Below are 144179 nucleotides of genomic sequence, written 5' to 3' on the forward strand. Positions count from 1 at the left end.
TTGCCACCAACAATGCAAAAGAGATCCTCTTTCTCTGCATCCTCACCAACATCTGTTGTTGCCTGAGTTGTAAATGTTAGCCATTCTGACAGGTGTAAGGTGGTATCTAATTGTGGTTTTGATTTATATTTCCCTTATGAGTGATGAGCATTTTTTCATGTGTCGGTTGGCCATTTGGATGTCTTCCTTGGATATGCTAACTAACTAGGATTTAAATAAAATTATTAAAAAATAAATTAATTTATAATATTAAATAAATAAATTAGCAATAAAAATAATGTGCACTATCATAAAATAAGATAATTACTAGAGGGATTCTTAGGCAATGTCCACTGAAATCCTTTCCTCATTTCCAAATTTCAATGCAGAGAACTACTGAATATATTAGGGATATTAAATGTGAGTATGATTGAAGACACATGAATTTCATTGTCCTGGAGCTTTTTTTCTGAACATATAAATAAAGGCTGAATCTGTTTATTTACATGTTCATATAGTTACATTTAACTTGGAGCTAAAAATAGTATTTATTCTTGAGCAATATTTTTTTTCTGTAATACAGTCTTTCTTGGTTAATACCTCATGTGTGTGTACGTGTGTGTTATATATTTAACATATTACATGTGTAATACTTTGTACGTGTGTGATTACTTATATCTTTAATATGTTGCATGCAAAAAATTAAGATGTAACATGAATGAATATAAGTCTGCCATCAAAAAAAAAAGAAAAAAGAACATAAAGGAATCTTTGATAATAATAAAATAATATCAGAGGACTTTAACACCCCAATTCCATCAATGGATAGACATCTAAGCAGAAAATAAACAAGGGAACAATGGCTTTGAATGACACACTGGACCAAATTGACTTAACAGTTATATTCAGAACATTCTCATCTAAAGAAGCAGAATATATATTCTTTTCAAGGCACATGGGACATTCTCCAGAATAGATCACATACTGGGTCACAAATCAGGCTTCAACAAGTACAAAAATATTCTGATTGTACCATGCATATTTTCTGACCTCAATACTATGAAACTTGAGTAAACCAGAAGAAAAAAATCAGAAAGACCACCAAGACACGGAGGTTAAACAGCATGCTACTAAGCAATGAGTGGGTTAACCAAGAAACGGTAGGAAAAAAAATTTTAATACATAGAAACAATGAAAATTAAAACACGATGATCTAAAACCTTTGGGATGCAGCAAACACAGTCATAAGAGGGAAGTATATACCAATACAGTCTTACCTCAAGAAGCATGAAAAATCTCAAATAAGCAACCTAACCTTCCATCTAAAGGAGCTAGAAAAAGAAAACTGAATGAAGTCTAAAGCCAGCAGATGAAGGGAAATAATAAAGATTACAGCAGAGATAAATGATATAGAAACACACACACACACACACTAAAACAGATCAAAGAAATCAGGAGCTCGTTTTTGAAAACAATAATAAAACTGGTTAACTCCTAGACAAACTTATCAAAAAGAAAAGAGAAAGGACCCAAATAAATTAAATCACAAGAGAGGAGAAATAACAGCCAGCACCACAGAACTACACAATTATAAGGAAATCTTATGAAAAATTATATGCCAAAAAATTGGACAACCTGGAAGAAATGGGTAAATTCCTGGAAATATATAAGCTAAAAAACTGAAATAAGAAGAAATGGAAAAGTTGAACAAACATATAATTGGCCATAAAATTGAATCAGTATTTAACAATTTCCCAACAAACAAAATTCCAGGGCCAGATGGCTTCACAGGGTAATTCTACATAATAATGAAAGAAGAGTTAATACTTATTCTTCTCAAATTATGACAACTAATAGGAATGGAAGGAAAACTCCAAATTTATTCTATGAGGTGAGACCAACATTAGCCTGATACCAAAACCATACCAGAGTCCACTACAAAAGAAAACTAAAGACCAATATCGCTGATGAACATGGATATAAAAATTCTCAACAAATCAAATCCAATAGTACATTAAAATAATCGTATGAGAACTTTAAGATACAAAACAGATGAACATAAGGGAAGGGAAGCAAAAATAATATAAAAACGCGGGGTGGGGGAAGAACATAACAGACTCTTAAATATAAAGAACAGAGGGTTGCCAGAAGAGTTGTGAGAGGGGGGATGGGCTAAATGGGTAAGGGGCAGTAAGGAATCCTCTCTTGAAATTATTGTTGCACTATATGCTAACTAATTTTGATGTAAATTAAACATAAATTAATTAAAAAATCATTCACCACAATTAAGTGGGATTTATGACTGGGATGTAAGGGTGGTTCAGTATTTACAAATCAATCCTGTGATATACCACATTAATAAAAGAATGGATATCCTCTCAATAGATGCACAAAAGCATTTGACATGTACAACATCCATTCATGATAAAAACCCTCAACAAAGTAGGGCTAGAGGGAACATACCTCAACATAATAAAGGCCATATACGAAAAACCCTAATGTGGTCCCCAAAGGTGAAAACTGTGAGCTTTTCCTCTACAGTCAGGAACAAGACAGGGAAGTCCATTCTCACCATTGTTATTAACATAGTACTGGAAGTCCTAGCCTCAGCAATCAGACAACAAAAAGAAATAAAAAGATATCAAAATCAGCAAGGAAGAAGTCAAAATTTCATTTGTAGAACATGATACTCTATATAGAAAATCCACAGACTCCACCAAAAAACTGCTAGACTGATATACAAATTCAGTAAAGTTGAAATATACAAAATCAAATACGGAAATATTTTTCATTTCTATAAATAACAAAGTGGCAGAAAGAGAAATCAAAGAATCAGTCCCATCTACAATTGCATCAATCCATAAGATACCTAGGAATAAACCTAACCAAAAAACTGAAAGATCTGTACTCTAAAAACTAAAGAACACTTATGAGAGAAATTGAAGAGGACATAAAGAAATGGAAAAATATTCCATGATCCTGGACTGGAAGAGAAAATATTGTTAACTGTCTGTACTACCCAAGTGCAATCCTTATTAAAATATCAACAGCATTTTTTACAAAGCTTGAAAAAAATCCTAATATTTGTATTTGAACAGTATTTATTTATTCCATTTGTAACAACACGTATGGAACTAGAGTGTATTATTATAAATAAAATAATGTAGTGAGAGAAAGAGAAGTATCATATGATTTCACTCATATGTGGAATTTAAGTAACAGAACAGATGGCCGTGAGGGGAGGGAAGGAAACATAAGGGGAAAAAAGGAACAACAAAGAGGGAGGAAAACCATAAGAGACTCTTAAAGACAGAGAACAGACTGAGGGTGTTGGAGGTGAGGCAGATGGGGGGATGGGCTACATGGTTGATGGGCATTAAGAAGGGCACTTGAAGGGATGAGCACTGGGTGTTATATTGAAGTGATGAATAACTGGTTTCTATTTCTGAAACATTTACTACACTGTATGTTTACTAACTTGAATTTAATAAATAAATAAATAAACAAATAAATAAATAAATGGCTCCAAATAGATAAAGCAACCTTAGAAATGAAACCAAAGGTGGAGGGATCACAATTCCAGACTTCAAGTTGCATTGCAAAGCTGTAGTATTCAAGACTATATGATACTGGCACAAAAAATAGGCACATATTAATAAAAGGGAATAGAAATTCCAGAAATGGCTCACAAATATATGGTCAATTAATCCTTGACACAGCAAGAAGGAATATTCAATAGAAAAAAATAGTGTCCTCAACAAATGGTGTTGGGAAAACAGGACTGCAACATGCAAAACAATGAAAATGGATCACTTTCTTACACCATACTCATAATTAAATTCGAAGTGGATGAAAGATCTAAATGTGAGACAAGAGATCATCAAAATCTTAGAGGGGAACACAGGCAATAACTTCTGACATAGGCCATAGCAACTTCTTACTAGATATGTCTCTGGAGGCAAGGAAAACAATGGCAATAAGTTACTGAAACTTCAAAATAAAAAGCTCCTGGGCATGAATAGATATTTTTCCAAAGAAGACATGCAGATGCTCATGAAAAGATGCTCAACATCACTCATTATCAGAAAGGTACAAATCAAAACCATGATGAGATACCACCTCACACCTGTCAGAATGGCTAAAATTAACAACACAGGCAACAATAGATGTTGGCAAAGATGTGGAGAAAGGGGAACCCTCTAACACTGTTGATGGGAATACAGACTTCTGTAACCACTCTGGAAAACAGCACGGAGGTTCCTCAGAAAGTTAAAAATAGAATTGACCTATGACCCAGCAATTGCACTACTATGTATTTACCTGAAAGAAACAAAAATACTGATTCAAAGTGTCACATGTACCCTGATGTTTATAGCCGCACTATCAACAGTAGCCAAATTATGGAAAGAGCCCTAATGTCCATCAATTGATGAATAGATAAAGAAGATATGTTGGGGGTGCCTGGGTGGCTCAGTCGGTAAAGCCTGTGACTCTTGATTTTGGCTTGGGTCATGATCCCATGGTTCATGAGTTCAAGCCCCATGTTGGGCTCTGTACTGGCAGTGTGAATCTTGCTAGGGATTCTCTGTTTATCCCTCTCTCTCTCTCTGTCCCTCCCCTACTTGCATGTGTGCTCTCTCTGTCTCAAGATAGATGAATAAACTTTAAAAAAGATGTGGTATAAATATACATATTATGGAATATTACTCAGCTATCAAAAAGAATGAAATATTGCCATGTGCAACAACATGGAAGGAGGTATAGTGTATTATGCTAAGCAAAATAAGTCGGTCAGAAAAAGAAAATACCATATGATTTCACTCATATTTGGAATTTAAGAAACAAAACAGATGAACATATAAGAAGGAAAAAGAGAGGGAAGCAAACCATAAGAGACACTTAATGATTGAGAAAAACTGAAGATTGATGAATAGAGGTGGGGAGGAATGGGCTAAATAAGTGATGGGCATTAAGGGGGACAGTACACACACACACAATGGAATATTACTCACTCATTAAAAAGAATGAAATCTTGCCGTTTGCAATGACATAGATGGAACTACAGTATATTAGGCTAAGCAAATTAATTCGCTGAGAGAAGGCAACTACCATATGATTTCACTCACATGTGGAATTTATGAAAGAAAACAGATGACTGGAGATGAGCTGGGAAGATGGCAGCATAGGAGGATGAGGGGCTCACCACACATCCTGCTGATCACTTAGATTCCACCTACACCTGCCTAAATAACCCAGAAAACAGCCAGAAGACTAGCAGAACTGAGTCTCCGGAGCCAAGCGCAGACGAGTCGCCCACGGAAGAGGGTAGAAAAGGCGGAGAGGCGGTGCGTGCTGCACAGACTGGCAGGAGGGAGCCGGGGCAGAGGGGCGGCCCGCTGACCAAGCAGAGCCCCCGAGTCTGGCTTGCAAAAGCGGAGGGGCCGGACGGAGTGTGTTCTGACAGCAAGCGGGACTTGACATCTGGAAGGTTATAAGCTAACAGCTCTGCTCGGAGAACGGGAGGGCTGGAGGACAATGGGAGGGAGAGTTGTTGAGCCCCGGACGACAGAGCTCAGCTTGGCGGGGAACAAAGGCGCTCGCCATCGCCATCTCCCTCGCCCATCCCTCAGCCAAAATCCCAAAGGGAAGCAGTTCCTGCCAGGGAACTTGCTTGCACAGCACAAACACCCAACGCTGTGCTTCTGCAGATCCATCCCTCCGGCGGGTCTGACTCCCTCCTGGTGCCGCAGGGCCCCTCCCGAAGCAGATCTCCAAAGGAAAAGCGAGCTGAGCCTGCCCCTCCCGCCCCTGTGCACCTTGCCGATCCACCCCAGCTAAAACGCCAGATCCCCAGCACCACAAGCCTGGCAGTGTGCAAGTAGCCCAGATGGGCCACCCCACCCCACAGTGAATCCCGCCCCTAGGAGAGGGGAAGAGAAGGCACACACCAGTCTGACTGTGGCCCCAGCGGTGGGCTGGGGGCAGACATCAGGTCTGACTGCGGCCCTGCTCACCAATGCATGTTACTCAAGACAGCACAGGGAAAGGGCCCCGCAGTCCCACACCACTCCAGGGACTATCCAAAATGACCAAACGGAAGAATTCCCCTCATAAAAACGTCCAGGAAATAACGACAGCTAATGAACTGATCAAAAATGATTTAAACAATATAACAGAAAGTGAATTTAGGATAATAGTCATAAAATTAATCGCTGGGCTTGAAAACAGTATAGAGGACAGCAGAGAATCTCTTGCTACAGAGATCAAGGGACTAAGGAACAGCCAGGAGGAGCTAAAAAATGCTATCAAGGAGTTGCAAAATAAAATGGAGACAACTATGGCTCGGATTGAAGAGGCAGAGGAGAGAATAGGTGAACTAGAAGATAAAATTATGGAAAAAGAAGAAGCTGAGAAAAAGAGAGATAAAAAAATCCAGGAGTATGAGGGGAAAATTAGAGAACTAAGTGATGCACTAAAGAGAAATAATCTACGCATAATTGGTATTCCAGAGGAGGAAGAGAGAGGGAAAGGTGCTGAAGGTGTACTTGAAGAAATAATAGCTGAGAACTTCCCAGATCTGAGGAAGGAAAAAGGCATTGAAATCCAAGAGGCACAGAGAACTCCCTTCAGACGTAACTTGAATCGATCTTCTGCACGACATATCATAGTGAAACTGGCAAAATACAAGGATAAAAAGAAAATTCTGAAAGCAGCAAGGGATAAACGTGCCCTCACATACAAAGGGAGACCTATAAGACTCGTGACTGATCTCTCTACTGAAACTTGGCAGGCCAGAAAGGAATGGCAGGAGATCTTCAATGTGATGAACAGAAAAAATATGCAGCCGAGAATCCTTTATCCAGCAAGTCTGTCATTTAGAAGAGAAGGAGAGATAAAGGTCTTCCCAAACAAACACAAACTGAAGGAATTCGTCACCACTAAACCAGCCCTACAAGAGATCTTCAGGGGGATCCTGTGAGACAAAGTACCAGAGACATCGCTACAAGCATGAAACCTACGGACGTCACGATGACTCTAAACCCTTATCTTTCTATAATAACACTGAATGTAAATGGACTAAATGCGCCAACCAACAGACATAGGGTATCAGAATGGATAAAAAAAAAACAAGACCCATCTATTTGTTGTCTACAAGAGACACATTTTAGACTCTCAATCCGAAGGTGAGAGTGAGGGGATGGAGAACTATTTATCATGCCACTGTAAGTCAAAAGAAAGTTGGAGTAGCCATACTTATATCAGGACAAACTAGACTTTAAATTAAAGGCTGTAACAAGAGATGAAGAAGGGCATTATATAATAATCACATAAATGTCTATGTGCCGAATACAGGAGCCCCCAAATATATAAAACAATTACTCACAAACATAAGCAACTTATTGATAAGAATGTGGTAATATCAGGGAGTTTAACACTCCACTTACAACAATGGATAGATCATCTAGACACACAGTCAATAAAGAAATGAGGGCCCTGAATGATACATTGGATCCGATGGACTTGACAGATCTCTTTAGAACTCTGCATCCCAAAGCAACAGAATATACTTTCTTCTCGAGTGCACATGGAACATTCTCCAAGACAGATCACATACTGGGTCACAAAACAGCCCTTCATAAGTATACAAGAATTGAGATCATACCATGCACACTTTCAGAAAACAATGCTATGAAGCTTGAAATCAACCACAGGAAAAAGTCTGGAAAACTTCCAAAAGCATGGGGGTTAAAGAACACCCTACTACAGAATGAGTGGGCCAACCAGGCAATTAGAGAAGAAATTAAAAATATATGGAAACAAATGAAAATGAAAATACAACAATCCAAACGCTTTGGGATGCAGCGAAGGCAGTCCTGAGAGGAAAATACATTGCAATCCAGGCCTACCTCAAGAAACAAGAAAAATCCCAAGTACAAAATCGAACAGCACAGCTAAAGGAAATAGAAGCAGAACAGCAAAGACAGCCTAAATCCAGCAGAACAAGAGAAATAATAAAGATCAGAGCAGAAATAAACAATATAGAATCTAAAAAAAACTGTAGAGCAGATCAACGAAACCAAGAGTTGTTTTTTTGAAAAAATAAACAAAATTGATAAACCTCTAGCCAGGCTTCTCAAAAAGCAAAGGGAGAGGAGCCAAATAGATAAAATCATGAATTAAAATGGAATTATCACAACCAATCCCTCAGAGATACAAGCAATTATCAGGGAATACTATGAAAAATTATATGCCAACAAACTGGGCAACCTGGAACAAATGGACAAATTCCTAAACACCCACACGCTTCCAAAACTCAATCAGGAGGAAATCGAAAGGTTGAACAGACCCATAACCAGCGAAGAAATTGAATCAGTCATCAAAAATCTCCCAACAAATAAGAGTCCAGGACCAGATGGCTTCCCAGGGGAGTTCTACCAGACGTTTAAAGCAGAGATAATACCTATCCTTCTCAAGATATTCCAAAAAATGGAAAGGGAAGGAAAACTTCCAGACTCAGTCTATGAAGCCAGTATTACTTTGATTCCTAAACCAGACAGGGACCCGGTAAAAAAAATAGAACTATAGGCCAATATCCCTGATGAATATGGATGCAAAAATTCTCAATAAGATAGTAGCAAATCAAATTCAACAGCATATAAAAAGAATTATTCACCATGATCAAGTGGGATTCATTCCTGGGATGCAGGGCTGGTTCAACATTCGCAAGTCAATCAATGTGATACATCACATTAATAAAAGAAAATACAAGAACCATATGATCCTGCCAATCGATGCAGAAAAGGCCTTTGACAAAATTCAGCAACCTTTCTTAATAAAAACCCTCGAGAAAGTTGGGATAGAAGGAACATACTTAAAGATCATAAAAGCCATTCATGAAAAGCCCACAGCTATCATCATCCTCAATGGGGAAAAACTGAGAGCTTTTTCCCTCAGATCAGGAACACGACAGGGATGTCCACTCTCACCGCTGTTGTTTAACATAGTGTTGGAAGTGCTAGCATCAGCAATCAGACAACAAAAGGAAACCAGAGGCATCAAAATTGGCAAAGATGAAGTTAAGCTTTCACTTTTTGCAGATGACATGATATTATACATGGAAAATCCGATAGACTCCACCAGAAGTCTGCTAGAACTGATACATGAATTTAGCAAAGTGGCAGGATACAAAATCAATGTACAGAAATCAGTTGCATTCTTATACACTAATAATGAAGCAACAGAAAGACAAATAAAGAAACTGATCCCATTCACAATTGCACCAAGAAGCATAAAATACCTAGGAATCAATCTAACCAAAGATGTCAAAGATCTGTATGCTGAAAAGTATAGAAAGCTTATGAGGGAAATTGAAGAAGATATAAAGAAATGGAAAAACATTCCCTGCTCATGGATTGGAAGAATAAATATTGTCAAAATGTCAGTACTACCCAAAGCTATCTACACATTCAATGCAATCCCAATCAAAATTGCACCAGCTTTCTTCTCGAAACTAGAACAAGTAATCCTAAAATTCATATGGAACCACAAAAGGCCCCGAATAGCCAAAGGAATTTTGAAGAAGAAGACCAAAGCAGGAGGCATCGCAATCCCAGACTTTAGCCTCTACTACAAAGCTGTCATCATCAAGACAGCATGGTATTGGCACAAAAACAGACACATAGACCAATGGGATAGAATAGAAACCCCAGAACTAGATACGTTTGTGGAAACGTATGGCCAACTAATCTTTGACAAAGCAGGAAAGAACATCCAATGGAAAAAAAGACAGTCTCTTTAACAAATGGTGCTGGGAGAACTGGACAGCAACATGCAGAAGGTTGAAACTAGACCACTTTCTCACACCATTCAGAAAAAATAAACTCAAAATGGAGAAAGGACCTGAATGTGAGACAGGAAACCATCAAAACCCTAGAGGAGAAAGCAGGAAAAGACCTCTATGACCTCAGCCGTAGCAATTTCTTACTTGACCCATCCCCAAAGGCAAGGGAATTAAAACCAAAAATGAACTACTGGGACCTTATGAAGATAGAAAACTTCTGCACAGCAAAGGAAACAACCAACAAAACTAAAAGGCAACCAACGGAATGGGAAAAGATATTTGCAAATGACATATTGGACAAAGAGCTAGCATCCAAAATCTATAAAGAGCTCACCAAACTCCACACCCGAAAAACAAATAACCCAGTGAAGAAATGGGCAGAAAACATGAATAGACACTTCTCTAAAGAAGAAATCCGGATGGCTAACAGGCACATGAAAAGATGCTCAACGTCGCTCCTCATCAGGGAAATACAAATCAAAACCACACTCAGATATCACCCCACGCCAGTCAGAGTGGCCAAAATGAACAAATCAGGAGACTATAGATGCTGGCGAGGATGTGGAGAAACGGGAACCCTCTTGCACTGTTGGTGGGAATGCAAATTGGTGCAGCCACTCTGAAAAACAGTGTGGAGGTTCCTCAAAAAATTAAAAATAGACCTATCCTAAGACCCAGCAATAGCACTGCTAGGAATTTACCCAAGGGATACAGGAGTACTGGTGCATAGGGGCACTTGTATCCCAATGTTTATAGCAGCACTCTCAACAATAGCCAAATTATGGAAAGAACCTAAATGTCCATCAACTGATGAATGGATAAAGAAATTGTGGTTTCTATACACAATGGAGTACTACGTGGCAATGAGAAAGAATGACGAATGGCCCTTTGTAGCAACGTGGATGGAACTGGAGAGTGTTATGCTAAGTGAAATAAGCCATACAGAGAAAGACAGATACCATATGGTTTCACTCTCATGTGGATCCTGAGAAACTTAACAGAAACCCATGGCGGAGGGGAAGGAAAAAAAAAGAGGTTAGAGTGGAAGCGAGCCAAAGCAAAAGAGACTCTTAAAAACTGAGAACAAACTGAGGGTTGATGGGGGGTGGGAGGGAGGGGAGGTTGGGTGATGGGTATTGAGGAGGGCACCTTTTGGGATGAGCACTGGGTGTTGTATGGAAACCAATTTGACAATAAACTTCATATATTGAAAAAAAGAAAACAAATGAATATAGAGGGAAAAATTGAGGCAATCCAGGAAACACACTCTTAACTATGAAGAAGAAACTGGTGGTTACTAGAGAGGAGGTGGATGGGGAGAGATGAGTTAAATAGATGAGGGGAAGAAAGGAGGGAACTTGTAATGAGCACCTGTCATTGTACGTAAGTGTTGAATCACTAAATTCTACACCTGAAACTAATACTACACTGTATGTTAACTACCTAGAATTTAAATAAAATTGTAAGAGAAAAAAATAAATAAACTTCATTAAATAGATGATAGATAGATGATAGAGAGATGATGGATGGATAGATAGACAGATACCCACCTACTAATACCATCACCTTTGGGAGTTAGGATTTAAACATAATTTCATGGGGACACAAACATTTATATCATAGCATATAACCTACCCAGAGGCAACATTAAAGAAAAGACCTCAAGGAGGTAAGGGAAAAAGTCACGTGAATATCACAGGGAAGAGTACTCCCTGCAAAGGCAAAAGCTATGATGTGAAAGCAGAATTGGTATTTTTCAACCTGGATTGATAGCTGGAGTGAAGTGAGAAAAGAGAGGAGGTCTTATATGAGGGTCTTATAGGAATTTAACTTTTTAAAAAAGTTTATTTATTTCTTTTGAGAGAGAGAGAGAGCACACAAGCAGAGAATTGGCAAAGAGAGAAGGGTAGAGAGAGAATCCCAAGCAAACTTTGCATGGCCAGGGCTAGAGCCCGAGGTGAGGCTCAAACACATGAACATGAGATCATGACCTGAGCTGAATTCAAGTGCCAGACGCTTACCTGACTGAGCCACCCAGGTGCCCCAGGAATTTAACTTTTATGCCAGATTAGTTGGCGGGCTTTGGGAGAATTTTCAGCAGACAAGTGATATGACCTGACTTGTGTGTTGAGAATAGACTGCAGAGGGACAAAAGAAGAAGCAAGGACAGCAGTCAGGAGGCTACTGCAATGATTCAGGTAAGAGATGGTGGCACAGTATAAGGTGGTAGCAGGGGAGATGGAAATAAATAGATTCCGAATGTGTTTTGAAAGTAAAGCAAACAAAATTTGATGATGGATTGAATGTGGGATGTGAGAGAAAGAGAATAGTCAATGATAATAGCAATGTCTTGGATCTAAGGAAGGAATTACCATTTGATGAAATGGACAAGACAGCAGAAGAAAGTTTGTAATGAGGAGAGTGCAGGGGTTGTAGATGAGGAGTTCAGTTTTGGCCATGTTAAGTTTGTGATGCTGATTAGATATCCAAGTGGAAATATTGAATGTTAAATAGACAGCTGTTTATGAGTCTGATATATTACTCTGGCACAGAGGAGAAAGGTCTGGATTAGAGATATCAATTTGGGAGTTTTCAGAATATACCTGGTATTAAAGCCACAAGAATGGATGAGATCACCAAAGATGTGAGTGTAGTTAGAAAGGCCACATGGTTAGTCTCTGGCAGGATTGGGATCAGCGGTGTGCTAGTAAATGTTTAGCAACCAGTCCTCTGAAGGAAAACAAGCCCTAATTTGTAGCCATTTCCAATTTTTATAATATAAATTCTCCCATCCTGGCCAATTTTACCATACCAAGGTGATGTCACTTAAACTAGTCACAACATTCCTGAATATTTAACAATTAGCTCTCTCTGATATAGTTCGGCTTGGCAGGGATAGAATATGGATTCCAGTAATAGGGCCCTTCCACTGAGCCCTAACATCTTTTGATTCTTGAGAAAAATTACAGGCATGCTGAAAAGGAGATTAAGGGCATTATCTTGAGTCCTTTTGGGAGTGGCCCTACTGCTATGTACCAAAAGAATGTAGAATATCCTCCCTCGCAAGAAACCCTTCCTGTCTACAAATGTCTCCAGTGTCTTTGATTTCCCACAGTGCCTCTTTTAATTTCTTTTAATCTTTATTTGTTTTTGAAAGAGAGATTTAAAGACAGAGCGTGAGCAGGGGAGGGGCAGAGAGAGAGACACAGAATCCGAAGAAGGCTCTAGGTTCTGAGCTGTCAACAGCTCCGCCTGACGCGGAGCTTGAACTCACGTACTGTGAGATCATTACCTGAGCCGAAGTCAGACGCTTAACTGACTGAGCCACCCAGATGTCCCTGCATGTTCATTGGCACCACCATTTCCTCAGATTATTAAGGTAGACACTTGGCAAAAATCTTTAACATCATTTTAACAAACACCCTCAACACGTAGTCAATCACCAAATCCTATTAGTTATACTTCCAAAATACCCCTCAAGTTTGTCCACTTTCCATTGCCACTGGTGTTACACTAATCCAAGCCATTTTAATCTTTTACCTATAAATTTTTTCCTTCCTTCAGGCTACCTACCTCCCCAGCTCATCTACACAAAAGAGCTAGAATGATTTATTTTAAGTGAAAATCTGATGGCACTGTACTGCTTAAAACACTTCTGTGGCTTCCACTTGCCTTTAGGATAAAGACAAAACACCCGACACCATAACCTACAAAGCCTTACAAGGTCAGGCACTGCCCAAACTTTTAACTTTACTTTGTGCTATACTTCTTCCCTCTACACTACAGCCATAACCAAATGTATGAGGGTCTTTCTCACCTTGTGGGCCTGTGCACATATTTTTCCCCTCTGCCTGCACCCCAACTTTTTCTTCCTCTCTCACTTCTGTTCCCGTACTGTGTCCCAGTAATGGTTTCTCATCTTTCAGATGTCATCTGAAAAGTTGTTTTTTCTAGGAAGCTCCCTGTTAGGATGTCCCTGGAACTACAGTGGAGGGGACGGCCATCTCGCCAGCACAACCGTTCGCCAGCGCAACCCAACGGAGAGCCCCAAGCAGCACGCCAGAAGGAACTGAAGGTCAACCAATCACCGAGCGACAGCACGACCTGGCTCGAAAGAAAGGCCCACCGGACCTAAACCCAGAATGGCTGCAGCTTAAAAACCCTACCCCACCACACCCGGGCGCGACTTCCCTGACTCCTCTCACTCCCTGAGTCATGGAACCTCGCCCGGAACCTTAGTTCCCAATAAAGCCTTTGACTGCTAATTTTTTTTTTTTTTTGCCTCTAACTTCTATCTTTACCCTGCCCAATGCCTGACCCTAACATTCCCAAGAATACAGACAGATCCACCTGGTACATGCTCCAAAGCACCCTTGACTTGTCCTTCAGATATTCAAAGACCTTTTTATTGTTCTCCTTCCTATAAGTATGTTAGCATCAAAGTGATTAGAATCAGTTTGCTTTGTTTACTGCTTCACTTCTCCAATATCACATAATAGATCAATAAATGTTTGTTGAATGAATCAATACATTAATATCATACAGAACACTTAGGTTCATTATATCCCAAACTGACACTGAACTTATTATTTTTACTTCCACCATCATACCTGCTCTCTCTTCTAGTATTCTGCACATTAATTTATAGAATCACTGGCTTATTTAGACTTTCTTGAAAACAGAGTTTGAGACAAGTATTTAGGACTAGTAATTTATAATGTATTCCCAGGAAGCATAAGTGAGGAAGCAGAGAAAGAGAGATTGAAGGAGGAAATGTAATGCAAAGATGCATTATTGAGGGCACTACTGTAAACAGAAGCTTGATGCCACCAAGGCCTCTGAAAAGCATATAGAATGTCTCCCAGAATTGTCTACCTAAGTGTCCTTCCATGGCTGGAAGATATATCTAATTCCATTTCCCTTTTTCCACTGATTGAGAGTTTCCCATTGGAGCATTAATTTTCCTTGTATTTCTGAGTTAATTTTGAGAACAGTCCACAGCACCAAGAAAGGAACTGGGGTAGAATTGCTTTTGGGGTAGGACACTAGCAGCTAGAAGTGAGTCAGAACTATCCACTATGGCTGTAGCTAAAAATCAGAAGTGACCCAAGGGATTATGACATGGGTGCCAAAGGTTTTTGCTCAATCACTGTATTAGTTTCAATTGCTGTGTAACAAATTACCACAAACATAGTTTAAAATAAAACTCATTTATTAGATCACAGTTATGTATGTCAGAAGTCTGGGTTCACTGCTTCAGGTCTCACAAGGCTGAAATCAAAATGTTGGCAGGGCTGAGTTCTTCTCTGGAGGCTCTGAGGAAGGATCCACTTCCAAGCATATTCAGATTGTTGACGGAATTCAATTCCTTATGGTTAAAAGGGCTGAAGTCCCTGTTTCATTGCTGGCTGTCAGCTGGACATCATTCTTAGCTCCTAGTGGTCACTTTCAGATACTTCCACATGGCCTCCATTTCATAAATGGAGAATCACCCTCAGTTCGAATCCATTCACCTTAAATCTCTCTGATTTTGGGGGTGCCTGGGTGGCTTGGTTAGTTAAGCGTCTGACTTCAGCTCAAGTCATTATCTCATGGCTTGTGAGTTTGAGCCCCGCATAGGGCTCTGTGCTGACAGCTTAGAGCCTGGAGCCTGCTTCAGATTCTGTTTCTCCCTCCCCCTGTTCACCTACCCTGTTCATGCTCTGTCTCATTCTCTCTCAAAAATAAATAGACATTAAAATATTTTTTAATACAAAGTAAATAAATAAGTAAATCTCTCGGATTTTCTCTTTTGCTTTCTGTTAGAAAAAAGTATCTGATTTTAAAGGGCTGTGTAATTAGGGTAGGTCCATCTAGATAATCTCCATTTCTTAAGGTTAACTGATTAGTAACCTTAATTATAACTTCAAAATTCCCTTTGCCATAAAATGTAACACAACCAAGAGGCAAAGGTTATGGGTACCTTCTTAGAATCTGCCTACTTTAACCACCATCTACCTAGTCTTCTCTCTCTCAGTCTTTCTTCACATGCAGTCATGTTAATTTTATCTTGCCTCCACTTTCTCCTGTCTCCATCCTTTCCTCCATCTTCCTGGTCCCAGGCCTTCACCTGCTCCCACATGCACAGTTGAAACAAACTACTGACTGTTTTTCAACTTCCAAACCTGACTCTTTATCTAATCCATCTGTCATAATGCAGTTAGAATTGTCTTTCTAAAATGTAGATGAAACATGTCACTATGCTTTTAAACCTTCCATAGTTCCTCACTGTTTAAAGGAGAAAGCTAAAAAAGTATTGTTTTTTGGGACATCTGGGTGGCTCAGTTAGTTAAATTCCCAACTTTTGATTTCTGCTCAGGTCATGATCTCAGGGTCGTGTGATTGAGCCCTGCATCAGGCTCAGTGCAGACATGACTGGGATTCTCTCTCCCTCTCTCTCTGTCCCTCCCTGATTCATGCTGTCTCTCTCTCAATATAAATAAACTAAAAAAAATAAATAAAAACTATCAGCTTTTGCATTCTATTTTTTTCACAAATTAATGACAGCAACTTACAATATCTCATATAATACTGTAGTAAATAAAGTCACAACACATGAAAAATGGAATATAAACAGAGAATGATAATCAAGGAAAAGAAAAATATAAAATGAAGATTGTAGGTCCAATTGAGTTTTACCCTTGGCTCTGAACTCCCTGATAGCCAAGAAAGAAATGGAATATGATCAATTAATCTCATCAGAAAGAAGGACGTAAATCATTAATTAGTCTTGGGTGATGAGGTGAAAGATGTCTTGCACCAACATTTTTATAGTAAAAGCAACAATGTTATTTTGATAGGGATTGCATTAAATGCGTAGATTGCTTTGAAATTTAAGAAACAAAACAGATGAACATATGGGAAGGAGTATAGAGAAGAGAGGGAAACAAACCACAAACAAACCACAAACAAACCACAAGAGGCTCTTAATGATACAGAATAAACTGAGGATTTATGGAGGGATGAGGGTGGGATATGGGGTATATTGCTGTTGGGTATTAAGGAGGGAACTTTTGATGAGCACTGGGTGCTGTAAGTGATAAATCACTGAATTCCTCCTGAGACCAATATTGCACAGCACGTTACTTAACTAAAAAAAGCAGCAATGGATTTTATTTAATTTTATTATTTTTTTTTAAATAATTTATTGTCAAGTTAGCTAACATGCAGTATACGCTTCCGGAGCAGTTCTCCTGGTTCATCGATTACATACAACACCCAGTGCTCATGGCAAAAAGTGCCCTACTCAATGCCCATCACCCATTTTTCCCTGCCCCCACCCCCACCCCCACCAACCCTCAGTTTGTTCCCTGTATTTAAGATTATCTGGCTCGCTTCCCTCTCTGTTTGTAACTTATTCCTTCCCTTTCCCTATGGTCTTCTGTTAAGTGTCTCAAATTATGAGTAAAAAACATATGGTATCTGTCTTTTTCTGACTGACTTATTTCACTTAGTATGATACCCTCCAGTTCCATCCACGTTGCAAATGGCAAGATTTCATTGTTTTTCATCACCAAGTAGTATTCCATTGTATATATGTACCACATCTTCTTTATCCATTCATAAGTTCATGGGCATTTGGGCTTTTTCCATAATTTGGCTATTGTTGATAGTGATGCTATAAACATTGGGGTACATGTACCCCTACAAATCAGCACTCCTGTATCCTTTGGATAAATTCCTAGTAGTGCTATTGCTGGGTTGTAGAGTAATTCCATTTTTTATTTTTTAAAGGAACTTCTACACTGTTTTCAGAATGGCTGCACCAGAATGCAGAAATGGACCCACAAATGTATGGCCAGCTAATCTTTGACAAAGCAGGAAACATTATACAATGGGAAAAAGTCCCTTTAGCTATTGGTGCTGGGAGAACTGGACAGAATGAAACTGGAACACTTTATTACACTATACACAAAAATAAGTTCAAAATGGATGAGAGACCTAAATGTGAGATAGGAAACCATCAAAATCCTAGAGGAGAAAACAGGCAATAACCTCTTTGACCTCTGCCACAGTAACTTCTTACTAGACATATCTCCTAGAGACAAGGGAAATAAAATAAAAAATGAACTATTGGAACCTCATCAAGATAAAAAGCTTCTGCACAGCAAAGGAATGAATAAACAAAAATAAAAGGCAACTAATAGAATGGGAGAAGATTTTTGCAAATGACATATCAGATAAATGGTGGTTATCAAGAATCTATAAAGAACTTACCAAACTCAACACCCAAAAAACAAATAATACAGTGAAGAAATGGGCAGAAGACATGAATAGACACTTTTCCAAAAAAAGATATCCAGATGGCTAACAGACACATGAGAAGATGCTCAACTTAACTCACCATCAGGGAAATATAAGTCAAAACTACAATGAGATACTACCTCACACCTCTCAGAATGGCTAAAATGAACAATTCAGGAAACAACAGATGTTGGCAAGGATGTGGAGAAAGATGAACATTCTTGCAGCAATGGATTTTAAACTACTATAGTAATTTGAAATGGTTGGGCAGGACATAGCTAGTTCTTCACAATTTATTTTTGAGCTTCCAGGCCCACTTTTGTCTTAGTCCTCGGAACTACTCTCTGCGCTGAACACATAGGCTGTGTGTTCATGTATTCATGGCTTTGCTTGGGCTAGTCCTTATGTCTTTTTCTTTAAGGTCCAGGTCAAATAACATTTCCTGTGTGAAGTATTCTTGTCTCCAGAGTTCTTCCCTTTACATGAGAGACAGAAAATTCAAACATTTTCAGGGGTCAGACAACTATTATAGCAGCCATTAAGAAAGAACTTATTACATTAATCCTTTTTTAAAAAAAGTCTCTTCCTTCCTTCCTTCCTTCCTTCCTTCCTTCCTTCCTTCCTCCTTCTTTCTTTCTTTCTTTCTTTCTTTCTTTCTTTCTTTCTTTCTTTCTTTCTTTCTTCTTTCTTTCTCTTTCTTTCTTTCCTTATTTCTTTCTTTCTTTCGAGAAGGAGGGGGAGAGAGAGTTGGAGAGAGAGAGAATAAGGGCGAAGCCCAATATCAGGCCAGACCCCACCAACTATGAGATCATGACATGAGTCGATATCAAGAGTCAATGCTTAATCAACTGAGCCACACGGCACCTTGGAACTTTCTACATTAATTCTTTAAATCTTCACAAACTTATGACTTGCCATTATTATCCTTTTTAAACATGTATTTATTTTTTATTTTATTTATTGTAATATAATTTATTTACAAGTTGGATAAAATACAGTGTGTGCAGTGTGCTCTTGGTTTTGGTGGTAGATTCCCATGATTCATCACTTACATACAACACCCAGTGCTCATCCCAAGAAGAGCCCTCCTCAATGGTCATCACCCATTTTTTCCTTTCCTCTGCCACCCATAAACCCTGTTTCTTCTCTGAATTTAAGAGTCTCTTATAGTTTACCTCCCTCCATCTCTGTAACTATTTTTTACCCTTCCATTCCCCCATGATCTGTTAAGTGTCTCAAGTTCCACATATGAGTGAAAACGTATGGCACCTGTCTTTCACTGATTGACTTATTTCACTTAGCATAATACACTATAGTTCCATTCAAGTTGCTGAAAATGGCAGGATTTAATCATTTCTTATTGCCAAGTAGTATTCCATTGTATATATAAACCACATGTTCTTTATCCATTCATCAGTTGATGGACATTTAGGCTCTTTCCATAATTTGGCTATTGTTGAAAGAGCTGCTATAAACATTGTGGGTACATATGGGTACATATACCCCTATGAATCAGCACTTCTGTATCCTTTGGATATATTCATACTAGTACTATTTCTGGGTGTTTGGGTAGTTCTATTTTTAATTTATTTCAGGAACCTCCACACTGTTTTCCAGAGTGGCAGCACCAGTTTTCATTCCCACCAACAGTGCAAGAGGGTTCCTGTTTATCCACATCTGCACCAGCATCTTTTTTTTTTTCCTGAGTCGTTAATTTTAGCCATGCTGACTGGTGTGAGGTGGTATCTCAGTGTGGTTTTGATTTGTATTCCCTGATGATGAGTGACTTTGAGCATTTTTTCATGTGTCTCTTGGCTATCTGTATGTCTTCTTCGGAAAAGTGTCTATTCATCTCCTCTGCCCATTTGCTCACTGGATTATATGTTTTCCAGTGTTGACTTTGGTGAGTCCTTTATATATTTTGGATATAATCCTTTAACTTATATGTCATTTGCAAATATCTCTTTTCCAATTCTGTCAGTTAACTTTAAGTTTTGTTGATTGTTTCTTTTACAGTGCAGAATCTTTTTATTTTGATGAGGTCCCAATAGTTCATTTTTGCGTTTAATTTCCTTGCCTTTGGAGACATGTACAGCAAGAAATTGCTGCAATTGAGGTTAAAGATATTTTTGCCTTCTTTCTCTTCTATGGTTTTGATGGTTTCCTGTCTCACATTTAGGTCTTTCATCCATTTTGAGCTTATTGTTGTGTATGGTGTAGGAAAAGGGTCTAGTTTCATTCATCTGCATGTTGCTGTCCAGTTCTCCCAGCACCATTTGCTAAAGGGACTGTCTTTTTTCAATTGGATGCTCTTTCCTGTTTTGTCAAAAGTTAGTTGGCCATACATTTGTGGGCCCAATTCTGGGTTCTCTATTCTATTCTATTCTATTGGTCTATGTGTATGTTTTTGTGCCAATACCATACTGTCTTGAGGTTTACAGCTTTGTAGTAGTGGCTAAAGTCCAGGATTGTGGTGCCTCCCACTTTAGTCTTCTTTTTCAACATTACTTTGGATATTTGGGGTCTTTTGTGGTTTCATACAAATTTGTTTGTTCTAGCTTCGAGAAGAATGCTGGTGCAATTTTGATTGGGATTGCATTGAACATGAAGCTTTATTTGGATAGTATTAACATTTTAACAATATTTATTCTTCCAATCGATGAGCATGGCACGTTTTTGCATTTCTTTGTGTCTTCCTCAATTTCCTTCATAAGTTTTCTATAGTTTTCAGCATACAGATCTTTTACATCTTTGGTTAGGTTTATTTCTAGGTATTTTATACTTCTTGGTGCAATTGTAAATGAAACTGGTTTCTTGATTTCTCTTTCTGTTGCTTCATTCTTGGTTTATAGAAATGTAATAAATTCCTGTACATTATTTCATACCCTGCAACCTTGCTGAATTAATGTATCATTTCTAGCAGACTTTTGGTGGGGTCTTTTGGGTTTTCCATGTAGAGTATCCTGTCATCTACAAAAAGTTAAAGTTTGGCTTCTTCTTTGCCAATTTGTATGACTTTTATTTCATTCTGTTGCCTGATTGCTGATGCTAGGACTTCCAACATTATATTAAACAAGGGTGGTGAGAGGGGACATCCCTGTCATGTTCCTGATCTCAGGGGGAAAGCTCTCAGTTTTTCCCCATTGAGTATGATATTAGCTGTAGGATTTTCATATATGAATTTTACAATGTTTAGGAATATTCCTTCTATACCAACTTTATTGAGGGTTTTTATTAAGAAAAGTTGTTTATTTTTTGATTTTCTGTCTAGATGATCTGTCCATTGTTGTAAGTGGAGTATTAATTCTTACCAATAATATTGCTTATGTTTGTGATTAGTCATTTTATATATTTTGGTGCTTTCAAATTCGGTACATAGACATTTATAATTGTTAGCTACTCCTAATGGATAGACCCCATAATTATATATTGCCATTTTCATCTCTTTTCACAGCCTTTAGTTTGAACTATTTTTGTCTGATATAAGTATGGCTACTCAAGCTTTCTTTTGACTTCCAGTAGCAAGATAGATGGTTTTCCATCCCCTCATTTTCAATCTCAAGGTGTCCTCAGGTCTAAAATGGATTTCTTGCTTACAGCAAATAGTTGGGTCTTGTTTTTTTTATCCATTCTGATACCCTATGTCTTTTTATTGGAGCATTGAGTCCACTTACATTGTCTTATTAATGAAAGATACGGATTTAGAGTCATTGTGTCATTTGTAGGTTTCATGCTTGTATTGATGTCTCTGGTATTTTGTGGCCTTGCAACATTTCACTCACAGAATCCTCCTTAGGACCTATTGTAGGTCCTGTAGGCCCTGATGAACATGGATGCAAAAATTGTCAACAAGATAATAGCAAATCAAATTCAACAGCATATAAAAAGAATTATTCACCATGATCAAGTGGGATTCATTCCTGGGATGCAGGGCTGGTTCAACATTCACAAATCAATCAATGTGATACATCACATTAATAAAAGAAAAGATAAGAACCATATGATCCTGTCAGTCAATACAGAAAAACCATTTGACAAAATTTTGCATTGTTTCTTAATAAACACCCTCGAGAAAGTCGGGATAGAAGAAGCATACTTAAACATCATAAAAGCCATTTATGAAAAGCCCACAGATAATATTATCCTCAATGGGAAAAAAATGAGAGCTTTCCCCCTGAGATCAGGAACACGACAGGGATGTCCACTCTCACCATTGTTGTTTAACATAGTGTTGGAAGTGCTAGCATCAGCAATCAGACAACAGGAAATCAAAGGCATCAAAATTGGCAAAGATGAAGTCAAGCTTTCCCTTTTTGCAGATGACATATTATACATGGAAAACCCGATAGACTCCGCCAAAAGTCTGCTAGAACTGATACATGAATTCAGTAAAGTCGCAGGATACAAAAATCAATGCACAGTAATCAGTTGCATTCTTATACACTAATAATGAAGCAACAGAAAGACAAATAAAGAAACTGATCCCATTCGCAATTGCACCAAGAAGCACAAAATACCTAGGAATAAATCTAACCAAAGATGTACAAGATCTGTATGCTGAAAAGTATAGAAAGCTTATGAGGAAATTGAAGAAGATATAGAGAAATGGAAAAACATCCCGTGCTTATGGGTTGGAAGAATAAATATTGTCAAAATGTCAATACTACCCAAAGCTATCTACACATTCAATGCAATTCCAATCAAAATTGCACCAGCATTCTTCTCGAAACTAGAACAAGCAATCCTAAAATTCATATGGAACCACAAAAGACCCCAAATAGCCAAAGTAATTTTGAAGAAGACCAAAGCGGGAGGTATCACAATCCCAGACTTTAGCCTCTACTACAAAGCTGTAATCATCAAGACAGCATGGTATTGGCACAAAAATAGACACATAGACCAATGAAATAGAATAGAAACCCCAGAACTAGACCCACAAATGTATAGCCAACTAATCTTTGACAAAGCGGGAAAGAACATCCAATGGAAAAAAGACAGTCTCTTTAACAAATGGTGCTGGGAGAACTGGACAGCAACATGCAGAAGAATGAAATGAGATGACTTTCTTATACCATACACAGAAATAAACTCAAAATGGATACAGGACCTGAATGTGAGACAGGAAAACCATCAAAACCCTAGAGGAGAAAGCAGACAACAACTTCTTTTGACCTCAGCTGCAGCAATTTCTTACTCGACACATCTCCAAAGGCAAGTGAATTAAAAGCCAACATGAACTATTGGAACCAAATCAAAATAAAAAGCTGCTGCACTGCAAAGGAAACAATCAACAAAACTAAAAGGCAAGTGATGGAATGGGAAAAGATACTTGCAAATGACATATCGGATAAAGGGCTAGTATCCAAAATCTATAAAGAAGTCACCAAAACTCCACACGCAAAAAACAAATAATCCGGTGGAGAAATGGGCAGAAGATGTGAATAGATTCTTTTCCAAAGAATACATCACATAAAATGGCTCTCAATGTCACTCAGCATCAGGGAAATACAAATCAAAACCACACTGAGATACCACGTCACACCAATCAGTGTGGCTAAAATGAATAAATCAGGAAACCGTAGATGCTGCCAAGGAAGCAGAGAAAAGGGAACCATCTTGCACTGTTGGAGGGAATGAAAACTGGTGCAGCCACTCTGGAAAACAGTGTGGAGATTCCTCAAAAAATTAAAAATATAACTACCCTAGGACTCAGCAATAGCACTGCTAGGAATTTACTCAAGGGATACAAGAGTGCTGGTGCATAGGAACACATGTACCCCAATGTTTATAGCAGCGCTTTCAACAATAGCCAAATTATGGGAAGAGCCTAAATTTCCATCAACTGATAAAGAGATAAAGAAGATGTGGTTTTTACATACAATGGAATACTACTTGGCAATAAGAAGGAATGAAACCTGGCCATTTGCAGCAAAATGGATGGTTATTATGCTAAGTGAAATAGTCAGAGAAAGACAGACATGTTTTTACTCATATGTGGAACTTGAGACACTTAACAGAAGATCATGGGGGAAAGGAAGGGGAAAAATTAGTTACAAACAAAGAGGGAGAGAGGCAAACCATAAGAGACTATTAAATACAGAGAATAAACAGTGTTATAGGGGTGGAGGAGAGGGGAAAGTGGGTGATGTGCATGAGGAGGACACTTGTTGGAATGACCACTGGGTGTTGTAAGGAAGCCAATTTGACAAACTAAATTTTAAAAATCTGACCTCATTGCTTTCCAGCATGATATACTTCTTTGGATTGTATTAAACACCTAGGGACACATCACTGTTTGGTTTTGTCTTTGGATGCATCGAAATTATAGCAACATATTTGACTAAAGTGGGAACCTTTCCAGAGGCTGAGCTTTGAGTAATTATGTGTGATCTCCAAACAGGTAACTGATATGTCTAAATTCACAGGAAACAACAGTCTGTCATTTGTTGTGCCTGGATTTTGTCAAATTCTACTATCACCAAGGAATTATGAGTTTCAACATTTTGAAACACTTCTGATTAGAAACTGTCATAAAGAAACATTGAAACTTCATGATTACACATTCTGCTCTCATTTTTTCTTCATTGATTGTTAATATTAGAGTGACAAACATTTGACTTTATTACATTACTGCTGAACTATAATCATAAACACAAAATAAAAACAAGCATTCTTGGAATAAGTGATTCAGTCACAATAAATCATTAGGCAGGTTTTTTTCTTCTTTCTTGTTTTTAAAGTGCTTTTAGGTATATGTTCAACAATGATGCCTCCAGCTTTAATTTTCTTTTTCTGGATTATTTAAGCTATTTGTGGTCTGGTGTGATTCCATACAAATTTTAGGTTTGTTTTCTCTAACTGTTAAAAATGTTGGTGGTAGTTTGATAAGGATTGCATGAAATATGCAGAACGCTTTGGGTGGTGTATACATTTTAAGATGTTTGTATGTTCAATCCATGAGCATGGAATATTTTCCCATTTCTTTGTATCCTCTTCCTTTTCCTTCATAAGTTTTCAGAGTACAGATCTTCTATCTCTTTGGTTAGGTTGATTTCTGGGTATCTAACAGATTTCGGTGCAATCGTAAGTGAGATAGGTTCACTGATTTCTTTTTTTGGGTGGATGGGGAATGGCACTGATGGGTGATAGTTATTGAGGAGGGCACTTGTTATGATGAGCACTGGGTATTGTAGGTAAGTGATGAATCACTGAATTCTAATCCTTAAGCCAATATTTCACTGTATGTTAACGAACTAGAATTTAAATAAAACTTAGGAAATAAATAGAAACAATGAGCATATGATTTGGTCTTCCTATTTTTTTCTATTATTTTATTTATTTATTTATTTATTTCTTAAATATGAGATTTATTGTCAAATTGGTTTCCATAAAACACCCAGTGCTCATCCCTTTTGGGGCGCCCTCCTCAATACCCACCACCCACCCTCCCCTCCCTCTCACCCCCCATCAACCCTCAGTTTGTTCTCAGTTTCTAAGGGTCTCTTATGCTTTGGTTCCCTCCCTCTCTAACCTCTTTTTTTTTCTTCCCTCCCCCATGGACTTCTGTTAAGTTTCTCAGGATCCACATAAGAGTGAAAATATATGGTATCTGTCTTTCTCTGTATGACTTATTTCACTTAGCATAACACTCTCCACGTTGCTACAAAAGGCCATATTTCATTCTTTCTCATTGCCACGTAGTATTCCATTGTGTATATAAACCACGATTTCTTTATCCATTCATCAGTTGATGGGCATTTAGGCTCTTTCCATAATTTGGCTATTGTTGAAAGTGCTGCTATAAACATTGGGGTACAAGTGCCCCTATGCATCAGCACTCCTTTATCCCTTGGGTAAATTCCTAGCAGTGCTACTGCTGGATCATAGGGTAGATCTATTTTTAATTTTTTGAGGAACCTCCACACTGTTTTCCACAGCAGCTGCACCAGTTTGCATTCCCACCAACAGTGCAAGAGGGTTCCCATTTCTCCACATCCTCGCCAGCATCTATAGTCTCCTGATTTGTTCATTTTAACCACTCTGACTGGCATGAGGCGGTATCTCAGTGTGGTTTTGATTTGTATTTCCCTGATGAGGAGCGACGTTGAGCATCTTTTCATGTGCCTGTTGGCCATCTGTATGTCTTCTTTAGAGAAGTGTCTATTCATGTTTTCTTCCCATTTCTTCACTGGGTTATTTGTTTTTCGGGTGTGGAGTTTGGTGAGCTCTTTCTAGATTTTGGATACTACCCCTTTGTCCTATATGTCATTTGAAAATATCTTTTCCCATTCCGTTGGTTGTCTTTTAGTTTTCTTGATTATTTCCTTTGCTGTGCAGCAGGTTTTTATCTTGATTTCGTTCCAATACTTCATTTTTGCTTTTAATTCCCTTGCCCTTGTGGATGTGTCAAGTAAGAAATTGCTGCGGCTGAGGTCAGAGAGTTTTTTCCTGCTTTCTCCTCTAGGGTTTTGATGGTTTCCTGTCTCACATTTAGGTCCTTTCTCCATTTTGAGTTTATTTTTGTGAGTGGTGTGAGAAAGTGGTCTAGTTTCATCCTTCTGCATGTTGCTGTCCAGTTCTCCCAGCACCATTTGTTAAAGAGACTGTCTTTTTTCCATTGGATGTTCTTTCCCGCTTTGTCAAAGATTAGTTGGCCATACTTTTGTGAGTACAATTCTAGGGTCTCTATTCTATTCCATTGGCCGATGTGTCTGTTTTTGTGCCAATACCATGCTGTCTTGATGATTACAGCTTTGTGGTAGAGGCTAAAGTCCAGGATTGTGATGCCTCCTGCTTTGGTCTTCTTCAAAATTACTTTGGCTATTCGAGGCCTTTTGTGATTCCATATGAATTTCAGGATTGCTTGTTCTAGCTTTGAGAAGACTGCTGGTGCAATTTTGATTGGAATTGCATTCAATATGTAGATAGCTTTGGGTAGTATTGACATTTTAAGAATATTTATTCTTCCAGTCCATGAGCATGGAATGTTTTTCCATTTCTTTGTATCTTCTTCAATTTCCTTCATAAGCTTTCTATACTTTTCAGCATACAGATCTTGTACATCCTTGGTTAGGTTGATTCCTAGGTATTTTATGCTTCTTGGTGCAATTGTGAATGGGATCAGTTTCTTTATTTGTCTTTCTGTTGCTCCGCTATTAGTGTATAAGAATGCAACTGATTTCTGTACATTGATTTTGTATTCTGCGACTTTACTGAATTCATGTGTCAGTTCGAGTAGACTTTTGGTGGAATGTATAGGATTTTCCATGTAGAAAATCATGCCATCTGCAAAGAGTGAAAGCTTAACTTTATCTTTTCCAATTTTGATGCCTTTGATCTTTTGTTGTCTGATTGCTGACGCTAGAACTTCCAACACTATGTTAAACAACAGCGGTGAGAGTGGATATCCCTGTCGTGTTCCTGATCTCAGGAGGAAGGTTCTCAGATTTTCCACATTGAAGATGATATTAACTGTGGGCTTTTAAGTATGTTCCTTCTATCCCAATTTCTCGAGGGCTTTTATTAAGAAAGGATGCTGAATTTTGTCAAAGGCCTTTTCTGCATCGATTGACAGGATCATATGGTTCTTATGTTTTCTTTTATTAATGTGATGTTTCACGTTGATTGATTTGTGAATGTTGAACCAGCCCTGCATCCCAGGAATGAATCCCACTTGATCATGGTGAATAATTCTTTTTATATGCTGTTGAATTCAATTTGCTAGTATCTTGTTGAGAATTTTTGCATCCATATTCATCAGGGATATTGGCTTGTAGTTCTTTTTTTTTTTTTTTTTTTTTTTTTTTTTTTTTTTTGCTGGGTCTCTGTCGGGTTTAGGAATCAAAGTAATGTTGGCTTCATAGAATGAGTCTGGAAGTTTTCCTTCCCTTTCTGTTTTTTTGGAACAGCTTGAGAAGGATAGGTATTATCTCTGCTTGAAATGTCTGGTAGAATTCGCCTGGGAAGCCATCTGGTCCTGGACTCTTATTTGTTGGAAGATTTTTGATAACTGATTCAATTTCTTTGCTGTTTATGGGTATGTTCAAGGTTTCTATTTCCTCCTGATTGACTTTTGGAAGTGTGTGGGTGTTTAGGAATTTGTCTGTTTCTTCCAGGTTGTCCAGTTTGTTGGCATATATTTTTTCATAGTATTCCCTGATAATTGCTTGCATTTCTGAGGGATTGCTTGTAATAATTCCATTTTCATTCACAATTTTATCTTTTGGGTCCTCTCCCTTTTCTTTTTGAGAAGCCTGGCTAGAGGTGTATCAATTTTGTTTATTTTTAAAAAAAAACAACTCTTGGTTTCATTGATCTGCTCTACCGTTTTTTTAGATTCTATATTGTTTATTTCTGCTCTGATATTTAATACTTCTCGTCTTCTGCTGGGTTTGGGGTGTCTTTGCTGTTCTGCTTCTATTTCCTTTAGCTGTGCTGTTCGATTTTGTACTTGGGATTTTTCTTGTTTCTTGAGATAGGACTGGATTACAATGTATTTTCCTCTCAGAACTGCCGTCGCTGCATCCCAAAGCATTTGGATTGTTGTATTTTCATTTTCATTTGTTTCCATATAATTCTTAATTTCTTTTCTAATTGCCTGGCTGACCCATTCATTCTTTAGTATGGTGTTCTTTAACCCCCATGCTTTTGGAGGTTTTTCAGATTTTTCCTGTGGTTGATTTCAAGCTTCATAGCATTGTTTTCTGAAAGTGTACATCGTATGATCTCAATTCTTATATACTTATGAAGGGATGTTTTGTGACCCAGGATGTGATCTATCTTGGAGAATATTCCATGTGCAATCGAGAAGGAAGCATATTCTGTTGCTTTGGGATGCAGAGTTCTAAATAGATCTGTCAAGACCATCGGATCCAATGTATCATTCAGGGTCCTTGTTTCTTTGTTGACTGTGTATCTAGATGATCTTTCCATTGTTGTAAATGGAGTGTTAAAGTCCCCTGCAATTTCCACATTCTTATCAATGAGGTTGTTTATGTTTGTGAGTAATTTTTTTATATATTTGGGGGTTTCTAAATTTGGCACGTAGACATTTATAATTGTTAGCTCTTCCTGAATGATAGACCCTGTAATTGTTTTATAATGCCTTTCTTCATCTCTTGTTCCAGCCTTTAATTTAAAGTCTAGTCTGTCTGATATAAGTATGGCTACTCCAGCTTTCTTTTGACTTACAGTGGCATGATAAATAGTTCTCCATCCCCTCACTCTCAATCTGAATGTGTTCTCAGGTCTAAAATGAGTCTCTTGTAGACAGCAAATAGATGGGTCTTGTTTTTTTATCCATTCTGATACCCTATGTCTGTTGGTTGGCGCATTTAGTCCATTTACATTCACTGTTATTATAGAAAGATACGGGTTTAGAATCATTGTGATGTCCTTAGGTTTTATACTTGTAGCGATGTCTCTGGTACTTTGTCTCGCAGGATTCCCCTTAGGATCTCTTGTAGGGCTGGTTTAGTGGTGACGAATTCCTTCAGTTTGTGTTTGTTTGGGAAGACCTTTATCTCTCCTTCTATTCTAAATGACAGACTTGCTAGATAAAGGATTCTCAGCTGCATGGTTTTTCTGTTCATCATATTGAAGATCTCCTGCCATTCCTTTCTGGCCTGCCAAGTTTCAATAGAGAGATCAGTCACAAGTCTTATAGGTCTCCCTTTATATGTTAGAGCACGTTTATCTCTAGCTGCTTTCAGAATTTTCTCTTTATCTTTTTATTTTGCCATTTTCACTATGATATGTCGTGCAGAAGATCGATTCAGGTTACGTCTGAAGGGAGTTCTCTGTGCCTCTTGGATTTCAATGCCTTTTTCCTTCCCCAGATCCGGGAAGTTCTCAGCTATTATTTCTTCAAGTACACCTTCAGCACCTTTCCCTCTCTCTTCCTCCTCTGGAATACCAATTATGCGTAGATTATTTCTCTTTAGTGCATCACTTAGTTCTCTAATTTTCCCCTCATACTTCTGGATTTTTTTTTTATCTCTCTTTTTCTCAGCTTCTTCTTTTTCCATAATTTTATCTTCTAGTTCACCTATTCTCTCCTCTGCCTCTCCAATCCGAGCCATACTTGTCTCCATTTTATTTTGCAGCTCGTTGATAGCATTTTTTAGCTCCTCCTTGCTGTTCCTTAGTCCCTTGATCTCTGTAGCAAGAGATTCTCTGCTGTTCTCTATACTGTTTTCAAGCCCAGCGATTAATTTTATGACTATTATCCTAAATTCACTTTCTGTTATATTGTTAAATCATTTTTGATCAGTTCATTAGCTGTCGTTATTTCCTAGACTTTTTTTCTGGGGGGAATTCTTCTGTTTCATCATTTTGGATAGTCCCTGGAGTGGTGTGGGACTGCGGGGCACTTCCTCTGTGCTGTCTTGAATAACTTGCATTGGTGGGCGGGGCCGCAGTCAGACCTGATATCTGCCCCCAACCCACTGCTGGGGCCACAGTCAAACTGGTGTGTGCCTTCTCTTCCCCTCTCCTAGGGGCGGGATTCACTGTCGGGTGGGGTGGCCCATCTGGGCTACTTGCACACTGCCAGGCTTGTGGTGCTGGGCATCTGGCGTATAAGCTGGGGTGAATTGGCAAGGTGCACAGGGGCGGGAGGGGCAGATCTCTTCCTTCAGAGATCCGCTTCAGGAGGGGCCCTGTGGCACCGGGAGGGAGTCAGACCCGCTGGAGGGATGGATCTGTAGAAACACAGCATTGGGTGTTTGCATGGTGCAAGCAAGTTCCCTGGCAGGAACTGGTTCCCTTTGGGATTTTGGCTGGGGGATGGGCGAGGGAGATCGCGCTGGTGAGCACCTTTGTTCCCTAGCAAGCTGAGCTCTGTCGTCTGGGGCTCAACAACTCTCCCTCCCGTTGTCCTCCAGTCCTTCCATTCTCTGTGCAGAGCTGTTAGCTTATAACCCTCCAGATGTCAAGTCCTGCCTGCTGTCAGAACACACTCCATCCAGCCCCTCCGCTTTTGCAAGCCAGACTTGGGGGGGTCTGCTTGGCCAGCAGGCCACCCCTCCGCCCCGGCTCCCTCCTGTCAGTCCGTGTAACGCGCACCGCCTCGCCGCCCTTCCTATCCTTTTACATGGGCGTCTCGTCTGCGCTTGGCTCTGGAGACTCCATTCTGCTAGTCTTCTGGCGGTTTTCTGGATTAGTTAGGCAGGTGTAGGTGGAATCTAAGTGATCAGGACACGCGGTGAGCCCAGCGTCCTCCTACACCGCCATCTTCCCAGGAACTTCTCTCAAACACTTCTAATTTAGTGAAATGAGATGTCAGTGAAAAGACAGTTTCCCCACAGTGTTTCACAGATTTGAGTATAGGGACCTTTCCAGATGGACCTGAATAGTTTTCTAACACTTCTAACTTACTGAAACAAGAGATTAATTGAAAGGTGGTTTCACCTCAGTGTTATTTCAGAGTTGAGCATATGGGACTTTCCACAGAGGCCTGGCATGTGTTGTCAAACACTTATGAGGTCAGGAAACAAGCTGTTAGTTGAAACATGGTTGACCCACAGTATCACATACAGTTGAATATATGACATATTCTTTGTAGACATGCATGGTTTTCAAATTCTTCTAACTTTGTGAAATGAGATATGAGTTGAAAGATTGTTTCACCACAGTGTTGTTTCACAAAGTTGAGTATATGGCAATTTTCTCATAGACCACGCATAGTTTTTGAAATACTTCTTACTTAGTGAAACAAGATGTTAGTTGAAAGGTGGTTTCACCACAGTGTTGTTTCATATAGTTCAGTATATGGCATTTTCCATATAGGTCCTACATAGGTGTTCAAACACTTCTAACTTTGTGAAATGAGATCGTAGTTGAAAGTGGTATCAACTCAGTGTTATTTCACAAAGTTGAGTACATGGCACTTTCCTCAAGGGGATTGCATAGGTTTTCAAACACTTCTAATTAATGAAACAAGATGAGAGTTGAAAGTTGGTTTTCCCACAATGTTTCATAGTGTTGAATATATGGCACTGTCGGTGTAAGACCTGCATTTGTTACCAAACATATCAAATGTACTGAAAGAAAATGATAGCTGAAAGATGATTTCCCCACAGTGTTTTGTAGCAGAGTTGAGTGAATAACCCTTTCCCTGTAGTCCTTCAAAGGTTTTCAAACACTTTAACTTTGTGAAACAAGATGTTATTTGAAAGACTGTTTCCCCAGAGTGTTGTTTCATAAAGGTGAGTATAGGCACTTTCAGCCTACACGCCACATAGGTTTTCAAACATTTCTAAACTAGTAAAACCAGACATTAGTTGAAAGATCGTTTCTCCACAATACTTTATTCACACAATTGAGTATATGCCACTTTCCTCATAGTTCTCCACAAATGTTTCCAAAGACTTTTAACTTAGCTCAACCATATGTTAGTTGAGTGATTGTTTCACCACACTCTTGTTTCACAGAGTTGAGTATATGGTAATTTCTGCATAGGCCTCACATTGGTTTTCAAACACTCCTAACTTAGTGAAAGCAGATGTTATTTGAAAGAAAGTGTTGTTTCACAGAGTTCAGTATATGGCACTTTTATTTTAGGCCCTGCATAGGGTAATGACCACTTTTAAGTTTATGAAATGAGGTGTTGGCTGAAAGACAGTATCCCCACAGTGTTTCATACAGTTGAGTATATGACACTTTTGGTGTAGGCCCCTCAATGGTTTTCAAATAGTTCTAAATTAGTTAAACGAGATGTTATTTGAAAGATAGTTTCCCCAAAATTCTGCTTTACAGAGTTGAGTATATAGAACTTTCCACATAGGCTCCGCACAGGTTTCTAAACACTTCTAACCTAGTGAAATGAGATGTTAGTTGAAAGTGATTTCCCCAAAGTGCTGTTTGACAGAGTTGAGTATAATGGCACTTTACTCATAAGCCCCACATACGTTTTCAAACACTTCTAATGTAGTGAAACAAGACATTAGTTGAAAGATTGTTTCCCCACAGTGTTGTTTCACAGAGTTGAGTATATGGCACTTTCCCTGTGGTCTTCGCCTGGGTTTTCAAACACGTCTAACTTACTGAAACCAGGAGTTAGTTGAAAGATGGTTTCACCACAGTGTTATTTCACAGATTTGAGTATATGGCACTTTCTATACAGGCCTGCATAGATTTTTCAAACACTTCTAACTTAGTGACACAGGATGTTAGTTGAAAGATTCTTTTTCCACAATATTTTTTCAGAGTTGAGCATATATCACTTTTCAACCTAGTTCCCAGCATTGGTTTTCAAACACATCCAACTTAATGAAACAAGATGTTAACTGAAAGATGGTTACCCAACAGTGTTGTTTCACAGTGTTGAGTATATGGAACTTTCCTCTTAGGCCCTGCATGGGTTTTCAAACACTTCTAAATTAGTGAAATTCAATGGTAGTTTAAAGATGGTATCACCACACTGTTGTTTCACAGAGTTGAGTAGATAGCACTTCCCTCATACTTCCCCACATGGGTTTTCAAACAAAACTAACTTAGTGAAACAAGATGTTAATTGAAAAATGGTTTCCACACAGGATTGTTTCACAGAGTAAATGGCACTATCCGCATAGGCTCCACATGGGTTTTCAAAAACTTCAAACTTTGTAAAATGAGATGATAGTTGAAAGATGGTTTCCCAATAGTGTTTCATAGAGTTGAGTATATGGCACTATCCATGTAGGACACAAATAGGTTTTCAAACTCTTATAACTTAGTGAAATAAGGTGTTAATTGAAAGACAGTTACCTCAGTATTGTTTCACAGAGTTGTGTATATGGCCCGTTCATCCTAGGCCCTGCATGGGTATTCAACAGTCCTAATTTGTGAAATCATATGGTTGTTGAAAATTGTTTTACCACACTGTTGTTAAACAGAGTTGAGTATATGGCACTTCCATCATAGTTTCCCACATGGAATATCAAAGACTACTAACTTACTGAAACAAGATATTAGTTGAAAGATTCCCCACAGTGTTGGTTCACAGATTTGAGTATATGGCACCTTTTGCATAGACCCCATATAGGTTTTCAAACACTTCTAACTTAGTGAAGCAACATATTAGTTGAAAGACTGTTTCTCCACAATATTTTATCACACAATTGAATGTATGTCATTTTCATCCTAGTTCCCCATATGGACTTTCAAACACTACTAAGTGAAACAAGATGTTAGTTCAAAGATGGATTTCCCACAGTGTTGTTTGACAGAGTTGGGTATATGGCACATTCTACATAGGCCATGCATTAGTTTTCAAACAACTCTAACTTAGTGAAACGAGATGTTAGTTGAAAGATGGTTTCACCACAATGTTATTTCACAAAGTTGAGTATAGAGCACTTTTCTTATAGGCTCCGCATAGATTTTCAAAGACTTCTAACAGTGAATGAAGATGTTGGTTGAAAGATGTCTTCTCCACTGTTTCATAGAGTTGAGTATATGGTAATTTTGACATAGGCCCCACAAGGGTTTTCAAACACTTCTAACTTAGTGAAATGAAATGGTAGTTGATAGATGGTTTCCACACAGGGTTGTTGTATCAAAGAGTTGAGTATATGACTCCTTCCGCATAGGTCCCACATAGATTTCAAACCCTTTTAACATAGTGAAATCTGATGTTAGTTGAAAGATGGTTTCACCACACTGTAGTTTCACAATCTTGAGTATATGGCACTTCACGTGTAGAAGTGTTTTCAAACACTTCTAATTTAGTGAATCAAGATATTAATTGAAAGGTGGTTTCGCTACAGTGTTATATCACAGTTCAGGATATAGCACTTTCTGCATAGGCTCAACATAGTTTTCAAACGCATTTAACATAGTGAAACCAGATGTTAGTTGAAAGATGGTTTCACCACAGTGCAGTTTCCCAGAGTTCAGTTTATGACACTTTCCTTGTAGGCCCCGCATAGGTTTTCCAACACTTCTAACTTTGTGAAACGAGTTGGTAGTTGATAGATGGTTTCACCTCAGTTTTTTTTTTCACAAATTTGAGTATATGGTGCTTTCTGCCTAGGCCCAGCATAGGTGTACAAGCACTTCTAACTTAATGAAACAAGATTATGATTGAAAGATGGTTTCCCCATAGTGTTTCATAGTGTTGAGTATATGGCAATGGCCATGTAGGTACTGTATTTTTTTTCCAAAAGTTTCTAACTTAGTGAAACAAGATGTTAATTGAAAGATGATTTCCCCAAAGTGCTGAGAGAGGTGAGTATATGGCTCTTTCCGCCTAGACTGCACATAAGATTTCAAACACTTCTAAGTTTGTGAAATAAGATGTAGGTTGAAAGATGGTTATCCCACAGTGTTTTACAGAGTTCATTATAAGTCACTTTCCTTGTAAGTTCCACATAGGTATTCAAACACTTCTAACAAGTGAACCTAGATGTTATTTGAAAGAGGGTTTCACCACAGTGTTGTTTTTGAGAGTTGAGTATATGGCACTTTCTCTGTAGAACCCACATAGCTTTTCAAACAATTCTAACTCAGTGAAACTAGAGGTTAGTTGAAAGATGGATTCCCCACATTGTTGTTTCACAGAGTTGAGTGTATGGCACTTCATGGGTTTTCAAAGACTTCTACCTTAATAAAATTAGAGGTTAGTGGAAGTATCTTTTTCCAGCAGTGTTGTTTGACAAAGTATAAGGCACATTCTGCATAAGCCCCGTGTTGGTTTGCAAACAACTCTCAGTGAAGCAAGATATTAGTTCAAAGATAGTTTCCCCATACTGTTTTTTCTGAGTTGAGTATATAGCAGTATCTGCATAGGCCCCGCATGGGTTTTCAAAAACTTCTAACTTAGTGAAACCAGATGTTAGTTGAAACATGGTTTCTGCAAAGTGCAATTTCAAAGATTTGAGTATGTGCAACTTTCTGCCTAGGCCCCTCATGGTTTTTCAAACATTTGTAACTTAGTGAAATGAGAAGTTAATTGAAGGATGGCTTCACCACACTGTTGCTACACAGAGTTGAGTATATGCCACTATCCATGTAGGCCCAACATGGGTTTTCAAACACTTGTATCTTAGTGAAACCAGATTTAGTTGAAAGATGGTTTCACCACACTGTAATTTCACAGGGTTGAGTACATGGCAGTTTTGATGTAAGCCCACATGACTTTTCAACACTTCTAACATAGTGACACAAGATATTAGTTGAAAGTTGGTTTCCCGAAGTGTTTTTAGCCAAAGTTGAGTGTATGACACTTTATGCATGGGCCCCACATAGGTTTTCAAACACGTGTAACATAGTGAAACCAGATGTTAGTTGAAAGATGGTTTCTCCACAGTATTTTTTTCAAAAGTCAAGTATATGTCACTTTCTACATAGTTTCCAGCATAGCTTTTCAAACACTTCTAACTTAGTGAAACAAGATATTGATTAAAATATGGTTATCCCCCACTGTTGTTTCACAGAGTTGAGTTTATGGCACTTTCCTCATAGTTCCCTGCATGAGTTTTTGAATACTTATAACTTAATGTAACAAGATATTATTTTAAGACAGATTTTTCACATTGTTTACAGAACAGAGTATATGGCACGTTCTGCATAGCTCCCGCCTTGATTTTCAAACAACTCTAACCTAGTGAAGTGAGATGTTAGTTGCAATATGGTTTCCCCAGCATGTTTTTTCAGAATTGAGTATATGGCACTATCTGTATATCCCCCACATGGGTTTTAAAACACTTTTAACTTAGTAAAACCAGATGTTAGCTGAAGGATGGTTTAGCCACAGTGTTATTTCACAGAGTTCAGTATGTGGCACTTTCCGTGTAGGACCCACATAGATTCACTAAAACTTCCAACTTTGTGAAACAAGGTGTTAGTTAAAATATGGTTTCCCCACAGTGTTTCATAGAGTTGAGGATATGGAACTTTCAATTTAGGCCCTGAATTGGTTTTCAAACAATTCTAACTTAGTGAAATGAGATATTAGTTAAAAGATAATTTCCCCTAAGTGCTGCTTGACAAAGTTGAGTATATGGAGCTCTCTGCATAGGCTCTGCATAGGTTTGCAAACACTTCTAACTTTGTGAAATGAAATGTTAGTTGAAAGACCGTTTCTCCAAAATATTTTTTCACACAATTGAGTATATGTCACTAACATCATAGCTCCCCGCAAATGTTATCAAAAACGTCTAATGTGGTGAAAAAAGATGTTAGTTGAAATATGGTTTCCACACAGTGGTGTTTTATAGAGTTGAGTATATGACACTTTCCCTGTAGGTTTCTCATAAGTTTCCAAACTCTTCTAATTTTGTGAAATTAGAGGTGAGTTGAAAGATTGTTTCACTACACTGTTTCACAGAGTTGACTATATGACACTTTATTCATAGGCCCCACATAGGTTTTCAGACATCTCTCACATAGTGAAAACTGATGTTAGTTGAAAGATGGCTTTTCCACAGTATTTTTTCACAGAGTCGAGTATATGTCACTTTCCACATAGTTCCCAGAATAGGTTTTCAAACACTTCTAATTTAGTGAAACAAGATGTTGATTGAAAGATGGTTATAGTGCAGTGTTGTTTCACAGAGTTGAATGTATGGTACTTTTCACTTTGGCCCCACAAGGGTTTTCAAACACTTCTAAGTTAGTGAAATCAGATGGTTGTTGAAAGATGGTTTCACCACCGTGTTTCAGAGATTTGAGTAGATGATACTTCTCTCAGTTTCCCGCATGGGATTTCAAACACTATTAACTTAAACAATATGTAATTGAAAGAATGTTTCCCCACAATGTTGTTTGACAGAGTTGAGTATATGCCACTTTCTTCATAGGTTCCACATAGGTTTTCAAACATGTCTAACTTAGTGAAACCAGATATTAGTTGAAAGATTGTTTCTCCACAATATTTTTTCACAGTTGAGTATGTCACTTTCCTCATAGTTCCCTGCAAATGTTTTCAATAACTTCCAATAGTGGGACCATATGTTAGTTGAAAGATGATTTTAACACACTGTTTTTCACGGAGTTGAGTATATAATACTTCCCTCATAGTCCCCCGGAAGGGTTTTCAAACACTTCTAACCTAGTGAAACAAGATGTTAGTTGAAAGATAGTTTCACCACATTGTTGTTTGACAGAGTTGAGTATATAGCACTTCTCTCATAGTTACCCAACTAAGTTTTCCATCAATTCTTAATTAGTAAAACCGAATGATGACAGATGGTTTCTCATCAGTCATTTTTCTCAGTCGTGTATATATCACTTTCTTCATAGTTTCCTTCATAGGTTTTGAAACACTTCTCAGTGGAAAAAGAGATGAGTTGAAAAATAGCTTAATTACGGAAAGTGCCACATATTCAATGCTGTGTAAGAACACTGTGGAGAAACATCTTTCAACTAACACCTTGCTTCACAAAGTTAGAAATGTTGTAATACTACACATAGAAGTATAACAAAAGCGCCATTGACTCAACTTTGTGAAATATCATCGTAGAGAAACCATCTTTCAAATAACATCTGGTCCAACTCAGTTGGAAGTGTTTGAAAACCCTTGTGGTGCCTACACTGATTTGCCAGGTACTCAAACCTGTGAAACGCCAGTGTGGTGAAACCATCTATCAACTAACATCTGCTTTCACTATGTTCAAAATGTTTGAAAACCCATGTGAGGCCTAAACCAAAAGCGCCATATACTGAAGTGTATGAAACACTGGGGGAAGCCACCTTGCAACTAACATCTTTTTTCACTAATTTAGAAGATTTTCAAAACCAATACGGGACTTATGCAGAAAGTGCCATATACTCAACTCTGAAAAAAACTGTGGGGGAACATTCTTTCACCTAACATCTGGTGACAATAAGTGAGAACTGTTTGAAAACCTATTTGGAGCCCCCAACGTAAGTGCCATATGCTCAACTCTTTGAAACAACACTGTGGAGAAACAATCTTTCAACAAACATCTCATTTCACTAAGTTAGAAGTGTTTGAAACAGTATGTGGGACTATGCTGAAAGTGCCATATACTCAAATCCTTCAAACTGCACTTTGCGGAAACCATATTTCAACTAACATCTCATTTCTCTAAGTTAGAAGCATTTGAAAACCCACATGGGGCTATGATGAAAGTGCCATATACTCAACTCTGTCAAAGTACACTTTGCAGAAACCATCTTTCAACTAAAATCTTGTATCACTAAGTTAGAAGTCTTCGAAAACCTATGCAGGGAACCATATTGAAAGTGACATATACTGGACACTGTGAGAGAATACTGTGGAGAAACCATCTTTCAGCTAACATCTCATTTCACTAAGTTAGAAGTGTTTGAAAACTTATGCATAGCCTATGCAGAAAGTTGCATACACTGAACTCTGTGAAACAACACTGTGGGTAAAGCATCTTTCAACTAACCTCTGTTTTCATTAAGAAGTGTTTGAAAACCTATTCAAGGCCTAAACGGAAGGTGCCATATATCCAACTCTGTGAAACAACAGTGTGGTGAAACTATCTTCCAACTGACATCAGGACTAAGTTAAAATTGTTTGAAAACTATGTGGGGCTTATGCAGAAAGTGCCATATATTATTAAGCTCTGTGATACATTACAGTGGGAAAACATCTTTCAAATAACATCTTTTTTCACTAAATTAAAAATGTTTGAAAATGAATGCAGGGCTTACAGGACAAGAGCCAGATACTCAACACTATGAAACACTTTAAAGAAACAATCTTTCTTTTTTTTAATATTAAATTTATCGTCAAATTGGTTTCCATACAACACCCAGTTCTCATCCCAACAGGTGCCCTTCTCAATACCCATCACCCACCCTCCCTTCCCTCCCACCCCCCATCAACCCTCAGTTTGTTCTCAGTTTTTAAGAGTCTCTTATGGATTGCCTCTCTCCCTCTCTAACCTCTTTTTTTCTTCCCCTCTCCCATGGTCTTCTGTCAAGTTTCTAAGGATCCACATAACAGTGAAAACACATGGTATCTCTCTTTCTCTGTATGACTTATTTCACTTAGCATAACACTCTCCAGTTCCATCCACGTTGTTACAAAAGGCCATATTTCATTCTTTCTCATTCGACTATTATCTTGTTTCATTAAATTAGAAGTTTCTAGAAGTTTCATTAAGTTAAACCAATGCCAGGCCTAGGCGGAAAGTGCAATATACTCAACTTTGAGAAACAACACTGAGGTAAAACCGTCTTGCATCTACCGCCTAGTTTCACAAAGTTAGAAGGGTTTGAAAACCAATGTGGGGCCTACACGGAAAGTGCCATAACCTGAACTCTTTGAAACAACACTGTGGTGAAACGATCTTTCAACTACCATGGGGTTTCAGTATGCTAAATGTGTCTGAAAACTATGTGGGTCTATGAATAAAGTGCCATATATTCAACTCTGTCAAACAACACTGTGAGCCATCTTTAACATCTTGTTTCACTAATTTAGAAGTGTATGAAAACCTATACAGAGAACTATGAGGGAGGTGCCTTACACTCAATTCTGTGAAACGACTCTGTGTTGAAACTATCCTTCAACTAACATCTCATTTCACAGAGTTAGATGCGTTTGAAAACCCATGTGGGGCCTATGTTGAAAGTGCCCCACAGTCAACTCTGTATAACAACACTGTGGGGAATCCGTCTTTCAGCTAACCTCTCATTCCACTTAGAAGTGTCTGAAAAGCTATGTGGGTTCTACACAGAAAGTGCCATATATTCAACTCTCTAAAACAACACTGTGGTGAAACCGTGTTTCAAATAACATCTGCGTTCACTTGATAGAAGTGTTTCAAAACCTATGTGGAACTTACATGAAAAGTGCCTTATAGTCTACCCTGTGAAACACTGTGGGATAATCATCTTTCAGCCTACATCTCCTTTCACAAACTTAGAAGTGCTTGAAAACCTATGTGTGGCCTAGGCAGAAAGTGCCGTATACTTGACATTGTGACACAACAATGAGGTGAGTCCATCTTTCAACTACCACCTCCTTTCACAAAGTTAGAAGTGTTTAAAAACCTATGTGGGGCTTATGCGTAAATTGCCATTATACTCAATTCTGTCAAAGAGCATTTTGAGGAAACCATGATTCAACTAACATCTCATTTCACTAACTCAGAAGTTTTTTTGTTCATTTGTTTAATGTTTATTCATTTATTTTATAGTTTTTTATTTATGAAATGTGTTATCAAAATGGTTTCCATACAACACCCAGTGCTCATCCCAACAGGTGTCCTCCGCAATGCGCATCACCCACTTTCCCCTCTTCCCCACCCCCCCGCCAACACTCAGTTTGTACTTAGTACTTGTCTCTTATGGTTTTCCTCCTTCCCTCTCTGTAACGTTTTATCTTCCCCCTTCCCATCCCCCCCTGGTCTTCCGAGTTTCTCAGGATCCACATATGAGTGAAAATATATGGTATCTTTCCTTCTCTGCCTGACATATTTCACGTAGCATAACACTCTCCAGTTCCATCCACCTTGCTACAAAAGGCCATATTTCATTCTTTCTCATTGCCAAGTAGTATTCCATTGTGTATATAAACCACATCTTTATCCACTCATCAGTTGATGGGCATCTAGGCTCTTTCCATAATTTGGCTATTGTTGAAAGTGCTGCTATAAATATTCGGGCACAAGTGCCCCTATGCGCGAGCACTCCTGTATTCCTTGGGTAAATTCCTAGCAGTGCTATTGCTGGGTCATAGGGTAGATCTATTTTTAATTTTTTGAGGAACATCCAGTTTTCCAAGCAGCTGCACAAGTTTGCATTCCCACCAACAGTGCAAGAGTTTCCCGTTTCTCCACATCCTCCCTAGCATCTAAAGTCTCCTGATTTGTTCATTTTAGCCACTCTGACCGGCGTCAGGTGTATCTCAGCGTGATTTTGATTTGTATTTACCAGATGTGGAGTGACATTGAGCATCTTTTCATGTACCTGTTAGCCATCTGTATGTCTTCTTTAGAAAAGTGTCTATTCATGTCATCTTCCCATTTCTTCACTGGGTTATTTGTTTTTCGGGTGTGGAGTTTGGTGAGTTCTATATAGATTTTGGAGATGAGCCCTTTGTCTGATATATCATTTGCAAATATCTTTTCCCATTCCGTTGGTTGCCTTTTAGTTTTGTTGATTATTTCCATTGCAGTGCAGAAGATTTTTATCTTCATGAGGACCCAATAGTTCATTTTTTTCTTTTAATTCCCTTGCCTTTGGAGATGTGTTGAGTAAGGAATTGCTGTGCCTGAGGTCAAAGAGGTTTTTTCCTGCCTTCTCCTCCAGGTTTTGGATGGTTTCCTTTCTCACATTCAGGTCCTTTATCCATTTTGAGTTTATTTTTGTGAATAGTGAAAGAATATCCTCTAGTTTAATTCTTCTGCATGTGATTGTGAAATTCACCCAGCACCATTTCTTAAACTGTCTTTTTTCCATTGGATATTCTTTCCTGCTTTGTCAAAGATTAGTTGGCCATACTTTTGTGGGTCGAATTCTGGAGTCTCTATTCTATTCCACTGGCTTATGTGTCTGTTTTTGAGCCAATACCATACTGTCTTGGTGATTACAGCTTTGTAGTAAGGGCTCAAGTATGGCATGGTGATGCCTCCCACTTTGGTTTTCTTCTTCAATATTACTTTGGCTATTCTGGGTCCTTTGTGGTTCCATACAAATTTTAGTATTGCTTGTGAAGAATGCTGGTGAAATTTTGATTGGGATTGTATTGAATGGGTTCATTGCTTTGGGTAGTATTGACATTTTAACAATATGGATTCTTCCAATCCATGAGCATGGAATGTTTTCCCATTTCTTTGTATCTTTTTCAATTTCCTTCACAAGATTTCTATAGTTTTCAGCATACAGGTCTTTTAAATTTTTGGTTACCTTTATTCCTAGGTATTTTATGATTCTTGGTGCAATTTTGAATGGGATAAGTTTCTTTGTTGTTCTGTTGCTTCATTATTTGTGTATAAGAATGCAACTGATTACTATGCATTAATTTTGTGTCCTGTGACTTTGTTGAATTCATGTATCACTTCTAGCAGACCTTTGGTGGAGTCTATCGGGTTTTCCATGTAGAGTATCATGTCATGTGCAAAAAGTGAAAGCTTGACTTCATCTTTGCCAATTTTGATGCTTTTGATTTTCTTTAGTTGTCTGCTGATGCTAGAAATCCAACACTATATTAAACAGTGATGAGAGAGGACATCCTTGTCATGTCGATCTCAGGAGGAAAGCTCTCAGTTTTTCCCCATTGATGATATTTGCTGTGAGCTTTTCATAAATGGCTATTATGATGTTTAAGTATGTTCCTTCTATCCCAGCTTTCTCAATGGTTTTTATTAAGAAATGATGCTGAATTTTGTCAAATTCTTTTTCTGCATCAATTGACAGGATCGTATGGTTCTTTTTTCTTTTATTAATATGATGTATCACATTGATTGATTTGTAAATGTTGAACCAGCCCTGCAGCCCAGGAACGAATCCCACCTGATCATGGTGAATAATTCTTTTTATATGCTGTTGAATTCAATTTACTAGTATCTTGTTGAGAATTTTTGCATCCATATTCACCACGGATATTGGCCTGTAGTTCTCCTTTTTGCTGGGTCTCTGACTGGTTTAGGGAATAAAAGCAATGCTGGCTTCATAGAATGAGTCTGGAAGTTTTCCTTCCCTTTCTATTTTTTGTAACAGCTTGAGAAGGATAGGTATTATCTCTGCTTGAAATGTCTGGTAGAATTCCCCAGGGAAGCCATCAGTCCTGGACTCTTATTTGTTGGGAGATTTTTTGATAACTGATTCAATTTATTCACTGGTTATGGGTTTGTTCAAATTTTCTATTTACTCCTGTTTGAGTTTTGGAAGTGTTTAGGTGCTTGGGATTTATCCATTTCTTGCAGGTTGTCCAATTTGTTGGCATATCATTTTTCATAATATTCCTCGATAATTGCTTGTATTTATGAGGGATTGGTTGTAATAATTTCATTTTCATTCATGATTATATCTATTTGGGTCATCTGCCTTTTCTTATGAGAAGCCTGGCTAGAGGTTTATCAATTTTGTTTCAAAAAACAAATTCTTGGTTTTATTTATCAGCTCTACAGTTTTTTTAGATTCTATATTGTTTATTTCTGCTCTGATCTTTATTATTTCTCTTCTGCTGGGTTTGGGGTGTCTTTGCTGTTCTGCTTCTATTTCCTTGAGGCGTGCTGTCAGATTTTATATTTGGGATTTTTCTTGTTTCTTGAGATAAGCCTGAATTGCAACGTATTTTCCTCTTAGAACTGTCTTCGTTGCATCCAAAAGCGTTGAATTGTTGTATTTTCGTTTTCATTTGTTTCCATATGTTTTTTAATTTCTTCTCTAATTGCTTGGTTGACCCATTCATTCTTTAGTAGGGTGTTCTCTAACCTCCATGCTTTTGGAGGTTTTCGAGACTTTTTCCTGTGTTTCATTTCAAGTTTCTTAACACTGTGGTCTGAAAGTGTGCATGGTATGATCTCCATTCTTTTCTACCTATTAAGGGATGTTTTGTGACCCAGTGTTTAATCTATCTTGGAGAAGGTTCCATGTGCACTCGAGAAGAAAGTATATTCTGTTGCTTTGGGATGCAGAGTTGTAAATATATCTGTCAAGTCCATCTGATCCAATGTATCATTCAGGGCCCTTGTTTGTTTATTTATTCTCTGATAGATGTTCTATCGATTGTTTTAGGTGGAGTATTAAAGTCTCCTGCAATTACCACATTTTTATCAATAAGGTTTCTTATGTTTGTGATTGTTTTATATATTTGGGGGTTCCTAGATTCGATGCATAGACATTTATCATTGTTAGCTCTTCCTGATGGATAAACCCTGTAATTATTACATAATGCCCCTTTTCATCTCTTGTTACAACCTTTAACTTAAAGTTTAGTTTGTCTGATATAAGTATGGCTACTCCAGCTTTCTTTTGACTTCCAGTAACATGACAGATAGTTCTCCATCCCTTCACTTTCAATCTGAAGGTGTCCTCAGGTCTAAAATGAGTCTCTTGTAGACAGCAAATAGATGGGTCTTGTTTTTTTATCCATTCTGATACCCTATGTCTTTCGGTTGGAGCATTTAGTCCATTTACATTCAGTGTTATTATAGAAATATATGGGTTTAGAGTCATTGTGATGTCTGTAGTTTTCATGCTTGTAGTGGTGTCTCTGGTACTTTGTGGTCCTTGCAATATTTCACTCACAGAATCCCCCTTAGGATCTCTCGTAGGGCTTGTTTAGTGGTGATGAATTCCTTCAGTTTTTGTTTGTGTGGGAAAACCTTTATCTCTCCTTCTATTCTGAATGAGAGACTTGTTGGGTAAAGGATTCTTGGCTACATATTTTTTCTGTTCATCACATTAAAGAATTCCTGCCATTCCTTTCTGTCTGCCAAGTTTCTGTAGATAGGTCTGCATCTACCCTTATATGTGTACCTTTGTATGTTAAGGACTGTTTATCCCTAACTGCTTTCAGAATTCTCTTTGTCCTTGTATTTTGCCAGTTTCACTACGATATGTCATGCAGAAGATCGATTCAAGTTACATCTGAAGGGAGTTCTCTCTGCCTCTTTGATTTCCATGCCTGTTTCCTTCCCCATATCAGGGAAGTCCTCAGCTATAATTTGTTCAAGTACACCTTCATCCCCTTTATCTTTCTCTTATTCTTCTGGAATTCCAATGATACGGATATTGTTCCATTTTATTGCATCACTTAGTTCTCTAATTCGCCCCCCATACCCCTGGATATTTTTGTTTTTCTTTTCTCAGCTTCCTCTTTTTCCATAATTTTATCACCTATTCTCTCCTCTGCCTCTTCAGTCTGCACTGTGGCAGCCTCCATTTTATTTTGCACCTCATTTATACCACTTTTTAATTCCTCATGACCATTTTTTCATCCCTTGATCTCTGTAGTGATAGATTCCCTGCTGTCCTCTATGCTTTTTTAAGCACAGTGATTAATTTCATGATTATTATGCCAAATCCTCATTCCGTTCTATTGCTTAAATCGGTTTTGATTAATTCGTTACCTGTTGCTATTTTGTGGAATTTCTTTTGAAGAGAATTCTTCCGTTTCATCATTTTGGCTAGTTTTCTGTCCCTTATGTGTTTTAAAAGCTTGTTGTGTGCTCTGCACCTGTGAACACTGTAATATTAAAGGAGGGTCATAGACTGTCCAGAGCCTAGCCCTTCAGGAGGTGTTTTTTCAGAGATTGTTACTTGTTCTTTGTTGTGTTTGGTTATTTTATTACTCTACTTGTAGTGATATTTTGGACCCTCCTCCACCAGGTGTTCTTTGATTTGTTCCTTGGAATAACACTGCAATGGAAAACAGACAAACAGGAGACAAAAACATGCAAACACATGCACAAATAACACAAACAAACAAATAAACAAAACAACCTAAAGACTAAAAACAAAAAAACCCAAAAACACCGACTACAAATAAAGAAGAGGTTGGAGGCAGTTCTGATGGAAGAGCACATACAAAGAGAGAAATGACAGGGAGAAGAGAAAAAATAAACAATTATTAGGCAGAGAGACTAAAAACCTTAATCCAGAGAGAAAGGGAAATACAGAAGGAAGTGGGGAAAACAAAATGAAGATAAAGTTACCCAGACAGAGAAACTATATTGCTTGATTATTCTAGAGAGAGAGAGAACTAAGTGTAAGGAAGGAGGTGTAGAACATGTGTTAAGACAATGGATTAAATATGTCTGTTTAGACAGACCAATAACCAGAATAACCAACTTAGGGGAGGGAAGAGATAAGGAGGAGAAATGGGTGGGTAGAATATATCTATATATCCCGAATTGACCTAGAGTTAATCCAGGCAATGCTACATTGCTTGTCTGCAGGAGCTGTCCACAGGGTCAACGCTGCTCAGGTGGATATGCAGTTACCCAGTGTAAAGGGGCGTGGTTTGGCGTTTTCTGGACCCGCCTCTATTATGGGCCCTGGGAGTGATCCCTGAGGCCCTGCCTTGGTGATGGTGGTGGGGGGGAGGGGAATGGTTATTCCCCAGTCTCTTCTCCATGGAGCTGGACCTGGTGGACTCCGTTCTAGTTGTCCTCACTGTGCCATGGGCACAGATGGGGCATTCCCTCTCTCTCCACCAACTCCCCTGACCCTGCACTTGGCTAGGATTTAAAGTCCTGCTCTGTGTGCTCTGGAACTGGGGAAGCGCCCCTCAGTGTGACCAGATATGTGATCCCAGCTGACTTTGTGCTGCCACACTTCAAGGAGGACAGCCTTCTACTGTGGACTGAGCCACTGCCTTCGCCGCCACAAGCCCCCAAGGTGGCAGACGCAGGCAGCCTTTGTCTTTTCCCACAGCACTCCAGGGAAATGGCGGCCTTTTCTTCCTGCAGACTGTGCCTTCAGTCCAGCCACTGCACCTTGGGGTAGCAGACCCAGGCAGGTATCGTGCAGCCATCCAGGGAGGGAACCACTTTCTCCAGTTGCGAACTAAACCTCTGACCTACCATTCCACCCAGGCCTGGCTCCCCTCCTCCCCAGGAGCATGATGAACAGGGAGCCGGCTCCAGTCAGAAGAAAACCCCACAGTTAGATATTGGATTCCTCTCAGTCTCAGTCCGAAGTCCTTCTCCTTTCCAGATATGGTCCTGAACTTCCTAGTTGCTCTTTCTCTTCCCTTTGTCTCTCTGAAGAAGGGGGTACCTCCCCTCCATGCCTACACGACCTTTTTTTTTACTTCCCTCAGTTCACAGTTTCCTATCTTTTTTCCAGCTTTCACATTTTCTTCCTAGATTCAGTCTCTTTTCCTCCCAGGCTCTGGTGTTCAAAGTCCTTTGGTTTTGACACTACTTTGAGAGATGTTGGAAGTATGGATTCTCCTTACTTCTCTGCCATGTTGGCCCAAGTACAGCAGTTAGAAGTGTTTGTAAACCTTTCCAGAGACTATGCAGAAAGTTCCATATCCACAACTCTGTCAAGCAGGGCGTTGGAGAAACTATCTTTCAACTAACATCTCGTTTCCTTAGGTTAAAATTGTTTGAAAACAAATGTGAGGCCTACACTGAAAGTGTCATATACTCAACTCTATGAAACACTGTGGGGAAACCATCTTTCAACTAAACTCTCATTTCACTAAGATAGAAGTGTTGGAAAACTATCCAGGGCCTATGCGGTAAGTGCCATACACTCACCTCTGTGAATCTCTGTGGTGAAACCATCAATCTACTAAGCTTTCGTTTCACTAAGTTAGAAGTGTTTGAAAACCTATGTGGAGCCTACATGGAAAGTTGCATACACAGAACTCTGAAACAATACTGTGGGTAAAGCATCTTTCAGTTAACATCTGTTTTCACTAACAAGTGGTTGAAAACTTATGTGAGGCCTAAACGGAAAGTGACATATTTCCAAATCTATGAAACAACAGTGTGGTGAAACCATCTTTCAACAAATATCTGGTTTGACTAAGTAAAAAAATGTTTGGAGGGAGGGGCAGGAAAGCATGATGGAGAAGTAGGGAGTTCCATACTTTCCATGTCTATCAAACAAAGAAGTGCTGGAGAGGAAGATGGCGGTGTAGGAGGACGCTGGGCTCACCACGTACTGCTGACCACTAAGATTCTACCCACATCTGCCTAAATAACCCAGAAAACTGCTAGAAGACTAGCAGAAAGGACTCTTCGGATCCAAGCGTAGACAAGAGGCCCACGGAAGAGGGTAGGAAGGGTGGAGAGGCGGTGGACTGGCGGGAGGGAGCCAGGGCGGTGGAGGGGCAGCCCGCCTGGTAAGGCAGAGCCCCCGAGTCTGGCTTGCAAAAGAGGAGGGGCCAGATGGAGTGTGTTCTGATAGCCAGCCAGGACTTAATATCTGGAATAAGTCACCAGCTCTGCTCCGAGAGCAGGAGGGCTAGAGGACACTGTGAGGGAGAGTTGTTGAGCCCCAGAGGACAGAGCTCAGCTTGGCATGGAACAAAGGTGCTCACCAGCTCCATCTCCCTAGCCCATCCCCCAGCCAAAATCCCAAAGGGAACCAGTTCCCGTCATGGAACTTGCTTGCACTGCTCAAACACCTAACATTGTGCTTCTGTGGATCCATCCTTCCAACGGGTCTGCCTCCCTCCTGGTGCTGCAGGCCCCTCCCAAAGCAGACCACTGAAGGCAAAATGAGCTGAGTCTGCCCCTCCTGTCCCTGTGCACCTTGCAGATCCACCCCGGCTAATACGCCAGATCCCATCGAAGCAGCACCACAAGCCTGGCAGTATGCAAGTATCCCATACAGGGGCCACACCACTCCACAATGAGTCCTGCCCCTGGGAAAGGGGAAGATAAGGTACACACCAGTCTGACTGTGGCCCCAGTGGTGGGCTGGGGGCAGACATCAAGTCTGACTGCGGCCCCACCCACCAATGCAAGTTACTCCAGACAGCACAGAGGAAGAGCCCTGCAGCTCCACGCCACTACAGGGACTATCCAAAATGACGAAATGGAAGAATTCTCCTCAAAAGAAACTCCAGGAAGTAGCGATAGCTAACAAACTGATCAAAAATGATTTAAGCAATGTAACAGAAATGAATTTAAAATAATAGTCATAAAATTAATTGCTGGTCCTGAAAAAAGTAGAGAGGACAGTAAAGAATCTATTACTACAGAGATCAAGGGACTAAGAAACAGTCAGGAGGAGTTAAAAAAATGCTATAAATGAGCTGCAAAATAAAATGGAGGTGACCACAGCTCAGATTGAAGAGGCAGAGGAGAGAATAGGTGAATTAGAAGATAAAATTATAGAAAAAGAGGAAGCTGAGAAAAAGATTAAAAAATCCAGGAGTATGAAGGGAGAATTAGAGAACTAAGTGACACAATTACGTAATAACATATGCATAATTGGGATTCCAGAGAAGGAAGAGAGAGGGAAAGGTGCTGAAGGTATACTTGAAGAAATCACAGCTGACAACTTCCCTGATCTGGGGAAGGAAAAAGGCATTGAAATCCAAGAGGCACAGAGAACTCCCTTCAGACATAACTTGAATCTACCTTTGGCATGACATATAGTCAAACCGGCAAAATACAAGGATAAAGAGAAAATTCTGAAAGAAGCTAAGGATAAACATGCTCTAACATATAAAGGGAGATAAGACTAGTGACGGATTTATCTACTGAACCTTGGCAGGCCAGAAAGGAATGGCAGGAAATCTTCAATGTGATGAACAGAAAAAATATGCAGCTGAGAATCCTTTATCCAACAAGTCTGTCATTTAGAATAGAGATAAAGGTCTTCCCAAATAAAAACTGAAGGAATTTGGGGCGCCTGGGTGGCGCAGTCGGTTAAGCGTCCGACTTCAGTCAGGTCACGATCTCGCGGTCCGTGAGTTCGAGCCCCGCGTCGGGCTCTGGGCTGATGGCTCAGAGCCTGGAGCCTGTTTCCGATTCTGTGTCTCCCTCTCTCTCTGCCCCTCCCCCGTTCATGCCCTGTCTCTCTCTGTCCCAAAAATAAATAAACGTTGAAAAAAAAATTAAAAAAAAAAAACTGAAGGAATTCATCACCACTAAACCAGCCCTACAAGAGATCCTAAGGGGGATCCTGTGAGACAAGGCACCAGAGACATCACTACAAGCATGAAACCTACAGACATCACAATGACTCTAAACCCATATCTTTCTATAATAACACTGAATGTAAATGGACTAAATGTGCCAACAAAAAGACATAGGGTATCAGAATGGATAAAAAAAACAAGACCCATCTATTTGCTGTCTACAAGAGACTCATTTTAGACCTGAGGACACCTTCAGATTGAGAGTGAGGGGATGGAGAAGTATCTATCATGCTCCTGGAAGCCAAAAGAAAGCTGGAGTAGCCATACTTATATCAGACAAACTAGACTTTAAATTAAGGACTGTAACAAGAGATGAAGAAGGGCATTATATAATAATTACAGGGTTTATCCATCAGGAAGAGCTGACAAAGATAAATGTCTATGCACCGAATCTGGGAGCCCCCAAATATATAAAACAATCACAAACATAAGAAATCTTATTGATAAGAATGTAGTAATTGCAGGAGACTTTAATACTCCACCTACATCAATGGACAGATCATCTAGACACAGAATCAGTAAAGAAACAAGGGCCCTGAATGATACATTGGACCAGATGGACTTGACAGATATACTGAGAACTCTACATCCCAAGGAAGCAAAATATACTTTCTTCTTGAGTGCAAATGCAACATTCTCCAGGATTGATCATATAGTTCTCAAAATAGTTCTCAATAAATATAAAATATTTATAAAATATAAAAGAATATAAGTAAATATAAAAGAATTGAGATCATATCATGCACACTTTCAGACCACAATGCTGTGAAACTTGAAATCAACCATAGGGCAAAGTCTGAAAAAACTCCAAAAACATGACGGATAAAGAACACCCTACTAAAGAACGAATGGGTCAATCAGGCAATTAGAAAACAAATTAAAAGATACATGGAAACAAAATAAAATGAAAATACAGTAATTCAAACCCTTTGGGATGAAATAAATGCTGTCCTTGGAGGAAAATACATTGCAATCCAGGCTTATCTCAAGAAACAAGAAAAATCCCAAATACAAAATCTAACAGCACACCAAAAGGAACTAGAGGCAGAACAGCAAAGACACCCAGAACCCAGAAGAAGAAGAGAAATAATAAAGATCAGAGCAGAAATAAACAATATAGAATCTAAAAAAAAAAAAAAAAAGTAGAACAGATCAATGAAACCAAGAGTTGGTTTTTCAAAAAAATAATCAAAATTGAGAAACCTCTAGCCAGGCTTCTCAAAAAGAAAAGGGAGATGACCCAAATAGATAAAATCATGAATTAAAATGAAATTGTTACAACCAGTCCCGTAGAAATGCAAGCAATTATCAGGGAATACTATGCAAAGTGGTATGCCAACAGAGTGGACAACCTGGAAGACACGGACAAATTCGTAAACACCCACACACTACCAAAATTCAAAAAGGAAGAAATAGAAAATTTGAACAGTCCCATAACCAGTGAAGAAATTGAATCAATCAAAAATCTCCCAACAAATAACAGTCCATGACCAGATGGCTTCCCTGAGGAATTCTACCAGACATTTAAATCAGAGTTAATACCTATTCTCCTCAAGCTGTTACAAAAAAATAGAAAGGGAAGGAACTTCCAGACTCATTCAATGAAGTCAGCATTACTTTGAATCCAAAACCAGACAGAGACCCAGAAAAAAAAGAGAACTTCATGCCAGAATCCCTGATGAATGGGGATGCAAAAATCCTCAACAAGATACTAAGAAATCGAATTCAACAACATATAAAAAAGTATTATTCACCATTATCAAGTGGGTTCATTCCTGGGCTGCATTGCTGATTCAATATTTGCAAATCAATCAATGAGATACATCACATTAATAAAAGTTAAGAACTATATGGTTCTGTCAATAGATGCAGAAACTGCATTTGTTTTTTTAGGATTATTTTCCTATTTTCTTTTTTTAATATGAAATTTATTGTCAAATTGGTTTCTGTACCATACTCCGTGCTCATACTAAAAGATGCCGTCTCAATGCCCATCACCCACTTTCCCCTACCTCCCACCCCCATCAATCCTCAGTTTATTCTTAGTTTTTAAGTCTCTTATGGTTTGCCTCCCTCCCACTTTATTTTTTCCTTCCCCTCCCCCATAGTCTTCTGTTAAGTTTCTCAGGATCCACATAACAGTGAAAATATATAGTATCTTTCTTTCTCTGTATGACTTATTTCACTTAGCATAACACTCTCCAGTTCCATCCACATGGTTACAAAAGGCCATATTTCATTCTTTCTCATTGCCATGTAGTATTCCATTGTGTATATAAACCACAATTTCTTTATCCATTCATCAGTTGATGGACATTTAGGCTCTTTCCATAATTTGACTATTGTTGAGAGTGCTGCTATAAAATTGGGGTACAAGTGTCCCTATGCATCAGCACTCCTGTATCCCTTGGGTAAATTCCTAGCAGTGCTATTGATGGGTCATAGGGTATATATATTTTTATTTTTTTCAAAACCTCCATACTCTTTTCCAGAATGGCTGCACCAGTTTGCATTCCCACCAACAGTGCAACAGGGTTCCTGTTTCTCCACATACTCTCCAGCGTCTATAATCTCCTGATTTGTTCATTTTAGCCACTATGACTGGTGTGAGCTGGTATCTGAGTGTGGTTTTGATTTGTATTTCCCTGATGAGGAGTGACGTTGAGCATCTTTTCATGTGCCTGTTGGCCATCCGGATGTCTTCTTTAGAGAAGTGTCTATTCATGTTTTCTGCCCATTTCTTCACTGGATTATTTGTTTTTTGGGTATGGAATTTGGTGAGCTCATTATGGATTTTGGATACTATCCCTTTGTCCGATATATCATTTGCAAATATCGTTTCTCATTCCATTGGTTGCCTTTTAGTTTTGTTGATTGTGTCCTTTGCAGTGCAGAATCTTTTTATCTTCATGAGGTCCCAATAGTTCGTTTTTGCTTTTAATTCCCTTACCTTTGGAGATGTGTTGAGTAAGGAATTGCTGTACCTGAGGTCAAAGAGGTTTTCCCCTGCTTTCTCCTCCAGGGTTTTGATGGTTTACTATCTCACATTCAAGTCCTTTATCCATTTTGAGTTTGTTTTTGTGAATGGTGTAAGAAAGTGGTCTAGTTTCATCCTTCTGCCTGTGGCTGTCCAGTTCTCCCAGCACCATATGTTAAAGAGACTGTCTTTTTTCCATTGGATATTCTTTCCTGCTTTGTCAACGATTAGTTGGCCATACTTTTTGGGTCGAATTATCGAGTCTCTATTCTATTCCCTTGGTCTATGTGTCTACTTATGTGCCAATACCATGCTGTCTTAATGATTACAACTTTGTAGTAGAGGCTAAAATCTGGGATTGTGATGCCTCCCGCTCTGGTCTTCTTCAAGAATACTTTGGCTCTTCAGGGTCTTTTGTGGTTCCATACAGATATTAGGATTGCTTGTTCTAGCTTCGTGAAGAATGCTGGTGCAATTTTGATTGGGATTGCATTGTATGTGTAGATAGTGTTGGGAAGTATTGACATTTTAACAATATTTATTTTTCCAATCCATGAGCATGGAATGTTTTTCCATTTCCTTGTATCTTCTTCAATTTCCTTCATAAGCTTTCTATAGTTTTCATCATACAGATATTTTACATCTTTGGTTAGGTTTATTCCTAGGTATTTTATGCTTCTTGGTGCAATTGTGAATGGAATCAGTTTCTTCATTTGTCTTCCTGTTGCTTCATTATTAGTGTATAAGAATGCAACTGATTTCTGTACATTAATTTTTTATCCTGCGACTTTGCTGAATTCATGTATCAGTTCTAGTAGACTTTTGGTGGAGAAAATGAATTTTACAAAACACAGCATCCTTTCTTGATGAAAATACCAAAGAAAGTCGGGATAAAGAGTTGGGATAGAACATACTTAAACGTCATAAGTGCCATTTATGAAAAGCACACAGCTAATATCATCCTCAATGGGGAAAAACTAAGAGCTTTCCCCCTGAGATCAGGAACACTACAGGGATGGCCATTCTCACCACTGTTTTTTAACATAGTATTGGAAGTCCTAGCATCAGCAATAAGACAAAAAAAATTAAATAAATGTCATCAAAATTGGCAAAGATGAAGTCAAACTTTTACTTTTTGCAGACGACATGATCACTGCATGGAAAACCCGACAGACTCCTCCAAAAGTCTCCTGGAACTGATACATGAGTTCACCAAAGTCGAAGGGTACAAAATTAATGCACAGAAATCAGTTGCATTTTATACACCAATAATGCAGGAACAGAAAGACAAATTAAGAAACTGATCCCATTCACAATTGCACCAAGAACCATAAAATGCCTAGGAATAAACCTAACCGATGATGTAAAATATCTGTATGCTGAAAACTATTGAAATCTTATGAAGGGAATTGAAGAAGAAACAACGAAATAGAAAAACATTCCATGCTCATGGATTGCAAGAATAAATATTGTTAAAATGTCAATACTACCCAAATCAATCTACATATTCAATGCAATCCCAATCAAAATTGCGCCAGAAGTCTTCTCAAAGCTAGAACAAGCAATCCTAAGATTTTTATGGAACCACAAAAGGCCCCGAATAGCCAAAGTAATTTTGAAGAAGAAGACCAGAGCGGGAGGCATCACAATCCCAGTTTTTAGCATCTACTACAAAGCGGTAATCATCAAGATAGTATGCTACTGGCACAAAAGCAGACACATAGACCAATAGAATAGAATAGAGATTCGAGAATTGGACCCACAAAATTATGGCCAACTAATCGTTGACAAATCAGGAAAGAATATCCAATGGAAAAAAGTCTCTTTAACAAATGGTGTGGGGAGAACCTCATAGCAACATGAAGAAGAATGAAACTAGACAACTTTCTTACACCATACACAAAAATAAACTCAAAATGGATGAAGGACCTAAATGTGAGACAAGAAACCATCAGAACCCTAGAGAAGAAAGCAGGAAAAAACCTTGACCTCAGCTGCAGCAATTTCTTGCTCAACATATCTCCAAAGGCAAGGGAATTAAAAGCAAAAATTAATTATTGGGACCTCATGAAGATAAAAAGCTTTTGCACTGCAAAGGAAACAATCAACAAAACTAAAAGGCCACTGACATAATGGGAAAATATATTTACAAATGACATATCGGAAAAAGGGTAAAATCTATAAAGAACTCAATAAAATCCACCCCCAAAAAACACGTAATCCAGTAAAGAAACGGGCAGAAGACATGAATAGACACTTTTGCAAAGAAAACATCCAGTTGGCCAAGAGACACATGAAAAGATGCTCAACGTCACTTCTCATCAAGGAAATACAGATCAAGAATACAATGAGATATCACCTCACGCTGGTCAGACTGGCTAAAATGATCAAATTAGGAGACTATAGATGTTATTGAAGATGTGGAGAAATGGGAACCCTCTTGCACTGCTTGTGGGAATGCAAACTGCTGTACCCACTCTGGAAAACAGTGTGGAAGTTCCTCAAATATTAAAAATAGAACTGCCCTATGACTCAGCAATAGCACTGCTAGGAATCTACCCAAAGAATACAGGAGTGCTGATGCATAGGGGCACATGTACCACAATATTTGTAGCAGCACTTTCAATAGTGGTCAAATTATGGAAAGCGCCTAAATGTCCATCAACTGATAAATGGATTAAGATGTGGTTTATGCATAAAATGGAATACAACTTGTCAATGAAGAAGAATGAAATCTGGCCATTTGAAGCAACTTGGATGGAACTGGAGGGTATTATGCAACGTGAAATAAGCCAGGCAGAGAAAGACAAACACCATATGTTTTCACTCATATGTGGATCATGAGAAACTTAGACCATGGGGGAGGGGAAGAAAAAAAGAGGTTAGAGAGGGAGGGAGGCAAACCATAAGAGACTCTTAATGACTGAAAACAAACTAAGGGTAGATGGGGGTGGGGGAGAGGGGAAAGTGGGTGATGGGCAGGGAGGAGGGCACTTAGGATGAGCATGGGGTATTGTATGGAAACCAATTTGAAAATAAATTATATTAAAAAATTGTTTGAAAACTATGCGGGGCTTATGCAGCAAGTGCCACATATTCAAAGCTGTGATACATTACAGTGGGAAAACCATCTTTCGACTAACATCTTGTTTCACAAAGTTAGAAGGGTTTGAAAACCAATGTGGGGCCTACACGGAAAGTGCCATAACCTGAACTCTTTGAAACAGCACTGTGTTGAAACCATGTTTCAACAAACATGGGGTTTCACTATGTTAAATGTGTTTGAAAATGATGTGAGCCTATGCATAATGTGCTGTATATTCAACTCTATCAAATAACTCTGTGGGCCATCTTTCAGCTAACATCTTGTTTCACTAATTTAGAAGGGTATAGAACCTATGTAAGGAACTATGAGGAAAGTGCCTTACACTCTACTCTGTGAAACAACACTGTGGTGAAACTATCCTTCAACTAACATGTGGTGCCACTATGGTAAATCTGTTTGAAAACTATGAGGGCCAATGTAGAAAGTTCCATAGATTCAACTCTGTGCTGCAACAGGTTTGTGAAACCATCTTTCAACTAATATCTTGATTCACTATGTTAGAAGTGATTAAAAAACCATGTGGGGTCTAGGGGGAAAGTGCCCTATACTCTATTCTGTGAAACTGCACTTTGCGGAAACCATCTTTCAACTAACATCTGGTTTCACTAAGAAGTGTTTGACACCCCATGCAGGGCCTATGTGGATAGTAGCATATACTCAACTCTGTCAAAGTGCACTTTGCCAAAGACCATCTTTCAACTAACATCGTGTATCACTAAGTTAGAAGTGTTCAAAAACCTATTCAGGGAACCATGTGGAAAGTGACATATACTGGACACTGTGAGAGAATAGTGTGGAGAAACCATCTTTCAACTAACATCTTGTTTCACTGTTTGAAAAAGTAAGTGGCAAATTCTAAGGCAAGTGCCATATAGTCAACTCTGTGAAGTCACTTTCTGGAGGAACCATCTTTCATCTAATCCCTTTTTTACTAAAAAGTATTTGAACACCTATGTGGACAGTGACATGTACTCAACTCTGTGATAAAAACATAGCGGAGAAGCAACCTTTCAAATAGTGCCTTGGTTCACTAAGTTAGAAGTGTTTGAAAATCTAGGTCTAAATGTAAAATGAGAGTGCTATATGCTCAACTCGTTGAATTAAAACCTTCAACCATCCTTCAACTAACGTCTTGTTTGAAAGTTAGAAGTGTTTGGAAACATTTCCAGAGAACTATATATAAGGAAAGTGCCACAGTCTTAACTCTGTGGAAAAAAACACAATGGAGAAATGGTCTTTCAACTAACTTCTTGTTTCACTGGGTCAGACTTGTTGGAGAATCTATGCAAGGAACTATAAGGAAATTGCCCTATACTCAACTTTGTGAAATAACAGTGTGGGAAAACCACCTTTCCACTAACATCTTTTTTCACTAGGTTAGGTATTTGATAACTTACACTGGGAACTATAAAGAAAGGGCCATATGCTCAACTCTGAAAAAACACAGTGGGGAAACCACCTTTCAACCAACTTCTTGTTTCAGTAAGTTAGGTGTCTTTGACTCTCTATGCAGGCAAGTATAAGGAAAGTGCCATGAATTCCTCTCTGTGAATCCACACCATGGAGAAAGCTTTCAACTACCTGTTTCCTTCACAGTGTCGGAAGTGTTTGAGAAAATATGCATGGAAGTATACAGAAAGTGTCATGTACTTTACTTTGTGAAACAACACTGTACAGAATCCATCTTTCAAATCATTCCTTGTGTCTGAAACTGCATTTCAAAAATCAAGTGACATCATATAGGGAAAGTGCCATATCTGCACTCTGTGAAACAACACTGGGGGGAACCCATCTTTCAACTAACATCACATTTCAGTAAGTTGAACTCTAAGAAAATAACACTGGGGAACAGGCCTTTCAACCAACTTCTTGTTGAACCAACTTCTTAGCTAGACATGTTTGAAAACCTGTGCGAAGAATTATAAGAAAAGTGCCATATGCTCCGTTCTGAAAAATGATACTGTGGAGGAACCCATGTTTCAAATAACTTTTTGTTTCACTGAGTCAGAAGTCTTTCAAAACCTATGCAGAAAGTATAGGGGAATGGCATAGAATCACCACTGTGAAATAACATTGTGGAGGAACCATTCTTCAACTAATTTCTTGTTTCACTATGTAACAAGTGTCAGAACACCTATGCAAGCAACTATGAGGAAAGTGCCATATACCTAACTCTGTGAAGAAATGTCATGGGGCAACAACCTTTTAACTAACATTTTGTTTCACTACCTTAGAAGTGTTTAAAATGTAAGTGGTGAACTCTAAGTCAAGCGCTTAGAGTTGTGCCATATTTGACACTGTGAAACAACAGGGTGGAGAAAGCGTTTTTAAATTAACATAGTGTTTCACTGAGTGAGAAGTGTTTGAACACCTATGCGGGGAAGAATAAGGAAAGTTCCATATACTAAACTCTGTGAAAAAACACTGTGGAGAAAGCATCTTTCAACTAACTTATTCTTTCCCCGACTGAGAAGTGTTTGAAAATCTAGGCCTAAATGTATAATGACAATACCATACACTCAACTCCTTGAAATAAAACCATGGAGAAACCATCTTTCAAATATCTTCTTTCACTAAATTAGGAATGTCTGAAAACCTATGCAAGGAGCTCTAAGGAAAGTGCCATATCCTCAACTCTGTGAAACAACCATGTTGACAAACTGCCTTTCAACTAACACACCAAAGTAGCATCTTGTTTCACATACACTGCACTACAACCAACATTTAGCCAACACTCGCCAAGGTGTACACACCAAACACACTCCACAAACCTACATCTTACACACCACAAACACCACACTTCAACCTCCCACAGTGCCTAGGGAACACATAAACACCAAACATATCACACAGAGAGAGAACATACCATACCGCAAGTACCACACACATTCAAACCTCCTATGTACATTTTTATACTGCTTAAAAATTGCATGGGACACACCCCATATATAAATGACATGCACAATTTACATGTAACATACCCAACCTACTACATCACATACACAAAATATCCATCACACAGTCCAAACACCACACACACGCAACACTACCTATATAGCACATATATTCCACACACACACTTCACATATACCATGCACAGAAATGGACACACCACACATACCCCAGATACATACTGCTTATAAACCACATACACACGCCCTTTCCATACACCACACACTTAACAAACACAACACCCCAGTGCCCACATATACCGTGCTACATCTCTGCTGCCCCTATCTGCAGATGGGATGGCAGGAGAGACATCCAAAGCCAGGGATTTTCCTCTCTATTTGAAGGAATAATGGAGATATCATGATGACAGTGCTTCAGGTGTGGCCTGGAGAGAGGTCCCTTTACCAAAGCCTATGGCCGCTTCTAATTCCTGAGAGAGTCAACTTGCTAAAAGATTGTGCTAGTCACTTCATTCACAACAGTCTGCCATTCCCATCTATGATGAAGAACTCTAGCACGCTATCATTTTGAACCCCTTTGCTCTATTTTCAAAGGAGTTTCTCCATGGGGTTCATTCCAAGTGAGTCTCTCAGAGGAACAGCCTCTGCTTTCAAGTGGAGAGTGTGGTGAAATCCTTTTGAGTGTGCAATGGGTTTTGTAACAGGATCACCCCTTCATCTGGTTTCAGAAGTATATGGACATCAAGGGGCCTGGGTCATTGGAAGATGCTCAGTGAAGAATGTTTGTATGTATGCTGGGCCAGAGGTGGCAGGAGAGAGCTGGCCTCCTTTATGGGCTGAGAAGAAATGAAATGAGACATCTTCTTTCCAGATTGATCCAATTCCCATTTGGAATGTTGAGCTTTGGTCCACCACCTAGTCATTTTCTTCCCATGGCTGTGTTTTGAAATAAATTTTTGTTCACACATAAGGGCCACAGAACTGTCACTCATTCATCTGGCACCCTGGGGTAGGCCACAGACTCCCACTCTGGTCCTGTGCTCAGTGAGAGCTTTCAGGCTCTGCTATACCAAAGGAACGATGGCCTCTGAGTGAGTGGTGCTTGGCCTTCTCTGGTATAGAAGTCGTAAAGGGAAGTGCCATTGCTTCACTCACCTGCTCGATTGAGTTGCCTTCATTCTGAGAAGCAGAAAGTTTGCACATGGACAGTATGAACTAGGAGTGGGTCAGCACGGGAAGAGCCTGTTTCAAGAATAGGGAATGAAGTCCTTGTCCCAGACTCCTGAGCAAGAGCCAACAGAACCCAATAGTGACAGCTCAAACACTGCTGCCTCTGAAAAATGATGAAAATAATGGAAGGGACAGACAAAGCCAGAAATCTCTGGCTCCTGAATAAAGACTGCAGGCTTCTTGATGAGAAGCCTCCTGTGTGTACTCCTTCAGAGGGCTCCCTTTGCCCAAGCCCACAGGCATTTCTTATTCCTGATACAACCAGGTTGATAGGAGATTGTGATGGTTATTTCTATTTCAACATTCTACATATGTCAGCTCTAATTAACAACACTGGCACTCTGTGTCTCCATTTACAAAACATGGCTGTGTTTTTGAAATAAAAAATAAGGTTCTGTTTAAACCCGGTGTCTGAGAGACATACTGTCTTCCCTCAAGTTGGAGTCTCCCGGTGTCCATGTTATGGTGATATAGGTTTTGCTTGTGCCCCCCTCAATTTGCTATCAGAAATGTGTGGACAACCAAAACCCTAGGGTATTTGAAGGTGCCCAGAGAGAATGCTTGTGGTTATGCTAAGCCATTGGTTAGGGGCAGATTCCACCTCCCATGTGAGACAACAGAAAGGGAAGGCAGATATCTATTTCCTAGATTTGACCAATGCCCATTTGAAATGCAGGACGATGATTTACCTCATAGTGATTCCGATCCCATTGCTGCTTTTCTAACTTGTTCTCAGTTCACACACGAAGACCAAGGAGCTGTCCCATACCAACCAAGGCCCAAGTATTGGAGTTGATGTTCCAGGCCTTTCCTGAGTCAGTGCAGAGCTCTCAGAGTCGGATACCTGAGAGGACAGCTAGCACACCTGTCCCTGAGCCCTTGGTGCATAGCAGACCACAGTATCGTGAGAATGGGTAGCCACATGAACCTCCGACCTTAATTGACTGAGATACCCTCATTTGGAAGAAAAGGCAGACTATTAATGTGCAGCATGCTTCATGAACTGACCAGCACACAAAAAAGCCTTTTGAATAAATGGTGCACCATAGCCTCATTCAAACCTATGATCATCACAGGGAAGCATATTCTTCATGACTCAGAATAACTGCTGCCCCTGTCTACTGACACGATGTGCAGAAGGACAACAGAAGCCAAAGCTTCTTTTTCTTTTTTTAATGTTTTTTAATTCATTTTTAAGAGACAGAGAGAGAGAAAGCATGAGCAGGGGGAGGGGCAGAGATAGAGGGAGACACAGAATCCGAAGCAGGCTCCAAGCTCCGAGCTATCAGCACAGAGCCCGATACAGGGCTCAAACCCACGGACTGCAAGACCATGACCTGATCTGAAGTCGGATGTCCAACCGACTAAACCACCCAGGCTCCCCGTTTCCCTCTATTTCTTAAGGGATAATGTGGATCACAGGGCTCCAAGAGACATCCTTTGAGGTACTATTTAGCCAAGTCAACAAATGGTTCTTCTGATGCCTGAGCAAGCCAGCATGCTAATATATTGTGCTGGTCATATTGTTCTAAATATTACCCAAGTCTCATCCTTAATGAAGAACTCTGTTTTTCGGTGTATCAAGTTTCACGACATTGCTTTATTCTCCACCACGGTTCCTCTTGTGATCCCCACAAATTCAGGCACGCAGTCATAGCACTGGCTTGCAAATGTCCAGTGTGGACCAGCCCTTGTGACTTGTGGCCCAGGCTGAGCCAAAGGAGCCCTGGCATTTTGGTTTCAGGACTCCATGGACATCAAGAGCCCTAGGCCATTCGAAGGGATCCAGCCAAGAAGTTTGTGTGGAGGCTGGGCCAGATGTGTCAGGGAGGAGCTGGCCTCCATACCTAGGGAAAATGAAGTTTACCATGTCCTGTCCACTTTGATCACATTCCCATTGGATGAAAATATTGAACTCCCTTTGGTCCAGGCTGGAGCCATTCCCTTTCCTTTACTGTCATTCATACTCATTCTTTGTTCACCTTTGTGAGCCATGGAGCTGGCACTCACACGAAGGGCACCAAGGGATGGGCTTTGGGTGCCTAATCAGTTCCTCACTCAGTGACAACCATGAGCATGGGATATCCCAAAGGAGAATAGCCCTCCAATCCCTGAGCCTGGTGATTGGCTGTTTGTAGCAAGGGGTGGGGAGAGGGGACCCTGCTGGCCTCATTTCTCTGCCTGATGGAGGGGTCTTCCTTCTGGAAAGCAGAAAGTTCACACAGGGGCCAAAGGTTTCGGAAACTGGTCAGCCCAGAAAGAGCCCTTTACAGGAAGAGGGCCCCAATGCCCCTTTCCACACTATGGAGGAAGACCTGGAGGCACCTGATGGCCACAGCACTGTCACTGCTCACTCTATTCAATGGTGGGAAAAGTAAGAAAAGCCAAGCCCAAGTCTCTCTAGGTCCTTCTGAAGGTATAAGGCAGGCCTGATGCTGACAGGACTCCCAGATGCGGACGCTAGATGGTGATGTTGTCTAAGGCTTCTGGTGTTTCTTCTTCCCACAGCCAGGTTGCTTGGAGCTGGTGCTGGGCTCTGTTTTCTCCATATAAATCCCTTTCCTACCTCTGAAGAGGTCTGGCACTCCTTATCACCATCACACATTTTTGCTCATTTTTAGAAACAGGGTTCTTCCCACAATCCGTGCAGAGTCAGTGTCTCACAGTCATATCCTCTGCCTTCCACCTGGGAGTCTAACCTAGTCCTTGTGACTGCGGGAGAGATTTTCCCACAGGGTTCCTTCTTCATTAATTCATTGGGTTTCAGAAGTATGTGGCCCTCGATAGGCTCAGGGATTTGTAGTTGCCCCAGAAATGATGTTTGTGTGAAGGCTGCACCAGAGAGCTGGCCTCCTTTTGACCAAGGGTCAATGAAGGAAGACATCTTCTTTCCAAGTGGGCCTTAATTCCCACTAGAAATGTCGAACTTTGTCCCCCTCCCTCCTTGGGCCCATTTCCTTCCCCTTGATTTATTTCTGACTTTTTTCCCCCTTAGGAGCCACGCAGCCGGCACCCCTGGGTATTCATCAAACTCCCACTCTGCCCCTGTGCTCAGGGAGAGCTCTCAGGCTCTGATCGAACAAAGGAAAGATGTCCTTTAGTCCCTGAGTGCTTGTTGCTTGGCTTGCTGTGGTATGGGAGGTGAAGGGAGTCATCTTTCCTCCCTGAGCTGGATGATTGAGTTGAGTTCATTCCAGGAAGCACACAGTTTGCACATGGACCAAGCCGTGGTCAGTACAGGAAGAGCCTTTTCCAGGAATAGGGAACAAAGTCCTTGTTCCAGACTCCTGAGCAAGTGCCAGGAGAACCCAATAGAGACACCTCAAATACTGCTGCCTCCATCAACTGATACAAAATGTTGGAGGGACAGACATAGCCATAAATCTCTGGTTCCAAAAGAATGAATGGAGGTTTCTTGCTGGCAGAAACTTCAGGTGTGCCCTTTCACAGGGCTCCCTTTGCCTAAGCACACGGGCATTTCTAATTCCAAATACAAGTAGCATGATAGGAGACTGTGCTGGGTACTTCATTCTCAATATTCTCCAAATATCAAGTGTGATGAAGAACTCTGAGAGTCTATGTCTCCATTTCCAACACTTAGCCTTTTTTGTCTAAAGAGTTTCTGCATGGAGTTTATCCAGAATCAGTGTCTTAGAAGAATATCCTCTTATTTCAGCTTGGGGGTTTGGCGTTGTCCTTTGGATGGTGATACAGGTTTTACTTTGGGTCCTCCTCAAGATCGTTTTAAAATTTGTGGCCAACCCCACACCTCGGGTGTGTAAAGATATCCAGGGAGAATGCTTGAGGGTAGTTGAAGCCAGTGGTTTGGGAGGGATCCTGCCTCCTGTGTGGGAGAAGATGAAGGGATGATAGAGATATCTCCTTCTTTGATTTGACCCGTGTCCATTGGAATGCAGAACTTGGACTCAACTTCCTATCCCGTTGCTGCTTTTCCCACTTCGTCACAGTCACCCACCAAGACCATGCGACTGCCCTGTCCAGAATCAAATTCCAAGGATTATAGGCAAGTTTCTGGTCATTTCCTGAGTCAACAGAGTGTTCTCAGAGTCTGATGTCCCAGAGGTCAGCTGACCCTCTGTCCCGTAGCTCTTGTTGCTTAGCAGGGTATTATAACAAGGGTAAATAATTGCTTTTCTTTGGCAGCATGGTTCTCCCTGGGATCTTGTCAGAGTCGGTGTCTCAGAGTCATATCCTTTATTATTAAGTGAGGAGTCTGGTACAATCCTGGTGAATGTGCAAGAGGTTTGGCCACAGGGGCCATGGGAATTGGGTTTCAGAATTTGTGGACATCACCAGGCCTAGGATATCTGCAGGGGCCCTGTGGAGAATGCTTGTGTGTAGGCAAGCTGGACGTTTGAGGAAGGGAACCAGCCTCCTGTCTGAATCAAGATTTAATTAATACAGATATCTCTTTCCTAGATGGGTGCCATTCCCTTTGGAGATGCATAACTTTGGCACTGCTCATACTCATCCCCATGCCATTGCTGCTTTTCTAGCTAGGTCTCCATTCACCTTCCAGGAGCATTAGTGTGTGTTCCATTTACACAGCCATGGCTGTATGAATGGTGCCAGTTCCCAGTCAGTTCCTGAGGAAATTGATGACTCTCTGGGTCTAATATCCCAGAGGAAACCTGGACCTTCTGTTCCAGAGCACATGGTGTTGCTTACCTGGCTAGAGTATGCATGAGCATGGGTAGCCAGTTGGCCTTCTTCCCCTCACTAATGGAGACCCCTTAGTTTGGGAACAACAGCAGGTTTTCATGTGGGCAGGATGCTCCAGTATCTTGTCAGCACAGAAAGTACCTTTGGGTGGAATACTGCACCAAGTCCCACTTCCAAATACTTTCCCATCAGCCAGGAGCACGTCCCTACTACAGCTGTATCACTGCTACACCTATGGACCGATGGCATGGGCAGGACACACACCCAGAGCCAGGTCTTTCCTTCTGATGCTGAAGGAAGAATCTGGGTAGGCTTCTTGCTGACAGGACTTTCAGATGATTTTCAGACCGTTTGCCAAGCCCACAGGTGTTTCTCATTCCTGGGTCATCACTCAGCAATCTGGGGAAGACGGTGCTAGTCACATCACTCTCCACATGATCTCATTCTTATCCCCGATGCAGAACTCTGGCCCTCCCTCTATCCACTGTCACTCCTTTGCTCTATTTTCACTCTGATCCCTCCCTGGGCTCCATCTCATGTGTCTTAGAGTTATAACCTGGGCCCTCAACTGGGGATTCAGGTCCATTCCTTGTGACTGTGGCATATGTTTGTCCAAAGGGCCCCTGGATCTTCAGCAGGATAGTCTTCGCTGTATGCTGGTTCATCTCTGCATGAGTCTCTAAGTACTCGGATTTTTGGCCAAGTAGGCCTGTATTTTTGTGTTTGTTTTTGTTTTGCCACAGGAACTGATCCTCATATCCCCTAAGACTTTCAAGTATCTTGAAAAGACAAGAATAATTGTAAAATGGGAAGTCGTTACAATATGTGAATGACGCTCAGGGCAAAGATCTATTTCTTTTCAACCAGTACAACTTTAATGATATGTTAACAGGCAAGGCAACCCTGCCTTAGTACCTTCCTCTGCATTTCTTCCAAGCATATTGCACACTGGCCAGAATGTTGACTCAGTTCATCCTCATTAGTTATTCCTGGCTTTGTTCAACACATCGCATCATGCATATCCCTTTCATGTGAGGGTACATGTGTGGGAGCACATTAATCCTCCAAATGTGGGATGGGAAAAGTGAACTGGTAAGGAGGCAAAGACCAGGTGCTGCCCTCATGGGTTCCACCCTATCTTCCAGTCCCTGCCTTCTGCCACTGTCCTTGGGGCTCTTGTAAACCCCATCCTGCCAGCCAGAACTGTCACCGTTGCTACTGTTGAGTATGCTGAAGGAGGACAGCACTGCACTGTCCAATGCCATGGTTGCCACACCATGACCACGGGGTGGCTTTGCTGGGCCGCTAGGGCTGCTATGGCACTGCCTAATGCACAGGGCTGTTCGTGCCTTGGCACCTGACCCAGAAACCTCCTTGTTGCTGTGCCCTGCACCCAGCACCGATGCCTGTGATCCCTCTGGCCCCTCTGCCCCAGCTGGAAGGTAAATCCATGTCCAAGCAAGTGCAAGTGCTGCCATTAGCAGTGGCTGGGCCGCCTTGCTTGGTGCCCACCTGCCATATGCACAGGCTTCTGTGAAAATCTATCCCTGGGCACCAGCTGAGTGAGTGACAACTCCAGGGCTCCTAAGTTTAAACAGGGACATAGACCTAGAGCCAAGGAAAGGGCGTGGCTCTAAGGAGGGACAAAGGTCAATAATTCCAATGGCTACAGGATCGATGTGGAAAGGGGCTATGCAACTTCATGTACCCTCAGCTAAGAAAGGGGACCAGCTCCTTTCCCATATCTCTGACCCAGTAGAAGTGAAAATGTTCTCTTCTGGGACCTCCCAGAACCCTAGGCCTCTGAATACCTCCATGGTTTTGACACCAACCTGCCAGGGGCCCTGTGGCCAAACCTATCGCACAGTCACAAGTACTGGACTAGGATCCCTAGCAGAATGCTGAGGATATTCCGCTGAGAGACTACATGCAATGGACCCCAGAGAGGACCTAATTTGGAATTAGAGCAAAAGGGTGAACATGGATCCATGGAGGGCCAGAGTTCTTCATTAGGGATGAGAATGGGATGATGTGGGGAATGAAGTGACTAGTGCCATGTTCTTAGCAAGCTGGCTGTCTCAGAAAGAAGCAATACATGTGGGCTTTGGTGAAGGGAGCCCCCTACAGGCTACACCTGGGGGCCCTGTCAGCAAGGAGGCTGAATTCTTCCCTCAAAAAGAGAGGGAAATCCCTGTCTTTGGGTGTGTTTCTTGCCCTTTCCCACTAGTAGACAGGAGCTGCAGGGATTCGACTGTGGCTTATGGTCAAGAGGTTAGAACCCAGCCTGGTGCAGTATTCCTTTCAAAGTCCCTTTGTACCCTAACGAGGACCTGGAGCATGGTGTGCATGCATGAACCATCTACTCTGCAGGATGAAGGCACCTCTGTTGGCCAGGGGAGGGAGGCCAGCTGGCTACCCATCCCTGCAATTACTCCAGCTGACTAAGCACCAAGCCCTCAGCAACAGAGGGGCCTGCTTTCCTCTGGGATACCAGACATTGACAGCTGTCTATTGGCTCAGGAACTGACTGGGCACTCTGCACCAATGTTTGCACCCAGGCTGTGTACCTGACACAGCCCCATGGATCCTGGAATCTTCTAAACAGAGGACACTATTTTGAGCCTCTTGCTCTAAATGGATCCCAGGTAGCACCTAGTTTGAACAAAGAGCAACAAAATGAAAATAGGGACCTGGAGGACTAAAGTTCTTCCTTACAGAACAGAATGGGCTAAAGTTAGAATTAAGTGCCTACTCCTATCTCCTGGCAGGCTGGCTGTCTGGGGCGTAAAAAACACTTGAGGGCTGGTGTCAAAGGAAACCTCCACTGGCTACACATGAGAGTGAAATTCTGCAGGAGCTGTGTATTCTTTCTTTAGAAACAGAGGGAAAAGAGGTTTGGGAGGTTTTTCCTGTCCTTCCCATCAGGGAATAGATGCAGCATTGATTCAGAGTCCAGGGCTTCCTGCTCCCAACTGGTGATCTAGTGTTTGCAAACTGGACTTGATGCAATAGTTCTTGAAAGGGCCCTCTCTGTGCTGACCAGGTCCCAAAGCCTAGTGTGCATATGGTAGCCATGTGTGACACAGAATTAAGGCATCTCTGTACTTCACTGCACTTACCAGAGCTGGCCAAGTACCAATGACTCAGGTACAAGAAAGCCATCCCTCCTCTGATATAAAGGTGCTGTTTGCTCTCAAGAGCACAGGACCATAGTGGAAGTTTAGCACCAATCTTTGGGCTCTGCTTATGGGAGTGAAAGCCCAATCATCCCTTAATGTGACCCAAGGCTTAGAAATTAGCAAATTGGTGGGAATGGCTACAAGGGAGGCCAAGGCTCTACATTATGCATGGGAATTGGATTATGCTGCTGGGCACATCTATCTATCTTCTTTTATCCCAGATACATGTGTATGGCCAGTCCCTCCCTAAACCTCTGAGACCACCTACACACAAATCCATACATACAGAGCTTGGCATCTTCATATGCCCTAGGCCTCTCATTGTGCACAGAGTTCTAATGGCAAGTTACAAGAAGTCCTGTTTCCAGTCTACTCAGAGTCCCCAGGACTCATCCAGAGCCCCAGTTCAAAGTGGAGGATATTGCTCTGGGACACGGACTCTGAATGGATTCCAGCGAGATCCTAGTTTGAAAAAAAAAAGAGCAAAAGGATGCAAATAAATACACAGAGGGACAAAGTGCTTCATTACAAATGAGAGTGGGATGGAGCTGAGAAGGAAGTGCCTAGCACAATCTCCTGAGAAGCTGTTGTCTGTAGTAAGAAACACCTGTGGGCTGGGGAAAAGGGAACCATCCACTGCCTACACCTGTGTGCCCAGTTGTCCTGAGGCCTGCACTTTTCTTTCAAAGAGAAAGAATCCTTCCGACATGGGCTCCTTTGTATGCCCTACCCCTCAGGGCACAGAAAGAGCAGTGATTCATTGGTAGCAGATCCCTGTTCCCGTTGGTGCTCTAGGTTTTGTAATCAAGTCATGGTTCAGTACTCCCTGTGAGGGATTTTTTGGGGCTGAATAGTCCTGCAGTCTACTCTGCATGCCTGATCCATCTGCCTTAGATAATGAAGATATTTCGATCTTCATTCTCAGCCAGTGGAAGGAGACAAGCTGGCTACCCATCACAGAGATTACCAGGGCCAGCCAAGCAACAAGTGCTCATGAACAGGAGGGTCATTGTTCTCTGGTATAAAGTAACTTATTGCTCTCACATAGCACAGACCAAGTGTGGTAGTTCAGCAAAAATCCTGGATGTTGGCTGTGTGGCTGAGAAACCAATTCCTCCTGGTTGTCACCCATGACCTCATTATGAAAACAGAAAATTGATGATAAGGGCTGTATGGAAGACAAAGTCTCTATATAACAGAGGAGATTAGGATAAAGCTGGGAATGAAATGTCTAACATAGTTTCTCCTTCAACCAGAAGTAAGGCCAGCTCCATCCCAAACCCTGGCATTGCCTACACATGGACACTCTGCTGGGCACCCTCAACGACGCTATATCTCCCATTGTCAACATAGTTCTGAAAGCTAAATAATGAGGGGTCCTGTGGCCCAACCTATGCCAGAAACATAAGGACTTGACCAGATGCCCCAACTTAAAGGAAAGGCTAGTTCTCCAAGACACTGGCTCTGAATGGCAGGGAGAAACTACTTTGTGAAAAGAAAAAAAAAAAAGGTATTGAAATGGGATCACGGAAGGCCAAAGTGCTTCATTATAGATGAGAATGGGACAAAGATTAAAATGAAGTGTCAGCACAATTTCCTGGCAAGGTTCTAAGAAGTCAGAAACACCTGTGGCCAGAGACAAACAAAACCTTTAAAGGGAAGCCTGCTGAAAGCCCAGTCTGCAAGAGGTCTGGATATTTCCTTCTGGAGAGGGAAAGCTTCTGGCCTTGGCTCTTTTTCCTGCCCTTCCCATCAGGGGATAGAGGTAGCAGGGATTTAGGGGTAGTGGGTCCATGCTCCAGACTGTTGCTCAAGTATTTGGAACCTTGGTTCCTGTGACCCATTAGTTTTTGAATGTCCACTTTCTGCACTGCCTAGGTCCTGGAACATATCTTGTATGCGTGGATTATGTGCTTTTCAGCACCTTAGGCTGCACTAAATGTTCTCTGACAGCAGGGCAATCTTTCCTTTGAGTTGTCAGAAACGCATTACTCTTGGTTAGCACAGAAGCAGAGTGAGAACTCACCACCAATGCCTGGGAGCTCACTGTGTGATTGACAGCCTCACTGCCCAACCCAGCCTGCAAACCAAGTCCTAGTGAGCAAATCGCGACGGAATGGGAATGACTCTATGGACAGCTTTCATTTTAGATGAGAATGAAATAAAGTTGAGAATGAAATGCCTCCCTCTATTTGCCCTTGCCCCTGAAGTAGGACAGCTCCCTCCCAACACCTTTGGACCTAGTTACACACAAATATTCTGTGCTGGGTACTTTCCACTGACCTACATCTAATGTTGTCAATATAGATCTGGAAGGCAAGTTCCCAGGGCTCCTATGGCCCAACCTATTCTGTTGTCACAAGAACTCATCCAGAATCCCCAATTAAAACCAGAAGAAATTGCTCCAGGGCCCTGATTGGCCCATGGAGGATCTAGTTTTAAAAAGAGGAAAAGGATGAGACGCCTGTGTGGCTCAGTTGGTTAAGCATCCGATTTTGGCTCAGGTCATGAAGTTGTGGTTCACAAGTTCAAGCCCCACATGGGGTTCTCTGCTGTCAACGCAGAGCCTGCTTTGGATCCTCCATCCCTCTTTCTCTGCCCCTCCCCTGCTTGTGTGCTCCCTCCCTCTTCTCTCTCTCTCTCCCTCCCTCAAAAATAAAAGAAAGATTAAAAAAGAGTAAAAGGATAGAAATAGATACACCGAGGGACAATGTTACTTATGAGAGATGAGAATGGGATAGATCTGAGTATGAAATAACTAGTACAATCCCCTGGCAAGCTGACGGTGTCAGGAATAAGAAATATATAGATAAGAAACACGTATGGGCTGGGGCAAAGGAAAATCTCCATCATCTACAGTAGGAGCCCGAAGGCAAGATGGCTGCATTCATACTTCAGAAAGGGAAAGCTTCTGGAGTTCACTATTTTCCCTTCCCATCCTATCAGTGGATAGAGAGTAGCAGTGATTCAAAGGCAGCAGGTTTGTGCTCCAAGCTACTGCTTAAGTGTTTGGAACTGGGCTGTGGTGCAGTAGTTCTTGAATGGTCTCTTTCTGTGCTAAGAAGGTCCTCAATAATACTGCACCTGGGTGAACCAACTGCTCTTCAGAGTGAAAACATCTTTAATGGCCAGGGAGGAAAACAAGTTGGCTAGCCATCATTTCTTAGATCAGCCAGCTGAATACCAAATACTCCCAGGAAGTCAATCTTTCCTTTGGGATATCAGAAACTTATTGCTCTTGGTTAGCACAGACCAGAGTCAGAGCTAATTAGGAATGGCTGGGAACTCATTATATGGGTGACAGCCTCATTGCCCTTGCCTGGGACCCCAGACATAATGATCAATACAGTCAGGGAATTGGAATGGCTACACAAAGGGCAAAAGGTTTTCATTTCAGCTGAGAATGGGACCAAGCTGAGAATGAAATGTCTAGCTCCACGGACCTCTTGTCCCAGAAGTAAGGATAGGTCACTCCCAATATCGATAACCCTGACCACAAACAAGCATTCCTGCTGGGCCCCTTGAAATGCCCTGGGCTTACCTTTGTCAACATAGTACTGGAAGGCAATTTTTGAGGGACCCCGTGGCCCAACATATCCCAGAGTGACAAGAATATGGCCTGACACTCAAGTTAAAAATAGAAAAAAAAATGGCTCTGAGACACTGTCCCTGAATGGACAACAGGGAGAATTTTCTTGGAAAAGAGCAACAGGATGGAGAAGGATACAGAAAGGGCCAAAGTTCTGTCTTAACAGAAGAGAATGCAAAATGCAAAAAATGAAGAGACCAGCACAATCTCCTGGCAAGACGGTTGCCTCAGGAGTAAGAACAATGTTCTTACTAGTGCACACTAGGACCAAGGGAAACCTCCTGCGCTGTGTCCTTCAGAAAGAGGTGGAAAGTTTCTGGCATTGGCTTTTTTTGCTCTGTCCTTTGAGGCAGTAATGATTCATAGTTACCAGGGTCTGGCTTGTGACTTGCCCTCAGGTATTTGTAAAGTGGCTCTGGGACACTAGTCCTTGAATGGGCCGTTTCCTGCACATAGCTGATCCTGAAGAAGACTGCAAATGTCTTAACTGTGTGCTCTTCAGAATGAAGGCATCTATAGCAGACAGTGGTTGGAGTTCTGCTGTCTAATGATGTTTGAGGTTGATGGTGGTGGTGGTCCAGAGCCAACGACCAAGAAAGAGTTCTTGAAAACATCTTTGGTGCAAAAAAAAAAAAAAAAAAAAAAAAACCATGATTTTATTAAGTCATGGGGACAGGACCCATGTGCAGGAAGAACTGCACTGGGGTCCTGATGGGTAACTCATTATTATATACCCTCAGGTTGGCAGGGGGACAGGGATAGAGTACATCTTTAAGAAACTTTGGAAGCAAGGTTTTCAGGACCTTGAGGGGCTAGCTGTTCCTAGGGAAATGCCATTTGTTACTATTTAATAAAAACCTCAGTCATGAGACCCATTAGATGAATATGGGGGGGGGGGCATAAGCTTGGAGTATGGTTGCCAGCATATATCTTGGGGCAATTGAAATAAAAGAAGTTGACCTACAGGGTCCTCAAGGTTGGGGTAACATTAAGCTAAGGTTCTCTTTTGCCCCTAGCAAAGTGTCATCATTGAGGCAGCTGAGGTCCTCGAGGGAGGTCACTCTGCCCATTTCAGGGACTTGTCAATGGGCTACAGGCAGTAAGGAAATTTAATTTTTCCTCTGCCTTAGTTTCCCACATTACCATGGCAAGGGCTTAAGCCCCCTTTCTTTGTTCTTGGGTAGTCAAGAGTGTCCAAGGAATCACACTCAGATCCCACCTGGGGTGGGGGGCGTGGCTAGCTTGTGCTTTACCCCTCAGCCTGCCTCATGCTCCCTCATCATATGCCCCCTAAACAATGTCGACCCTTAAATATTTAAGGTTGATGAAGACGGAAGGTCTCATCTTCTGTATCTTCTTTCTGCTGAGGAGGGGCGTAGAGTTGTCCGGGTCAATATTGGTCTGCTGGGGAACATATAGACAAGTTACAAAAGGCAGAAGCCGCTGAATCCAAGGTGGGTCTTCTTAAGTAGCAAGGCCCATATGTTGGCTTGAAGTTATTTTAGTGATGGAGTAATGGCATCAGGCAAAGAGACATGAGAGAAAAACAGCAAACCATAGTTAGAATAAGAGAGAAGCCCCAAGAAAAGTCCTTTGGTAGTTGACAAAAATCTTCCAGTCCAGAAGTTTAGCCAATCACTAAAGGAAAGAGAGGGATTGTTTAAAGCGCCAATTTAAGTATTCATGTCAGTTAGAAATCCAGAAATATTTTTGTGGTAATATGGAATGTATACACAGCATTTTGTTAGAGCAAATTACAAGTCCAGTGTCTACCAGTGCTGCCAGTGAGGTTTTTAGATGTCAGGCTTGAAGCATCCTCCTATGGGAGTGGGAACAGGCAGCAGGGATCAGATTGGTCTTTCCAGTTTGTAACTCAAATATCTGTAGTGATCTTCTGAATGACCCATCATAAGAAGGAACTGTTAGTATAAATTGGGAAAGGAAAGTGTAAAAGAAAGGTACAACCATCATAAGGGAGGTTTGAGGTCTTGCACAGTTTCCTGGGAATAAGAAGGCACATGAGTTTGCTCATTGACTTCCTGTAAAGGGGATACAGGTTTCATTTAGTTACAGGAGCCCATGAAGAGTGCCCCTCTCACTTACTGCAGTGGGAGTACATAATATGACCCAGTAAGGGCCCTTTTGTTTTGGAGATAATCCCCTGTTGCATGAGACTTTCAATCCTTTGAATAAACCAGGCCTTTGGGGTATGGGGGTAGGTTTCTAGTAACTTTCAGATCAGGTTTATGGAGGACATCGTTTGCATACTTAGAGATTTATTAATTAACCCAGCCTCAAATGAATAATAAAGCACTATCGTCTTTATCTCTTGATAGGTCTGCAGTGAGAAAAGTCCTTGCCTACAGTTGTTGGGGGAATACATCCCATTTTCCAGTTGTTTAAATAATATAGCCATGGGGTTCTATTAATATCCCCACAGGATAACCTGGGCTATTGTGACAGGACCCCTCAAGTTTACCTCAAGTTGTCTATTTTAGGCAAACATTTAAAGACAACTAGGATTTAACATCCATAAATGTGCATTATTTTTCTAAAAACCCTCATTCCCAGAGATAACCAAATCAAGGCTAATTCATTTGTAAAACAAGTCCAGTCTTAAGAAACTTGGCCTAATTATTTCACACAAGCTCAGCAAGAAGAGTCATTGATCATAAGGAAGGCTCTTTTAAAGTTTGCCTGGCTGGAACCCCTTATAAGGAATCTCCAGACTGAACTTTTGTAGCCTCAACATGCCAGAGGCCAAGTACTTCCAGTCATACAGGCCTGCAATACCCGTGGAATTGGGTGAGTTCCTCTTCACAAGGTCCCCAATATATCCTGAGGTTCCTGCACCTGCCAGAAAGTGACATTCTTTACTCACCTGGTGAGGCTGCGTGGAACTCTGTAAGCAAGGTATGTGGCCAACATTTCCAAGGGGCTTTATTGGCTCCATGTTTCATAAACTCAACCTCAGTTCCTTAAAGCTGTAGGGTCATTTCTGAGTCTATGCATGTCTCTCTCTCAGATAGGACATTCCAGTCAAAGCCTTCATAAAATAACCAGTATTTCCAATGGTGTCCTGTTACAAGGAAAATATTATTGCACTTATGCAAATAACTGCAATGGCCATAAAACAAAGAATACTCACTGAGAGTGTTTGAATTTCAGAGGTTTTAGGTATAAAAATAAATTCAATGCTTCAGTTTACAAGTTAATATTTGATGACATCTCTGTATTTTATAGATATCTGAAGAGAACGTTTCTTTAATCTGGAAGAGCAAATATGAGAGAACCAGCAATATTTCCAACAAGAGTCACAAAACTATAATCTTCCTCAATTCATTTAGTCCCATGTTCCTAATTCTTGTTCAGTTTGAATGCAGCTTTTTAGTTCTCGAAATTCTTACCCATTTTAGTATTAATTTGAAAGACTTCAAATACCTCTATTTGTCCTAAAAGTCCTTTCTTTGTGACTCTCCTAGAAGATGAAATATGTTTTGTGAGAGAATAAAAATAATTATAAATTATAAAATCTCAGAAATGGACATTTTGAAAGATCTGTTAAGAGTTCATTATGATGCAATTGACAAGGGAATTCAGTTATTTCTGTGGTGCATGACACTTTGATAATCAGAATATCAATGGAGGATCTTATAGCAGAACAAAATAAAACTTTAGGAATTGCATATATCTCTGAGCAGTTACAGCATTTACCCAAGCAATATAACCCAAGGTTTACCATTATTTGACAATGCTCCTCCAAGTAACTTAGCACACCACATAAAAAGGCCTAATTGATCAAAAAGACTTCATTTACTATTGAAATCTTGGGAAAGTTTGTTCAAACCTCAGGAAGTGATGGAGCACATTCTAAATAAGTTTACAGATCATTACAAATTTTAAACTTTATTTATCCACGATGGCATTAAGAGGTTCCAAAGGCAAATATGTAACATTAAATAGTTGTTAGCAAAACATAGCTTGTTTACCATTGAGAAGTTTTAACTTTAAGTAATCAGACTTGATAAAGATGAAACCTAAAGCTCTTGTTTTCCTGGCAGACAAAAGAGAAAACAAAACAAAACATCACTTTGTTTACATTTTCTTATCAAGAGCAGATCAACAATCCAATAAAACTTTGTCTTTCCAAAGGAATGAAAAGCAGATTTTTAATTTTACACCAGTGTAGTTTTAAAACCCATCCATGGCAGACTTCATCCATCCTTACCACACACAAATTTTCTTTCCAAAGATTTCCCTTCGCGTACCTTCTACAACTTTCCTTTGCCTTCAGATTTTGTCCCAAGCCATTTCTCTCCAAAAAACCCATCTGATTTAGCCCAAGATTACTTTCTTTTACCCTCAAAGAAAAATGTATTCCCATTCCTTATATATTTCTTACATACTTCCTACTTTTCTACAGAGTTGCTTTCTTTATTTCCATCAGTCTTAAGTACACTTAGCTATATTTTAACTGCTAGAAACCTTCATCTCCAATGAAAACTTGGTAACCAGTTGAGAACTGTTTACACCAGAATTCTTTAGATGACAAATTCATGAATCAGTTAAGCACAAAGCATGTTTTCCAATAGATCCAAATAGCCTTAGTTTCTCTGCAATAAAAGGTTAAAAGCACAAACCTATGTTCAATAATCAAAGCTTTGCACTGCATTCTATTTGGGAAAGACCTAGATGTCCCATAAGTTTCATCTCATTTGTCGTGCAAACTTTAAAGCAAAACTTTAAAGTTTCAGGTTACCAAAGACTTTGAAAGCTATCTTAACAATTACTGATGAACACTTTGAGACAGTCGAAATTAAGCATTATTTCAAGTCATTGTTTTGCTAACAAATTGCAACCGAGATAAAATGAGCTTCTTTGACCTTTAGTAAGCCTTGGTAGAATAGAAGTTTCATATCTAATGCTGCTAACTTTAAGGACAGATCCGTCTTAATTAAACCAGCAAACTTAAATTAGTTTAAGCACCAAATTGTTTCTCCTATGACCACTTAAATAACAATCTATTTGTTCCCCATTATCAGTTTTTACCTGAGATGCCAGTGGGTCCCAGGATTCTGAGGTGTGTGGTCCAAGGGGGTGCTCTCTGCTCCTTGACATTTAGGGTGGGAAGAGAAGCCAATGGTGCCTGAGGCACTGAGGATAGTATAGGAACCATTTATGTATGCGGCACCCAAGATGGTGCAGAAACAGGAGGAGGATGAGGGGAAGGCAGAAGAGGTGAGGTGCCAGCAGAAGGCCAAGAAGGAAAATTTCCTTGTTCTAACCATGTCAGCTGGGACAGAGAAACAGACACCATGTCTTTTGTTCCACCAAAGTGGAATTAGGTAGTTCATGTCAGGCCAGAGAAGACAGGGAATTTCCCCAAAACAAGTGGACTTTCTGCAGTTGCTTGGCTATTTTCCTTAAAGTCCCTGTCCTGAGGTAGACTAATCACAGTTGACTCCAATTATAGTCCTTAACCCAGGAAAGGAATGAGGGAGAGGCCCTTGCATCTATTAGGCAGAGGAACAGAGAGAAAGAGTCAGCATCCCCTTTTCAGGGATGGTCTGTGTTTTCCTTCAGAGTCTGAGTTCTATAAGGAGGAGTCCTGTCTACGCATTTTTCATCCAATATATCAGGAGGGAGCTTACTGGCCTGGTTACTGACCAAACACATTCTGCAAGAGGACCCTGGGTCCAGGTAGCCATGAAGACCTGGACCTAGGGTAACTTCCATCCATTTCCCCTGTTTAGTAATGCCATGCAGTGTTACAGGATCAGTCCTTTCTACATTTTGCAACCCAAATTGTTTCCAGTGGGTTAAAAAGGCATCCCAAGGGAGAATCCTTGGGTATCGAACAGGAGCTGCCATGTTCTACCTAGAGAGAAAAGGAGAGAGAAGATCAATTACCCCTAGAATCCATCCCGATTCCCTGGTAGCATCCCATGCACAGGGTATTGGTCAGAGGTTCCTGAAGTGTCAAAGCAACCCGAGGCATCCTTCAAACATAATTGCTATAGCCACCAACCAGCTGACTAAGGGCTCCTGAAGGAGGGATGCCAGCACCGCCCCCCCCCCACCGGCTTCCCATTGCATTCTAGACTACAGATAGGTGCCTGGCGTATGGGCCTGGGTCTGCCTCGCTGACAAGGCAGAGAAGAATCTGCCACTTTTAACCCATGGAAAACACTAGAAAAGTTTGATAAGGAGGAATTCCCCAATTGTAAGTGTTTCAGAACCAGTCTGGAACGCTGGCAGAAAAAACAAGTGGCACTCGGAGATCTTGGTGGATTAGAGATTTATTTAACACCAGCGGGCTCAGAGGAGACAGTTTCTCCAAAGATCTGAGCGCCAAATGCAAGTGGGGAGGGTAATTTATAGTTGTCATCTTCCATATCTGTGGGAGTTTTTGCGTGCACGGCAAACAGGGCAAGAAGAACCCAGAAGAGGGGTCTCTAAGATAGAGACCAGAGCTTGTTTTAGTCCCATCATCCATCTTTGGTGCAGTACTTTATCCATTTCTCCAACATTCCCCCCTTTGATTCCTTTTAAAAAACTTTTAGTAGGCATCATCTTTCAGTTTTACAGGTTGGTACTCTCAGAAGGCTAAGATATGTGCTGTAGTTTGGCAAGCAACAGTGTTTTCAATAAAACGTACCACAGCATTCAGTATACAGGAGCTGATGGATACAAGTAAAATTATGGAGAGGAGGAGCCCCACCAGGGCAGGAAGCCAGGATGCCCAATCCGTGAGATCCCATCCTTTCCATTGATTGATATTTTCCTGTTGTCTACGTTGAATTCTTTCCTTGAGTTCCTTAACCTTAGTTGTAACTATTCCTGACTGCTTTCAGAAATAGCAACATTCTTGGGGCGCCTGGGTGGCTCAGTTGGTTAGGCGTCCGACTTCAGCTCAGGTCACGATCTCGCGGTCCGCGAGTTCGAGCCCCGCGTCGGGCTCTGGGCTGATGGCTCAGAGCCTGGAGCCTGCTTCCGATTCTGTGTCTCCCTCTCTCTCTGCCCCTCCCCCGTTCATGCTGTGTCTCTCTGTCTCAAAAATAAATAAATGTTATAAAAAAAAAAGAAAAAAGAAAGAAATAGCAACATTCTTCCCCCAGAAAGATGCAAGTCCGTCCTTTCTCTGAAGTGAGGAGGCCGAGGGCTCGCCCATTTTGGGGGGGCCACTGCAGTCAAAGAGTTTATTTGGCTTTGTAAGTTTACCAGAGAATCTGTGACCCATTCCATGTCTTCATTTAGCTCTTGAAATAGTCTATGGTATAGTGCTATGGAAGAACCTATGCCTCCTATTCTGGCTTCTATTCCTGTTGCAATTCCTGCTTTTATCAGAACAGGTAGCAGGACTGCCCGTTTAGCCTGGGACTTGGGGCTAATGGCTGTTAGGAACTGATCTTAAGTGTATAAGGATATCTCTGGGGTTAGGAAGATGGAATAACATCTTAGTCCAGTTGGCCTCTAAGCATCAGTAGGACGAATTAGAACACAGATAAAACACCCCAGGGGTTGGACATAGGGTTGTATTCCTCTTTAAGTTTATATTTCTTCTGCATTGAGAGGTACCATTCATACCTTTGGGGACTGTACAGATTAGATTGTCGCCATTTGTGAGACGGACCCCAGTGGCCAGGGGTCCAATTAAGACAGAGGTGTTGGTTTCAAGATTTTTCAGGAACTTCCCAGGTCAAAGGGATGGGAGTGGCTAAGTAATCCCTCTGGCTGAGGGGCAAGCACATCCATCAGGTTTGAGTGTGATTATCTATTTTATGGAGGACTCTTAGAGTAGTGTTGGCCCAATGCTGGAGTGGGGAATTGGTAAGAATCTGATGGAGGGATGAAAGGTTCAAACCCTGGTAGCCTGACAAGGGAGTGGTCGCCTTTACGGCTTGTGTTATTACTCTATTCTGGGTATCTTTTATAACTTTTTGAAGGGCCCTGTCTTGCACCCCTCCCCCGTATGAGATCCCCCATTGAGGAAGGTAAGTGTAGCAAGCTCCCTCTCTGGAGGCCCTTGTTGTGACATGGGTTCCTGATATTTTGGGTTATCTCCACAGTCCAATACTTAGTCCTTGGGGCACTGGGTGACTGACAGAGAGTGGGTATTTTTCCCTTGTAGCAATCTTTGTGGAGGGAGGGAAGGCACTGAACGCCTTTGACCCCCTTATTGTCATGTAACAATCATGGGGGCAAAGTGGGCAAGCGGCAGTTGTGAGGATGAGAGAGGTTTTCATAATATACAGGCAATAGTTAATAATCCTCCCATCCAGAGGAGGTATGTGAGACCCGGCATGCATCTTTTGTCCCATGTCCAGCTTGTTGGTGCAGTCTCTATCAGCCCAACAGTAAGAAGATCAGGGTTATGACACCAGTAAGGGGCAAGGTCTGGAAGAGTTGCATCCAAACCCCTGGGCTAGGTCCATGCATTGATTCCTCAAGCTTCTGCCATGCACAGGCCATCCAGCTTCCAGAGTGTGGCTGGAGCAGGGATGGAGGTCTCAGGGGCCAGTTTCCCTTTTGAGGGTCAGTTTATATTGGTTGACTGGATCTGAATCACTTCGCCAGGTTGTGGGTTCTTCTGATTTGGCCTTCTTAACTCTGGAGTGATGGACCCATGGGGTGATACCTGAAACTTTAAGGGCTGTAGGAGTTGTTAGAATAACAGGAGGCCCAGTCCACCATGGTCTAAGGTCTTCCAAACTTTAACCCACACAGAGTCTCCTGGCTCAAAAGGGTGAATGGGGGTCCTTAAGAAAATTGGGGCCCTCTCTATGGTGTATCTCTGTAACTTATTTAGGACTGCCCCCCAAGGTCTGGAGCTGTTTTCATATTCCCTTGTCTCCAATCTTATGTAGGTCTCCTGGGAGTTTTCCTAAACATGGGGGGGTCACCCATATAATAACTCAAAAGGGGAGAATCCTAGTTCCCCAGGAATGCCTTGGGCATGCAGGGGGGAAGCAGTAGTAAATATGGCCATGGGAGATTAGTCTCTTGGTGGAACTTAGCCAGGGTTTCCTTGAGGATGCAATTATTCTGCTCTACTTTCCCTGAGCTCTGGGGTCGGTAAGCAGTGTGCAGTTTCCAGGTAATGTTGAGGGACTTTGTCAGAGTTTGTATAATGTCTTCCACAAATGCAGGTCCATTATCACTGTGTATGGTTAAGGGTAGGCCAAACCGAGGCACAATCTCCCATAGAAGAGCTTTGGCCACCTTGTGACTTCATTCCCATCTGGTCGGGAATGCTTCGACCCATCCCGAATATGTGCAGATTATTACAAGAAGGTACCTGAACCCTATATTTGGTTGTATGTCAGTAAAGTCCACCTCTAAGTCTTCGAAAGGGGCGGCTCCCATCCTTTGCGTGCCAGGCGGGGGCTTTGGGGCACACCAAGCATTGCTTTTGGCACACGTTACACATTGTTCACTGGCAGCTTGGCATAATGCCGGCAGCTGGCTGATATAGTAGTTCTTTTTGAGTAGGGCCTCTAGTGCAGTTTTCCCTAGGTGCGTAAGTTGGTGATATTCCTTCACTAGGTGTTTTCCCATAGACGATGGGACAAAGATGTGTCCATTTGGCATGACCCACCATCCCTCTTTGCTTAGTGTGCCCCCTTCTGTTGAGGCCCAACTTCTTTCTTCATTTGTGTACCGGGGCAGGGAGGTTTCCCTTTGGGGCATAAGAGTCATAGTATAGGTAGGAGTTTCACCTTGGTCAACTCAGGTGATTTCCTTGAGTTATGGGGTCATCTCCTTTATGATGTCCCTTACAGTGTAGCATAGCTACCTTGTCAGACAGCCATACGGCCTCAAGAAACTTTAGTATTTCTTCCTTGTTTTTGATAGTTTTCCTTTCAGCAGTAAGGAGACCTCATTATTTATAGATGGCCCCGTGTACATGCACAGTAGCACAGGCATACCAAGAATCAGTATAGGTGTTAATTTGTTTACTTTGCTAAGGATGAGGGCTCGGGTTAAGGCGTACAGTTCAGCTTTCATTGTGCCGACTATCCTTCCAGCAATGTCTTGGCTTCCAGAACTTCGGTGGTTGTGGTCACCGCATATTCTGATCTTCAGCTGCCCTCTTGTAAATAGCTGCTCCTATCACTGAACAGAGTGATCTCTGGGCATGTTATAGCCTGGTCTTGGAGGTCCGGGCAGCTGGCATAGACTTCATCCACTACTTCAGAACAGTTATGCTCATGTTCTCCCTCCTCCGTGGGAAGGAAGGTGGCCGTGTTTAGTGTTCTTACTGTTTCAAGAGTGACCCTTGGGTTTTCATAAAGAAGGCCTTGGTATTGTGTCAGCTGAGAATTGCAGAAGAAAAGGTATCCTTGGGTGCTCATGAAGGACATGACCGCATGTGGGACCTTAGCATTAAGTGTTTGTCCCAGTGTGAGTTTGTCTGCTTCCCTGATGAGCAGGACTGTGGCTGCCAGCGCTCTGAGGCACGGTGGCCATCCTGAAGCCATAAGGTCAAGTTTTTTTGACAGGTGGGCTACTAGCCGATGCCAAGGCCCCATGCTCTGAGTGAGCACTCCAAGGGCTATTTTGTCCTTTTCATGTACAAAGAAGTTAAAGGGCCTTTATATGTCAGGCAAACCCAGGACTGGGGCTCATCCCAGAGCCAACTTTATTTCTGTGAAAGCAGACCTTGCAGCCTCAGTCCATGCGAGGAGCTCTCGGTCTGGCCCTCCCAACAGGTCATAGAGGGGCCTCGCTATGGCTGAGAATCCGGGAATCCAAATGCGACAGAACCCTGTGACCCCTAAAAATTCATGCAAGCCCCATTTTGTTTGGGGCTGTAGCAGTGTGGTGATAACCTTTTTCCTTTCCAGTCTTAGTTCTCTTTTTCCTTTTGTGAGGAGGAAACCTAAGTATCGGACCTGCTGCTCACAAATCTGTGCCTTTTTCCAAGAGGCCCGGTACCCTGAGTAGGATAGAAGCTGCAGGAGGGCCACAGTACCTTTCATACAGTCTTCTTGGGTGTCACTGGCAAGAAGGAGGTCATCTACATATCGGAGGAGGACACACGCTGTGGATTCCCTCAGATAGCGAGGTCTGCAGCTAGTACTTCCCCCAAAAGAGTGGGCGAGTTCTTGAAACATTGGGGAAGTCATGTCCAGGTCAGCTGCATCTGGCGCCCTGTAACTGGCTCAGTCCATTCAAAGGCAGATTATGGTTGACTTTGAGTAGCTAGGCAGAGGCAGAAAAAAGCACCCTTTTGGTCAAGGCATGTAAACCATCTGGCTGACCCCAGAATTAAACTGAGGAGAGTATACAGGTTCAGAACCACTGGGTGTAAGGAAACAGTCACTTTGTTAATGGTGCTCAAATCCTGTACTGGTTGGTATCTACCTCCTGGCTTCTTGACTGGCAAGAGCGGGTTATTCCAAGCCGATTGGCACTCAATTAGAATACCTGCTTCTCTGAGCTTGGTCAGGTGCTCTTGTATACCCATTCTAACCTCAAGTGGGAGGGAGTACTGCCTTTGTCTCTGAGGTTGGACTCCAGGGATCAGGTCAACAATGATGGGGGCCTGACTCCAAGCTAGTCCAGGTGGGTTATCTTCAGCCCCTACAGAGAGAAATGTAAGCCTGATTTCTGAGGGGCTACAGGGATATGGCCTGGGCTGGGTGTGGAATAGTCTCCATTCTACTTCCTTTGGCAGGGTAATCACCAGGACCAGGGTTTCCTTCTGCCTTGTGTTCAATTGGAGGCTAGTGTTTCCAGTGGGTTCAAAAGTTATCTGGGCCCCAAGTTTGGAGGGCAGATCCCGGCCCAGGAGAGGAAGCCAGCAGTCAAGCAAGTAGAGCAACTCATGCCAGACCTTGTGACTCCCAAGTTCACATTGTTGAGCTTGACAGAAGGGCTGTTACATTGCCCATGTCCCAGTAGCCCTAAGTATGGTTGCTATCTTTTGGCTGAAGGGTGCCACCGGGGAAGTAAGAATGGACTATTCAGCCTCAGTGTCAACCATGAAAGTTATTGTTCGACCCTGTACCTTCATTTTGACCGTGGGCTCATGGGGACCAAGAGAGAAAGAGCCCGGTCCCCCTTAGTCTGATTCTATCTGGCCAGACCAACAAAGTTCTGGCCTCGTGGTTCCTCCTGATATTGGCTGGGTTTTGAGGGCCCCTTCCAATTAGGATATTCATTCTTCCAGTGTCCCTTCTCTTTGCAGTATGCAAATTGGTCCTTTGCTAAGGGGGCTCTTGGGCTTCCCCCCTTTTGGTGGTTGGGGTCTTCCCATCTTTGCAGTGTCTGTTTCTTTTAGTGCTGCTGTGAGAAGGGTGTTCTTCTTTTTGAGTCTTCTCATCACTTCTCTTTTGGCTGCGACTTCTCTGTTCATGAAAACTTTATTGGCAACCTCTATCAGCGGAGTGATATTCATCCCAGCAAAGCCCTCCATCTTTGGAGTTTTCTTCTGATATCTGGGGCAGCCTGTGCCACAAGAGAGGTATTTACCATTTGTTGACTTTCTGGTGCCTCGGGGTCAAACAGGGTGTATACACGATATGCTTCACATAGTCTTTCATAGTAGTCTCTGGGAGACTCTCTAGGGTGCTGTGTGACTGATATTTTAGTCATGTTCATGGGCTTTTTGGCTCCAGCTCAGATTCCCCAAAGAAGGGCTTCCTGGTATCATTGGATGTGGGCTAGTCCTGTGCTGAAATCCCATGTTGGGCATTCTTCAGGCATGGCAGCTTGAGCCCAGACAGCAGGGTCATTAATCCTCAGAGGTGCATGATCTTCTAGGTACTGTTGTGTTTCTCTCATTCTTCTTCTTCTTTCTTCTCTATTAACAGTATGGAGTAACTGTTCACAATATTCCCAAGTCAGTCAGTGGGTCCGGAAGAGGGACTCCATCAAGTCTACCATTGCTTGTGGCTTTTTAGAGTATGATGGAGTGTTGTGTTTCCAATTGAGGAAGTTGGCCACAAGGTTGATAATACATCACGGAATGGCTGGGCTGGACTTTTATGTTCTCATTATGTCTTTCAGGCTCTCTCATCTCCCTTACAGGCATTTGGAGAGGGTTAGGTCTGGGTCTGGGGCACGGTCTGGCTGTTGGCCCCTGTGGGGCAGGGTTCTCTGGGTCCGAGAGGGGCAGTGAGATGGGCGGTGGTGGTGGCAGAGAGACAGGCGGGGGAGGAATTTCAAGCTCAGGGGAAGGGGGTAGGGAGCTTGACGAGTCATAAGGAGGCAAAATACAATATCTTCTTCCACGTCTCCTTAAGTATCAGAAGAGTGGTGGGTCCCTTCTTTGGCTCCCTTGGTGAGTCTCCAGATAAAGTGGCTAAAACCTTTGCCTGACTCTGTTGCTAGGGATGAATCACACCCAAGGCAGGGGATTTCAGGCAATTTCAAGCCAGGAGTCGATGTATGGAAATTGATCAGGTTGGTCTGGGTTCCCAATGACTATTAGCCAAACCCGCTGCACTATGTGAGCATCTAATGTCCAGTCTGGGCACCATCCTTCATTGAATATGGGCCATTCTAATTCACAAAAGGTCCCTAGCTTCATGGGTGTCATTTTCACCCCATAATCACCTGAAAATCCCTTTTGAAAATTTTGGAGCATGACCTCTAAAATCGTAAGCTTACTCTGTTTTGATCCCATTATTAATTCCTTTCTCATGTTCAGTGTTGCAAAGACAGAGAAAGGGAGGGTATCCCCTTGGATGACAGGACCAATCAGATACTCCACTGGTCGCATTCCCAAGGGAAACTTTAGGTGAGGTTTGACCGTAGTGGACTCAGCTTTGTGACTTGCGATCAGAGTCTGATCTGATACCACCCTAATCCTTATACTCTCACCATGACACACGAGAGCCCATTCAGACTCTGTAGATTTTTGGGGACCTTAAGGGTGCCCGTCCGTGGAGCCACAAACTCGAACTCGACTGGCAAGCCTGGCTGAACTGCACATTCACACACACAAAAACACACACACACCCACACACACACACACACACCAGAGTCTATTACATTTCCTTCCGCAAAATTTTCTACCTGTGAGACCATTAAGGCCTCTGGGAATTGATCAGGTCCCCCTTCCACCCTTTTGGGTGGGTCTGACTACTTTGGGTCCCGGGCCTTACAGGTTCCGACGTTGAGTCTAGGTCCTCACCTACCAAGTCTCTTTGAGTCTGGTGGGAACAATGGAGTGGGGCCGGCCCAAGGCGACCAAACAGGAGACTGCCGAAATTCAGGCAGGGCGCACCTTCTCCCTTGAGATCCCTCACTCCGTCACCACCTCGCCGTTCTTCCAAACTGGTGGCAACAATGGGCCAGTGCAGTTGGGTTTCCCGGTCAGGGAACCAAATATGTTACTGAACAAGGCTGGAATGCTGGCGGAAAAACCAAGCAGCACTCAGAGATCTTGGTGGATCGGAGATTTATTTGACACTGGCGGGCTCAGAGGAAACCATTTCTCCAAAGATCTAAGCCCCAAATGCAAGTGGGGAGGGTAATTTATAGTTGTCAGCTTCCATATCTGTGGGGGTTTTCGTGTGCGCAGCAAAGGAAGAAGAACCCAGAGGCGGAGTCTCTAAGCTAGAGACCAGAGTTTGTTTTAGCCCCATCTGCCATCTTTGGCATACTTTATTCATGTCTCCAACAATTTAGCAGTAATTGTTCAGGTATTGAAGAAAAATTAGGATGACAATAATTTACACATAGATAAATGAGGATTTGCAATGGAATGTCAGTGGGAAATACTCCGTGAATGCCATTCTGGGCCTGCACTTGTGATGCTCTTGACCCACTTCAAATACAGGTTCATTTTGTATGAATTCCTTTAACCACCACCCATCCTTGCTCTGTGCCCAGCACTATAGTTTTATCAGTGACCATGACAAAACGTGACCTGTGCCATATGGAGATGACTTCCAATGAGGAAGACAGAAGTGAAATTGGGGTCCATGGTGTTATCAGGGATGGACAAAAACAATGGGTCATTTAAAATAGAGACCTTCTGGGGTACTTGGGTGGCTCAGTCCGTTGAGCATCCAACTTCGGCTCAGGTCACAATCTCACGTTTCGTGAGTTCAATCGCCACATCAGGCCCTGTGCTGACAACCTGGAGCTTGGAGCGTGCTTCAGATTCTGTGTCTCCTTCTCTCTGCCCCTCCCCCTATTTTTCTCTCTCTCTCTGTCTCTCACAAATAAATGAACGTTAATTTTTTTTAAATAAATAAAATAGAGACCTGCTCTTCAAAAGAAACCTCTTCCAAAAGGAAAACATAGCACATAGGTCTTGTAAAAGGAATGAATTAGAGCTTTTTGAAAAGTATATTTTTATATTGAACAAAAGGTGTGTGATAATGTCACCTGTGTACTTATTCCTAGAACAAAAAAATTAAACTGGAGTGGACCAGGTATCTGTTTGGCAATTTGTCTCACCAAATTATAGCATGTTGGCAGAAATCTTCTAGGCCTCTTTAATTTTTCCAAAGGCTTCTCTAATCCCGTGACAATCAAATCATTCTCTTTGGAAACCTCCATTGTGTCATCTTCCTTATAGACTTGCCCTTCTTTGTTTATGAAGCAGCTTAAGCAAACCATGTTACAGTTGCCAGCAGCATTCTGTATTATCTGGAAAGACAAAATAAGGAAAATGCAGAAACTAAAAATCCTGGCATTCAAAGACAATCACAGCCTGTACTATTTTTCTAAATTTGACCATGTTTTTCACAGAATGGAATCACAATGTGAATTTAGTTATTTGGTTGGGTAAAATGTTTTGTTTTTGTTTTTATTATGTTTTCATTTTAAATATCTAAATCCTACTCCATATATTTAAATATCCATTCATATTGGTTTTCAAATTTTTTCCTCTTCTCATAGGGAATAAATTTCACCACTGACAGTGCCCTAAATAATACACAGAAATGACAACAAATAACCACAGAAGAAGGAGTGCTCTCTAACATTTTCCTTCAAAAAATCATAACAGAGTGGCTGCACCAGTTTGTATTTCAACCCGCAGTGCAGGAGTGTTCCACTTTCCCCACATCTCACCAACAACTGTTGTTTCTTGTGTTGTTGATTATAACCATTCTAACAGATGTGAACTGGTATCACATTATGGTTTTGTTTTGCATTCCCTAATGATGAGTGTTTGAGTATCTTTCCATGTGTCTATTAGCCATCTGGAAGTCTTCTTTGGAAAAGTGTCTCTTCATGTCTTCTGTCCATTTCATAACTATGTGGTTTCTTTTTTGGGTGTTGAGTTTGATGAGTCATTTCTAGATTTTGGATCCTAACCCTTTATCACATATGATGCTTGCAAATATCTTCTCCTATTCCATAGGCTGCTTTGAGTTTTGTTGATTGTTTTCTTCACTTCTCAGAAGCTTTTTTATCTTGATGAGAATATTACTCAGCCACCAAAAAGCATGGAGTCTTGCCATTTGTAACTTGATCCATAGAACTAGAATGTATTATGTTAAGCGAAATGAGTCCATGTGAGAAAGACAAAGATCACACGACTTCACTCATATGTGGAATTTAACAAATGTGAAGGCGAGGAAGAGAAGAAAGGGAGACGCTTAATGATAGAGAACAAATTGCGGGTTGATGGAGGGAGGTGGGTGAGAGATTGGCTAGATGAGTGATGGGTATTAAGGACGGCACTTGTGATGAGCATCGGATATTATATGTAAGTGATGAATCACTGAATTCTACTTCTGAAACCAACATGTTGACTAACACATAAAACAAGAGAAAAAATTTTAATAGCCCACTCACTTGGTCATGGTCCATTAAAGGGGTTTGATGCCATCATTTTAAATGGCTGTATTGACCGGAGGGAAGATGGCGGCGTAGGAGGACACTGGGCTCACAGCGCGTCCTGCTGATCACTTAGATTCCACCTACACCTGCCTAAATAACCCAGAAAACCGCCAGAGGATTAGCAGAACGGAGTCGCCGGAGCCAAGCGCAGACGAGAGGCCCACGGAAGAGGGTAGGAAGGGCGGCGAGGCGGTGCGCGCTCCACGGACTGGCGGGAGGGAGCCGGGGCGGAGGGGCGGCTCGCCGGCCAAGCAGAGCCCCGGAGGCTGGCTTGCAAAAGCGGAGGGGCCTGACGGACTGTGTTCCGACAGCAAGCGCGACTTAACATCTGGGAGGTCATAAGTTAACGGCTCTGCTTGGAAAGCGGGAAGGCTGGAGGACAAAGAGCTGCTGAGCCCCCAGACGACAGAGCTCAGCTTGGTGGGGAACAAAGGCGCTCGCCAGCGCCATCTCCCCCGCCCATCCCCCAGCCAAAATCCCAGAGAGAACCAGTTCCTGCCAGGGAACTTCCTCGCTCCGCGCAAACACCCAACTCTGTGCTTCTGCAGAGCCAAACCGCCAGCAGCAGATCTGACTCCCTCCCGCTGCCACAGGGCCCCTCCTGAAGTGGATCACCTAAGGAGAAGAGAGCTAAGCCTGCCCCTCCTGCCCCTGTGCACCTTGCCTACCCACCCCAGCTAATACGCCAGATCCCCAGCATCACAAGCCTGGCAGTGTGCAAGTAGCCCAGACGGGCCACACCACCCCACAGTGAATCCCGCCCCTAGGAGAGGGGAAGAGAAGGCACACACCAGTCTGACTGTGGCCCCAGGGGTGGGCTGGGGGCAGACATCAGGTCGGAGTGCGGCCCCGCCCACCAACTCCAGTTATACACCACAGCACAGGGGAAGTGCCCTGCAGGTCCTCACCATGCCAGGGACTGTCCAAAATGACCAAGCGGAAGAATTCCCCTCAGAAGAATCTCCAGGAAATAACAACAGCTAATGAGCTGATCAAAAAGGATTTAAATAATATAACAGAAAGTGAATTTAGAATAATAGTCATAAAATTAATCGCTGGGCTTGAAAACAGTATAGAGGACAGCAGAGAATCTCTTGCTACAGAGATCAAGGGACTAAGGGACAGTCACGAGGAGCTGAAAAACGCTTTAAATGAAATGCAAAACAAAATGGAAACCACCACGGCTCGGATTGAAGAGGCAGAGGAGAGAATAGGTGAACTAGAAGATAAAGTTATGGAAAAAGAGGAAGCTGAGAAAAAGAGAGATAAAAAAATCCAGGAGTATGAGGGGAAAATTAGAGAACTAAGTGATACACTAAAAAGAAATAATATACGCATAATTGGTATCCCAGAGGAGGAAGAGAGACGGAAAGGTGCTGAAGGGGTACTTGAAGAAATAATAGCTGAGAACTTCCCTGAACTGGGGAAAGAAAAAGGCATTGAAATACAAGAGGCACAGAGAACTCCCTTCAGACGTAACTTGAATCGATCTTCTGCACGACATATCATAGTGAAACTGGCAAAATACAAGGATAAAGAGAAAATTCTGAAAGCAGCAAGGGGTAAAAGTGCCCTCACATATAAAGGGAGACCTATAAGACTCGTGATGGATCTCTCTTTTGAAACTTGGCAGGCCAGAAAGAATTGGCACGAGATTTTCAGTGTGCTAGACAGAAAAAATATGCAGCCGAGAATCCTTTATCCAGCAAGTCTGTCATTTAGAATAGAAGGAGAGATAAAGGTCTTCCCAAACAAACAAAAACTGAAGGAATTTGTCACCACTAAACCAGCCCTACAAGAGATCCTAAGGGGGACCCTGTGAGACAAAGTACCAGAGACATCACTACAAGCATAAAAGACACAGACATCACAATGACTCTAAACCCGTATCTTTCTATAATAACACTGAATGTAAATGAATTAATTGCGCCAACCAAAAGACATAGGGTATCAGAATGGATAAAAAAACAAGACCCATCTATTTGCTGTCTACAAGAGACTCATTTGAGACCTGAGGACACCTTTAGATTGAGAGTGAGGGGATGGAGAACTATTTATCATGCTACTGGAAGCCAAAAGAAAGCTGGAGTAGCCATACTTATATCAGACAAACTGGACTTTAAATTAAAGGCTGTAACAAGAGATGAAGAAGGACATTATATAATAGTTACAGGGTCTATCTATCAGGAAGAGCTAACAATTATAAATGTCTATGCGCCGAATACCGGAGCCCCCAAATATATAAAACAACTACTCATAAACATAAGCAACCTTATTGATAAGAATGTGTTAATTGCAGGGGACTTTAACACCCCACTTACAGAAATAGATAGATCATCTAGACACACGGTCAGTAAAGAAACAAGGGCCCTGAATGAGACATTGGATCAGATGGACTTGACAGATATATTTAGAACTCTGCATCCCAAAGCAACAGAATATACTTTCTTATCGAGTGCACATGGAACATTCTCCAAGATAGATCATATATTGGGTCACAAAACAGCCCTTCATAAATTTACCAGAATTGAAATTATACCATGCATACTTTCAGACCACAATGCTATGAAGCTTGAAATCAACCACAGAAAAAAGTCTGGAAAACCTCCAAAAGCATGGAGGTTAAAGAACACCCTACTAACGAATGAGGGCGTCAACCAGGCAATTAGAGAAGAAATTAAAAAATATATGGAAACAAACAAAAATGAAAATACAACAATCCAAACGCTTTGGGACGCAGCGAAGGCAGTCCTGAGAGGAAAATACATTGCAATCCAGGCCTATCTCAAGAAACAAGAAAAATCCCAAATACAAAATCTAACAGCACACCTAAAGGAAATGGAAGCAGAACAGCAAAGGCAGCCTAAACCCAGCAGAAGAAGAGAAATAATAAAGATCAGAGCAGAAATAAACAATATAGAGTCTAAAAAAACTGTAGAGCAGATCAACGAAACCAAGAGTTGCTTTTTTGAAAAAATAAACAAAATTGACAAACCTCTAGCCAAGCTTCTCAAAAAGAAAAGGGAGATGACCCAAATAGATAAAATCATGAATGAAAATGGAATTATTACAACCAATCCCTCAGAGATACAAACAATTATCAGGGAATACTATGAAAAATTATATGCCAACAAATTGGACAACCTGGAAGAAATGGACAAATTCCTGAACACCCACACCCTTCCAAAACTCAATCAGGAGGAAATAGAAAGCTTGAACAGACCCATAAGCAGCAAAGAAATTGAATCGGTTATCAAAAATCTCCCAACAAATAAGAGTCCAGGACCAGATGGCTTCCCAGGGGAGTTCTACCAGACGTTTAAAGCAGAGATAATACCTATCCTTCTCAAGCTATTCCAAGAAATAGAAAGGGAAGGAAAACTCCCAGACTCATTCTATGAAGCCAGTATTACTTTGATTCCTAAACCAGACAAAGACCCAGTAAAAAAAGAGAACTACCGGCCAATATCCCTGATGAATATGGATGCAAAAATTCTCAATAAGATACTAGCAAATCGAATTCAACGGCATATAAAAAGAATTATCCACCGTGATCAAGTGGGATTCATTCCTGGGATGCAGGGCTCGTTCAACATTCGCAAATCAATCAACGTGATACATCACATTAACAAAAAAAAAGAGAAGAACCATATGATCCTGTCAATCGATGCAGAAAAGGCCTTTGGCAAAATCCAGCACCCTTTCTTAATAAAAACCCTTGAGAGAGTCGGGATAGAAGGAACATACTTAAAGATCATAAAAGCCATTTATGAAAAGCCCACAGCCAACATCATCCTCAATGGGGAAAAACTGAGAGCTTTTTCCCTGAGATCAGGAACATGACAGGGATGCCCACTCTCACCGCTGTTGTTTAACATAGTGCTGGAAGTTCTAGCATCAGCAATCAGACAACAAAAGGAAATCAAAGGCATCAAAATTGGCAAAGATGAAATCAAGCTTTCGCTTTTTGCAGATGACATGATATACATGGAAAATCCGATAGACTCCACCAAAAGTCTGCTAGAACTGATCCATGAATTCAGCAAAGTTGCAGGATACAAAATCAATGTACAGAAATCAGTTGCATTCTTATACACTAACAATGAAGCAACAGAAAGACAAATAAAGAAACTGATCCCATTCACAATTGCACCAAGAAGCATAAAATACCTAGGAATAAATCTAACCAAAGATGTAAAGGATCTGTATGCTGAAAACTATAGAAAACTTATGAAGGAAATTGAAGAAGATTTAAAGAAATGGAAAGACATTCCCTGCTCATGGATTGGAAAAATAAATATTGTCAAAATGTCAATACTACCCAAAGCTATCTACACATTCAATGCAATCCCAATCAAAATTGCACCAGCATTCTTCTCGAAACTAGAACAAGCAATCCTAAAATTCATATGGAACCACAAAAGGCCCCGAATAGCCAAAGGAATTTTGAAGAAGAAGACCAAAGCAGGAGGCATCACAATCCCAGACTTTAGCCTCTACTACAAAGCTGTCATCATCAAGACAGCATGGTATTGGCACAAAAACAGACACATAGACCAATGGAATAGAATAGAAACCCCAGAACTAGACCCACAAACGTATGGCCAACTCATCTTCGACAAAGCAGGAAAGAACATCCAATGGAAAAAAGACAGCCTCTTTAACAAATGGTGCTGGGAGAACTGGACAGCAACATGCAGAAGGTTGAAACTAGACCACTTTCTCACACCATTCACAAAAATAAACTCAAAATGGATAAAGGACCTGAATGTGAGACAGGAAACCATCAAAACCTTAGAGGAGAAAGCAGGAAAAGACCTCTCTGACCTCAGCCGTAGCAGTCTCTTACTCGACACATCCCCAAAGGCAAGGGAATTAAAAGCAAACGTGAATTACTGGGACTTTATGAAGATAAAAACTTCTGCACAGCAAAGGAAACAACCAACAAAACTAAAAGGCAACCAACGGAATGGGAAAAGATATTTGCAAATGACATATCAGACAAAGGGTTAGTATCCAATATCTATAAAGAGCTCACCAAACTCCACACCCGAGAAACAAATAACCCAGTGAAGAAATGGGCAGAAAACATGAATAGACACTTCTCTAAAGAAGACATCTGGATGGCCAACAGGCACATGAAAAGATGTTCAGCGTCGCTCCTTATCAGGGAAATACAAATCAAAACCACACTCAGGTATCACCTCACGCCAGTCAGAGTGGCCGAAATGAACAAATCAGGAGACTCTAGATGCTGGAGAGGATGTGGAGAAACGGGAACCCTCTTGCACTGTTGGTGGGAATGCAAACTGGTGCAGCCGCTCTGGAAAGCAGTGTGGAGGTTCCTCAGAAAATTAAAAATAGACCTACCCTATGACCCAGCAATAGCACTGCTAGGAATTTATCCAATGGATACAGGAGTACTGATGCATAGGGGCACTTGTACCCCAATGTTCATAGCAGCACTCTCCACAATAGCCAAATTATGGAAAGAGCCTAAATGTCCATCAACTGATGAATGGATAAAGAAATTGTGGTTTATATACACAATGGAATACTACGTGGCAATGAGAAAAAATGAAATATGGCCTTTTGTAGCAACGTGGATGGAACTGGAGAGTGTGATGCTAAGTGAAATAAGCCATACAGAGAAAGACAGATACCAAATGGTTTCACTCTTATGTGGAGCCTGAGAAACGTAACAGGAACCCATGGGGGAGGGGGAGGAAAAAAGAAAAAAAAAAAGAGGTTAGAGTGGGAGAGAGCCAAATCATAAGAGACTGTTAAAAACTGAGAACAAACTGAGGGTTGATGGGGGGTGGGAGGGAGGAGAGGGTGGGTAATGGGTATTGAGGAGGGCACCTTTTGGGATGAGCACTGGGTGTTGTATGGAAACCAATTTGACAATAAATTTCATATATTAAAAAAATAAATAAATAAAAATTAAAAAAAATAAAAAAAAAAATAAATGGCTGTATTATGGTCCTGATGCCAGAGGAAATTGATCCTCTCTGTCTGAGGAGGTGTCCCATTCAGGGATCTTAATGTCAAAGTAGAGATGACACATTCCTACGTGAATTGCTTGTGTAAATCTCCAACCACCGTCTTTGGTTTCTAAAAGCAGACACCTTACTTCCGGAATCAAAGGTGATAGCAGCTGAAATCATGGCAACAATCACCCTCCAGTAAGAGAGTTGAGGCCCCTCTCACTACTGAAACATGAGTGCCTTTATCTCTAATTGCCAACAAGGGGCCTAGTTTCAGGTCTTTAGTGAAATATTTTTGCTGATTTGATGGGTGAGAAATTACATCAAATCCAGTTTTCTATGTTCACTTTTCTAATGATGAGTGAGGCCAGACTTTCATCCTTTACACCATTTCCAAAATGTATCCGCTGTTCTCCATTCAGGGTGAGCCTGCTGAACACACTCTCCTGGACGTCCCCAGGGGACAAAGACAGTGATCCGTGTCCAGCCAGTAAACTTCACTCCTTGCGAAACCACTCAGCTGTTAGTGACTACCTTCTAACCAACAGAACACAGTTGGAGAGATGGGAGGTCAGTTTCAAGATTTCATGACACAAATTCTGCCACGTTCTTCTTAGTCCTGTGTTTGTTCCATCTCTTCCTCTGTCTCTTTACTCCTCTTTCTCCCTCTCTCTATCATTCCTCTCTCTCTCTCTGTCTCTCTCTCTCGGCCTCGCCCTCTGCTCTCTGTCCTCAACTGCTTTATCTGTCTCTCCTCTACCCCTGGAAATGGGGGATTAAGCACTTAAGATTGGGACTACCATACGAGACCCCTATATAGGAGAGAAAGAAACAAGTTTCCAGGTTAAAAGATTGAAACATTCAGTTCAAACTAAATTCTGATATTGCTCTTGTGAGTGACCTTGGCTTAAATTATCACCCTGTTGAGTCTCCATTGGGGCCACAGCTCTGGCTTCATAGAAACTTTGAGGGAGTGCCATGCAGCTATGCTGTGCCAGGATTCCTCTCCCACAAAAATTGGGAGCTATGAAATATTTGTAGTTTTAAGATTCAAGGTATTTGGATAAAGCTGTCAGAGAGGAATGCATAACTAACAGTCTACAGGTCCCATCTCTGGTCTATCCTTTGGCTCCTTCCTTCCTCTCCCCTCCCAGGATCCCACCACCACACTTTCCACCTTTCTAATATTTCTAATGGGCAAACTCAATTCAGTCTCTTATTCTCTACACCAGCAATATCTTCTTCCTGACACACTGCAGACATGTTCAGTGTGGTTCCCTCTTGTCATTCTGGCCTAAGCAAATGTCACCTCAGTGAGGCCTGTCATACCCTCCAGTGACTCCCCAGCCTGTCCTAACAGCACACTTGTTCTTTTCACACAGTTCTTGCCCTTTTTTTCACATGTGTTGTCTTTCATACATATGTTCATCTCCCCTCCAGCCTGTGAAGACCTGGCAGGCAGGGTCCACTCTGTGGAACCTATGAACATAGACCTACCAGATCCCCTTGCATGAACTGAGTGCTCTGAGCAGTTACTGAATAAATAATAGAAGGACTGTGTATAACTCCATCTAGATTTTGACCAGCTTACTCTGTGGAGATAACTACTAGTAATGGGAGATTCCTGATGTATCTGAGACAGGTGAAAAATAGAACATCCATGGCATGACCTTTCCCTGGTCCAGTTCCTCCAGAAAAACTCAGTGGGCACCACTGACACAGGATTCTGCCTTTTCTTTTATGTCCAGCACTAGCACTGGAGCCACAGGCATGAAGACCCACAAACAATCAGCATCTTTATGTGGCTGACATGAAGGAAGTGACCCTTTAAAGTTCCAGGGTAAAGCTCCAGATCTACAGGTTCCAGGGCTATGTAAGAGATCTCAGGCATCTGCCATTCCACTTTCTCTGTCCATCCCCAGTGTATATTCTTTACTCATGAGGCATCCTAATGTCACCAGGAAAATGAGCCCCATATTTCCAGATGAAAACCCTGGGTGTCCAACAAGGACTGCTATTGTGATTGAACTGTAGACTCAGTGTAAAGTGCTCTGACATGACTTTCCCTATCCCAAGTCTTCACCAACTCAAGGCTCCAATCCTCTATTGGCTCTAAAAGGCTTCCAACAAGTATAAAGCATTTCTCTAGTAAATTGGAACGCACTGATCCATTGAGGGAGAGCCAAGGCCAATTGACCCGTTATGATTATATGGAACCCTGGAGAAACCCACTGGCAACACAACACTCTAAAGGAGAACACTGAAGCCTTTCCTTCTGTAGTTATTGTATAACCTATGGGGAGTTAGCTCATCATACTTCCAGATGCCCAAAGAGTTGCACTGCATTACCCTAGTACTTCTCTCTGGAGGCTGGGCCAAGGATGGCCCTGTGTCCAGCAGAAACCTATGAACTTCAGGAATTCCTTGCCCATGTTTGGGCCTTTGAGCGTGCAGTTGAGAAAATGGATGCTGCTGGATGCTGCTGCCCCATGGCAGAGCTGTCTCTCACCTCTTTCTTCTTTCTCTCTTGTCACTTCCCCATGGTCTGCTTTTTCCAGAACATATCATCAGTATGTGTGTGCCAGTGCACATGTGAGGACTGGATAGTAAAATGACAGCACTGGAGAGCAAGTTGGCATGATTGTTCCCAAAATATTAGACTCTATAATTTCTAAAGCAAATATTATGGGAGGGATTAGAGCCATGGCCTACAAAGGCAGAACCCAGTCTTTTTTTCTAGACTCTTCCCACCTCCTGTCATCTGTGCCAGTACTAGTCTCCTTATCAGTCACTCCACGGAACAATGAGAGCTTGTATACAGAACTACAAAAGCCAGTTCTCCATAGGATGTGATGTCAGGCTCCATTAACACTGGATAGGGTGTCAGGTGGGGAGTGTTCAGCCACACCTGTACACTGAGTGGATCTTTTTGTTTTAGACAGGTCTAAAAACCTGCATAAAACAGGCAAATATTTGGAGCCAATGAGAAAAAATCAGGTTTGCGTCCACCACCAGGTATGCAGGACATCAATAAGCCAACAGTGCATGAATGGGCTCCCCGCCTTAAGATGCATGGTAATGCAGCAAAGGCTCTGCTCAAAAAGTGGGTATTGAGCAACCACCCCAACCCACTAGCACCTACTGTTCCCAGAAGAGAAGGCATAGATATCAACCAGGCAGAATCACTATGTCTCAGAATCATTGAGTCTACTTCCACACCGGCCTCTGTTGCCAGGTGTACAGAGATCTGTCCTTCAGAAGGACATAGATCCTTTCCAAAGTGACACAGTTCTCCAATGGTAAAGTCCTTGCTTTGGTTAAGGGTGAGATTTGGGCACCTGAAAAAGATGTCAAAGTAACAGTGGCACAAAAAGAAGATAGATATGTTTCTTCTTCATATAAATGAACCCTGGATGTGGCTACTCTATAACTAATTATGGCTTGCCCACCATGGGAGATCACATAGCATTGATTTCCCTGCTCTAACATGTCAGTATAGTATTTCCTTTTTTAAAATTAAAAAAATCAGAATCTATACTTAATGCATTCTGGTGTGGCTAGAACAGCCAGTCATTTACACAACAATTAATTGGTCCTGAAAAACATTCCTTCATTATAAAATAAATTCAGATAAACTAGAACAGGTATGTTGACCTATACTTTTTTTAAACTGATCAAAGAGTTGAAGTGTTTTATTATTTTTCCCTGGAAACACTTTATCCCAAGACATCCTATGTTTGTATATGTCTGATTTCAATGTTTATTAAGCACAGCACCAAAACAAAATTTTTTGTGTTCGAAAGCTAAAATCATCCAAGATAAAACGACTGAGTCAGGATAGCAGGGTCAAAATGGGGGTGTAAAAATAGCAAGATCAAATCATCTGCTCATTTTCCCCCAGGTTTATGCCAAGTTTTTTATTTAATTGTCGTTAATTAACATACAGTGCAATATTGCTTTCAGGATTAGAATTCAGGGATTTGTCACTGACAGAAAACACCCAGTGCTCATCATAACAAGTGCCCACCTCAATTCTCATCACCCGTCTATCCCATCCCCCACCCACCCAGAAAAAGAAATCAATGAATCTATCCTATTGACAATTGCAAAGATACTTCTTAAGATATTTAGAAATCCACCTGAACAAAGAGGTATAAGATATGCACTTGGAAAATTTATGAAGGAAATGAAAGATGATACAAAGAAATGAGAAAACATTCCATGCTCATGGTTTGGAAGTACAAACATTGTTGTAATGTCTATACTCCCCAAAGCAATCTACATGGTTAATGCAATCCTTATTAACATACCAGCAGCATCTTTCACACAGGTACAACCAACAATCCTAAAATTTGTGTGGAATCACAAAAGACCCCGAATAGCCAAAGTAATCCAGAAAAAAAAAAGCAAAGCTGAATACTTCATTGTGAAACATATTCCAAAGAGCACTAAAAAGACAACAGAACAAGAAAAACAAAAGCCTGATGATTTTTGGTGACTGACTCATGATTCCAAGTATGCTTGTTTTTTTTTTTTTTTTGTTTTTTTTTTTGTCTTTATGCTGAGAGTTCATCAGTCATATAAAATGAACTGTTTGCCCCTCAAATATTTAGAATAAATGAAGAAAACAATGAAAGCAGAATGTGATATCATGAAGCTTCAATATTTCTTTATAACATTTTCTAATAAGAAGTGTTTCCAAATATTCAAACTCACCATTCCCAGGTTAGAGTAGAATTTGACAAAATTCAGCAGGCACAAATGACAGACTGTCTTTCACGTGAATTTAGATATTTTTATACTTATGTCAGATATCAGTTACCTGTTTGGATACCACACAGAATTACTCAAACTCAACCTCTGGAAGGCTTCCCACGTTAGTCCAATATGTTATATTAATGTGTATATAGCCAAAGACATGAAACAAAGAGTGATGTGTCCCCATGTGTTTAATGCAATCCAAAGAAAGGCATCACACTGCAAAGCAATCAGGTTAGATGTGAAAGAGAGTAGAGAATATAAAACTCAAATGCACTTCAATGCAGGTGGTGCTGGAAAGAGCCCACCTCACTTCAGGGGCAATAAGAGACTGAGATCAGGGGTCAGAGTCAGGAGCGACTGGTCTGTCCTCAGACAGTGACAGGAAACTCTAGGCAAGTTCCCACTCTGGAGGTGTGCTGCCACACAACAATTAGTTTCTGATGTTGGGGAAGAAAGCTTGTTCTGTTACTGGAACTCAGTGCTTGGCAGGATTGTGTTGGCCCAGATGGTCACTCCCTGCTCTCTACCCACCTCATGGAATGCCTAACTTCCTTCATTCTGAGATACTAAAGGTTTGTCCATTCAAAGTCCATACCTTGAAGAGGTAAGGATAGAAAAAGTAAACCCAATAACTAAAAGACTGGAGCCCATTTCCACAGGCCTGGGTGTGAGCCAGGAGGCAGAAAAAACCCCCAAACCACCACTGTTCTATCACTGAAGGAAAGGAATGGAAAAGAGTGACAGCACTTTTGCACACAGGTCTCCTAAGCGTAGCTAAGGAATGTTCCCCTTAGATCTGGCCCACTGATGTTGGTAATGACACCGACCTTGCCCAGGGAAAAGTGCTAGTGCCCTCTTGTGAAGCTTGATGCCATTTTCCTCTGAGATGAAGATATTTGGTCCTCGGTGCATCCCTTCAGATTCCCTTGCTCTTTCATTAATTAGGATTTCATTAGGAGACATTAACAGACATCATCTGGGAGCATTCTCTGATTTTAATCATGGAGTTTTTACTAGTTACCAGTACCCTGGAATAGGCTGGGCAACAGGAGTCCATGGAAGTCTTCTGCAAGACGAACCTTGGCAAAAGAAGCACAGGGCCTTTGAAACTGTTCAGCAGAGGAGGTTTGCATGTGCACAGGGGCAGATCATGTTGGGAATCATTCGATCTCCATTCTGGAGCAAGGGTTTAGGGTCAAATACATGAGCTACAGGGCTGTCGCTGAGACAGCACCCTGTAATTTCCAGGGAGACTGCACTCACTCCGTGTGTCATCACATAGCAGGTAATTTCATATATTGAAAAGGAAAGGTTGACCTCCTGCCAGTAAGAACTCTGTGTTTGGCAGGATTCTGTCAGCATGGGACCATTGTTCTGCTCTCTGTCCACCCCTTACAGAAAAGCCTGAGCTAACTACCTCCTGAGACAATCAGGGTTTATGCATGTCAAGTCCATTCACCACGCAGGTTAGGGCACAAAAATACTCAAAGACTGAAATACCAGACCCAGAATCTGCAGACTTGTCAGAAGCAAGATCCTATCTTGTGAGTCACACTGTGTCTTTCCACAGATAGTCAGTGCTTTAAATCTGGTGATGGCTTGCATATTTCAGACCTTATTGAAGTTGGGGTGCATGACTTTTGCCCTGGTGTAGCTAATGGATGTTCCCTAGCTACAACTCCCTGGTGTAGCTAGTGGATGTTCCCCTTCTCTTCAGGCCACAGGTCTTTCTTACACTTTGGACACTAAACTTGCCCAGGGAATTGTGCTCTTAACATTATCTATGGCTTCATCCTGTTCTCATCTGAGATTAAGAACGTTAGCCCTCGATGTACCCTTTTCAATTCCCTTACATTTATCCTCACCATGTGTTCACTGCAAGACATTCGGTGCCAGAGTCTGGAAGCAGATTTCTCCGATTTTAATTGTAGAGTCCTGACAAGTTCCCATAAGTTTGGAATAGCTTTAGGAACAGGTGCCACTGGGGTGTCTGCCAGATCTACCTTGGGAACAGGAGTTATTTTGTACTTGAATGTGTTAAGCACAGGAAGGTTGCTTGTGGATAGGGGCAGGTGATATTAGGAGACAGTTGGCCTCATTTCTGTGGTAAAAGCTGATGGAGATGTGGCCTTCAGGGCCACAGTCAGAAGAAAATAAAAAAGTCACACAGATTGAGCTGATTAACTCCCAGCGAGCATACAAGAAGATTGTTTTCTACCCCCAGAACAACTAATTTCTGAAATCAAGGGGAAAATATTTCCATCTTAAAAACTCGGGGCGTTGAAGTATTAGGTTTGTTCAGTGACTATTACTGTGCTCTGTGCACCTGCCATGGACTTCCTGAACATCCTGCTTTCTGAGTCTCTAAGGGTTCCCGTGTACCCACTCTGTTTCCAAAGCAGGTGAATGTGAAAGAAATTCAAAAACCCTAAAACTCAGAACCCAGTCCCACAGACTTGGGCATCAGACCATATTGAGACTCTGCCTCCAAATCATACTGCTTTTACCTGATGGCAGAAAAAGCTGCAAATCTGGCAAGTGCCTTGGCCTCCCTACATTGTTTTGTTGGGAAAATTAATAAAGTTTTACACCATAAGATGGCCGATGGGACTAAAAGAAGCCCTGGTCTCTAGCTTGGAGATCCCTTTTCTGGGTTATTGTTGCCAGGTTTGCTGCATGTGCAAAAAAACCCACAGATATAGAGGCTGACAACTATAAATCACCCTTCCCACTTTCAATCGGCACTCAGATCTTTGGAGAAACAGTCTCCTCTGAGCCGCCAGTGTTAAATAAATCTCCAATCCACCAAGATCTCCGAGTGCTGCTTGGTTTTTCCACCAGCATTCCAGCATGCTTCAGTAACATATTTGGTTCCCTGACTGGAAAACCCAACCATGCTGCACCATTGTTGCCACCGGTTTGGGAGAACAGTGAGGCGGTGATGGGAACGAAGAATTGCAAGGGAGAAGACATGCCCTGCCTGAATTTTGGCAGTCTCCTACTCGGTCACCTCGGGCCGGCCCCTCTTTGCTGTTCCCGCCAAGACTCCAGGAGACTTGGCAGGTGAGGACCTGGACCCAATGTTGGAACCAGTAAGGTTGGGGCCCAATCTAGTCAGACCCACTCGCAAGAGTGGAAGGGGGACATGATCACTCCCCGAAATCTCAGAGGTCTCGCAGGTAGGAATTCTGTGGGAGGGAATGTAATAACTTCTGGTGTGTATGTGTGTGTGTGTGTGTGTGTGTGTGTGTGAATGTGCAGCTTGGCCAAGCTTGTCAGTTGAGTTTGAGTTTTTGGCTCCATGGACAGACAACCTTAAGGTCCCCAAAAGTCTACAGAGTCTGAGTGGGCTCTCCTGTATTTGTGGTGAAAGGCATCTGGTGGAGGGCAGCATCGGATCAGACTCTGATCACAAGTGGCAAAGCTGAGTCCACTATGGCCAAGCCTAACCTAAAGTTTCCCTCAGGAACATGACCAGTGGAGTATCTGATTGGTTCTCTCATCCGAGGGGATACCCTCCCTTTGTCTGTCTCTGCAATACCAAACATGAGAAAGGAATTAATGATGGGATCAAAACAGAGAAAGCCTACAATTTTAGACGTCATGCTCAAAATTTTTAAAAAGGGATTTTCAGGCGATTATGGGGTGAAAATAACACCCGGGAAGTGAAGGACCTTCAGTGAACTAGAATGGCCCATATTCGATGTAGGATGGCCCCTGAAAGGGACATTAGATGCTTAAATAGTGCAGCAGGTTTGGCTGATAGTCACTGGGAACCCAGATCACCCTTATCAATTTCTGTACATTGATTCCTGGCTTGAAATTGCCCAAAATCCTCCGCCTTGGGTGCAATTCATGTATAGCAAACAGAGCTATGCAAAGGCTTTAGCTGCTTTATCCAGAAACTCACCCAGGAAGCCAAAGAAGCAACCCACCACTCCCCTAGTGTTTGCAAGAAACCCTGGAGGAAGATCCCATCTTTCTGCCACCTTATGACTCAATGGGCTCCCTCCCCCCTGCCCCTGAGCTTGAAACTCCTCCTGCGTCTGTCTCTCCTCCACCACCGGTGCTGCCACCACTGCCACCGCCACCACCCATCTCTCCTCCCCTCCCAGACCCAGAGAACCCTCTGCCACAAGGACCAGTGGCCAGATTGCACCCTCGGCCAGGCACAGGCACTCTCCAGATGCTAGTCTACATCCGCCAGTACCAAGAGGCTCTCCTACAGAGGAGCAGAGCAGGGCCTGAGAAGCCCATGAATATGCCCAGCAACAAGAGGATTCCCCCATGGATTATTATGAGAGGCTATGCGAGGCTTACACCCTGTTTGCTCCAGCTGCACAAAAAGCCACGACAAAAGGACAGGAAAGGTCTAGCCGCCCAAAGGTGGGAGGCCCAGAACCTCCTTAGCAAGCGGTCAGTGAGCCTACTGCAAGGAAAAAGGACATTAAAAGAATAAATGTCCCAACCATGGAAAGTCCCAGAAACCCAGCCAATATAAGGAGGAACCTCGAGAAGGGGGCCGAGATAGAATCAGACTGAAGGGGACACTGACTCTCCTTGTTCCTCTGCCTAATAGATGTGAGGGATTCCTCATTTCCCAGGTTAACAACTTAATTGGAGCCAACTGTGGTTAGTCTACTTCGGGATGGGGACTTTAAAGAATGTTCCCAAGCAGTTGCTAAAACTCCATTTGTTTCTGGGAAATTCCCAGTCTTCTCTGGCTTGATTGACTCCATATTTCCACTTTGGTGGAAAAACCATGGCGTCTGCTCCTCTGAGTTAAGGTTTTGAATTAGGTTTTCCTTCTCTGTCTTCTACTGGCACCCTGCCTCTTCTGCCTGTCCCTCCCCCTGCTCTTTCTGCACTGACTTGGGTGTGGTATACATAACTGATTCCTATACCCACCTCAGTGCCTCAGGCACAATTGGCTCCTCCTCCCATCCTCAAGGTCAAGAGTGAAGTGCACCCCCTTGGACATCTAGGTTTTTTCCAAATAGGATGGAGTGCTAAAGCATTGATTACTGAACATAGGTTTGTGTTTGTAACTTCTTATTGCAGAGAAATTAAGGCTATTTGGAGCTATTGGAAAACATGCTTTGTACTTAATTGGTTCATGAATTTACCATCTAAAAAAATTCTGGTGTAAACACCTCTCAGTTGGTTACTAAGTCCTCAATTGGAGACTAAGGTTTCCTAAGAGTTAAAACTCTGCTAGGTGTACTTAAGATTGATGGAAATAAGGAAAGCAAATCTGTATGTATAAAAATAGGAGGCATTTTAATAAAGATATAAAAAATGGAAATAAATTCTTATTGATGGTTAAAAAAAAAAGGCAATTTTGTCCTAAATGAGACTGGTTATTTGGGAAAAAATGGCTTTGGGACAAAGTTTGAAGGCAAAGAAAAGTTATAGAAGGTTAATGAAGGGAAATCTTTGGAAAGGAATTTATGTGTGCTCAGGATGGACTAAGGTTGAGATGAATGCAATTTTAAAAGTACACTGGTATAAGGTTGAAACTCTGCTTTTCTCTCTGCTCAAATGACAAAGTTTTGTTGGACTGTTGATAAGACAATGCAAACAAAGGTTTGTCTTCCAGGAAAAGCAAAGTTTTAGGTTTTATCTTTATCAGATTTTTGATTGCTTAGTTAAATCTTCTCAATGTTAAAGGAGCTAGGTTTGGGTAACAATTATATAATGCTATACATTCACCTTTAGGATCTTTTATTGCCACCTTGGTAAACAAATAAAGTTTTAAGATTTGTAATGATCTGTAATCCTATTTGGGATGTACCTATAACTTCCTAAGGTTTTAACAGTCTTCCCAGGATTTGAATGGTAAATGAAGTCTTTTTGACCAATTTGGCCCTTTTATTTGGGATGCTAAGTTACTTGGAAAGGCACTGTCCTAAAATGGTAAACTTTAGGTTGTATTGCACAGGTAAATGCTGTAGCTTCACAACTATATATGAAATTCCTAAAGTTTTAATGTTTTCGTATAAGGTCATCACTTAATATTCTGATTACTTGAAGTGTTATGTGTCACAGAAATAACAGAATTTCTTTGTCAATTGCATCATAATTAACTCTCATCAGGTCTTTAACGATGTCTATTTCTGAGATTTTGTCATTTATAATTGTTCTTATTCTCTCACAAAAAGTGTTTCTTCTTCAAGGAGATTTATAAAAAGGACTTTGGGGACAAATACAGGTATTCAACATCTTTAAGATTAATACTAAAATGGGTAAGAATTTACAGAACTAAGAAACTGCATTCAAATTGAACAAGAAATAGTAACATGGGATTAAATGAACTGAGGAAGATTATAGTTTTGCGATTCTTGTTGAAAATATCGCTGGTTCTCTAATGTTTGATTAAGGAAAATTTCTCTTATCTATGATATACAGAAATGTCATAAAGTATTCATTTGTAAACAGAAGCATTTATCTTTTCTCTCTACATAACTCCCCTGAAATTCAAAAACTTTCGACAAGTATTCGTTCTTTCATGGCAATTACAATTGTTTGTGTAAATTAAATAAAAATATGTTCATCTTGTAACAGGTCACCATTGGAAATACTGGTTATTTTAACAAGGCTTTGACTGGAATGACATATTTGAAAGTGACATTCATAGACTCAGGTATGACCAGACAGCTTTAAGGAACTAAGGTTGACTTTATGAAAGATAGAGCCATAAAGCCCCTTGGAAATATTGGCCTGATACCTTGCTTATAGAGTTCCCAGCAGCCTCACAAGGTGAGTGAAGATGGTCACTTCCTGGCAGGTGCAAGAACCTCAGGATATCTTGGGGACCTAATGAAGAGGAATTAACCAAGTTCTACAGGTATTTCAGGCCTTTCTGATGGCAAATATTTGGCTTGGCTTCTGGTCTGGAGAGGCTACTAAAAGTTCAACCTGGAGATTCCTTAAATTCCTTAAATTCCTTAAATAAAAGGTTCCAGCAAAGCAAACTTTAAAAGATCCTCATGATCAATCACTATTCTTGCTGAGCTTATGTAAATAATTAGGCCAGGTTTGTTAAGACTGGACTTGTTCTACAAATACATTGGTCTCAATTTGGCTACCTCTGGAAAGGGTTTTTTAAGAGAGAACAACTGTTTCAACAATGCACCATTATGGATGTTAAATTCTAGTTATGATTGTCTTTAAATGTTTGTTGTTTGCCTAAACTAGACAACTGGAGGTAAACTTCAGAAAAAAATGTCACAGTATTACATATATAGACAATCTTCTGTGCTTGTTATTCTGAGGGGATAATAATAAGACCCCATGGGCATATGATTATTTAAACAACTGGAAAACAGGATGGATCTCTAAATATGCAAACCATATCTTCCCTAAATCTGATCTGATAGTTACCAGAAACCCACCCCTTTCAAAGACTTGGAGGTAGACTTTACAGCTATACAAACAAATAGAGGATTTAGTTTCAGGTATCGCCCCATGAGTCCATCACTCCAGAGTTATGAAGGCCAACTTAGAGGAACCCTCAACCTGGTGAAGTGATCCAGATCCAGTCAACCCGCTTAAACTGACCCTCAATACTAGCCCTGAGATCTCCAGCCCTGTTCCAGCCACACCCTGGAAGCTGGCTCCACCTGCGCATGGCAGAAACTTGAGGAATGAACGTGTGTACTGAGCCCAGGGGTTTGGATGTAACTCTGCCAGCCATTTCCCCTTACTAGTGTCATAGCCCTTATCTTTCTTCTTGCTTTGCACTAATAGAAACTACAGCAACAAACTGGACATGGAACGGATGGCAGACACCCTGGTAAACTTACAAAGCCAAACAAACTCCCTTGCAGCAGTGTCCCTCCAACATAGGTGAGCCCTCTGCCTCCTCACTTCAGGAAAAGGGGGGACTTGTATCTTTCTGGGGGAGGAATGTTGCTATTTCATAAACCAGTCAGAAATAGTTACAGCTAAGGTTAAGGAACTCAAGGAAAGAATTCAATGTAGGCAACAGGAAAATATCAGTCAATGGAGAGAATAGGATCTCACACACTGGGCATCCTGGCTCCCTGCCCTGGCAGGGCCCCTCCTTTCTATAATTTTACTTGTGAACATCAGCCCCAGTATACAAAATGCCCTGGTACATTTTATTGAAAACACTGTTGCTCACCAAACTGCAGCACATATCTTAACCCTCCCAGGGTACCAACCCTTATAACTTAAAAGTGATGCCTAATAAAAGTTTTTTTTAAGGCATCAAAGGGGAGAATTTTGGGAAAATTAATAAAGTTTAACACCATAAGATGGCGAATGGGACTAAAACAAGCTCTGGTCTCTAGCTTGGAGGCCCCTCTTCCGTGTTCTTCTTGCCCTGTTTGCCGCACTTGCGAAAACCCCCACAAATATGACAACTATAAATTACCCTTCCCACTTGCATTCAGCGCTCAGATCTTTGGAGAAACAGTCTCCTCTGAGCCACCGGTGTTAAATAAATTTCCAATCCACCAAGATCTCCGAGTGCCGCTTGGTTTTTCCATCAGCATTCCAGCCTGGTTCCATAACAGTTTTAGTTCAAATGTAGGGCTTTGATGCTACATTAGGACTCCCATGGGTAGGTAAAATGTGTTCCACTTCTCTATAATGCACAGGCTTTCCCTAGTCATAGGACATCAAGCTTCACTGGGAATTGTGCCAGTCACTTCATTCACAGTTTTGTTCCATTATCATCTGAGCAAACAATTTGGACCAAAGTTCACCCCTTCCATTTCTCTTGATCTTTTTCTAACCAGGGTTTCCTATGAGGGACTGAGAGACTGAGCCTGGAAGTATTTCTCTCCAATTTTAATTGTGAAGTCCTGCTAAGATTCCCTAAATCCAGGATAACTGGAGCAATAGGTTCTCCATGGGCTCACCTGTGAGACGTATCTTGGCAACAGAATGCAAATGGCCTTGGAAAGGGGCAAGAGTTATTGGGAGGGGGCCATCCTCACTTGTATGCAAGGGGAGATGGGGATCAGAGGTCAGAGTCAGGAACCATGTAGCTTTGACTCAGAGAGTGTCTAGCATTCACAACCAGCTGACATATGGTGATTACTAAGGACATATTGCCCCCTTTACTGAGACCTCTGTGCTTGGCAGGCTTCTGTTGGTCTGAGAGTGGTTGGTTACCCTGATCCCACTTGCCCCTGTGATGTTCCCGAATTCTGAAAAGAACAAAGTTTCAGCATGACCACTGTTCTTCCCCAGACGGTCAGGGCAGAGTCCATTCAAGGACTCTGGGACCAGAACCCAATTCCACAGGTATGGCTGATGGTCAGAACAAAGAAGCCAACATTTAGATAGAAGATGAGCGCCTCTACCCACTTAATGGAAGAGTAAGTCAAGAGCCAGAAACCTAACTGCCCTATCTATGTCAGGATGCATTTTCTTGTGACTGGTGCTTCCTTTCATCCCAACCCCCAGGTGTTTACTTTTAATTCTTGGGACAGCAACCTTGCCTAGAAAATGGTGCTCATGTCAGCAGTCACGACTTCATTCTATTTTCACCTGAGGTGAACAACTTTGGTCCTCAGTGTGTTTCTTCTGATTTATTGTTGTGGTTGTTATTATTATTATTAATTGTTATTATTATTAATGTGAAGAAAGCCTATTGATATACCATGGGCTTGGGGAAGGCAAAGTCAAATGTCAAGTTCACAAGGAGACTTTCATATGCTAAGGACTCACAGATTACTGGAGGCCTAGCTATAGTCAACCTACAGTGGTTTTTCCCTCTAGCAAAACATTTACATTAAGGCAGAAGGGAGTTCCTGGAGAAACACTTGACTCTGCCAGGCTCAAGTATTTGTCAATGGGCTGCAGGGAACAAGGAAATAAAGTTGTAATTGTTTTTAAATGTTTATTTTTTGAGAAAGGGGGAGGGAGAGAGAGTGAGAGACAGAGAGAGAGAGAGAGAGAGAGAGAGAGAGAGATCTTGCACCTGGACAGGGGCAGAGAAAGAGGGAGACGCAGAATCTGAAGTAGGCTCCAGACTCTGAGCTGTCAGCACAGAGCCCCTATGGACCTGGAACCCAGAAACCTTGAGATCATGACCTGAGTTAAAGTCCGAGGCTTAGGAGACTCAGCCACCCAAGAACCCCAGGTAATTCAGTTTTATATGCAATTTCCTTCTTGTCTCTTTTCCTCACATCACTATTAAGGTCAGTGTGATGTTGGGGCTCCAGGAAACTGAGTCTATAGGTTTCTGAAGATTAGTCTCCTGACGTTTTCTTGTTATTTACTAAGACACTTGTCAATTGATGGAGGCTCTATCACTTTAACCATTTGTTTTCTGTCATTTCCTTTGCCCTTGGGCAGCCAGGAGTGCCTGAGGAATGTCACACATATCCCACCTGGGGGTGGTCAGGTAATGTTAGCTTGTGTTTGTCCCTCAGCTTTCCTTCTCCTCCCTCCTGAAGCAGATGGATGATTCCCATTTACCCAGCCCATGTGTGTTTGTTCCTTCAGAAAACAGCAAGCTTGGCAGGATATTGTGCTATTCTCTTTATTCCCAAAATTATCCCATTCTCATCTGAAATGAAGATCTTTGGCTTTCTGTGTATCCAGTCCCATTTTCTTGCTCTTTTTGTAAGTCCCCACTTTGGGGAATTCAAAGCCAGACCTAAGAGCAATGTCCCCTCATTTTATTTGGGGAGCCTGGCCAAGTCATCCTGACTCTGGCATAGGTTGGGCAAAACCCCCTTGGGACTTGCCTTTTTGAAATATTTTGACAAGAAAAAGAAATAGGCACTTGAAGGTACCAGACAAAATGTTGGTGTTCGACAAGGCCAGAGAATTAGGAGGAAGCATCGTGAATTTCGGGGAGAAGAGCAACAGAGTCTGTCAGTTTCTTCTCAGTTTTATCCTATTCTCTGCTAAATGAAGACCTTTGACCCATCATATGTCCATTCTGATCCCCTAGCTGTTTTTCTAAAGAGGTCTTGAGTCACATTGAAATGTGGTAGGGCTTTCACTCACACAACAAATGCCCAGGGTTTGGTGGCCAGCTCCCACTCCATTCCTATACTAGTCTAGAGCAAACAGTTTTTGAGATACCCAAAGAATGATGAACTACCTGTGACTGACCTTGTGGGGCTTGGCATTGATGGTTACCTGTAATGCCCCCAATTTCGAATCTGAGAGACCACCAAGGAGCCGATACCGATGCAAACGCACAAGGGTTTATTTGCAAGCTCAAGCTTGGGCCCAAGTATACCCCACACAGCGGAGCAGGGACTTGGACCCCTAGGTTAAAAGGCATAGCAGTTTTATAGGGGCCAGTGGCCAATGAGATTGTAACACACACAGAATGTTGCATAGTCATGTCAGTCCACACGCAGGTGGCCAATTGAATTACAATTTACCCTATAGTAACTGTTTGAACTAGTCTATCACTCTGGTCAGAATTGGCGTGCAAGTTTGGTGGGCAAAAGGCGGGGTTTACATTCTTTGGCGGTTAGGTGTTCTGTATTCCTATATGAGCCGGTTTCCAGTAAGGGTGTGCTCAGCGTCTTGACTAGGGTGGGGGAGTATCTTAAGCAATAAGTAGGTCATGTGGGGGTTATACATGAGATGGTGGGTGTAGCACAAAATGGAGTTAGTCTTGCTCTGCTTGTCCAGGGGTAGGGGATTTTTGTTAAATTCCTTGGGTCCCACATACCTGAAAGAGCCTACGCCAGCCGACTCCATCTTGTTCTGAGTCCTCCACCTTGAGTGACTATGTCCCCGACTTGGCCCCTTTCCGGGAAAATCGCAGAAACCTCAGACCACGCCTCCTCCCCTTGAGTAACCTCCCGCTCACCCGTTCAAACTTCCCGATCAAAACACGCCTGGCGACCTGCATATCAGGACTCCAACCCTTCCCCAGCCAATCGGCCAAGGCCATGACCCTTCCCCAGCCAATCGGCTGAGGCTACAGCCATTACCTCACCAACTGCCCCTAGACCCCTAAAAAACCTTTGTGCTTTTGAAACTTGCTCTCTCTCTCTCCAGTATCTCACCGCTGCGTTGGTGCAGGTAGGGGACTGAGCTCGAGCTAGCTCGAATAAAGGCTCTTTGCTTTTGCATCAGACTCGGCTCCCTGGTGGTCTTTGGGGATCACGAATTCTGGGCATAACAATGCCCAGGTTGCCTCCTTACCCTGACTGCTTGAGATGCCTTCATATGGAAAGTAAATGGTTCCCAGATGGGCATTTAGTTTCCAGAACTGGCCAGGGCATTGCCTGTTCAAGGAATACTTCCACAGAGCCTGATTCCAAACACACAAGTGTCAAAACACATTACACCAAAACCACTGGTGACTATCAACTATAGGTCAGGGTAAGAAATCCACTCAGTTCCAGAAGCTTCTCATCCCTTTCTGAAGTCCCAAAAGAAGAATTCTTGCAAAACTTGTTGCCAGGGTAGCCAATGGAGGAATCCTTTGCCCCAGCCAAGAGGTGTTTCTCATTCCCAAGACAGCCAGCTTGCCAAAAGAGTGTTCTGGTCACTTCATTCTCAGATTTAGTCCATTCTCATTTGATAAGGAGAACTTTGACACTCCATGTATCCATTTCTATCATGTTGCCCTTTTTCAAACTAAGTCTTCCCTGTGAAACATTCACAGTCAGTGTCCAAAAGAGATCTCCTCTGCTTTTAACTAGACAGTCATGTTGAGCTCAACTTCTTCAGCTATAGGTTACACAACAGGGCCCCTTGAGACGTGCCTTTCCTAACTCTATTGACAAAGGGAGGCCTAAGGCATTGCAAGGTGCCCAAAATAGAATTTCTGCCCACAGGCCAAGTCAGGAGGAGCTGGGAGGGAGCTACCCTCCCTTGTGGGGCCAGAAGGAGCTTAGCTACTCATTTCACTCTCAGCATTATCCTGTCCTCATCTGTAGTGAAGAAATTGGGCCATTGATGTCTCCATTCCCATCCCCTGGCACTTTTTCTACCTAGGCATTCACTGTGGGGAATCAGGGCCAGAATGCAAGAGCCATGTCCTCTCTCATCAAGTGAGGAAACAGGCCACGTCCTCCCAAATTGGAGAAAAGTTGGGCAGCATGGGCCGACACACAGGGCTTGCCTTTCAGCATTACCATTGGCCACAAAATACATAGGGCATTTGAAGGAGCCCAGCACAGAATGTTTACAGGTAGGTAGGGACAGAGGAGTGGGATGGAACCAGCCTCACTTCTGAAGAGAGGGGCACCACATTCTAAATTATATCCTATATCTCTCCTCAAATAAAGAACTCTGGCCCTCCATGGGGCCCATCCCCTTCCAGATTTCCTAAGTTTAGGGTCACAATCAGGAGAAATGGGGTCGTCAATCACATAAAAAGCACTCAGGGATTAATGGTAATCTCCCCGACACTGCCTGCGCTAACCACAAGCAAGCAATCAGTTTCTGACATCCCAAAGAGAAAATCGCTCTCCTTTGACTGAAAGTGCGGTGCTTGACAGGCTGCAGGTGGCATGGGGATGTTTACCCTGATTGTGTCCCTCACTGGGCTCATTGAGCTGCCTTCATTCTGAAAAGCTGAAGGCTCTCAGATGGGCACTTTGCTCGCAGACATGGGTCAGTGCAGAAAGAGCCCAGACAAAGACTCGTGCACCAGAGACTGGTTCTCAACACTTGAAGGTCTGCAGGGAGACTGACCTTAAATCACTGAAGGAATATTGCATCTCTACTTGATGGAAAGGACAGGAGAAAAGGCAATGGCCAGAAGAATTCCTGGCTTACCAACCTTCTGGTTGAACATTTCGTGCAGTAGGGGCATCAGGTGTAGTCAGTGGACATATCCCTGGGTCCAAACCATTGGTGTGTCTTACCCTTAAGATTATGGTAGTCACTTTATTCTTTGCTTTGTCCTATTCTCCTCTGTATGAAAGAAGTTTGGGCCTCTGTGTATCCATGTCCATGTTTGGTCCTTTTTTCAAACTAGGTTTCCTCTGGTCTGAATTTGGGGCCAGATTTAAGACAAATTCAGTCTCATTTTAACTGAGGACTTGGGTAATGTTCCCTGGACTCTGGGATACTTTGGGCTATAGGGTCTTTCAGCACGTGTGTTTTAGAACCATGCATACATCAGGAAACCTAGTACATTTGAGGGACCCAGCATGGAATGTTTACATGTAGGCAGGCCCAGAAAAGTTAGGAGAAAACCAGTCCTGCTTCTGCAAACAAGAAAACACTGAGCCAAACAGTACATTTTCAGTTGTGTCCCATTATCATTTGAATTCCAGATGAAGGTTTCCTCTGGACTGGGCTTCCAGGCAAAACCAGTGGTGCTTGCCCTTTCCACAGTGCATAAGTGCTTCCTATTCTGAAGACAGCCAGCTTCAATAGATTATACTAGTGTCTCTATTCTCTGCTTAATCCCTTTCTCATGGGAAAGGAGGAACTTTGGCCTTCCATGCATCCATTCTTATTCCATCACTGGTTTTCTTTCTTGTTTTGAAACCTATTTGTAAACATGTCTCATTTTTGAGTGAGAGAGAGAGAGAGAGAGAGAATTATTGGGGTAGGGACAAAAAGAGGAAGACAGAAGGTCTGAAGCAGTCTCCACGCTGTGAGCACAAAGCCTGATGCGGGGCTTGATATCACAACCATGAGATCATGACCAGAACTGAAATCAAGAGTCAGCCACTTAACCGACTGATCCACCCAGGTGCCCCTTCCTTTGTGCTTTGTATATTCATATCTTTGTTCCCACTAGGCACAGTGATCCTGTAAATAATTCAGTGAAAACCCAGGGATTGGTAGAAAGGTCCCATGGTGCTTGAATGCTAACTGAAAGCATTCAGTTTCTGATACACAAAAGGATACACTGAATCCCTTTCACTGATGACTTTGTGCTTGAAAGCCTGGAGTTGGCATGGTAATAGTTAGCAGAACTACAACCACTGGCTGCTACAGATGCCTTCATTCTGAAGAGCAGACAGTTCACCCATTTGCAGTATTCTTCAGGACCTGCAGAATGTGCAGAAACAGCCCATTCAAGGATCAGTGCAACAGAGCCACTTTCCAAATACTTGAGGGTCAGCCTCAAGTCAAAAACTTCTAACTGTAGCATGACTGCCTCAGAGGACAGGAGGAAAAAAAAAATCCAATACCAGAAACTTTATGTCTCCTTCTGTAGGAACAGTGCAGGATGTTTCCCTTTGTCCTAACCCACACAGTGTCTTACTCCTGAGACAACCATCTTGCCAGGATATTGTGCTAGTCACTTCACTTTCTGCTATATATCATTCTCTTCTGTTAATAAAGAACTTTGATCTTCTGTGTATTCTCCCCCTCCCTGTTGCTTTTTCTAGCTCAGTTCTCCCTGTTTTCCATTCAGGCACAGTATCTCAGAGCCATTTCTTCTTTTAACTAGAAAATCTGGACAAGTTCTTGTCGCTCTAGGATACACTGGGCCACAGGGTCCCTCAAAAATTGCCTTTCAGTATTATGTTGACAAAGGTAAGCCCAGGGCATTTCAAGGTGCCTAGGATGAATGCATGTGTGTAGTCAGAATCAGAGATATCCAGAGGAAGCTATCCTCCCTTCTGGGAAAAGAGGAACATGGAGCTAGACAATTCATTCTCAGATTTATCCCATTCTCAGCTGAAATGAAAACCTTTGGCCCTGTGTGTAGCCATTCCAAGTCCCTGGCTGTATTGATCATATGTCGTGGGTCCCAGGGAAGGCTAATGAGGCTGTCCCCCACGTAGTAACTGCCCAGCCATTTCTAATGAGCTCTGACTCTAGTATATGCTAACCAAGAGCAGTCAGTTTCTGACATCCCAAAGGAAAGACTGCCTTCCTGGGAATACTTGGTGTTTGGCTGGTTGATAAAAGAAATAATGGTTAGCCAACTTGTCTCCCTCCCTGGGTGTTAAAAATGCTTTTACTCTGAAGATCAGTTGGTTCAACCATGGGAAGTATTCTTGAGGACCTGCTTAGCACTGAAAGAGACCATTCAAGAACTACTGCACCACATCCCATTTCTAAATACTTGAGCACATACCCCCTACCCTTGAATCACTGTTGCCTCTATCCACTGATAGGATGGAAAGGGAAAACAATGAGCTCCCAAAGCTTTCCTTCTCTTTCTCAAGAATATAGGCATCTTGCCATGAGGTCTCCTTCTGTAAACACTGGAGGTTTTCCTTTGCCCTAGACAAAGGAATGTTTCTTATTCCCAAGACAGCTTACCAGGAGATTGTACTAGTCATTGCATCCTCAGACTTATCCCATTCTCATCTCTCATAAGAACACTGTCCCTCTGTGTATCTATTTCCATACTTTTCCTCCTTTTTGCGTTCATTTTTATTTTAGAGAGAGAGCGAGAGTGAGAGAGAGAGTGTGTGTGTAGGTGGGGAGGGGTAGAGAGAAAGGGGCAGATGATCCCAAGCAGACTCCGTTCTGACAGGAGAGAACCTGATGTGGAGGTGGAGCTTGCAAGCCATGAGGTCATGACCTTAGTGATAGATGCTTTACCAACTGAGCCACCCGGCAGCCCCATTCTTTTTCTCTCTTAAATTTTGAAAATATTTATTTAATTTTGAGAGAGAGAGGGAGAGACAGAGACAGAAAGTTCGTGCAGGGTAAGGGCTGAGAGAGAGGGAGACAAAGAATCTGAAGAAGCAGGATCCAAGCTCCGAGCTGTCAGCACAAAGTCTGACATGGGACTCGAACTCACAAAATGCGAGATCATGACCTGAGCCGAAACCAAGAGTCAGAGGCTTAAGCGACTGAGTAATCCAGGAGCCCCTTTTTAATCTTTTTAAAACTAGAATCTGCAATGGGCCAATCAGATCCCATGGTTCAGAGCAATTACCTCTGATTTTAATTGTGGAATCTGGATGAGTTCTTGTGACGGCAGAGTAGGTTGGGCTATGGGAGCTCTGCAACATACCTTCCAGATATATATTGACAAAATTAGATGTAGGTCAGTGGAAAGTACCCAGCATAGAATATTTTTGTGTAGCTAGGGCCAAAGGTGTTGGGAGGCAGCTGACCTCACTTCTGGGGCAAGGGCAAATGGAGGGAGACATTTCTCTCTCAGCTCTCTTCCATTCTCATCTAAAAATTTGGCTGTCCATAGAGCCATTCCCATCCCATAGCTATTTGCAAACTAGGACTTGGTTTGCAGGCTGAGTGGGCCAATGAGGCTGTCAAGCACACAGTGAGCTCCCAAGAATTGGTGGTGAGTTCTCACTCTGCTTCTGTGCTAACCAAGAGTAATGTGTTTCTGACAACCCAAAGGAAAGATTGCTCTGCTGTCAGAGAGCACTTAGTGCCTGGCTTCAGATTCTGAAGAGCACATAATCCACGCATATGAGGTATGTTCCAGGATCTAGACAGTGCAGACATTGGTCCTTCAAAACCTAATGTGCCACAGGAACAGTTCCAAACACTTTAACAACAGCCTGGAGCATGGACCCACTACCCCTGAATCCCTGCTGCCTCTACACCCTGATGAGAAGGGCAGGAAAAACAGTCAAGGCCAGAGGCTTTCCCTCTCTTCAGGAGGAAATATGCAGACCTCTTGCAGACTGGGCTTTCAGGAGGTTTCCCTTTAGAGGTTTCATCTGTCTCTGGCCACAGGTGTTTCCTACTCCTTAGGCAGGACCTTGCCAGGAAATTGTCCTTCTAGAAACTTCATATTAATCTGTGTCCCATTCTCATCAATAATGAAGCACTTTGGCCTTCCACATTTCCATTTCAATGAATACCTTTTTTTCTGTTTGCAGAGTCGTTTCTCCCTGGGTGCCATTCAGAGCCAGTGTCTCAGGGAAATATCCTTTCCTTTAAGTTGGGGAATCAGGACACATCCTGATGTCTCTGGCATACTTGGGACACAGGATCCCTCATTGTGTGCCTTTTGGAAGTGTGTGGACAATGGGAAGCATAGGGCCAGTGAAGGTGCCCAGCAGAGTGTCCATGTGTAGGCAATGCCAGGGTTTGGGAGGGAGCTGGCCTTACATCTGATTAAAGGAGAGACCATGTTAGACATTTCATTCCCCACTTTATCCTAATCTCCTCTGTAATGTAGAAGCTTGGCCTCCCAATAACCCTTCCCATCCATTTTCCATTTTCCCAACTAGGTCATGGGTCACAACCAGGTGGAATTGGTCTGCCAGCCACATATCCAACATCCAGAATTTGTGATGAAATACCACTCTTGTCCTGTGCTATGTGAGAGCAATCAGTTCCTTTGTCCCAAAGAAGAATCACCCTCCTGTCCATGAGCACGTGTTGTTTGGCCCAGGTAGTCTCTGTGAGGAGAGGCCAGGTTGCCTCCCTCCCCTGGCTGATTGAAATGTCTTCATCCTCTAAGGCAGATGGATCAGGCATGCAGAGTAGACTGCAAGCTATTCAGCCCAAAAAAAGCCTTAGAAGGAATACTGCACCATGATTTGGTTAAAAAAACCACAGTACCCTCGGCAGCACAATTACTAGTGAATCACTTCCTTGAGGGTAAGGGCATACAAAGGAGAGAAGGTCAGGATCCTTCTCGTTCTGAAATAAAAGTGCAAGCCTTTTGCGAAATGAGCACCCAGGTGTAGGCAATGGATGTTTCCCTTTGCCCCTGCTCACAGGTGTTTCTTACTATAGACAACAGCTTCTCCAGAGATTATGTTATGCACCTCCTTGCCAGCTTCATTCTGATCTCCTTTGTAATGAAGCACTTTGGACCTCTGTGTATTTCCCTCCTTTTGCTCTTTTTTTCAAACTAGGATCTTGCTGGAGTCCATTCAGAAGCAGTGTCTCAGAGTAATATCGTCCACTTTAAACTGAGGAGTCTGGCTGAGTCATAGTGACTCTGGCATAGACTGGCAACAGGACCTCTTGTAACCTCCCATGAGAACTCTGTTGACAATGAGAGGAATAGGGCATATGAAGGTGCCAAGTTGAGTATGGGTGGATGGGTGTAGGAGGTCCCAGAGGTTTGGGGAGGGATTGGCCTTACACATGCAGTACAGAGAAATGAAGGTAGATATACATGCCCAGTATTACACATTCCCATCTGTAATGTAGATAATGGCCTCCTTTCTAGCCATTCCTACCAATTTGCTATTTTCTAAGTCCTTGGATACATTCATGGATGATTGGGCTTCCACTCACTTCACACTGCAGAGTCCACAGATGGGTGCTAAACTCCCACTATAGGACTTTGCTATGTGAGAGCAAACAGTAACTTCAAATCAAAGGAAGGATGGCCGTCTTGTCCCTGAGTTCTTGGTGCTTGGCCAGCTCTGGTAAGTGCAGTGAAGGATAGAAATGCCTTCATTCTGAGTCGGACATGATTCCCATATGCACACTATGCTTCAGGACCTGGTCAGAACCGAAAGGGCCCTTTCAAGAACTGCTGCATCAGTCCCAGGCTTCAAACACCTGATCACCAGCTAGGTGCAGGAACCCCTTACCTCCAAATCAATGCTGATTCTATTTCATTATGGGAAGCACAGGAAAAACCACCAAACTCAGCTTTTCCTGTTTGTTACTGAACAATACATAACTCCTGCAGAATTTCACTCTTGGGTGTTGTCAATGGAGTTTTCCTTTTACACTAGCCCTCAGGTCTTTCTTACACCCCAGGAGATAGAAGCAGGCACTTAATTCTAACTTTAGCCCATTTTCTTCTGTAATGAAGACCTTTGATCTTCATGTTGCCTATTTGCATTGTATTGCTTTATTAAAAAAAAAAAAACTAGGTTCTACCTGGGAGCCATTCAAAGCAAGAGGCTCAGAAGAATGTACCCTGTTTACACTAGAACTTTCCAGGATCCATGGATCTGTGTCAGGTACACAGACCAGGTCCAACCATTGGTGTGGAGTTCCCAGTAAGTTCCTGAGCCAATTGACATCTCTCAGTGTCTGGTATCCCAGAGGTAAGCAGGTCCCTCTGTCCCTGGGGGCTTGGTGCTTAGTCAGCTAGAGTCATAGCAGGGATGGGTAACCAGATGGCCTCCCTCCCCTGGCTGACAGAGGTGCCTTCATCCTGAAGAGTAGATGGTTCATGCATGTGTACTCTGATTCAGGCTGTGGTTAGTGCCCAAAGGGACTTCAAAGTTAATATTGGATCCAGGCCAGGTTCTAACCACTTGACCATCAGCCAGGAGCCACAAACAGCCACAGCTTTAGCACTGCCGCCCATCCTCGAATGAGAAAGAGCAAGAAACAGGCCCAAATCCAGGGCTTTCCCTCTTTTTCTGAAGGAAGAATGCAGACCCTTTGTTGGTAGGGCTCCCGGGTGTAGCCTGTAGGGGGCTCCCTTCACCAAAGTCCACATGTCCTGCCTATTCCTGAGAGAGCCAGCTTGCAAGGAGTTGGCACTAGTCACTTCATTCTCCACATGATCATTCCTCATTCCTAGTGAAAAACTCTGGCCCTCCTTGGATCCATTTTCACCCTTTTGCTCTGTATTCACACTAGGTCCTCTATGAGGTACATTCCATGTAGTCTCTCTTAGGAATATCCCTGGAATTCAGCTGGACATCCTCATCTCATCCTTGTGACTCTATGATAGGTTTGGCCACAGGACCCTGGCAAGACGATGTCAAAACCATGCAGGCATTCAGAGACCTAGAGCATTGGAAGGGCCCAGGTTAGAACATTTGCACTTAGGCTGGGCCAGACGGCTGGGAAGAGAGGTAGACTCCTTTCTTGGCTGAGGGGACATGAAGTTACACAGCCCCTTTCCAAATTGTTCCCATTCTCATTGGATATTTGGAACTTTTGCCCTCCTTATGGACACTCCTTTCCCATGGTTCTTTGTATAACTATTACCATGTTTAGACTTAGGAACCATAGAGCTGTCACTCACTCAACCCGTGCCTAGCAATAGATTTTCAGACAAGCCTGTCCATGTTGGAGGTGGGGCCCAAGCCAGGCAGTGCCATAGCAGCCTCAGTGGCCCAGCAAAACCACTTGTGGTCATGGTGTGGCAAACCTGGCATTAGCCTGTGCAGTGCTGTCCTCCTTCATCACACTCAACAGTACCACAGTGGCAGTTCTTGCTAGCAGGACTAGGCCCTCAACAGCCCCAAAAACCATGGAAGAAGGCAGGGACTGGCAGATAGGGTGGTACCCTGGTCTTTGGGAGGGCAGCACCTGGTCTTTGCCTCCTTACCAGTTCACTTCTCCCAGCACATGTTTGGAAGATTAACGTGCTCTCACATGTGTACCCTCATATGAAATGGATAAGCATGATATGATGTGGTGAAGAAAGCCAGGGATATCCTATAATGAGGATGTTGTGAGTCAAGATGGTGGCCAGTGTGCAATATGCCTGGAAGAAATGCAGAGGGTGGTACTAGAGCTGGGTTGCCTTGTCTATCCACATATCATTGGGGTTGCACTGGTTTAAAACAAATAGATGTTGCCCTGGGCATTCAGATAGTGTAGCAGATGCCCATTTTATAGTTATTTTGTCTTTTCAAGATGCTTGAAACCCCAGAGGCTCTGAGGACCTTCCATGGCAAAACAAAAACACAGTTCTGTGAGATTCATGCAGAGATGAACCATCATACAGGGAAAACTATCTTGCTGAAGAGCCAGGGGACCTTAGGCCAAACATCTGCCACAGTCACAATGACTAGACCAGAATCCCCAGGTCAGGGCCCACGATATGACTGTAAAAGTTAAAATAGAACAAAAGGGTGAAAATAGATAGAGGGAGGGCCACAGTTCTGTATAAGGGATAATGAAGTGATGTGACTGGCACAGTCTTCCCCAGCTCACTGACTCAGGAAGAATAAACACCTGTGGGTTTTTGAAAATGGTTGCATATATAAGTTACACCTGTAGGCCTCGTCAGCAAGAAACCTGCTCAGATTTTTCTTTCAGAATCAGAGGGAAAGACCTGGTTCTGCATAGGTGTCCTGTCCTTGCCATCAGTACATAAAGGTAGCAGTGATACAGCTGTAGGAGGGCTGTGCTCCCCGATGATGGAAGCGTTTGGAAGCAGGTCTTGTGCAGGATTCCATCCAAAGGTACTTTCTGTGCTGAGCAGATCCTGGACCATCCTGCCCACGTGAAAACCTGCTGTACTTCAAAATTAATGGATCTCCATTAGTGAGGGGAGTGAGGCCAACTGGATACTCATGCTCATACATATGCTAGCCAGATAAGCAACACAATGTGCTCAGGGAGAGAAGGGCCAAGTTTCATCTGGGATAATAGACCCATATACCTTCAGGAACTGACTGGGAAACTGGCACCATTCATACAGCCATGGCTCCTGGAACATGAACGAAGACCTAGCGAGGAAAGCAGCCTTGGGATGTGCATGAGTACAAGCAGTGCCAAGATCTGCATCTCCAAAGAGCTGGCATCCATCAACGAAAAAGATATCTTTCTTAATTAACTCTCGATCCAGACAGGAGGCCAGGTCTATTCCTAAAACCTCTGGCCTATCTTACACAAAAGTATTCTCCACCGGCCACCTACAGATACTCTAGGCCTGGTGATGTCCACAAATTCTGGAACCCAACTGCAGGATGCCTGTGGCCAAACATATTGCACACTCACCAGGATTGCACCAGACTCCCAGCTTAAAAGGAAATTACATGACTCTAACACAAGGGCTCTGAAACAATTCCAGGGAGACTCTTGTTTCCAAAGAAAAGAAATTATTTACTATAGTTATAAAAGCCTACTAAGCAACAAGAGCTCAGGGACATGAGAATCAATTGCCCTCTGGGACATCAGACACACAGAACCCTCCACTGGCTCAGGAACTGACTGGAAACTCACAATCATTGTAACTCAGTTGTGTAAGGGAGTGTCACATGGTCTCAGTGTGTGAAGTGAGACCAAATTAGAAAATCAGCAGTGGGAGAGGAATGACTACAAGGTGAGTCAAAGCTATCCATTCAAATGGGAATGGGTGAAATAGAGGAAGGAGACCTCTACTTTCCCTTCCTTTTGTCCCACAAAGGAGGTGGGATCCACCACTAACCTGTGGCTTAGTATACCCACAAGCATTCTCCCTGGGCACCTTTACACACCTTAGGTTTGGGGGAGGCCACATCAATCTGAAACCAAACTGAGAAGTACCCAATGCAATATCTGTGTTACCGTCAAAAGGACACCACGAAATCTGCAAACTGAAAAAAGAGGATATTACTCTAAGACTCTGTTTGGAATAGTCTCTATGCAAACCCTCTTTCATCAAAAGGGCAAAGGGGTGGTGGTGGAGACACACACTGCCAGAGTTGTTCATCACGCATGAGACTTGGAGAATGTTGAGAATGAAGTACCCAGCGCAGTCTCCTATCAACTGGGTTGTATCTGGAATAAGAAACACCTGTGGGTTTAGCCACCGGAGCCCCCTGAACAACTATACCTGAGAGCTCTGTCAGCATGAAGCCTGCATTCTTTCTTTGGGAGCCAGTGATTTCTGGTTTGTTCTATCCCTGCCACATTTCCCATCAGTTGAGGGAGGTATCAGTGCTTGAGTTGTAGCTCTGAGGGCTCTTACTCAGAGATCTGCAACAAGGACTTGGTTCCCTAATTCCTGGCAAGGGCTCTTCCAATGCTGACCCCTCCTCATTCATACTGCCCATGTGCAAACTGTGTGCTTCTCAGAATGAAGGCAACTGAATCATCCATTTCGGGGAGGCAAGCTGGCTCCCCTTCACCCTCCATAGTACAGCAGGCCAAGCACCAAGCACCTAGAGACTAAAGACCTTGTTTTCTTTGGTAGAGCAGAGCCTGATAACTTTCACTGAACACAGGAGCAGAATGAGAGTTTCTGGCCATCCCAGGGATGCCAGCTGAGTGAGTGATGCATCCATGGTCACTATGAGAGAAAATATATAAATTGTCAGAAATACAGCAAGGGGAAGGAACTGCATGCCAGATAGGCCAAATATCAACATTTCAGAAGATGTTTTGCATCATTTGCCCTTGGTCCAGAAGGAAGCAAGCTCCCTACCCAAGTCTCTGGCTCAGCCCACACACACCAAACATACTCTGCTGGTCTGCTTCAAATTACCTGGGCCTCTGAATGACCACATACTTTTGAAACCCGGTGAATTAACAAAGATAGAGCCCCGTGGCAAAACCTCTCCCCCAGTCACAAGTACTGGACCATAATCCCAGGTGGAAGGCCGAGGATAAGTCTCTTGAGACACTGACTCTGAACAGATCGTGAGAATAACCTTGTTTCTACAAGAGAGCAAAGATGTGTCAAGGTGGATAAGGAGGGCCAGAGTTCTGCAGACTTTGGATGAGGAAATTTATTGGGAATGGAGTGCCCAGCACCAGCTACTGGCAATCTGGCCCTAAGAAGAAACACCAGAGGGATTAGGCAAAGGCGCCCTCTAGTGTCTCCATCTGGGAGCCCTGTCAGCTACATGCCTGCCTTCCTCCTTCAGAAGGACCTAGAGAGCCCTGGGAAATGTCTGATTTTCTTGCTTTTCCCATCACTGAATGGAGTAGGCAGTGAAAGTGCTGTAGCTGGGAGCATCCCCCATCTGTGGCCCCAAAGTGTGAAGAGGGATTCCTGTGAGGGCTCTTTATGTGCTGACCAGCTTCTGGAGCCTACTGTTCCTGTGTGAACTATCTACTTTTCTGAAGGAAAATACCTCAATCAGTCAGAGCAAGGAGGCAATCTGGCTCCACTCCCCCCACCCCTTGCAACAAACAGCCAAGCACCAAGCTCAGGAGTAGGTAGGCTATTCTTCTTTAGGATATCCTAAGCTCATAGTTGTTACTGAGCACGGGACCCAGTAGGAAGTCCACTCCCATCCCTGGGCACCTGCTGAGTTAATGCCAGCTCCATGGCTCCTAAGGTTGAATGAAGAGGCAGTCAGAAGCACAAGAATGACTTAAACCAGGACCAAAGGGCGATCAATATTTCCATCCAATGGAAATGCGATCAGAGTGGAAGGGAGATGCTTATCTTCATTTCCCCTAGGCCCAGCAAGGAGGCAAGCTCCCACTGATATCTCTGACCCGTCCTCCCCACAAACAATTCTCGGCTGGTCCCCTTCTGATGCCCAGAGCTCTGGATGTCCATGTGGTCCTGAAACCAAGAGCCTATGTTCCTTTGGCTCCACCTGTACAACAGTCATAAGTGCTGGTCCCCATTGGACATCTGCAAGCCAGAGAGAGCACTCTGAGAGACTGAATTTGTAGGAACCCCAAGACAAACCCTCATGGATGATAAAGCAATGTCATGAAACTGGAAACACTGAGGGCCAGAGTTCTTCATGTTTAGAAGAACCTGACTAGCACAATGTATTCAGAAGCTGGCTTGCTGAGGACTCACAAAAAACTTTGTGGGCATTCACTGCAGGAGTGCTCCAAACGATGCTCATTGGAGCCCTGTGAACAAAAGGCCCACTTTCTCCCTTAAGAAACAGAGGGGAACTATGGCTTCTGGTGTGCTTCTGCCCATCGTATCCATCAAGAGAGGCATCAGAGTTTCTGAGTTATGAAGAAGGTGCTTCCATGTGACAACCAAGAGGCAGGAATGAGGCCTTGGTGTAGTGTATATTCAAAAGGCTTTTGGGGCACTGATCAGGTCATGGAACATGCTGAACATGCACAGACTGTTTTTCTTAAGGAGAGTAGCTCCATCCATTGGGGGGGGGGACGGTCCATATGACTACACATTCGCATGATACTGTAGCTGGCCCAGCACCAAGAACTCAGGGACAGGGTGCTAGGTGTCCTCTGGAGTATCAGACTCTGAGAGCACTGAATTGGCTCAGGAAAGCCATGGAAACACACATCCACACCAGGGACCCTGGTTGTTGTAGGGGACAGACAAGGGTCTCTGTGTGTGTACTGAGATTTAGCTGGGAAAGCAGAAATGGGAGGGTAATGACAACAAGGTGAGTCAAAGCTGTGTATTCAAACTGGATGGGGGACACCAAGGAAGGAGACAACTAACTTCTCTTCCCCATATCCCACATAGGAGGTGAGATCTACCCCCAATCTCTGGCTTAGCCTACCCAGAAGCATTCTCCCTGTGCACCTGCACACACCCTGGGTTCTGGGAGGGCCACATTCTGAAACAAAATTCAGAAGGGACCAAAGCAACACCTCTATCACCATGACAAAAGCACCATCATGCCCCCAAGCTGAAAGAAGATAATATTACTCTGAGACCCTGTCTTGGAATAGTTTCCATGCAAACCATCTCTCATCAAAATTGTGAAGGTGTGGCAATGGAGACACACATTGCCAGAGTTTTTCATCACACAGGATTTGTAGAAAGTTGAGAATGAAGTACCAAGTTCAGTCTCATATCACCCAGGTTATATCCAGAATAGGAAATGTCTGTGGGCTTAGGCCAAGGGAGTTCTCTGAGGGACTACACCTGGGAACCCTGTCAACAAGAACCCTGCCTTCTTTCTTAAGGAGTCAGGGATTTCTGGCTTGGTGTATCCCTGCCACTCTTGCCATCAGTTGATGGAGGCAGCTGTGTTTGAGCTGTAGCTATTGGGTTCTGAGGGCTCTTGCTCAGGAATCTGCAACAAGGACTTGGTTCCCTAATTCCCTAATTCCGCCTGTTCCTATTGCCCATGTGCAAACTGTCCGCTTCTCAGAATCAAGGCAACTCAATCATCCAGGTCAGTGAGGCAAGCTGGCTCCCCTTCACCCTCCATAGCACAGCAGGACAAGCACCAAGCACCCAGGGACTCAAGGCCTTCTTTCTTTTGGTAGAGCAGAGCCTGATAGCCATCACTGAGCACAGGAGCGGAGTGGAGTTTACAGCCTACATAGGGATGCCATCTGAGTGATGGCTCCATGGCTCCTATGGGAGAAAACAGTAAATTGTCAGGAATACAGCAAGGGATGGATATGGGTGCCAGGTGGGCCAAAGCTCAATATTTCCAGTGGGAATGGAGATCCACTTGGAATTAAGATGTCTTGCTTCATTTGCCCTCATTCTAGAAGGAGGCCAGTTCCCTGCCCAAATGTCTGGCATAGCCTACATACCAAATATCCGCTGCTGAATCCCTTCAAATGCCCTGGGCCTATGAATGCTGCTTACTTCTGAAACCCAGTGAATTAAGGAAGAATGAGCCCTCTGGCAAAACTTGTCCCCAGTCACAGGACTGGACCATGCTCCCAGGAGGAAGGCAGAGGATAGGACTCTTAAGACACTTATTCTGAATGGATTGCGGGAAGAACCATGTTTCTACAAGAGATCAAAGATGTGTCAAGTTGAATAAGGAGGGCCAGAGCTCTTCAGAGCTTGTAAGAGGAATTGTATGGAGATGGGAATGCCCAGGCCCTGTTTCTGGAAACCTGGGTGTAAGAAGAAGACCAGAGGACTTAGGCAAAAACACCATCTAAGGTCTCCATCTGAGAGCCTGTCAGCACCAGGCCTGCCTTACTCCTTCAGAAGGGCCTAGAGAGCCCTGGGACTTGGTGTTCTTTCCATGCTTTTCCCATCATTTAATGGAGTGAGCAGTGACAGTGCTATAGCTGAGAGGTGCCCCTAGCTGTGGTTCCAATGTGTGGAGAGGGGCATTGGTGTCATCTTCCTGTAAAAGAGTCTTTCTGTGTGACCAACTTCTGGAGCCTACTGCTCCTGTATGAACTGTATGCTTTTCAGAAGGAAGGCACCTCAATCAGGCAGAACATGGAGGCAAGCTGGCTCCCCTCACCCCACCCCTTGCTACAAACAGCCAAGTACCAAGCTCAGGAAAAGGAGGGCTATTCTTTTTTGGGATATCTGATCCTCATGGATGTTACTGAGCACGGGACCCAGGGAGAAACTGATGCCCATCCCTGTTTGCCTGCTGAGTGAGTGCCAGCTCAATGGATCCTAAGGGTGAATGAAGAGGCATTCAGAAACACAGGAAGGGAGATGGAATGGCTATAGCCATGACAAAAGTGTGTTCAATATTTCCATCCAAAGGGAATGTGATCAGTGTGGAATGGAGATGTTTATCTTCATTTCCCCTAGGCCCAGCAAGGAAGCCAGATGCCCACTCTTACATCTGGCCCAGCCTCCACACACACCTCTCTCCTGGGCCCTCCCGATGCCCTAGGTCTCCAGATGTCCATGTAGTCCTGAAACCAAAATGCCAGAGCCCCTTTGTCTCCATCTATCCCATAGTCACAAAGGCTGCTCCCCATTGGACATCTGCAACTCAGAGATAGTATTGTCTGAAAGACCGATTTTGTATGGACCCTGAGATGATCCTTGATGGATAATAAAGCAATGTCATGAAACTGGATACACCGAGGCCACAGTTCTACATGAAGGATGAGAATTGGATAATGTTTAGAAGAACCTGACCGGTACAATATATTCACAAGCTGGCTGGCTCAGGAATCACAAGAACCATTTGGGGGCTTTGGGTATGGGAATGTTCCAAAGGATGCCCGTTTTAGCCCTGTGAGCAGGAGGCCTACATTCTCCCTTAAGAAATAGAGGGAAACACTGGCTTCTAGTTCATTTCTGCCCATCATATCCATCGAGAGGGTCAGCAGCGGATCTGAGATATGAAGAATGTGCTTCCATGCGACATTCAAGACGGGGGAAAGAGATCTTGGTGAACTATTTATTCAAAGGGCTTTTTGTGCACTGATCAGGTCGTGGTGCATGCTGCACTTGCCAGACTTCGATTAAGTTCTTTTGATTGAGGGTGGCTCCATCCATTAGGGGTGGGGGTCCAGGTGGCTACCCATTCCCACAATACTATAACCTAACACCACCAAAGGCTCAGGCACAGGGGGAATAGATGTCCTCTAGGACATCAGACTCTGAGAGCCATGCATCAGGTAAGGAAAGACTTGTGAACTCACCTTCAAATCGGGGATCTCAGTTGCTATAGGGGACAGACACAAGGTCTCCATTTGTGAACTAAGACCAAGTTAGGAAAGCAGCAATTGGAGAGGAATGACTCCAGAGAGAGTCAAAGCTATGCGTTCAAATGGGCACGGGAGAAACCGAGGAAAGAGACCCCAACTTTCCCTTCCCCTTGAACCACATGTGAGGTAGGATCCACCTGCAACTTCAGGTTTGGCCTACCCACGAGCATTCTTCCTGGGCACCTTCACACACCTTGGGTATAGGCAGAGCCATATCATTCTGAAACCAAATTGGGAATGGTCCAATACAAAAAAATACATTCTCAAAAACACAGCAAGGCAAAGGAAGTTTGCTCCACGTGGGCCAAACTCACCATTTCAAGTGAGAATGGGGATCAACTTCAAAAGAAAATCTTTCACTTCATTTACCCTCAGCCCAGCCAGAAGGTGGTGGGCATACATGCCAAACATCCTCTGCTAGGTCTTCTAAAATGCCCCGGGCCCAGGATGGTCACATACTTCTGAAACCCAGTGATTTAATGAAGAAAGGGACCTGTGGCAAAACATCTCCCACAGTCACAAGGACTGGACCAGACTCTCAGGTGGAAGGCAAAAGGTAGGACTGTTGAGACACTGATTCTGAACAGATTGTGAGAATAACCTTGTTTCTACAAGAGAGCAATGATGCATCAAGGTGGATCAGGAGGATCAGAGCTCTTCGGAGCTTGGAAGGGGAATTCCATGGAGAAGGCAGTAGCCGGCACCAGCACCTGGCAATCTGGGTATAAGAAGAATAAGCTTATGCCAAAGCTCCATCTAGTGTCTCCATATGGGAGCCCTGTCAGCACCAGGCCTGCCTTCTTCCTTCAGAAGGACCTAGGAGCTCTGAGAATTGGTCTGCTTTTTTGCATTTTGCATCATTGGATGGAGTGAGCAGTGACAGTGCTATGGCTGGGAGGTTCCCCCAGCTGTGGTTCCAAAGTATGGAGAGGGACATTAGTGCCCCCTTCTTATAAAGGATTCTTTCTGTGCTGACCAGCTTCTGGAGCCTATTTCTCCTGTGTGAAATGTCTGCTTTTCAAAAAAGGAAGTCACCTCAATCAGGCAGAACAAAGAAGCAAGCTGGCTCCACTCCCTCCCCCCCCCCCGCATCACCTGGTACAGACAAGCACCAAGCTCAGGAATAGGAGGACTATTCTCCTTTGGGATGGCTATCAGATGCTGATGGTTGTAAGTGAGCAAGGGACAAGTCCAAACCCAACGCATATCCCTGGGTGCCTGCTGAATGAGGCCAACTCCATGGCTCCTAAAGGTGAATGAAGAGGAAGTCAGAATCACAGGAAGGGAGAGGATACGGCTGCAGCCAGGACCAAAGAGCTTTCAATATTTCCAACCAGTGGGAATGTGATCAATGTGGAATGGAGATGTTTATCTTCATTTCCACCAGGCCCAGCAAGGGAGACAGTTCCCTGCTAATATGTCTGGCCCAGCAACCCCACACACAGCTCTCAGCCTGACCCCTTCCATTTCTCTAGGACTCTGCTTGTCCATGTAGACCTGAAACCAAAGTGCCAAGGCCACATTGGCTCCACCTGTCCGACGCTCACAAAGGTTATTCCCTATTGGACATCTTCAAGCTGGAGATAGTACTCTGAAAGACTGAAATTGTGTGGATCCCAAGACGAAACCTGATGGATGATAAAGCAATGTCATGAAACTGGATACACTGAGGACCAGACTTTTTCATGTTTGGGAGGACCTGACTAGCACAATGTATTAGCAAGCTGGCAAGCTCAGAAATCAAAAGGACATTTTGTGGGCTTTGGCTCTAGGAGTCCTGCAAAGGATGCCCATTGGAACCCTGTAAGAGGCCCACATTCTCCTTTAAGAAATAGAGAGGAATATTGGCTTCTGGTGAGCTTCTACCCAGAATATCCTTCGAGAGGGGCAGCAGGGGCTCCGAGATATGAAGAATGTGCTTCCATGTGATGATCAACAGGTGTGAATGAGGCCTTTGTGCACTATTTATTCACAAGGCGTTTTGTACACTAATCAGGTCGAGGACCATGCTGCACATGCACAGTTTGTTCTGTGAATTGAGGGTAGCTCCATCCATTAGAAGTGGGGTAAAGGTGGCTACCCATTCCCACGATACTATAACCTACACACCACCAAGGGCTCAGGGATGGGGGGATAGCTGTCCTCTTGGACATCAGACTCTGAGAGCCATGCAACAGGTCAGGAAAGATTTGGAAACTCACACTCAAACAGGTGACCTCAGTTGCTGTAGAGGACAGACATAAGGTCTCCATATGTGAACTGAGAACATGTTAGGAAATCAGCAATGGGAGAGTAATGACTCCAAGGGAAGTCAAAGCTGGGCATTCAAATGGGCACAGGGGAAACCGAGGAAGGAGACCCCAACTTTCCCTTCTCTTTGACCCACACAAGAGGCGGGATCCACCCCCAAACTTGGACTTAGTTTACCAATGAGCATTCTCCCTGGGCACCTTCACACACCCTGGGTATGGGGAGGGCCACAACATTCTGAAACCAAATTGAGAAGTGACCAATTCCATACATCTATCTCCATCAGAATCATACCACCAAACACCCAAGCTTGAAACAAGAGGATATTACTCAGAGACAGTGTCCTAGAATAGTGTCCATGAAAACCCTCTTTCATCAAAAAAAGCTCAGGAGTGGCAATGGAGACATACACTGCCAGAGTTCTCCACCACACATGAGATTTGGAGAAAGTTGTGAATGAAGTACCCAGCACAGTCTCCCATCAACCAGGTCATACCCAGAATAAGAAAGGCCTGTGGGATTAGACCAAGGAGGCCCTCTGTAGGACTACACCTGGGAGCCCTGTCAGCAAAAAGCCTGCTTTCTTTCTTTAGAATTAAGTGATTTCTGGTTTGGTCTATCCCTGCCACGTTTCCAATCAGCTGATGGAGGCAGCAGTGTTTGAGCTGTAGCTACAGGGTTCTTAGGGTTCTTGCTCAGGAATCTGCAACAAGGACTTGGTTCCCTAATTTCTGGCAAGGGCTCTTCCAATGTTGACCCCTCCTGGTTCATACTGCCCATGTGCAAACTTCTGCCCTACTCAGAATGAAGGCACCTCAGTCATCCAGGTCAGTGAGGCAAGCTGGCTCCCCTTCACCCTGCATAGTACAGCAGGCCAAGCAGCAAGCACTCAGGTACTCAAGGCCTCCTTTCCTTTGGTAGAGCAGAGCCTGATAGATCTCACTGAGCACAGGAGCAAAGTGGGAGATTGTTGCCTAGCCAGGTTTGCCAACTGAATTAGTGATGGCCCCATGGCACCTAAGGGAAAAAAAAACACACTGTGAGACACGAAGCAAGGGGAAAGGGCGCCATGTGGACCAAAGCTCAACAGTTGTGGTGAGAGTAGGTATCCACTTGGAAAGATGGCTTTCTTCATATGCCTCTGCCCAGAATGAGGCCTGCTCTCTGCCCAAATCTCTTACCCAGCCTAAACACCAGACATCCTCCACTGGTCCCTTCATATCCCTGGGCTCTGAATGGTTGCATATTTCCAAAACCCAGTGAATTAGTAACGAAGTAGCCCTGTGGCAATGTCGCTCCCACTGTCACAAGTACTGCATCAGACTCCCAGGTGGAAGACAGGGGCTAGTCCCTTGAGACACTGATTCTGAATGGACTGTGGGTAGAGCCTTGTTTCTACAAGAGAGCAAAAATATGTAAAGGTGGATAAGGAGGGCCAGAGAGCTTCAGAGATTGGAAGGAGAATTCTATGGAGAAGGGAGTTCTCACCACCAACTCCTGGCAACCTGGCTGTCTGTGAGAAGAAACAACAGAGGGCTTAGGCAAAAGTTCCCTCTAGAGTCTCCTTCTGGGATCTCTGTCAGAACAGGACTGCTTTATTCCTACAGAAGGACCTATAGAACCCTGGGACTTGGTTTGCTTTTGTTGCATTTCCCATCATTGAATGGAGTGAACAGTGGCAGTGTTGTAGCTTGGAGGTTCGCAGAGCTGTGGCTACAGATTGTGGGCAGGGACATTGGTGCCTCTTCAATACAAACTCTTTCTGTACTGACCAGTTTCTGGAGCCTACTGCTCCCGTGTGAACTGTCTGCTTTTCAGAAGGAAGGCATCTCAATCAGGCAGGTCAAGGAGGTGAGCTGGCTCCCCTCCACCCTGCTCCTGGCTACAAACAAGCAAGCACCAAACTCAGGGATAAGAGGGCTATTCTTCTTTGTGATATCTAATGCTCGTGGCTGTTACTGAGCCTGGGACCATGTGGGAAGCCGACCCCTGTCCCTGGGTTCCTGCTTAGTGAGTGCCAGCTCCAAGGCTCCTAAGAGTGAATGAAAAGGCTGTCAGAAACACAGGAAAAAAGATGGTATGGCTGCAGCCAGAACCAAAGGGCATTCAATATTTCCATAAAATGTGAATTCAATCATGTGGAATGGAGATGATTATCTTCATTTCCCTGAGGACCACCAAAAGGACCAGCTTCCTGCTAATATGTCTGGCCCAGCCTCCACACAAACAGCTATTGCCTGGACCCCTTCCAATGCCTTAGTGCTCTGGATGTCCATGTAGCCCTAAAACTAAAAGGCCAGGGACCCTTTGGCTTCACCTGTCCCAAAGTCACAAAGGCTGGCCCCATTGGATATCTTCAGCCAGATATAGTACTCTGGAAGACTGAGTTTTTATGGACCCGAAGACGAACCTTGATGGATGATAAGGCAATGTCATGAGAGTGGATGCACTGAAGGTCAGAGTTCTTCATGTTCAGAAGAACCTGACCAGCAGAATGAATGTGTAATGTGCCTTGGTCAGGAACCACAAGAACCTTTGGGAACTTTGGCTACAGGAGTTCTCCACAAGATGCCCTTTGGATCCCTGTGAGCAAGAAACCCACATTCTCCTTTAAGAAATAGAGGGGGGTGACGCCTGGGTGAATCAGTCAGTTTGATGCCGACTTCAGCTCACATCATATTCTCGCTGTTCTTGGGTTCAATCCCCACGTCATGCTCTGTGCTGAACGCTTGCTCTGAGCCTGGAGCCTGCTTCAGACTCTGTGTCTACTGCTCTCTGCTTGCCCCCGCTTGTGCTCTGTCTCATTCTGTCTCTCAAAAATAAATGTACAAAAAATTTTTGAAAAGGAAACAGAGGGTAACTTTGGCTTCTGGTGTTCTTCTGCCCATCACATTAGTAGAGATGAGCAACATTGGCTGTGACATATGAAGAATGTGCTTCCATGTGATAAGATTGTGGGAAGAAGGCCTTGGTGCTCTATGTATTCAGAAGCAATTTTGTGCACTGATCAGGTCCAGGATCATGGTGCATATGCACAAACTGTTCTATAGATTGAGGGTAGCTCCCTCCATTAGGTGTAGTGGTCCATGGGGCTACCCATTTACATGATACTGTAGCCTGCCCACGACCAGGGGCTCAGGGACACGGGGGCCAGCTATCCTCTGAGACAAAACCTCTGAGAGCCCTGCATTGGGTCAGGAAAGACTGGGAAACTCACCCCTCAACTGGGGACCTCAGTTGGTATACATGACAAACACAGGATAGGGTAACCGTGTGTGGAATGAGACTAAGTTAGGAAAGCAGCATTGGGAGAGCAATGAATACAAGGTGAGCCAAAGCTGTGCATTCAAATGAGCACGGGGGGAACTGAGGACATGACCATGACCTTCACCTCACCTTGTCCCACACAGGAGATGGGATCCAACAACAGCCACGGGTTTGCCTACCCATGAGCATTCTCCCTGGGCATCTTCACATACTCTGGGTATGGGGAGGGCCACAACATTCTGAAACCAAATTGAGAAGGGTCCAATGCAATACATCTATCACCTCACAGGCACATCAACAAACCCATAAGCTGAAACAAGAGGATATTACTCTCAGACACGGTTCCAGAATAGTGTCCATGCAAACCATCTTTCATCAAAAAAGCTCAGGAGTGGCAATGGAGACATACATTGCCAGAGTTCTTTACCACACATGACATTTGGAGAAACTTGAGAATGAAGTACCCAACGCAGTCTCCTATCAACCAGGTCATACCCAGAATAAGAGGGCCCATGGGCTTAGGTCAAGGGGGCCTTCTGAAGGACTACACCTGGAAGCCCTGTCAGCAAGAAGCCTGCCTTCCTTATTTAGGAGCCAGTGATTTCTGGCTTGGTCTATCCATGTCATTTTTCCCATCAGTTGAGGGAGTCAGCACTGTTGGAACTGTAGCTATGGGGTTCTGAGGGCTCTTGCTCAGGAATCCGCTACAAGAACATGGTTCCCTCATTCCTGGTAAGGGCTCTTCCAATGCTTCCCCCCTCCTGATTCATACTGCCCATGTGCAAACTGCTTCTCAGAATGAAGGCACGTCAGTCATCCAGGTCAGTGAGGCAAGCTGCCTCCCTGTTACTCTCCATAGCACATCAGGCAAGGAACCAAGTAAGCAGGGACTAAAGACCTCTTTCCTTTGGTAGAGTAGAGCCTGATAGCTCTCACTTAGCACAGGAGCAGAATGGGAGAATGTGGCCTAGCCAGGGGTGCCAGCTGAGTTAGTGTTAGCTCCATGGAACCTATGGGAGAAAAAAATATATACATTGTCAGACAAATAGCAAAGGAAAGGAAATGGGTGCCAGGTGGGCCAAAACTCGACATTTCCAGTGGGAACTCGAACATAAGAAGGCTTGCTTCATTTGCCCTTGACCTAGAAGGAGGCCAGCTCCCTGCACAAATCTCTGGCACAGCCTAGAAAGCAAACATCCTCTGCTTGGGCCCTTCAAATGATATCAGGCTCATAATTCCCTCATACTTCTGAAATCAAATGAATTAATGAGGAAGGAGCCCAGTGGCAAAATCTCACCCCCAATCAGAAGGACTGGACCACACTTCCAGGGGGAAGGCCTAGGATAAGACTCTTGAGACACTGATTCTGAATGGATTGTGGGAAGAACCATGTTTCTACAAGCGATCAAAGGTGTGTCAAGGTGAATAAGAAGGGCCAGAGCCTTCAGAACTTGGAAAAGCAATTCTATGGAGACGGGAATACCCAGACACTATTTCTGGCAACCTTGCTGTAAGAAGAAGAACACCAGAGGGCTTAGGCAAAAATGTCCTCTAGAGTCTCAATCTGGGGGCCCTGTTAGCATCAGGGCTGCCTTCTTCCTTCAGATAGACCTAGACAGTCCTGAGACCTGGTTGGTTTTTGTTGCTTTCCCCATCATTGAATGCAGTGAGAAGGGACAGTGCTGTAGGTGGGTGGTGCCCCCAGCTGTGGCTCCAAAGTGTGGAGAGGGGCATGGGTGCCTTCTTCCTGTAAAGGGCTCTTTCTCTGCTGACCAACTTCTGAAGCCTGCTGCTCCTATAAGAACTGTCTGATTTTCAGAAAGAAAGCATCTTAATTAGGCAAAGCAAGGAGGCGATCTGGCTCCACTCTGCCTACCCCTTGCTACAAACAGCCAACCATCAAGCTCATGGACACGAGAAGTATCTCCTTTGTGATATCCTATTCTGAAGGCTATAGCCGAGCACAGGATGGAGTGGGAACCTGATGCCCGCCCCTGGGTGCCTGCCAATGAGTGTCAGCTCTATGGATCCTAAAGGTGAATCAAGAGGCACTCAGAAACACAGGAAGACAGAGGAGATGGCTTCAGCCAGGACCAAAGGGCATTCAATATTTCCATCCAATGGGAATGCGATCAATGTGGAATGGAGATGTTTATATTCATTTCTCCCATGCCCCACAAGGGAGCCAGCTCTTGGCCTATACTTCTGCCCGAGCTTCCCCATGCACAGCTCTCGGCTGGACCCCTTCAGATGCCCTAGGACTCTGGATGTCCATGTAGTTCTGAAACCACAAGGCCAGAGACTCTGGCTCCACCTGTCACAGAGTCACAAGGGCTGGTCCCCATTGGACTTCTGCAGCTGGTTATAGTACTCTGAAAGCCTGAGTTTCTATGGACTCGAAGATGAACCTTGATGGATGATAAAGCAATTTTCTGAAACTGGATACACCGAGGGCCAGTGTTCTTCATGTTTAAAAGAACCTGACTTGCACAATGTATTCACAATCTGGATAGCACAGGAATCAAAAGAACTTTTAGGGTCTTTGGCTACAGGACTCTTCCAAAGGATGCCCTTTGGAGCCCTGTGAACAAGAGGCCCACACTCTCCCCTAAGAAATAGAGGAAAACTTTGAATGCTGGTTTGTTTCAGCCCATGGAATTGGTAGAGAGGGTCAGCAGTGGCTCTGCGATATGAAGAATGTGCTTCCATGTGATGATCAAGATGTTGGAATGAACTTTGGTGCACTATTTATTCAAAAGCCCTTTTGTGTGCTGATCATGTCATGGAGCATGGTGTATTTTTGCAGACTGTTCTTCCAAGTGAGGGTAGCTCCATCCATTAAGTTAGGGGTTCCGTGTGGCTCCCATTTCTATGATCCTGTTGCCTGCCCAGCACCAGGGAAGCAGGGACATTAGGGTAAGCTCTCCTTGGGATATCAGACTCTGAGAGCCCTGCATTGGGTCAGAATTGGCTTGGAAACTCACCTAAAAACAGGGATCTCGGTTGGTGTAGGGGACAGACACAGTCTGTCACACTGTACTTTTAGGCACCTAATGCTAGGCCATTTCCTGGTGCTTCTACACAAGGGTTTAAGAATACTATGTATCCCCAAGAAGCTTTCTAAAACACTCTTGCAGAAAAGGGTACTTTTCAGCAGTAAAGCACAAGTGTCTACACAGAGAGGTGGTGAAGAAAGTGTTACTCTATATGTCTATGAGGAACAAGAATGTCACTTGAAGCACAGTAATGCTTTGGGCACTTAAGCATGGGGCCAATCCCTAAAGCTAATGTAGAATAATTTTTAAGATTTTTTTTATTCCAGTTAGGTAACATACGGTGTAATAATAGTTTCAGGTATAGAATTCAGTTGTTCCACCCTTGCACACAAAACCCAGTGCACATCACAAAGTGTACTCTTTATTTCCCATCTCTTATATAACCCAATCCCCCAACCCATCTCTCCTCTGGTTACTATCAGTTTATTCTCTATAGTTAAGAACACGTTTCTTGTTTTGCCACTCTTTTTTCCACGATGCTTATTTATTTGTTTTGTTGCTTACATTCCACATAGGAGTGACATCATACAGTATAAACCTTTCTCTGACTGACTTATTTCACCTAGCATAATATTCTCAAGCTCCATCCAAATCTTTGCAAAGGAAAATATTCTTCTTCATGGCTGTGTAATATTCCATTATATATATATATATATATATATATATATATATATATAAAACACATCTCAATCCATTGCTCAGCCAATAGACATTTGACCCCTTTCCATAATTGGCTATTTTTCATTGTGTTGCTAAAAGCACTGGGGTGCCTGTATCTATTTGAATTGGTATTTTTGTATCCTTTGCGTAAATAACTCTTAGTGCAATTGCTGAATCATAGGGCGACTCTAAGATTTCATGGGTAAGTAATTTTTTTAATTAATTAATTAATTTATTTATTTAAGATGGAGAGAGTAACAGAGTGAGAGATGGGGATGGGCAGAGAGAGATGGAGAGAGAATGCCAAATGAACTCTACGCTACCAGTGTAGAGCCCGATGAGGGTTTGGTCCCATGACTGTGAGATACTGACTTGATACCCAGTATCAAGAGTCACTCCATTAACTGTGCCACCCAGGTGCCCCAGGGCAGTCCTATTCTTAACATTTGAAGAAATTTTGTACTGTTTCCAGGGTGGATGCACCACTTTGAATTCCCAGAGTGTCTCCCCATCCTTGCCAACGCCATTTGTCCCTTGTGTTGTGAACTTTAGTCCTTGTGAAAAACATGAGGTATTATCTCATTGTAGTATTGATTTGTATTCCCTGAAGATGAATGTTGGGCCTCTTGTCATGTGTTTTGGGGAAAGGTTCATCTTGAATGTTCCCCGGGTGTTCCTCTCTCACTCATTCCTCAATGAGGGTGTCCTCAGCGATGCAGAACTATTAATATATTTCTCCAAAACAAACCCTCTTTCCTCATTCTTTGTTCGGAATGAAAGATGGTTTCCCAACATTGTATTTCACAAAGTTGAGTATATAGTACTTACAGTATAAGTCCCCATATATTTCCAAACCTCTATACTAGTCGAACAACATTTAGTTAAAACATGCTTTCTCCTCATTATATTTTCAGAGTATTGAATACAGGTCACATTTCACATGGTTCCTGGCATCAGTTTCAAACACATCGTACATAGTTATAGAAGATGTTAGTTTAAAGATGGTTTCCCCAAAGTGCAGTTTGACAGAGTTCATTGTATGGCACTTTCTACATAGGCGCCACATAGGCAATCAAACACTTGTACCTTAGTGAAACATGATGTAAGTGGAAAGATTGTTTCTCCACAATATTCCGCCACAGGGTGGAGACAATGACACATTCTACTCATTGACTGCATAGGATTTCAAACAAATCCAACTTAGGGATACAAGATGTTACATGATGATATCACGACAATATGGTTTCAGAAAATGAGTATATGGCACTTTCTGACTGCCACTTAGAGACAGAAGATCTTGTTGGAAAGACTGGTTCACCACGGCGTTTCTTCCTAGCGTTTCCTATAGGGCACTTGCTGCCTAGCCCCGCATACCACTGGAAACATTTCTAACATTGGCAAACCTGTTGGGAGCTGCGAGACGGTGTGCCCACAGTGTCCTTTCACGGAGTCGAGTAGACGGCCCATAGCTTGTGTGCCGCGCGTAGGATCGCAGACATTTCCAACTTAGTGAAACGAGGCGATCGTGGAAGGAGGGTTTCCCCCCCCATTGTGTTGTTTCACAGAATTGAGTGTGTGGCACTCTCGGTCTATCGGGGCCCTCCCTCCCCCACCCCCTCACCCCCCAGGTTTTCGAACACATCTGCCTTTGGGAAACAAGCAAGGTGTCAGTTTGAAAAAGGTTGCTCCCCAGGGTGCCGACGCACTGTCGCGGGAAGGACCCCTTCCACATCGTTGGCCGTGTCGCATTTCAAACAATTCCCGCGCAGTGACACAAGACGTTACTTGAAAGCAGGGAACCGCCAAGTGCCGTGTGACACCGCTGCGCGTATGGCGCTTTCGCTCTAAGCCTCACGTCCGTGTTCCGCCTCTTCCAAGGTAGAGCATGGAGATGTTAGTGGAAAGACGTGGTTCCCACACTTTTGATTCTCATAGAGGACTATCTGGCCCTGAGTGTACAGGTCAGAATACGTCTTCGCAGTCTTCGAGGTCCAACAAGGTGTTGGTTCAAACACGGGTTCTGCGCAGTGCTCTTTCAGAGGACCGGATACAGGTCACTTGTCACACGGTTCCCTGCATAGGTTGTCCCACGCTTCTCCGGGAGCGATACAAGATGTTAGCTGAGGAACGGTTTCGCCAAAGTGCCCTTCGACCCAGATGAGTGTCGGGAACCTTCCGCCTGGGCCCCACATACGTTATCCATCCTTTCGGAGGTACTGACACGTGACGGTAGGTGACATACGTTTTCTCCACACGATTCCTTCACCGGTGGAGAAAATGTCCCTCGCCACGTGGTTCTGCGCATAGGATTTCAAACACGTTCAACTCCGGGACCCAAGAGGTTAGTTACTTGAGTCGCCGGGGTCCCTTCGGAAATGCTTTCCGAGATTTGAGGGAATGGCCTTTCGGTCCTAGGCCCCACGTAGGTGGTCAAGAAGAACTCGGGGAAACAACAAGATGTTCGTTGAATGATGGCTTTCCCCCCCCCCCCCCAGTGCCCTCTCACAATATCGAGGGCGGGTCACCATCCCCACGGTTTGCCCGCACAGGTCTTCAAACACTTGGAACGTGGGGAGACAAGGTGTCGGTTCAAAGACGTTTTCCCCCAAGCGCACGTGGACACAGTTGAGCGGGAGACACTTGCCGCACAGTCCCGGCCCAGGGTTGCCAACGGTTCTAACTGCGAGAAACGAGGTGTTCGTGACAAGACGGTTTGCCCGCTTTCACAGAGCGCTTTCACAGAGTGGACTCCATGGCGATTGGATTGTGGGCCCCGCTTAGGGTCTCAAACACTTCCAACGTAGTGACACGACATGCGAGACGAGGGATGGATGGCCCACAGTGTTGTTTCCCAGAACTGTGTCAATGGCACCTTTTCCGAGGTCCCGCTTGAGTTTTCAAACAGTTTTCACGTCGTGACACAAGAGTGTCCTTGAAAGATGGGTTCTCCCGAGTTCCCTCTCCCCGTATCGAGCAAAGGCCACCGTGCCCATGGTTCCCTGCGTAGGTTTCCAAACACGTGTCATGTAGGAGAGAAAAGACGTTACCTTGAGCGACGTTCCCCCCCGTGTGCAGTTGGACAGGGTTGAGTATACGGCTCTTTCCGCATAGTCCCAGCGCAGGTTTTCCAACACTTCTGACCTGAGAGCAACAAGATGTTGGGGGAAAGGGTGGTTTGCCCCCAGTGTTCTTTCACAGAGTTGACGACAGCGCATTCCGCTCTGGATGCCGCGTCGGGTGTCCAACACTTCCAACTTAGAGAAACGAGACGTTAGATGAAGGACGGTTGGCCCAGTGTGTTGTGTCACCGAGAGGAGGATAGGGCAGGCACTTTCCTCATAGGTCCCGCATACGTTTTCACACAGTTGTCACATACGGAAACAAGACGTTCCTTGAGTGAAAGCGTTTCTCCACAGTATCGTCTCTCAATATCGAGGGAAGTTCACCTTCCAGGTGGTTCCCCGCATAAGTTTGCAAACACGTGTCACGTAGGGAGACGAGACGTGAGTTGAAAGACGATTCCCCCCCCCCCCCACGTGCAGGGGGACAGCGTGGAGTAGAGGAGACTGTCCGCACAGTCCCGGCACAGGTTTTCCAGCGGTTGCAACTGAGGGAAACACGAGGTTAGGGGAAAGGTGGTTTGCCCACAGTGTTCTTTCACAGAGTTGAGTCTACGGCAGTGAGCCTGGGGGCGCCGCGCAGGATTTCCAACACTTCCACATTCGTGACGCGAGATGTCGCAGGAAGGGTGGTATGCCCACCGGGCTGTCGCACAGCATTGAGGAAATGGCCCTGTCTTCCTCGGTCCCGCCTCAGTCTGCTCACAGGTGTCACGTCGGGACACAAGCTTTTCCTTCAAAGATGGGTTCTCCCAAGTCCCCTCTCACAATGTCGAGTAACGGCCACCTTCCCCATGCTTCCCCGCATAGGCTTCTAAACCCTTGTTCACGTGGGGAGAAAAGACCTGACTTTGAGTGAAGTACCGCCCAAGTGCCCCTGGACAGAGTGGAGTGTAGGAGACTGTCCGCGCAGTCCCGGCACAGGTTTTCCAACAGTGGTAACGGAGAGAAACGCGACGTTAGGGAAAGGGTGGGTTGCCCACCGTGTTCTTGCACAGGGTCGAGTCTAGGGGCAACGAGCTTGTGGGCGCCGCCTAGGATTTCCCACGCTTCCAAATGTATTAATGCCACGAGACGTCAGATGAAGGCTGGTTTGCCCGCTGTGTTGTTTCACAGAATTGCGTAAAGGGCAGGCACATGCTTCCTAGCCCCCACAGAAGTTTGCCGACGGTTTTCACAGAGTGAAACAAGAGTTTCCTCGAAGGACGGTTCCTCCACCGTCCTTCTCTCCCAGTGGGCTGGCATGTGTCACTTTCCCCACTGGGACCCGCTCTGCATTTCTGACACTTCTAAGGAAGCTCTGCCAGCTCGTACCTGAAAGACGATTTGCCCCAGGTGCAGTTTGACCGAGTTGAGCAGCTGGCACTTTGGGCAGCGTCCCTGCCTAGGTGTTCACACACTTCTAACTTTGTGAGACAAGATGTGAGTGAAGAGTTGCTTTTTCGCACAGCGTCCTTTGGCAAGTTGGCGCGTGTGGCGCGCACCTTGTGGGCCCCGCATGGGTTTGCAAACCGTGCTCACTTCGTCACAGGAGATCTTGTTGGAAAGACTGGTTCACCACGGCGTTTCTTCCTAGCGTTTCCTATAGGGCACTTGCTGCCTAGCCCCGCATACCACTGGAAACATTTCTAACATTGGCAAACCTGTTGGGAGCTGCGAGACGGTGTGCCCACAGTGTCCTTTCACGGAGTCGAGTAGACGGCCCATAGCTTGTGTGCCGCGCGTAGGATCGCAGACATTTCCAACTTAGTGAAACGAGGCGATCGTGGAAGGAGGGTTTCCCCCCCCATTGTGTTGTTTCACAGAATTGAGTGTGTGGCACTCTCGGTCTATCGGGGCCCTCCCTCCCCCACCCCCTCACCCCCCAGGTTTTCGAACACATCTGCCTTTGGGAAACAAGCAAGGTGTCAGTTTGAAAAAGGTTGCTCCCCAGGGTGCCGACGCACTGTCGCGGGAAGGACCCCTTCCACATCGTTGGCCGTGTCGCATTTCAAACAATTCCCGCGCAGTGACACAAGACGTTACTTGAAAGCAGGGAACCGCCAAGTGCCGTGTGACACCGCTGCGCGTATGGCGCTTTCGCTCTAAGCCTCACGTCCGTGTTCCGCCTCTTCCAAGGTAGAGCATGGAGATGTTAGTGGAAAGACGTGGTTCCCACACTTTTGATTCTCATAGAGGACTATCTGGCCCTGAGTGTACAGGTCAGAATACGTCTTCGCAGTCTTCGAGGTCCAACAAGGTGTTGGTTCAAACACGGGTTCTGCGCAGTGCTCTTTCAGAGGACCGGATACAGGTCACTTGTCACACGGTTCCCTGCATAGGTTGTCCCACGCTTCTCCGGGAGCGATACAAGATGTTAGCTGAGGAACGGTTTCGCCAAAGTGCCCTTCGACCCAGATGAGTGTCGGGAACCTTCCGCCTGGGCCCCACATACGTTATCCATCCTTTCGGAGGTACTGACACGTGACGGTAGGTGACATACGTTTTCTCCACACGATTCCTTCACCGGTGGAGAAAATGTCCCTCGCCACGTGGTTCTGCGCATAGGATTTCAAACACGTTCAACTCCGGGACCCAAGAGGTTAGTTACTTGAGTCGCCGGGGTCCCTTCGGAAATGCTTTCCGAGATTTGAGGGAATGGCCTTTCGGTCCTAGGCCCCACGTAGGTGGTCAAGAAGAACTCGGGGAAACAACAAGATGTTCGTTGAATGATGGCTTTCCCCCCCCCCCCCAGTGCCCTCTCACAATATCGAGGGCGGGTCACCATCCCCACGGTTTGCCCGCACAGGTCTTCAAACACTTGGAACGTGGGGAGACAAGGTGTCGGTTCAAAGACGTTTTCCCCCAAGCGCACGTGGACACAGTTGAGCGGGAGACACTTGCCGCACAGTCCCGGCCCAGGGTTGCCAACGGTTCTAACTGCGAGAAACGAGGTGTTCGTGACAAGACGGTTTGCCCGCTTTCACAGAGCGCTTTCACAGAGTGGACTCCATGGCGATTGGATTGTGGGCCCCGCTTAGGGTCTCAAACACTTCCAACGTAGTGACACGACATGCGAGACGAGGGATGGATGGCCCACAGTGTTGTTTCCCAGAACTGTGTCAATGGCACCTTTTCCGAGG

Source organism: Leopardus geoffroyi, chromosome X, assembly GCF_018350155.1.
Source record: "Leopardus geoffroyi isolate Oge1 chromosome X, O.geoffroyi_Oge1_pat1.0, whole genome shotgun sequence".
Lineage (NCBI taxonomy): Eukaryota > Metazoa > Chordata > Mammalia > Carnivora > Felidae > Leopardus > Leopardus geoffroyi.